This window comes from Oncorhynchus keta, chromosome 4, assembly GCF_023373465.1.
Source record: "Oncorhynchus keta strain PuntledgeMale-10-30-2019 chromosome 4, Oket_V2, whole genome shotgun sequence".
Taxonomy (NCBI): Eukaryota; Metazoa; Chordata; class Actinopteri; order Salmoniformes; family Salmonidae; genus Oncorhynchus; species Oncorhynchus keta.
The window spans coordinates 44,768,346-44,912,524 of record NC_068424.1 but is presented as its reverse complement, the minus strand read 5'-3'; the positions used below and the strand labels follow the sequence as shown (position 1 = coordinate 44,912,524).

The 144,179-nt window shown below is 43.0% G+C and overlaps 2 protein-coding genes across 6 annotated transcripts; both read left to right on the top strand.

The window, feature by feature from the left end:
* The first annotated feature begins 52,666 nt into the window (after positions 1-52,666).
* Positions 52,667-57,854, top strand: LOC118375527 (C-X-C motif chemokine 14-like). Of its 2 annotated transcripts, none has more exons than XM_035762123.2 (4): positions 52,667-52,982; positions 53,807-53,912; positions 55,558-55,671; positions 56,485-57,854. In XM_035762123.2, exons 1-4 carry the CDS (start codon positions 52,916-52,918, stop codon positions 56,498-56,500), a joined length of 303 nt encoding a protein of 100 aa, XP_035618016.1. In that variant the 5' UTR covers positions 52,667-52,915; the 3' UTR covers positions 56,501-57,854. The 2 variants fall into 2 exon arrangements, with proteins under 2 accessions (XP_035618016.1, XP_035618012.1); XM_035762119.2 differs by having other exon boundaries at positions 52,669-52,982; positions 56,482-57,854.
* Positions 57,855-60,913: 3,059 nt separating this feature from the next.
* Positions 60,914-140,650, top strand: fam13b (family with sequence similarity 13 member B). Of its 4 annotated transcripts, none has more exons than XM_035762086.2 (21): positions 60,914-61,139; positions 78,558-78,719; positions 79,400-79,580; positions 82,163-82,375; positions 82,623-82,800; positions 83,435-83,576; positions 110,524-110,657; positions 129,981-130,022; positions 130,969-131,064; positions 131,326-131,470; positions 132,444-132,553; positions 133,077-133,128; positions 133,240-133,354; positions 135,354-135,570; positions 135,850-135,991; positions 136,118-136,199; positions 136,608-136,757; positions 138,514-138,719; positions 138,879-139,345; positions 139,895-139,996; positions 140,228-140,650. In XM_035762086.2, the coding sequence occupies exons 3-21, from the start codon at positions 79,430-79,432 to the stop codon at positions 140,349-140,351; spliced, it is 2,868 nt and encodes a 955-aa protein (XP_035617979.1). In that variant the 5' UTR covers positions 60,914-61,139; positions 78,558-78,719; positions 79,400-79,429; the 3' UTR covers positions 140,352-140,650. The 4 variants fall into 4 exon arrangements, with proteins under 4 accessions (XP_035617979.1, XP_035617993.1, XP_035618003.1 ...); XM_035762093.2 differs by lacking the exon at positions 60,914-61,139 and adding an exon at positions 61,254-61,271; XM_035762100.2 differs by lacking the exon at positions 129,981-130,022.
* Positions 140,651-144,179: the final 3,529 nt, after the last annotated feature.

Sequence of the window (144,179 nt, the reverse complement as noted above, 5' to 3'; positions counted from 1 at the left end):
AGAGGTGGGGCAAAGGTACAGGACGGCAGGCAGGCAGGATCAGGGTCAGGCAGAGTGGTCAGGCAGGTGGGTACAGGGTTAGCAACCAGGTCGACACGGGTTGGAAAGTGTCAAAAACCAGGAAGACAAGAAAAGAGAGACTGGGGAAAAGCAGGAGTTGACACACAAATGCTGGTAGGCTTGACAAACAAGACCAACTGGCAACAGACAAACAGAGAACACAGGTATAAATACACAGGGAATAATGCGGAAGATGGGCGACACCTGGAGGGGGGTGGAGACAATCACAAAGACAGGTGAAACAGATCAGGGTGTGACACCTACTGGACAAAAGAGCACATTTTCCATAACCGGTAGGTAGGTAGGTAGGTAGGTAGGTAGGTGGGTAGGTAGGACTGAGTTCTGAACAGATAGTTCAGAGCTTCTTCTCTTTTCTTTAATCTGTAGGAAACACAATACATGTTTTACACATGGCATGTAGTTTTCTCACCTATAGTGTGCAGTAGTATTTACTCTACTGTCACGACTTCTGCCGAAGTCGTTGCCTCTCCTTGTTCGGGCGGTGCTCGGCGTTCGACGTCACCGGTCTTCTAGCCATCATTGATCCTTTTTTCATTTTCCATTGGTTTTGTCTTGTTTTCCCACACACCTGTTTTCTATCCCATTCATTACCTGTTGTGTATTTAACCCTCTGTTTCCCCTCATGTCTTTGTCAGAGATTGATTTGTAGTCAGTGTAGTGTGAGTGTTTGTATAGGTGCGCGTCGGGTCCTCGTACCCATGTTTTGTTTGTTTGTACATTTATTGTTATGGAGCATACTCTTGGAACCTTATTAAAAGACTCCATATTTACACTCCATTTGACTCTCCTGCGCCTGACTTCCCTGCCACCTATTACACCTATGCATGACAGAATCTCTGACCAATATATATGAAGTCAGCAGGAGAAGACACTATACCCATGGACCTGGAGGAACGCGTTCAGGAACAAGCGAGGGAGCTTGACTGTATCAACTCCGTCATGGAGCACATTGTCCAGAAAATGGATCGCTGGGAGAGACAGGGAGTTTCTCCAGCGCCACCACCACCACAACCGGAATCTCCCGTGAACGTTTTTTCCTCTCCGGAATCGAGGATCCATTTATCCCTACCCACAGGATACAACGGAGATACTGCCGGCTGCCAGGGTTTCCTCCTCAAGCTAAACTTATATCTAGCCACGGCCTCCCCAGTACCATCTGACCGTGAGAAGAGTTACGCCCTCGTCTCATGCCTCACCGGGAAAGCCCTGGAATGGGCCAGCGCTGTGTGTAGAAGGGAGGATGCGGCGTTGGACCATTTTGAGGAGTTCACCCGCCAATTCCGGATAGTATTCGATCACCCACCTGAAGGCAAAGCAGTGGGTGAGCTCCTCTATCATCTGAGGCAGGAGACGAGGAGTGCACAGGATTTTGCTTTGGAGTTTAGGACCTTGGCTGCCGGCGCTGGATGGAGCGACAGGGCCCTGATCGACCATTACCGTTGTAGTCTACGCGAGGACGTCCGTCGGGAGCTGGCCTGTAGAGACACCACCCTCACCTTCGACCAGCTGGTGGACATGTCCATCAAGCTGGACAACATGCTGGCTACTCGTGGACGTCTAGATCGGGGTCTGGTTGTTCCATCCTCCCGCACCCTCTCTCCCGAACCTATGGAATTGGGAGGGATGGTGCGCAGGGAGACCGGAGGGGGTTCCCGCTGGAGCACCATTCATGGTCGCAGAGGGCACACTGCTGGTCGGTGCCGGGTTGGTTCCTCTGGGAATAGAGAGGGCAGGCAGGGCATTCTGGCGTCACCCCAGGTGAGTAGGCACCATTCTCATCCAGAGCCCTCTGCTGCACTAATGTTTGTCTCTGTCTCTTTTCCTGATTTTTCACTGCATTCCCAGTATAAGGCACTAGTAGATTCAGGTGCGGCTGGGAATTTCATTAATAAAAGTCTAGCTCATAGTTTAGGGATCCCTATTGTTCCTGTGGATATGCCTATCCCTATTCATGCCTTAGATAGTCGACCATTAGGGTCAGGGTTTATCAGGGAGGTTACCGCACCTTTGTGTATGATAACGCAGGAGGGTCACAAGGAGAAGATGAGTCTTTTCCTTATTGATTCTCCTGCGTATTCTGTGGTGCTAGGCATACCCTGGTTAGTTTGTCATAACCCCACTGTTTCTTGGCCACAGAGGGCTCTCACGGGGTGGTCGCGAGAATGCTCAGGTAGGTGTTTAGGGGTTTCTGTTGGTGCTACTACGGTGGAAAGTCCAGACCAGGTCTCCACTGTGCGCATTCCCCCCGAATATGCCGATTTGGCTCTCGCCTTCTGTAAAAAGAAGGCGACTCAATTACCACCCCATCGACGGGGGGATTGTGCGATAGATCTCCTGGTAGACGCTGCATATCCCAAGAGTCACGTGTGTCCCCTGTCGCAAGCGGAGACGGAGGCTATGGAGACATATGTCTCTGAATCCCTGCATCAGGGGTTCATTCAGCCATCCATTTCACCCGTGTCCTCGAGTTTCTTTTTTGTGAAGAAAAAGGATGGCGGTTTACGCCCGTGCATTGATTATCGAGGTCTTAATAAAATCACAGTGAAATATAGCTACCCGCTACCTCTGTTCAATACGGTTATTGAGTTAATGCACGGGCACGTTTTTTCACAAAATTGGATCTCAGGAGTGCGTACAATTTGGTGCGTATTAAGAAGGGTGATGAGTGGAAGACGGCATTTAGCACTACCTCAGGTCATTATGAGTACCTGGTCATGCCATATGGGTTGATGAATGCTCCATCAGTTTTCCAATCATTTGTAGATGAGATCTTCAGGGACCTGCACGGGCAGGGTGTAGTGGTGTATATCGATGATATTCTGATATACTCTGCTACACGTGCCGAGCATGTGTCCCTGGTGCGCAGGGTGCTTGGTCGCCTGTTGGAGCATGTACTATATGTCAAGGCTGAGAAATGCTTGTTTTTCCAACAATCCATCTCCTTCCTAGGGCATCAGATTTCCACTTCAGGAGTGGAGATGGAGAGCGACCGCATTACAGCCGTGCGTAATTGGCCGACTCCAACCACGGTAAAGGAGTTGCAGCGTTTTTTGGGGTTTTCCAATTACTACCGGAGGTTTTCCGGGGTTTTGGTCAGGTGGCAGCTCCCATTACCTCACTACTAAAGGGGGGCCCGGTGCGCTTGCAGTGGTCGGCTGAGGCGTACAGGGCTTTTGAGCACCTGAAGACTCTGTTTACCTCGGTGCCTGTGCTGGCTCATCCGGATCCCTCTTTGCCATTCATAGTGGAGGTGGACGCATCCGAAGCTGGGATAGGAGCAGTGCTCTCTCAGCGTTCGGGTACGCCACTGAAGCTTCGCCCCTGTGCTTTCTTTTCGAAGAAGCTCAGCCCAGCGGAGCGAAACTATGATGTGGGGAACCAAGAGCTGTTAGCTGTCGTAGAAGCCTTGAAGGTGTGGAGGCATTGGATGAGGGGGCTAAACACCCTTTTCTCATCTGGACTGACCACCACGATCTGGAGTACATCCTGCAGGCGAAGAGATTGAATCCTCGCCAGGCAAGGTGGGCCATGTTTTTCACTCGTTTTGTGTTTACTCTTTCTTACAGACCAGGCTCCCAGAACGTTAGGGCAGACGCATTGTCTCGGCTGTATGACACAGAGGAGCGGTCCATGGATCCCACTCCCATACTCCCAGCTTCATGTCTGGTGGCGCCGGTAGTGTGGGAGCTGGACGCGGACATTGAGCGGGCGTCACGTGCAGAGCCTTCTCCCCCTGAGTGTCCAGCTGGTCGTCTGTACGTTCCGTCTGCTGTCCGCGACCGATTGATATATTGGGCTCACACGTCACCCTCCTCTGGTCATCCTGGGATAGGTCGGACGATGCGCTGTCTTGAAGGAAGGTACTGGTGGCTCACTTTAGCTAAGGATGTGAGGATTTATGTTTCTTCCTGTTCGGTGTGCGCCCAGTGCAAGGCTCCTAGACACCTGCCCAGAGGTAAGCTACAACCTCTACCCGTTCCTCAACGGCCATGGTCGCACCCGTCGGTGGATTTTTTGACTGATCTTCCACCTTCACAGGGTTACACCACGATCCTGGTCATTGTGGATCGGTTTTCAAAGTCCTGTCGTCTCCTCCCTTTGCCCGGTCTCCCTACGGCCTTACAAACTGCAGAGGCCCTGTTTACACACGTTTTCCGGCACTATGGGGTGCCTGAGGATATAGTGTCTGATCGGGGTCCCCAGTTCACATCAAGGGTCTGGAAGGTGTTCATGGAGAGTCTGGGGATCTCAGTTAGTCTTACCTCAGGTTTTCACCCCGAGAGTAATGGGCAGGTGGAGAGAGTTAACCAGGATGTGGGTAGGTTTCTGCAGTCTTATTGCCAGGATCGGCCGGGGGAGTGGGCGAAGTTCGTGCCCTGGGCAGAGATGGCTCAGAACTCGCTACGTCACTCCTCCACTAACCTTACTCACTTTCAATGTGTATTAGGGTATCAGCCGGTTCTGGCATCAGAGCCAGACCGAGGCCCCTGCGGTGGACAATTGGTTTCGGCACGCTGAGGAAACCTGGGAGGCAGCCCACGTCCACCTTCAGCGTGCCATAAGGCGCCAGAAAATTGGCACAGACCGTCGCCGCAGTGAGGCCCCAGTGTTCGCACCAGGGGACAGGGTCTGGCTCTCGACCCGAAACCTGCCCCTTCGCCTGCTCTGCCGGAAGCTGGGTCCGCGGTTTGTGGGGCCGTTTAAAGTCCTGAGGAGAGTGAACGAGGTATGTTATAGGTTACAACTACCCACTCATTACCGTATTAATCCCTCATTCTATGTGTCTCTCCTCAGGCCGATGGTGGCTGGCCCGCTCCAGGAGGCTGAAGTGCGTGATGTTCCTGCGCCTCCTCTAGACATCGAGGGGGTTCCGGCGTACTCTGTTCGATCCATTTTGGATTCGAGACGTCGGGCGAGGGGCCTTCAGTACCTCGTGGACTGGGAGGGGTACGGGCCGGAGGAGAGATGCTGGGTTCCGGTGGAGGACGTGTTAGATCCTTCCATGTTATCAGAATTCCACCGTCTCCATCCGGATCGCCCTGCACCTCGCCCTCCGGGTCGTCCCCGAGGCCGGTGTCGACGCGCAGCTGGAGCCGCGCGTCAGGGGGGTGTACTGTCACGAGTTCTGCCGAAGTCGTTGCCTCTCCTAGTTCGGGCGGTGCTCGCGTTCGACGTCACCGGTCTTCTAGCCATCATTGATCCTTTTTTCATTTTCCATTGGTTTTGTCTTGTCTTCCCACACACCTGTTTTCTATCCCATTCATTACCTGTTGTGTATTTAACCCTCTGTTTCCCCTCATGTCTTTGTCAGAGATTGATTTGTTGTCAGTGTAGTGTGAGTGTTTGTATAGGTGCGCGTCGGTCCTCGTACCCATGTTTTGTTTGTTTGTACATTTATTGTTATGGAGCATACTCTTGGAACTTTATTAAAAGACTCCATATTTACACTCCATTTGACTCTCCTGCGCCTGACTTCCCTGCCACCTATTACACCTATGCATGACATCTACAGTATACTATACAATTCTATATAGTAAGTACTGTAGTATTACATCATGTGGGTATGGCCAGCAACCCAGGCTGTCATTGAAAATATGTGGGGAAATGAGGACAACCATAGTGCCAAGGCATCTATTTTTTTCGAATATAAAAATAAACCTGTCAGTGAGAGAGAGAAAAATAGCCCCAATTTTCCACACAATCGCCAGTCGATCCTCTATTTTAAATGACCTTTCCACGTAAGCAGTTGAGAAATCATTTATGATGAATTGAGAGCAGGCCAAGTGCAGGTAAAGTAAAAGTATTTTCTCATGTTTCTAGAGAAGACAGTATTTAACTAGAAGACAATAGCACAACTCCCTCTTAATGAGCCATTGCGTACAGTAGGTGTCACTCCAGCTAATTGTCACTGTGGCAGATTTGCTCATCAGTGCCAATCCAATTTCCCAGCACAACTACTGCAGCCACATGCATGTATAGAGTGCTTAGAGCGCTGTTATACCTGTTCTCACCAGACAAGAGCCTCACACACACACACTCAGGTAGGTAGAGAGACTTGTCAGAATACAACATACACTTGTGTGTGTGTGTGTGTGTGTGTGTGTGTGTGTGTGTGTGTGTGTGTGTGTGTGTGTGTGTGTGTGTGTGTGTGTGTGTGTGTGTGTGTGTGTGTGTGTGTGTGTGTGTGTGTGTGTGTGTGTGTGTGTGTGTGTGCATCTGCATGTGGGTGTGGAGTCCTCAAATGATACTTTAAGAGACATAACATACATTGTTGATAGAATGAATGCTTAACAAACATGTAACAGTTTTTTGGGTCAAAAGCCATATTTTGGAATTATACACTATCAAGATATTATGCTTGGTTTGACGTCAGTATCTCTTCACTGACTCCTTCCTTTCTCCTTAGCAAGATCTTAGTCTACTTTGACTCTTTCTACTTCTGTGACCTTCCCTAACCCTCTGTGGTCCAGCAGAATGAATTTGGCCCTCATTACACCCCCAGTTATCCTGTGTCGTCTGTCTGTGTTGACTTGGGGCAGTGACTCAGCACCCCTTCATCTGCTGTGTTTTCCTGGCTATGGTCCTGCTTCACTGAGAACAGGTGGGCTTCCTCCTTCCCTCCTTACTTCCTTCCCTCCATTGAGGAAGGAGGCCGCCATTGTCACTGAGTGACCTGAGTCACTGCTAACCTTTGATTCAGCCAAAGCAGCGAACACACGGCAGGTCACCCATGCAACTGCTTGTTACCAGTATCTTTCAAAGTCCCTGGAATTGTTACAGTATACATAACATTAATTGACAACTTTACAGATTGTAAAGTTTTGTGAGTAGATACTTCCACATGGTTTAATAGAAAAATACCCAAATATTGTCCAAAACACAAAATGCACCAACACTAAAAGGAATATGTGTCCATGTGAGCGCATGAAGAGAATAAGGTTCCATTGTTGTGGTTTGTTTCCAAGAAAAAAAGAGTCTTGTTTGTTGTCAATGGAGAATCAAACCAAGGTGTGGTACCAGGACACTCAGGTATACACCTATGGAATAATACCATGAAGATCAACTGTATGACATTAAAAAAAGTCATTTAGAGTGCTTCATTAACATAGTGAGGCTGTCCATTGGTTAATTACGTAACTCTTTAGGCGAAGAGCTCCAGGCAGTCACTTCAGAGGAATTCATTTTGATTCACATTCATATTTTGAAGTTGCGGCAACCTGGACTCAGGGGTAGACGTAACATAGTAAATGTAAATCTGAGACACTCCAAATGGTATTATATGTTACATTTTATGGTATTATATTTATGTATTAATTTGTGGATGTCCATCATCCATTTCATATGATATGTTATGAATTATAATATGTATAATACGTTATGAATTGCAATTTGTACAATATGTTACGAATTTGCAAAATGTATGACATGTTAACGTTAGCTAGGTGGCTAATGCTAACGCTAAGGTTAGGGTTCGGAGTTAGGTAAAGGGTTAGGGTTATGGTTAGGGGAAGGGTTAGCTAACATGCTAAGTAGTTGCAAAGTAGCTAAAAAATAGTAAGTTGTTGCAAAGTTGCTAAAATTCTAAAGTTGTCCGTGATGAGATTCAAACACACAACCTTTGGGTTGCTAAATTTACACCTTATACGTCCACCCATTCTCCCCAACCAACCATACTACTTTAGTTTTTGCCTTAAATAACCTTCTGTCTTATGTAACCTTCTGTTCCAGAAAAGAATGGTGCCAGTGGGGATGGCTGACATTTTATGGGCTCCTAACTAACTCTGCTCTTTTGTCTGATTTTTTGCGTTGTTTGTAACCTATTTTGTACACAATGTTAATGCTACCGTCTCCTATAACCAAAAAGAGCTTCTGATATCAGAACAGCGATACTCACCTCAAACTGGACAAAGATTTTTTTTAATGAGTCTGACGTGAAAGATATAATGTTGCTTCCAGACAAGGCCTAAATCCTTGTAATTCGCATGAAGAAAATAAGGAAATAGAGGGGGCAGTGATCAGGGTGCCTTGTCAGAATTTGTCAGCAAGTGTGTAACTCGTCTCTACCATCCATTCTACTGGCCAACATACAGTCACTGGAGAATAAAATGGATAAGCTCCGTTTGAGGCTACCCTACCAACGGGATAAAAAAAACTGTAATATCTTATGTTTCACGGAGTCGTGGCTGAACAACGACACAGATAATATACAGTTGACTGGGTTTTCCTTGCATCGGCAGGACAGAGCAGCTATGTCCGGTAAGACGAGGGGAGGGGTGTGTGTCTATTTGTCAATAACAGCTGGTGCGCAATGTCCAATATTAAGGTAGTCTCAAAATTGCTCGCAAGAGGTAGAGTACCTCATGACAAGCTGTAGACCACACTATCTACCGAGAGAGTTTGCATTTATATTTTTCGTAGCCGTCTATTTACCACCACAAACAGATGTTGGCACTAAAACCGCACTCAACGAGCTGTATAAGGCCATTAATCAATTAAAATCCAATTTTATTAAATCAAATCAAATTGTATTAGTCACATGTGCCGAATACAACAGGGACTGGTGTTTTGCAGGTACTATTTAATGAAGCTGCCAGTTGAGGACTTGTGAAGCGTCTGTTTCTCAAACTAGACACTAGTGTACTAGCCCTCTTGCATTTTTTTGAGTCCCCTAAACCTGTGCATACTTGGAAGGTAGCTAGGAGACTGTAGCTGTGAAAATGTAGGAGGGAGAACCTGAAGGAGACAGGAGCTGTGATGAGAGAAGAGCTGAAGTGAGGAGGAGACGAGTTGGATGAGAGTTGGAGGAGAAATGAGATAGGAAAAGAGAGGGAAAGGGAGAGCATTGGAGGATATAGGCGATGTGATGAGAGAGAAGCTGGAAAAGAGAGGCATGTGGAGCTAGGGGAGAGAGGAGTTGAAGGCGAGAGGAGACTGGTAGTGTAGTAGAAGAAAAGAGAGAGCAGTTTGAAAGTGAAAGAAATGAAAAGAGAAAGGTTGGAGTGAAGATAGGGGATTTGGGGTGAGGAGAAAGAAAGGGCTCTCTCAGAAGTCTCTGTATGCCCCCAGGCAGAGCCATCTGGACGACCCTGTGAATGCTTCTCTGGTGCATTTATCAGGCAAGCACACAGAGAACAAAGCACCTAATAAACTCCATACCAGGGGGATAATTAGCCAGGCGAGAACTCTAAACGAGACCAGATTAATGTCAAAGGATTGCCATTAGTTCTACTTACACAAAGAGGAACTGCCTGGTAGTCAGGATATTGCCAAAAGCCAAGACAAGAATGTTAACACAAAGGATGAAAAATGGCTTGGTGAGTGAGCTAGCCCTTTAATAAGGGGTCTGAGGTGGGTGGATGGTTATATTGGCTATGTACATTGAGTCTACAAAACATTTCCATGACATAGACTGACCAGGTAAATCCATTTCAACGCTATGATCCCTAATTGATGTCACTTGTTAAATCCACTTCAATCAGTGTAGACGAAGGGGAGGAGACAGGTTAAAGAAGGATTTTTAAACCTTGAGACAATTGAGACATTGACTATGTATGTGTGCCAGCATCCCTGTGGAATGCTTTCGACACATTGTAGAGTACATGCCCCTTACGAAAAGGGGGTAAAAAGGGTGAGTGGGTGTAACTCAATATTTGGAAGGTGTTCTTAATATTTTGAACCCTCAGTGTATATTGGTTGTTTTCTTTTAAACTGTATACAATACACTTTGGATTTAGAGGTCATTCTGTGGCTGTTTAAAGAGGAGAAATGGTATGCTTAATGTGTAAAAGAGTTGGTTTTTGTGCGTCCGGGCTGATTGGTTTGTCTTTGGCTATCTTCCCTGGTGGTGTTCCGAGTTTGCCATCTGTCCTGTCACATCGTAAACCTGTCACTCTGTTGAGTGGAGGAGGGAGGAGGATATTCACCAAGCAGCAACATCATACTTGTGGTCTTCGCTCTTCTGCTCCATACATGGAAAAAGTCGCTCTGGATAAGAGCGTCTGCTAAATGACTTAAATGTAATGTAAATGAAAAACTCTTACTAATTCCACCGTCTTCCCTCCATCTCTCCTTCCCTCTACCTCCCTTTCCTTCTCTCTTTTCCATCCCACACCAGATGGTCTGTATCTCAGAGGCCTTTTTCAGGGTGTAAATGTATTGATGAGTTGTCCGTGTCTTTTTCCTTGGGAGTCTGGCATGATACAGGTATTAGGGGTTGAAGAGCCTCACCCTGACATAACCAACCAACCCAGATAAACCTCTACAGCCCCTCTCTCCAATGAGACACCAGAGGCGCTGGTTTACTTTCAAACATCTTTGAAGATAACTTGGCCTCTCTATGACGGGGTATTAAAACATGTCTGGTTAATAGCTTAGCGTTCTGACAGCCTGGAAATAGCTTTTGAATGTGTGAGGAGGTTAACGTGCTGAGGTTCCATAGGGTTAGCCAGTGAGGATTAAGCAGTGAAGACTACCCGAGCAATATCAGAGTGGTACAATTCTTTGCTACCTTGTCATTTTTTTCCAGATCATGTATTGTGCAGATTGTACAGATCATGCTCAGTATAACAAGTAGGGAATGTAACGGACTGGAAAAAATTATAATACCACACCTGTTGTATGGGCACTCATGCAGCTCATAAGCTTACATGGCAAATGCCTGTACTGCCTTAATTGGTACATGCTGTATATGAAGGTATACTGTACATACACTGTATGCTATATCGTATCAAGTTGGGCCTGCTCCAGTTATGACTGATGACATCTAGTTGTGATTATACACAGTCGTTTTTCACCTCTCCTTGGTCTTGTCAACAGGAATGCTGTAGGGCAATGTTGTATACTGAACACACAAATTACACTGGGACTCTTGGGGCAGCAGGCAAAGCAGTGGACTGAATCAACTTTGATCTCTTCAACAATTTTTGGGGGGTGTCCACATTCACATTAATATTCCAACACACAGGTGGTACCCTGGTGAGGTATCAGGAGGGAGTGCCAAAGCAGCGAGCCATCACCCCTGGGCACGCCCGTCATTTGAAGCCTGGCTGTTCCATATTGATGGGGGAATCCAGCAGGTGTGAAGTGCTGCTGTTAACCTGATTAGAGTGTAACACAGGCTTCCTGTTCATGTACACCTGGCCTGGCTTGTCCTGGTGCCAGTGTATTTAGTACGTCTGTAGCAGGCCTGGTCTATAGGGTCATTCACAACTTAATCATAAAACTAACGCAGAAAATTCAAAATAATCAACACTGATTCCTTAATTTTTTTTATTTTTATGTATAGATTTCTACCTTATTTGTCAGTGTAAACATATTCACAAGTTCTTAACCAGCCCAAATGGCAGCCAAAAGGATTAGTGTCATTTGATGCGCATGTGCTACTCAGCATGGTCTTTAAACAACACATTTAATTTTTTTTTAAGAAACTCGCCTTAATAGATAAACATCATAACCATATATATGTGGGCTTTGTCTTGGACCATATACTAGTATATCTAATATTACACTCGTTGTGATATTGCTTGTAAAAGGTATGCACTTTTTCTCCTTGTTTGGCACATGTCTTTCTCCCCACATACTCCCTCTTTAATCACACGGGTATCATGTTGGTATCATGTTGGTATCATGACATGGGTATCATGTTGGTATCATGGCATGGGTATCATGTTGGTATCATGGCATGGGTATCATGTTGGTATCATGGCATGGGTATCATGTTGGTATCATGGCATGGGTATCATGTTGGTATCATGGCATGGGTATCATGTTGGTATCATGGCATGGGTATCATGTTGGTATCATGGCATGGGTATCATGTTGGTATCATGGCATGGGTATCATGTTGGTATCATGGCATGGGTATCATGTTGGTATCATGGCATGGGTATCATGTTGGTGTCATGGCATGGGTATCATGTTTCTGAAATCCCACATTAGTAAGCACAGCTTAATCACAGTCGCGGATTGTTCAGACGGGTCCATTGTACTTTATCATGCGAAACTGGAATGTATTAGTATTGATGTACACCAGCGCCCTGAAGACTTCTGCCCTGGCTCCTTGGAGACACTGTTCCCATCAGTGTGGGGTTGGAGGGGGGGGATGGGAGAGGTGTGCTGGTTATGAGCGGGCACAGTGCTCTGTGCTCTTTGGCAAATGTCTCTCCTACCTGAGGGAGGCCTGCAACTAATGAGGTCAAATACCAGACCAGAGGGGGGAGAGGTGCTGTGACCTCATTCTGTAAGCATGAAACACACAGAGAATCTTACTGCCGATAGACAGCGGATAGGTACTTACCACAGTGGGAGGCCATTCCTTCTCTTGCTAGAACAAAAGCGGTACCTGCTGCGTGCCGATCTGGTAGCGACAAACCTACCGTTTCAACTTCTAGATTCGCAATGCTCATTAGTGGCCAACAACTTGACTTGGAGCCAATCAGAGAGCACAATTTTTTTTGGCAATTTTCTCCGTACATCCACGGATGAGCCAGTCACACTTCATATGCAATGTAGGCTATGGGAATGGTAGTTAGCTAAGTGCACAGATGCATTACACACAACACGAAATACTTCCTCCAAGCTAGCTAACCATTGTAGCTAGTAGAGAATATGCTTGATCCCCTCTGTTGAAGACACTTGGAGCTTCTTTTTTGATATTTTCAATGGTATTGTTAACAAACACGCCCCCATAAAGAAAAGTATTATTAAAAGCAGGTTCAGCCCCTGGTTCGACCGTGATCTTGCAGAGTTACTCCACCTCAAGAGTTCCATTGGTGAAAGGCTCGGCACAACCATACTCAGGCTGACTGGCTCTCGTTCAGGCGAATGAGAAATAAGTGCACTCAGGCTATCCGGAAGGACAAAGTTAGTTACTTTAAGGAACAGTTCTCCCTCTGTGGGTCTAACCCCAAGAAGTTCTGGAAAACGGTTCAAGACCTGGGGAATAAACCTTCCTCCTCACAGTTGCCCATGTCCCTTAATGTTGATGATGTGGTTGTTACTGACAACAAGCACAAGGCTGAGCTCTTCAATCACCACTTCATTAAGTCAGGATTCCTATTTGACTCAGCCATGCCTCCTTGTCCGTTCAACATTTCCTCATCTCCCACCCCTTCTAATGCAACTATCCCCGATGCTTCTCCCTCTTTTTCCCCTGCCCCGCTACAAAGTTTCTCACTGCAGGCAGTCACTGAGTCCGAGGTGCTAAAGGAGCTCCTTAAACTTGACCCTAAAAAAACATCTGGGTAAGGTTGCTGCCCCTATCATCGCCAAGCCCATCTCCAACCTTTTTAACCTGTCTCTCCTTTCTGGGGAGGTTCCCACTGCTTGGAAGGCAGCCACAGATCGTCCTTTATTTAAATGGGGAGATCAAGTGGATCCTAACTGTTATAGGCCTATTTCTATTTTGCCCTGTTTATCAAAAGTGTTGGAAAAACCTGTCACTAATCAACTGACTGGCTTTCTTGATGTCTATAGTATTCTCTCGGGTATGCAATCTGGTTTCCGCTCAGGTTATGGATGTGTCCTTGCAACCTTAAAGGTCCTCAATGATGTCACCATTGCCCTTGATTCTAAGCAATATTGTACTGCTATTTTTATTGACTTGGCCAAAGCTTTTGATACGGTAGACCATTCCATTCTTGTGGGCTGGCTAAGGAGTATTGATGTCTTCGAGGGGTCTTTGGCCTGGTTTGCTAACTACCTCTCTCAAAGAGTGCAGTGTATAAAGTCAGAAAATCTGCTGTCTCAGCCACTGCCTGTCACCAAGGGAGTACCCCAAGGCTCAATCCTAGGCCCCATGCTCTTCTCAATTTACATCAACAACATAGTTCAGGTAGTAGGAAGCTCTCTCATCCATTTAAATGCAGATGATACAGTCTTATACTCAGATGGCCCTTCCCCAGATTTTGTGTTAAATGCTCTACAACAAAGCTTTCTTAGTGTCCAACAAGCTTTCTCTACCCTTAACCCTGTTCTGAACACCTCCAAAACAAAGGTCATGTGGTTTGGTAAGAAGAATGCCTCTCTTCCCACAGGTGTTATTACTACCTCTGAGGGTTTAGAGCTTGAGGTAGTCACCTCATACAGGTACTTGGGAGTATGGCTAGACGGTGCACTGTCCTTCTCTCAGCACATATCAAAGCTGCAGGCTAAAGTAAAATCTAGACTTGGTTTCCTCTATCGTAATTGCTCCTCTTTCACCCCATCTGCCAAATTAACCCTGATTCAGATGACCATCCTACCCATGCTATATTACGGAGACATCATTTATAGATCGGCAGGTAAGGGTGCTCTCGAGCGGCTAGATGTTCTTTACCACCAATGCTCCTTTTAGGACACATCACTGCACTCTATACTCATCTGTAAACTATTCATCTCTGTATACCCGTCGCAAGACCCACTGATTGATGCTCATTTATAAAAACCTTCTTTGGCCTCACGCCCCCCTATCTGAGATATCTACTGCAGCCCTCATCCTCCACATACAACACTTGTTCTGCCAGTCACATTCTGTTTAAGGTCCCCAAAGCACACACATCCTTGGGTCGCTCCTCTTTTCAGTTTGCTGCAGCTAGAGACTGGAGCGAGCTGCAACAAACACTCAAACTGGACAGTTTTATCTCAATCTCTTTATTCAAAGACTCAATCATGGACACTCTTACTGACAGTTGTGGCTGCTTTGTGTGATGTATTTTTGTCTCTACCTTCTTGCCCTTTGTGCTGTTGTCTGTGCCCAATAGTGTTTGTACCATGTTTTGTGCTGCTAACATTTTGTGCTGCTACCATGTTGTTGTTATGTTGTGTTGCTACTGTGCTGTGTGTTGCTGCCTTGGTATGTTGTTGTCTTAGGTCTCTCTTTATGTAGTGTTTTGTTGTCTTTCTTGTTGCAATGTGTGTTTTGTCCAATATTTATATTGCACCCCCCCCCCCAAGGCCCCCGTCACTGCAGGAGACCTTTTGCCTTTCGGTAGACCGTCATTGTAAATAAGAGTTTGTTCTTAACTGACTTGCCTAGTTAAATAAAGGTTCAATTAAAAATAAAAACATTGTATTGAAATCATAATTGCATCACAAGGAATTAGCTAGTTTCCATGAAAGAGCTGCCTGTGTTAGCTTCTGAGTCCTCAGTTAGCATAGCGAATATGCTAACATTAGGTAGCTAGCGCTACAGAGGGTAGTGCGTACGGCCCAGTACATCACTGGAACCAAGCTTCCTGCCATCCAGGACCTAAATAATAGGCGGTGTCAGAGGGAAGCCCATACAATTGTCAGAGACTCCAGTCACCCAAGTCATAGACTATTTTCTCTGCTACCGCACGGCAAGCAGTACCGGAGTGCCAAGTCTAGGACCAAAAGGCTCCTTAACAGATTCTACTCCCAAGCCATAAGACTGCTGAACAATTAATCAAATGGCCACCAGACTATTTACATTGACCCCCACACGCACACATTTGTTTTGTACACTGCTGCTACTCGCTTGTTTATTATCTATGCATAGTCACTTCACCCCTACCTACATGTACAAATGACCTCAAATAACCCCGCACACTGACTCGGTACCAGTACCTCCTATATGTAGCCTTGTTATTGTGTTACTTTTTATTATTTTTTATTGTGTTACTTTATTTGTGTTAGTTTATTTGGTAAATGTTTAAGGGCTTGTATAAATAAGCATTTCACGGTAAGGTCTACACTTGTTGTATTCGGCACATGTGACAATTAAAGTTTTATTTTATTTAAAGACACTCTGTTCAGAGGTACTAAGTACCGTCAGTAGGCAAACGTTTTTACAATCCAACTGATGTGTCTGAGCTTGCAGTATTCACTACACCACAGTTAGGTTTTCATAACCACCCATAACAACCACCCATAGATGATGAGATGAGATTGTATTTTGTCAGCTTACACAGGAATTCATTTTACATCATATGCTTCATGTCATACAGGTATGATCATGATTAGCATCAGAGCTACTGTACTATCTGGTTTAAAAGTACTCCTGCTCTAGCTGCCCCAAGATAGACTAAAGCCTTTATCCAAATGTAATTCAGTGTGTTTCCCACAACAGTGCTTAGGTGGACTATATAAGGAAGGCGCAAACATGGACGCCCCAAAATAACTTGGAGAACAACAGTAGAATGGGAACTAAAGGTAAGCTGCCAAACAGGCTTTGGACCATCAGTAGTGGAGCAGTCTGGTCTCTGCCTTGTGTGCCAATTTATTTTCAATCAAATATGGAATTTTTATTAAATCTTTAAAGAAATAAATCATTCTGACATGGTCAGAATGTGCAACCAGCAATCAAAGTGTGTTTTAACTAGATTGGAGGGTTGAGGGGAAAGTTTAGCTTAGCCCCGGGGTCTGTAGCCTCACCCTATTGCTGAATACAGTATGTAATTACTTTCAGTACCGTGTTTACAGACTTAACCTCCCGCCTATCACTAAACACCACTGCTTTAGCCTGGTTCCCTGAAATGACATGTTGCACAACTACCTCTTAGTCAAATAAACAACTTTCCTTTTCCTCCAAACATACTGAAACATTCCATTTCATGTTCTGAAGGACTGCAGCACAGGCAGCAACCAGTCTCATTTCTAATGTACTGTACAGCTGAGGTTAACTCTTCCATGTTATCTAAGTTGAGCATCTCTTTTATACGGAACGTATGAAACATAAGCCTCAGGAAGAGCACTGTATAAACAACAAAAACAGAATTCCTCTGAACTTGAGGAATGCAACTTTGAAGAAAATCTGTGGGTACATCTGAGTCAGTTACAAAGTAATTATATGGTCAGAATGTATGATGGAATGGATGGTGAGACATTAGATTACCTATCGTTTTATGGTGCCAGAAAAGATAGACAATGAGGGTAGAAGATGGCTTTGTTCTTTATAGACTTTACAACAACAAGGGTAAAGTACTTCCAGTTTCATTAATTCTGGCCTAATCAACCGAACATGACATGACAGTATTTTCACAGTATCCAACGATGGGAACTAGTACCAGCTCAGTTCCCTTTGACAACATAAAGTGCCATTATTTCAAGATCTCCTTTTTCAAGCCAACTCATTTGGCAGTTGAAAGGGGGCATCAAACACTCCATCAGGCTAGTATACACATCAAGTGGTACTCTCTATCAAGTGGTCCTCTCTGTCAAAGTCCTTGCTGGAGTGTTGACTTTCGTTTGGTTCATAAACTCATAGCAGTTTATGTCTAGCACAGCTCAAGAAAACACGGGACCAACTTCAACTGCAGCTGTTAACAAACAACAATCCTCAATCCAACCAGATCCACTCAATCCACCCTTGCAGTCAAACAACAACACTGTAGGAAAGAATCTCAAAACAAAGACCACATTGCCTATGAATGAATGCTATTGCCATCCATCTCAGTAGGGCATACATAATTCTACATAGATTCTATCAATATCATGTGAGTTGTGATTGTGTCCCATGGGAGCCACTGCCGTAGACTCAGATGAAAGGGGAGCTGGGGCCTTTTTGGGAGAAGGAGAGGAGAAGAAAAAGTAAGTGGATGTGGATTTGTTAGGTAAAGGGGCTCAGGACCCAAGAGAGGGACAGGGTACAGGAGAGAGGCTGATGAGCATGCCTGAGAGAGAGAGAGAGAGAGAGAGAGAGGGGGAGAGAGAGAGAGAGAGAGAGAGAGAGAGAGAGAGAGAGAGAGAGAGGTAGGGAGGGAGGGATAGAGAGAGGGGTAGAGAGAGAATAAAGAGAAAGAGAGAAACAGAGGCTAGCTCTGTCACCCTGCTCTACTTTTTTCTCCCCATCGTGGTGTGTCGAAGGCAACATTGTCAGACGCCTCATGGCGCCAAACAGACATTAATTAGCCTCATACTGGGGGACAGTAGCTAGGATCCAACCACCTAATAGTTTGCAGGAAGAGGTGGATACACACACCATCACCACCACCACCACTCTCCTTCAACTCCACCACCACCATCACCCCTCTCTAGATTAATGGAATGTTCTGGTCCCACTCGCTGTATAATTGTGTTGTCAGGGTTTGTCCTACATTACTGTGTTTCAATGCATTCAGAGGCATGTCTCGGCATGTTTATGGTAAACACTGTTACTAGGAGACAAAGAAAGAGTCAGAAAGGTGTCTTTGTGTGTAACATAAAGGTTGTCACAGGTGAAACAGCTTTGAAGTTTGTCGAATACATTTTTCAAATGTGTTTTACATTTGGAAACTTTATTTTCTGACAAAACACAGGAGCAAAATAACATCCCAGGCAGAGTTCAGTCATTTTGGTAGATGAAAAGCAAACTAACGAAAGTCATGGCTCCTGGTATCATCTGTAATCCCAGGTTTACAATATTGGTTTATTCAATCAAACAGAGGTGGAAGCAATGTTGTTGCACAACAGTGCAGTAAACACAAACACTAACTCCACTAATTGTACACGATCTCTTTACCCTTTGAATTGTGGGAAGTGGGAACAGACAGAGTACATTATTTGTCTCTGAAAAATGAGCACCCACCCTTTGTATTACTTTTCTGCTGAGCAATTGCAGTTAGACAGCGAAATGTACTTTTTGGTCCCATCCTCTCTGACTGCTCCTCCTCTCTTTTTACTGTAAATGCTGTCCTCTTTGTCTGAGCTCCTTGGAACAATATTTATCCAGGCAAGTAAGTTAAGAACAAATTTGTATTTACAATGACAGCCTAGGAACAGTGGGTTAACTGCCTTGTTCAGGGGCAGAATGACAGATTTTTACCTTGTCAGCTCGGGGATTCAATCTAGCAACCTTTCAGTTACTGGCCCAATACTCTAACCACTAGGCTACCTGCTAGCCCTGTCCACAGCTGTAATAAGATCTTTATTAAGTGGATCAGTGGTGTATCCCCCCTGTTTGCCTAATGATAGCTGTCCTGGACTCAATGCTTCTAGCTAGCCTCTTTTCAAGTGCCTCGTTGACCTTCTCTGTCAAATACTGCTTCCCTCTGATAACACAGACAGACAATAATAAGGTCAAACTAAATGTTGTTTATTCCAGGTGCATGTGGTGGTTTCTTATGTCATCGTCAAATGAAATAACATTTTATTGGTTGTGTACACATCGCGGGTGCAACGAAATGCTTATGTTTCTAGATCCAACAGTGCAGCAATACCTAACAGTACCTAACAATACACACAAATCCCCAAAATAGATGGCGCGTTGGGCTCACCAAAAAGAAAAACTAAGTAATTGAAACAATATCAGTCAATTAGTTGTTTAATAGCCAAAAATATATACAAAAATTGGTCACTACCTGACACCCTGGACCCACTACAATTTGCATACTGCCCCAACAGATCCCAATTGACGCAATCGCCATCACACTGCATACTTCCCCATCCCATCTGGACAAGAGGAATACCTATTTAGGAATGCTGTTCATCAACTACAGCTCAGCCTTCAAAACCAAACCCACCAAGCTCAACACTAAGCTTGGTGTCCTGTGTCTGAACCCCGCCCTGTGCAACTGGGTCCTGGACTTCCTGAAAAGCCTACCACAGGTTGTGAAGGTAGGCAACAACACCTTCGTTACTCTGATCCTCATCACAGGGGCCCTACAAGGGTGTGTTAAGCCCCTTCCTGTACTCCCATGACTGCATGGCCATGCTGCCCGCACGTCTCCAACTCAATCCTCAAGTTTGCAGACAACACAACAGTGGTAGGCCTGAATGCCAACAACGACGAGAGAGCCTACAGGAAGGAGGTGAGGGCCCTGGCGGAGTGGTGCCAGAAAAATAACCTCTCCCTCAATGTCAACAAATAGAAGGAGCTGATCGTGGATTTCAGGAGACGGCAGAGGGAGCATGCCCCCATCCAAGTTGATGGAGCCGCAGTGGAGAGGTTGAAAAGCTTCAAGTATCTCAGAGTGCACATCACTGACAACCAGGTCCATCCACATAGACAGTGTAGGGAAGATGGCGCAGCAGCTCCTCTTCAACCTCAGGAGTGTGAAGAAATTAATCTTGGCACCGAAAACCCTCACAAACTTCTACTGATGCACCATTGAGAGAATCATGTCTGGCTATATCACCCCCTGGTACAGCAACTGTACCGACCGCAACCACAGCGCTCTCCAGAGGGTGGTGTGGTCAGCCCGATGCATCACCGGGGACACACTGCCTGCCTTCCAGGACATCTACAGCACCCGGTGTCACAGGAAGACCAGGAATTTCTTCCAAGGACCTCAGCCAACTGAGCAGCAGGCAGTTCACCATGCTACCATCAAAGTGCAGGTGCATCAAAGCTGGGACCGAGAGACTGAAAAACTACATTTATTGAAAATGAAATACAGAAATGAAATACAGAACCTGGACAGTAAAATATTTGCACATGATTATTTTTGTCAAGTTGTTTATCATTGCTAGACAGCCATTTTCAAGTCTTGCCATAGAGTTTCAAGACGATTTAAGTCAAAACTGTAACTAGGCAACTCAGGGATATTCAATGTCATCTTATAAAGCAACTCCAGTGTATATTTGGCCTTGTGTTTTAGGTTATTGTCTTGCTGAAAGGTGAATATCTCTCACTGGAAACCAGACTCAACCAGATCTTCCTCTAGGATTCTGTCTGTACTTAGCTCTATTCTGTTTCTTTTTATCCTAAAAAACTCCCTAATCCTTGCCAATGACAAGCATACCCATAACACGATGCAGCCACCACCTTGCTTGGTGGTGAAGAATTGTCATGTGTGCTCCCTCTCCAGCCTCTAGGTCACCAGGCTGCTCGTTATGGCGCACACCTGTTACAATCATTACGCGCCCCTGCGTGACATCAGACTCACCTGGACTCCATCACTTCCCTGATTACCTTCTGATATGTCACTCCCTTTGGTTCCTTCCCCAGGCATTATTGTTTCTATTCCTGTGTCATGTCTGTGCGTTGTTTGAATTTATTATTTTGTATTATGTTGTGTTTATTTAAACAATCACTCCCTGAACATGCTTCCCGACTCTCAATGCACATCGTCACAGAATAACGCCTCACCTAAGGGAAGCATCAGGGAGTGTTTATTTTTTTTGTTTCGGTGGGAATGACGTTGGGTCTGGGAGTTGCTACAGGTTCTCATGCCTCAGACAGATCGCCAGGCTGCCCTGCCTCCGCCAGCTTGTCAGGCTCTCATGCCTCTGCCGGATTGATAGGCTCCCTCTGCTTCCACCGGCTTGTCAGACTTTCATGCCTTCGCCAGTTTGCCAGGCTCCCTGCCTCAACCGGTCTGTCAGGTTCCCCCGCTCCAGCCGGCAACAGGTTCCCGCGCATCAGCAGGTGTGACCGGTCCGCTCCTGATCCCCTGGATCGTACCTTTGCTTGGAGTCCTGCGGCTGGAGCCGAACACGCCTGGAAGGGTGGACCTCTCTGGCGCTCTAAGTCACCATGCTCCCGCATCTCAGCCAGACTGACAGGTTTCCCGGTCCGCTCCTGATCCCCGGGATTGTCATTTTGGTCGGTGTCCTATGGCTGGGGCCATGCGTCGGGGAGGGGGTACTGTCACGTGTGCTCCCTCTCCGGCCTCTAGGTCACCACGCTGCTCGTTATAGTGCACACCTGTCACCTGTTCACCTGGCATGTCACCTGGACTCCATCCCTTCTGTAATTTTCCCTTTGGTTCCTTCCTTCCTTTCTGTTCCTGTGTCAACAAACGTTGTGTTTTCCTAAATATGTTGTGTTTGTTTATTCTAACCCTGAAATTGATTTGTGATGTGGTTCTATTTGCCAAATATAATGCTTTGTATTCAAGACAAAAGGTTTTTTTGGCCATGGTTTGTGCAACATTGTAGCCTATAGACATTTCTGTACAGGGCTATTCAACATAGGGAAACAGTCATTTATGCCGGAACAGGAACCGGCACCTCTCAGTTTTGGGCAGTTTCGTTTTGGAACCCATTTGCCAGGCTCCGGTACAAAAAATTGAAATGTCAAAATTATTATATGGTTTGTGCAACATTGTAGCCTATAGACCAGGGCTATTCAACTATATTCTTAAAGGGGCCATTTTCCACAAGCAATTATTTTTTCGGAAGAACTGTATAAAAAAAACGCACACACACACACACACACACACCAATAAAGCACTTTTCTTCAAATGAAATGTTGCAAGAAGTAATTAGGAAAGAAGTGGAGGGTGCTCAACCAACATGCAACCAAAAACATTTACAATCATTGAAAAGGAAAAGGCACAACACTCGCTCACCATTTTTTAATTTAAAAAAAATCATCTGAAAACTAAACATCTCAATGAGTAACACAAAGATAAGTCAAATCAGGTAATGCAAAATTCCAGTCTGAAGGAAGTATGCTTTGAATTCATTTCCCTCAGTCATTAGGTTCATTGTTTTTGTCACACTCCCTTCTAACAAGTTATTGTCAGCATCTCGAGAGCTATAGCTTTCAGGAATGGGGTCATAATATTTTTTAGCTTAAACCGCTCAAACGCTAGAGCCAAATTCATATAGAGAAAAAATAATCAACATGCCATATAGGCGCTGGAAACGCATTACAAAATGCTAGAAAACACATAGACAACCACACTATAGACAACCACAATAGAGACAACCACACTAGAGACAACCACACTAGAGACAACAACACTATAGACAACCACAATAGAGACAACCACACTAGAGACAACCACAATAGAGACAACCACACTATAGACAACCACAATAGAGACAACCACACTAGAGACAACCACAATAGAGACAACCACACTAGAGACAACCACAATAGAGACAACCACACTATAGACAACCACAATAGAGACAACCACACTAGAGACAACCACACTAGAGACAACCACACTCGAGACAACAACACTAGAGACAACAACACTAAAGACAACAACACTAGAGACAACCACACTATAGACAACCACACTATAGACAACCACACTAGAGACAACAACACTAGAGACAACCACACTAGAGACAACCACACTCGAGACAACAACACTAGAGACAACAACACTAGAGACAACAACACTAGAGACAACCACACTATAGACAACCACACGAGAGACAACCACACGAGAGACAACCACACTAGAGACAACTACACTAGAGACAACAACACTAGAGACAACTACACTAGAGACAACAACACTAGAGACAACAACACTAGAGACATCAACACGAGAGACAACCACAATAGTGCTTGTCATTTTGGCACTGAATGTTGGATTTTGGAGGGGATTTATCAATTATCCTTTATCAATGTTCAGAATTGATTAAAGGGCCAGTCTAAATTAATAAACAGGATGGATCTGGCCTGCAGGCCGGCAATTGAATAGTCCTGCTTTAGACCAACACGTGGTCATTGCTGTGGTGAGAGAGAGAAGCTCGCCTCTATCTCTGACAGAATTAGAATGAGATTCACTTTCTATGATCTCTCTGCCCTGATAGACATTAGCCTGCAACTCTTATCTCTTCAGCGTTGCACTTCATTATTTATTTCCTTATAGATTCATAGCCGAGGGAAGGGTGCTGAGAAACTGAATTATATTTGCCAAAGTTATAGAATTACTGCTGTCTGTTCAGAAAGAAATTAAATAATTCAGAATACTACACCAGGATTAGGCCTATAATTTAGCCACAGAGGATCAATAGCTTGTTAAAAAAATAGCCTAGCTGTAGATTGTGTGTAGCCCAATCACAAGTCATCGCTATAGTCAGAAATGCGCAGCAAATCTGTCAGTGAACACTATGCAGACAAAACAGGCCTTTTGCAATATTTCAAATACAATTGAGGGAAAACACAGATTGGAAAGCAAATGGCTACTGCTGAAAAGAGAAGACTAATCTATCTGTAGGCTACCAAATATGTTATCAACTTCTAAATAGGCCTATTGAGCAAAGATAATTTGTTTTAGAAAGTCAAACAAGAGAGAGATAGGCTTTTGGCACGAGCACATCGGCCATCGCCTGTGACTGAGCTGCGCATCGATGTAAAACTGGAAAGCTTTTTTAGGACTATAATTTCCTCCTCATATTGTATAATATGCGTGTTTCTCTAAGCCTAGGCTATTGATGGTTTTTGATGGTTTTCATTATGTAGAATTGCAACATTTTCCCGGACCGTGGGCTTGAAACCTCCTCATGTGTGCAACTTATGCAAGCGTCTCTACTCTACTGCTATATGTAAGCATGCAAAAGCAATTATAATGCACGTCATGATTTATTATAAAGGTGATTTTTTTATCATGCGTTATGGTACCTCAGAGCCCCCCGAGGTCACCCCCCTCTCGGCTCACATTTTGTTCTGGCACCTCCCAATTCACAAATTAAGCACTCGGGTAGTGGGGATTATTTAACAGTCTGATGGCCTGTAGAAGCTGTTTTTCAGTCTCTGTCCCAGCATTGATGCACCTGTTCTGTTTCCACCTTCTAGATGGTAGTGGGGTGGCTGAGTTCCTTGATGATCTTCTTGGCCTTCCTGTGATACCAGATGTTGTAGATGTCCTGGAGGCCAGGCAGTGTGCCTCCGGTAATGTGTTGGGCTTACAATATCACCCTCTGGATAGCCCTGCGGTTGCTGACGGTGAAATTGCCGTACCAGTCGGTTATACAGCGTGACAGGATATTATCATTGGTGCTTCTATAGAAGTTCATGAGTGTCTTAGGGGCCAAGACAAATGACTTCAGCCTCCTGAGGTTGAAGAGGCGCTGTTGCACCTTCTTCACCACACTGTTTGTGTGGATGGACCATTTCAGGCTGTCAGTGATGTGCACGCTGAGGAATTTGAAGCTTTTCACCCTCTCCACTGCGACTCAATCAATGTGTTTAGGGTCATACTCTCTCTGCTGTCTCCCGAAGTCCACGATCAGCACCTTCATTTTGTTCATGTTGAGGGAGAGGTTATTTTCTGGCACCACTCTGCCAGGGCCCTGACCTCCTCCCTGTAAGCTGTCTCGTAATTATTGGAAACATGGCTCACTCGAGACACGCTATCTGAGTCGGTACAGCCACCTGGTTTCTTCACGCATCGGGCCGACAGAAGAAGGGAGGGGGTGTAATGCTTTATGATTAACGAGACGTGGTGTGATCATAACAACATACAGGAACTCAAGTCCTTTTGTTCACCTGACTTAGAATTCCTCACAATCAAATGCCGACCGCATTATCTACCAAGAGAATTCTCTTCGATCATAATCACAGTCGTGTATATTCCCCCCAAGCAGACACATCGACGGCCCTGAAAGAACTTCATTCGACTCTGTAAACTGGAAACCACTTATCCTGAGGCTGCATTCATTGTAGCTGGGGATTTTCACAAGGCTAATCTGAAAACAAGGCTCCCCAAATTCTATCAGCATATCAATTGTGCTACCAGGGCTGGTAAAATCCTAGATAACTGTTAACTTCTGCGACGCATATTAGGCCCTCCCCCGCCTTCCCTTTTGCAAAGCTGACCATGACTCCATTTTGTTGCTCCTAGCCTATAGACAGAAACTAAAACAGGAAGCACCCGCGCTCAGGTCTGTTCAGCGCTGGTCCGACCAATCGGATTCCACACTTCAAGATTGCTTCGATCACGTGGACTGGGATATGTTCTGCATTGCGGCAAACAACAACATTGATGAATACGCTGATTCGGTGAGCAAGTTCATTAGCAAGTGCATCGGTGATGTTGTACCCACAGCGTCTATTAAAACATTCCCCAACCAGAAACAGTGGATTGATGGCAGCATTCGCACAAAACTGAAAGTGCGAACCACTGCTTTTAATCAGGGCAAGGTGACAGGAAACATGACCGAATACAAACAGTGTAGTTATTCCCTCCGCAAGGCAATCAAACAAGCTAAGCGTCAGTATAGAGACAAAGTGGAGTCGCAATTCAACGGCTCAGACAGGAGAGGTATGTGGCAGGGTCTACAGTCAATCATGGACTACAAAAGAAAAACCAGTCCCATCGCGGACCACGATGTCTTGCTCCCAGACAGACTAAACAACTTTTTTGCTCGCATTGAGGACAATACAGTGCCACTGACATGGCCCGCTACCAAAACCTGCGGGCTCTCCTTCACTGTAGCCAACGTGAGTAAAACATTTAAATGTGTTAACCCTCGCAAGGCTGCAGGCCCAGACGGCATCCCCAGCTGCATCCTCAGAGCATGCGCAGACCAGCTGGCTGGTGTGTTTACGGACATATTCAATCAATCCCTATCCCAGTCTGCTGTTCCAACATGCTTCAAGAGGGCGACCATTGTTCCTGATCCCAAGAAAGCGAAGGTAACTGAGCTAAATAACTACTGCTCTGTAGCACTCAATTCCGTCATTATGAAGTGCTATGAGAGATTATTCAAGGACCATAACACCTCCACCATAACACCCTACCTGACACCCTAGACCCACTCCACAATTTGCTTACCGCCCCAATAGGTACACAGATGATGCAATCGCCATCACACTGCACACTGCCCTAACCCATCTGGACAAGAGGAATACCTATGTAAGAATGCTGTTCATCGATTACAGCTCAGCATTAAATACCATAGTACTCTCCAAACTCGTCATTAAGCTTGAGACCCTGGGTCTCGACCCCGCCCTGTGTAACTGGGTCCTGGATTTCCTGACGGGCCGCCCCCAGGTGGTGAGGGTAGGTAACAACATATCCACCCCGCTGATCCTCAACACTGGGTCCCAACAAGGGTGCGTTCTCAGCCCTCTCCTGTACTCCCTGTTCACCCACGACTGCGTGGCCACGCACGCCTCCAACTCAATCATCAAGTTTGCAGACGACACTACAGTGGTAGGCTTGATTACCAACAACGACGAGACAGCCTACAGGGAGGAGGTGAGGGCCCTCGGAGTGTGGTGTCAGGAAAATAACCTCACACTCAATGTCAACTAAACAAAGGAGATGATCATGTACATATTCATATTCATTCCTTTACACTTGTGTGTATAAGGTAGTTGTTGTGAAATTGTTAGGTTATATTGCTTGTTAGATATTACTGCATGGTCGGAACTAGAAGCAATAGCATTTCGCTGCACTCGCATTAACATCTGCTAACCATGTGTATGTGACAAATAACATTTGATTTGGTAAATCAGGCCTACCACTGTTGTGTAGTCTGCAAACTTGATGATTGTGTTGGAGACGTGCATGGCCACTCAGTCATGGGTGAACAGGAGTAAAGGAGGGTGCTGAGCAAATCAAATCAAATTGTATTTGTCACATACACGTGTTTAGCAGATGTTATTGCTGGAGTAGCGAAATGCATGTGTAAGCACGCACCACTATGGCTTCCCCGTGTTGGGGATCAGCGTAACAGAGGTGTTGTATCCCATTTCTGTACCCCACACATACAATTATATTTAAGATTCCTCAATTGTGTAGTGAATTTCAAGCACAGATTCAACAAATAAAGACCAGGGAGATTTGTCCATGCGCACCGATTGGCATACCGAATATCGCTTTGAGCATGGCAAAGTTATTAATTAGGCTTTGGATGGTGTATAAATACACCCAGTCTGTAAGGACTGACGCCGAGGATGAGAAGCAGGTACGGGGAGTCAAACATTTAATCAGGAACAGACATAAAACAAGACAGGATCAGACTCAGCATACGGGTATACAAAGACATAAGACAATTAATGCAGAAGCAGGGAACAGAGCAGGGAACCAGACAGATATAGGGGAGGTAATGACAGAGGTGATTGAGTCCAGGTGAGTCCAATAATCGCTGATGCGCGTGACGGGGAGAAGGCAGGTGTGCGTAATGATGATGGCAGGAGTGCGCAATGCTGGGGAGCCTGCCGCACTCGAGTGCCAGGGGGAAGAGCTGGACCAGGCATGACAGTACCCCCCCTCTAGGGGTGCCACCCATTGTTCCACTTGGGAGAGCCTGATGGGCCGGTCGAGGCACGGGCGCTGGACAAGCCTGGCTGGGCATGAAACCCTGACGAAACCGGCAGAGGCATAGGAGCCTGACAATCCGACTGAGGCATGAAGGCCTGTTGATCCCGCTGAGGCGTGGGAGCCCGATGATCCTGCTGAGGCGTTGCAGCCTGACAAGCCGGCTGGGCGTAAAAACCTGAAGATCCGGCTGAGGCCTGATGTGGGATGGGCGCCTTCTGAGCCAACTGGGGCAAGAATCCTCTCGAGTCAGCTAGGGCGTGACAGCCCGAAGAGCTGGCTTAGGCACCCCTGGTTCAATTGGTGTCGGGCCCCAGACCCGACGTCACCACCAATCAGAACGTCAGCACTCCTTGATGCTTCGTATGATGGCTTCTGCATTCTGTAAGGACCAACGCCGGGGATGAGAAGTAGATATGGGGAATCAAACATTCAATCAGGAACAGACATAAAACAAGACAGGAACAACGTCAACACAAGGACATGAGACAATAAATGCAGAAGCAGGGACCCGAGTGGGGAACCATACAGATATAGGGCAGGTAATGCCAGAGGCGATTGAGTCCAGGTGAGTCCAATAATCGCTGATGCGCATGACGGGGGAAAGGCAGGTGAGTGTAATTATGATGGCAGGAGTGCGCAATGCTGGGGAGCCGGGGGGAAGATCGGGAGCAGGCGTGACACCAAGTCGCTACAAAGATACAGGTGTCCTTCCTAGAGAGGAAGGAAACTGCTCAGGGATTTCGCCATGAGGCCAATTGTGAATTAAAAACAGTTAAAGAGTTTAAAATGGTTGTGAAATGAGAAAACTGAGGATGTATCAACAACATTGTAGTTACTTCACAATACTAACCTAAATGACAGAGATAAAAGAAGGAAGCCTGTACAGAATAAAACAGATTCCAAAACATGCATTCTGTTTGCAACAAGGCACTTAAGTAACACTGCAAAACTTTTTGTCCTGAATAAAAAAGCATTATGATTGGGGCAAATACAACACAACACATCACTGAGTATCACTCTTCATATTCTCAAGCATGGTGATGGCTGCATCATGTTATGGTTATGCCTGTCATCGGCAAGGGCTAAGGACTTTTTTCTGATAAAAAAGAAACAGAAAAGCACAGACAAAATCCTAGAACTGCTTTCCAACAGACACTGGGAGACAAATTCACCAGAACAATAACCTAAAATACAAGGCCAAATCTACACTGGAGATACCAAGATAACAGTCGTTACTTACATTTTCTTGAAAATCGATGGCAAGACTGGAAAATGGCTGTCTAGCTAAGATCAACAATCAACTTGACAGATGTTGAAGAATTTTAAAAATAATAATGGGTAAATATAGAATAATCCAGGTGTGCAAAACTCATAGAGACTTAACCAAAAAGACTCATAGCTGTAATTGCCGTCAAAGGTGCTTCAACAAAGTATTGACTCAGGGGTGTGAATACCCATGTAAATGAGATATTTCTGTATTTAATTTTCAATAAATGTGCAAACATTTCTAAAAATATGTTTTCACTTTGTCATTACAGGGTATTGGGTGTAGATGGGTCATTTTTAAAAATTGAATTCAGGCTTTAACAACACAATGTGGAAGGGGTATGAGTACTTTCAGAAGGCACTGTATGTACTTCAGGCTTCCATTCAAACAGCGACGCACTCTCACTTTGGGACGACTCTCAGTGCAATGACTTATAAAGTATTTCAAGCCAGTGATTTCAAGTCAATATAAAACAATGAGAATGTTTTATGTCATAAACTTACAAAGTATTGTCACCTTTGCAGAAGCCCATGTTTTTACAGAACACACCAACCTTTCTGTTGCGGGCTGACATTTCAGATCCATGTGTCAGTAGTCTTTTGTTTCCCCTGATTCTAGAAAGACAAGGCACAACAAAACCTCAGCACATTTCTGGTAATCTTAGGGAAATGAATCCCTGTCCCGTTGGTAAGAGGATTACATTCTAGTAGAGGTAATTATTGACTTGACTTCTGGGAATATAAGACTATCTACCCATGATAATCATTCCATCATTTCTCAGAGAGCAAGATCTATAGATGTCAGTTTCCCTAACCTTTTTTTGTGGAAGGACCTCTTGTAGTCTTTCCTGTAAAACCCTCATTGTCAGTTTCCAAATATTCATGTGGGGAAGTTTAATGACGAAGGAATGTAAATGTCCCTTACGTCAGATCAGATGTGCTCCAGAAAGTGTGTCATGTACAAATATGCATATTGAGTGGGACAGTCGGATATAAAGTACGTCACTGAATATTTCTGGGGGACATAAAGGATTACTTGATGGATTTAGCTTTGTTTAATTTCCACCCTAGAACAAACTGGTCATTTCTGTACACGAAGGGGGAGGACAACTCACTGGGCACACCGAGTCATTTCAATGCGAAAATGTGTGTAATATTTGGTTGAGACGTTGATCAATGAGATTTCAACCTTTATTCACCCACTCAAAAAGACAGCCAGAAGTTTGGTGGGAAAACAATGTCTGATTTTTGGTTTAGTTGTCATCTGAATGTGTTATCATTGCGCTTTCAACCATTTAAAAGCACAACAAAGTTCAAATGGGAATACAGTGTCAGATGTTCTGTATCAATACAACAACTGAACGTGTTCTCACTGTGCTTCATCCAATTGCACAACTAAATGACCTGGACTGCAATTGAGATTACATAGTGAAAGTGATCAATGCTGTTCGAGATTCTGCTCAGATTATTATAGCAATTGTGAAGATCTCTACAGACCTGCAACCTTTGCAAGCTATCTTGAACATGCTTTCTGTGATTACATTAGAAGACATTTACAGTTAAAGTAACCTTAAAATATGGCCACGGATGTGTTACTAATTTTAATGTTGAATAAATACTGTTACACTATTACAGATATACACTATCGTTCAAAGGTTTGGGGTCACTTAGAAATGTCCTTGTTTTTGAAAGAAAAGCTATTTTTTTGTCCATTAAAATAACATGAAATTGATCAGAAATACACTGTAGACATGATTTTAGTTGTAAATTACTATTATGGAATATTTACATAGGCGTACAGAGGCCCATTATCAGCAACCATCACTCTTGTGTTCCAATGGCACGTTGTGTTAGCTAATCCAAGTTTATCATTTTTAAAGGCTAATTGATCATTAGAAAACATTTTGCAATTATGTTAGCACAGCTGAAAACTGTTGTGATGATTAAAGAAGCAATACAACTGGCCTTCTTGAGACTAGTTGAGTATCTGGAGCGTCAGCATTTGTGCGCTCGAGTACAGGCTCAAAATGGCCAGAAACAAATAACTTTATTTTGAAACTCGTCAGTCTATTCTTGTTCTGAGAAATGAAGGCTATTCCATGAGAGAAATTGCCAAGAAACTGAAGATCTCGTACAATGCTGTGTACTACTCCCTTCACAGTGCAGCGCAAACTGGCTCTAACCAGAATAGAAAGAGGAGTGGGAGGCCCCGGTGCACAACTGAACAAGTGTACAAGTACATTAGAGTGTCTAGTTTGAGAAACAGATGCCTCACAAGTCCTCAACTGGCAGCTTCATTAAATAGGCCCCGCAAAACACCAGTCTCAACGTCAAAAGTGAAGAGGCGACTCCGGGATGCTGGCCTTCTAGGCAGAGTTGCAAAGAAAAAGCCATATCTCAGACTGGCCAATAAGAAAAAAAGATTAAGATGGGTAAAATAACACAGACACTGGACAGAAAAACTCTGCCTAGAAGGCCAGCATCCCAGAGTCACACTTTAAATGAACTTTAAATTATGACTTTTTTCAAATCAAATGTATTTTCCACGTAGATTCCATGTCACAATACGTTAACACATTACCTTGAAACAACATTGATTCAACCAGTTTGTGCCGAGTGGGAAACGATTCAGGGGCTGAACTTCTCTTCTACAGTATATCCTTTCATAATGTCTGAGTCATAATAACCAAGAGTCAAGTGCAACAATGGAACCCAAAATAACGTTTGCCATCATTTATGGGTTTATCTCACAGAAAGAGGTATTACTCAGTTTCAGGTTTTTTTCAGAGTCAGTTTTACTGACTCATTCCATGACATCTCTGCTATCTGAATCTGATTAATGGCAGGATAGAGATAGAGTCAAGATCTGACTATGAGTTGCTCTGGATAAGAGCGTCTGCAAATGAGTCAAATGTAAATATAAAGATGGAGGCTCAGATGCCTGCTCTGAAATGCAAAATGGCCTGTTCCTCCTGGCTTATGCAACAGTTGTGGCTGTGTCCAGTCCAAGACTGCTGCCTGCTGATGTTGGAGCAATTACGCCAATAGGCATCAGCTTTCCCCCGTGCCTGCCATTCCAAGTAGGGTTCTCCATGCCGGTAGATAATGTGTGTACAAAGCAGCCATTATGAGCGATGAAAAAATACCCTACCCACTGAGTGCCGGCTTGTCTTGGACCTTGTGTCTCTTTCACAAATAGTTTCCACAGCAGGTCAATAGCAGTTGCTTGGACGCTGGATTGGTCACCCAGGCCTAGCCGAGGTTGAGCTTAAATCAACGAGAAAGGTGTCTGATTTTATGCCTGAGCTCAAATCATCTGCACCCTGAGCAGTATTTGTTTTGTTTTAAGACGATATTCTTGTAGGTATTTGTTCTTGGTCAGCTGAAGGTGTAAGCTGTGTGACATTTTCTGTGATTCTTTGGATAATGCGTTACTCTAGGTTAAGAATGTCTTCTGTACAATCCTTTTATGTGTATTTGGGCTGATTACAATGTTTTTTTTGTGGTAAATAACACTACTTTACATTAATTTAGCAATGCTTCTGCAGGAAACATAGGAAATCAAAATCATACTGACTTACAGTAATGTGTTTTAGGAAGGTCTACATTAATAATAAGATCAGTTTAGACTGTTTGTGACTGTGCTTATGGTGAACGTATACACTAGTGAGTGGAGCGGTGGTCTAGGCTATCAGTAAAGTCAAAGGCCAAGAAATATAAGACTTGTGAGGAGAATCCAGTTACGAAAAAGTCAAGTGATAGTGTTTCTGATGCATGCTACATATATACTGAACAAAAATATAAACACAACATGTAAAGTGTTGATCCCATGTTTCATGAGCTGAAATAAAAGATCCCATAAATGTGCCATAAACACAAAAACGTATTTCTCTCAAATTCTGTGCACACATGTGTTTACATCCCTGTTAGTGAGCTTTTATCCTTTGCCAAGATAATCCATTCACCTGGCAGGTGTGGCATATCAAGAAGCTGATTAAACAGCATGATCATAACACAGGTGCACCTTGTGATGGGGACAATAAAAGGCCACTCTAAAAGGTGCAGTTTTGTCACACAACACAATGCCACAGTGTGCCATTGGCATGCTGACTGCAGGAATGTCCGACAGAGCTCTTGCCAGAAAATGGAATGTACATTTTTCTACCATAAGCCACAATGCCATTTTAGAGAATTTGGCAGTACGTCCAACCGGCCTCACAATCACTTGCTGATGTCAACGTTGTGAACAGAGTGCCCCATGGTGGCGGTGATGTAATGGTATGGGCAGGCATAAGCTACAGACAACTAACACAATTGCATTTTATTAATGACAATTTGAATGCACAGAGATACCGTGATGAGATCCTGAGGCCCATTGTCGTGCCATGCATCCGCCGCCATCACCTCACGTTTAAGCATGATATTGCATGGCCCCATGTCGCAAGGTCCTGTACACAATTCCTGGAAGCTAAAAATGTCCCAGTTTTTCTACGGCTTGCAAACTCACAAGACATGTCACCCGTTGAGCATGTTTGGGATGCTCTGGATCGATGTTCCAGTTCCAGCCAATATCCAGCAATTTCGCACAGCCATAGAAGAGGCATGGGACAACATTACACAGGCCACAATCAACAGCCTGATCAACCCTATGTGAAGGAGATGTGTCGCGCTGCATGTTGCACACTAGATACTGACTGGTTTTCTGTTCCACGTCCCTACTTTTTGTAAGGTACAGTGTATTCGGAAAGTATTCAGGCCCCTTGACTTTATCCACATTTTGTTACGTTACAGCCTTATTCTAAAATGTATTAAATACATGTTTTCCCTCATCAGTCTACACACAATACCCCATAATGACAATGCTAAAACAGGTTTATAGACATTTTTGAAAATAATTTACATAAGTATTCCGACCCATTGCTATGAGACTCGAAATTGAGCTCAAGTGCATCCTGTTTCCATTAATCATCCTTGAGATGTTTCTACAACTTGATAGGAGTCCATCTGTAGTATATTAAATTGATTGGACATGCTTTGGAAAAGCACACACCAGTCTATATAAGGTCCCACAGTTGACCGTGCATGTCAGAGCAAAAAGCAAGCTATGAGGTGGAAGGAATCTTCTGTAGAGCTCTGAGACAGGATTGTGTCGTGGCACAGATATGAGGAAGGGTACCAAAACATTTCTGCAGCATTGAAGGTCCACAAGAACACAGTGGCCTCCATCATTCTTAAATGGAAGATGTTTAGAACCACCAAAACTCTTCCTAGAGCTGACTGTCTGGTCAAACTGAGAAATCAGGGGAGAAGGGCCTTGGTCAGGGAGGTGACCTAGAACCTGATGGTCACTCTGACAGAGCTCCAGAGTTCCTCTGTGAAGATGGGAGAACCTTCCAGAAGGACAATCATCTCTGCAGCACTCCAACAATAAGACCTTTATGGTATAGTACACCAGATGGAAGCCACTACTCAGTAAAAATGCACATGACAGAGTTCGCCAAAAGTCACCTAAAGGGCTCTCAGACCATGAGAAACATGATTCTCTGGTCTGATGGAACCAAGATTTAACTATTTGATCTGAATGCCAAGTGTCATATCTGGAGGAAACATGACACCATCTCTAAGGTGAAGCATGGTGGTGGCAGAATCATGCTGTGGGGATGTTTTTCAGCGGCAGGGACTTGGAGACTAGTAAAGATCGATGGAAAGATGATCGGAGCAAAGTACAGAGAGATCCTTGAAGAAAACCTGCTCCAGAGCGCTCAGGACCTCAGAATGTGGCGAAGGTTCACTTTACAACAGGACAACGACCCGAAACACACAGCCAAGACAACGCAGGAGTTGCTTTGGGACAAGTCTCTGAATGTCCTTGAGTGGCCCAGCCAGAGCCAGGACTTGAACCCGATCGAACATCTCTGGAGAGACCTGAAAATAGATGTGCAGCGACGCTCCCCATCCAACCTGACAGAGCTTGAGAGGATCTGCAGAGAAGAATGGAAGAAACTCTCCAAATACAGGTGTGGCAAGCTTGTAGCATCATTCCAAAGAAGACTCGAGGCTGTAATCACTGCCAAAGGTGCTTCAACAAAGTATTGAGTAAAGGGTCTGAATATTTATCTAAATGTAATATTTCATTTTTTGTATTTCTATAAATGTGCAGAAATTCTAAATACCTGTAATTGCTTTGTCATTATGGGTTATTGTGTGTAGATTGATGATATATATATATATATATATATATATATTGATTTTAAATTTTTATTATATATATATTTTAAATTATATATATATTTTTTTAATCAATTTTAGAATAAGGCTGTAACGTAACAAATGTGGAAAAAGTCAAAGGGTCTGAATACTTTCCGAATGTACTGTATCTATGAAACCTAATCACTTTGAAGAAAATAGTTTCTGAGTATTCAGCAATTTTCATATTCTGAGAATAAATCATCCTTCAGAAACATTGACACAGCTGTTCTTGCAACAGTTGATTATTTGATGAACACCCAAGATAAGTGATTCACACATACTGTATGTAATAGCTCCAAAATGACTCCGATCTAAATACTAAGACATACTCTGTGCCAGAGAAGATACAGACAGATAGACTACACATTGGTCTTATTGAGTGACAAGAGTAATAGATGTTGCTATGACCGAGGGTGCCAAAATTCCAGTGCAGACAGACATTGAGTCATAGTGGTAACCTATGCCCTATATAATGCATTACTTTGACCAGAGCCCATAGCCATTTCACATGCAGCCTGAGAGCATCAGTGGTATGGAGATAATGCGGGGAGGCGTTGGGCCTCGTGGGGTTAATCAGGTTATTTAAACTGCTGTTTATTTACATTGTGGTGTGATGATGTTCTGGTTCTGGCCTGGCAGCCTCAGTGACAGCTGAAACCTGCAGGGCTTTATTTTCCCACGAGCCTCCTTCACTAATCTCACCCTGCCTCCATTCCTTCCCATTGTTCTCCGCTCTGTCAATTACTCTGCTCCCTTCATCTTTTCTGACGGACCCAGAGCTCTCTGTTTGGACAGCAGGTTTCCAACGTAGATGGGTTTATAGCGCCACTGGATTTACATCACTCCCCCACTACACAGTTCAAATAAACCATCTCTCTCTTTCTTGACACAAACACTTACAGATGAATCATGTTCAGGAAAAACAAATGAAATGGATTCACCTCTGATTTGGTGCTGCATTAATCACTTGAATGTGTTTTGGAGGATCAAGTGGACTAAGATGACGTCCTTCCTACCACAAGTCACTTACTGTCTTACAAGTGTTGGTTATATTCCAGAGGGCCAAAGGGGTTCTCTCAGTGACATGAATGATTCTGGAATGTTCCTAATTCTGGAATGCATCACAGAGCAAAATCCCAAAACACCAGTAAAAGTAGTAAAAACACATAAAAAAGTAGCCCAGGTGATAAAACTACTTGGCATCCCAGATAAGGACACATCCCTATGAACATACCAGAGAAATGTTCCATGTGTTCTCTTTGTACATACCACAGAACGTTCTTCCTGCTGCCTGAATCTGTTATCACCATCCATCTGGGACTGTTGACAGCCTGATGATAAGAAGTACCGGGACATGGCAGGATGACATTCAGCTATGGATCCCTTTACTTACATGAACAAACCTGGAGCCTGAGGAAAGCTGACTTTTTCAACCCAAGCCAATCTGACTGACCCTGCCTCTGGATCTGGAAAAAGCTAACTAAAACAAAAAGCTAACTAAAATAAAAAGTTATCAATTATCTATTTCCTTTGTGGATTTTATGTAAAGTTTATATAATTCAAGTAAACAGTGACTACAGAGTTCCATGAAGTATATATTTGACGCATTTACAATTTCAGCTAAATATGTAAGCTGATAAATGTGGATGCACTGTATGTTTTAAGAATTGCACTTTATATCAGGGTTCCTTACATAACCTCAACAACCAACCTGCTCACTTAGAAAACCTCAAAATAGTACAAATCCTTGGCAAAAATGTGCTGCTATAAGCTATAACTTACATAACATTCTTTGTGAGTGTCCTTCTCATCACGCATTAACCCACTCACCAAAACCCAGCCATATTAATGATGAGAATTATGTATGTAAATCTACTGAGGCATAAGGCACGGCATGTGTACAGTCGTGGCCAAACGTTTTGAGAATGACACAAATATGAATTTCCACAAAGTTTGCTGCTTCAGTGTCTTTAGATATTTTTGTCAGATGTTACCATGGAATACTGAAGTATAACTACAAGCATTTCATAAGTGTCAAAGGCTTTTATTGACAATTACATGACGTTGATGCAAAGAGTCAATATTTGCGGTGTTGACCCTTCTTTTTCAAGACCTCTGCAATCTGCCCAGGCATGCTGTCAATTAACTTCTGGGCCACATCCTGACTGATGGCAGCCCATTCTTGCATAATCAATTCTTGGAGTTTGTCAGAATTTGTGGGGTTTTGTTTGTCCACCCTCCTCTTGGGAATTGACCACAAGTTCTCAATGGGATTAAGGTCTGGGGAGTTTCCTGGCCATGGACCCAAAATATCGATGTTTTGTTCCCCGAGCCACTTAGTTATCACTTTTGCCTTATGGCAAGGTGCTCCATCATGCTGGAAAAGGCATTGTTTGTCACCAAACTGTTCCTGGATGGTTGGGAGAAGTTGCTCTCGGAGGATGTGTTGGTACCATTCTTTATCTATGACTGTGCCCACTCTCTTGGCTGAGAAGCAACCCCACACATGAATGGTCTCAGGATGCTTTACTGTTGGTATGACACAGGACTGATGGTAGCGCTCACCTTGTCTTCTCCGGACAAGCTTTTTTCCTGATGCCCCAAACGATCAGAAAAGGGATTCATCAAAGAAAATTACTTTACCCAGTCCTCAGCAGTCCAATCCCTGTACCTTTTGCAGAATATCAGTCTACCCCTGATATTTTTCCTGGAGAGAAGTGGCTTCTTTGCTGCCCTTCTTGACACCAGGCCATCCTCCAAAAGTTTTCACACCACTGTGCGTGTGTTACGCCCCTGAAAACAGGGGAGAAATAATCACGAGAGTGATACGGTGTTGTATTCTCAAGTCAACATTTTGTTCAATGAGAAAAGACTGCGAATTTCCCCAGGAATATGCGTGGAGACCAGAGCAATCGATCTCCGGCTCATAGCTTAAGAGCATTTCGTAGATCACAGATTAACACTTTTAGGCACCACCAAATAAAGTAATCAATATAACGTTTACACATTACTCTCACAATTCGTACCCTTTGACAGATTTGAACTTTAACACAATTATATGAATGTTATCAATCTCTATCAACTAATACTGAATGCATCTTTTTAACCTTAGATGTTTTAAGATCCTCACATACTATGAACTTACTAATACTTTTCAATGTATAACAGGCTATGAATATGTCCTTTAACCTGTCACACGTGCAGATGTACTCACACCTGCCTGCTGCCATTCCTGAGCAAGCTCTGTACTGGTGGTGCCCCGGTCCCGCAGCTGAATCAACTTTAGGAGACGGTACTGGCACTTGCTGGACTTTCTTGGGTGCCCTGAAGCCTTCTTCACAACAATTGAACCGCTCTCCTTGAAGTTCTTGATGATCCGATAAATGGTTGATTTAGGTGCAATCTTACTGGTAGCAATATCCTTGCCTGTGAAGCCCTTTTTGTGCAAAGCAATGATGACGGCACGTGTTTCCTAGCAGGTAACCATGATTGAGAGAGGAAGAACAACGATTCCAAGCACCACCCTCCTTTTGAAGCTTCCAGTCTGTTATTCGAACTCAATCAGCATGACAGAGTGATCTCCAGCCTTGTCCTCGTTAACACTCACACCTTTGTTAACGACAGAATCACTGACAAGATGTCAGCTGGTCCTATTGTGGCAGGGCTGAAATGCAGTGGAAATGTTTTTGGGGGATTCAGTTGATTTGCATGGCAAAGAGGGACTTTGCAATTAATTGCAATTTATCTGAATACTCTTCATAACATTTTGGCGTACATGTAAATTTCCATCATACAAACTGAGGTAGCAGACTTTGAGAAAATTAATATTTGTGTCATTCTCAAAACTTTTGGCCACGACTGTACAGTCTGTCGTCTGCCTGGTGTACTGTAGCATAGAACAGATCAACACTGCTGCGGGTTTCTGGTATGTCCTAATGCCTCCTTCTGTTTATGTGTTGAATGAGATGTGGGAGCATTTGGTTAAAAGGATTTTAAATGGTTCTCGCTAAGATAAACTGTTTTGTTAGAGAGTTAAAAGAGTTTATTAAGATAACTATTTTATGTGACAGTGCAAATCATATACAAAGGACATTATGGTCTGCTTACGTTCTTTCCACTGTTCCTGACCTGGTTCAGACATACAATCTATACTCTCATGCGGAATCTTTACACTGCTCATATGCATGTAATATTAAGTAACACTTTATTTTCAGGTACACATATATTGGCCACTAATTTGTTAGTATATAAACATCTATATAAGTAGCTTATATGGCTTTGTTATGTCTTATTATCCATATATTAGGCCTTAATTATACTGAACAAAAATATAAATGCAACAAACATGTAAAGTGTTGGTCCCATGTTTCATGAGCTGAAATAAAATATCCCAAAAATGTTCCATATGCACAAAAAGCTTATTTCTCTCAAATTTGGTGCACAAATGTGTTTACATCACTGTTAGTGAGCATTTCTCCTTTGCCAAGATAATTCATCACCTGACAGGTGTGGCATATCAAGAAGCTGCTTAAACAACATGGTCATTACACAGGTGCACCTTGTGCTGGGGACAATAAAAGGCCACACTAAAATTTGCAGTTTTGTCACAGAACTCCATGCCACAGATTCCTCAAGTTTTGAGGGAGCATGAAATTGGCATGCTGACTGCAGGAATGTCCACCAGAGCTGTTTGCAGATCCTTATATGTTCATTTCTCTACCATAAGCTGCCACCAACGTTGTTTTAGGGAATTTGGCAGTACGTTCAACCGGCCTCACAACTACAGACCACATGTAACCAGGCCAGTCCAGGACCTCCACATCTGGCTTCTTCACCTGCGGGATTATTTGAGACCAGCCACCCGGGCAGCTGATGAAACTGAGGAGTATTTCTGCCTGTAATAAAGTCCTTTTGTGGGGGAAAACTAATTCTGATTGGCTGGGCCTGGGCCTGGCTCCCCAGGGGATGGGCCTGGCTCCCAAGTGTGTGGGCCTATGCCCTCCTAGGCCCACCCATGACTGCGCCTCTGCCCAATCATGTGAAATCCATAGATCGGGGCCTAATGCATTTATTTCAATTGACTAATTTCCTTATATGAATTGTAACTCAGTAAAATTGTTGAAATTGCTGAATGTTGCGTTTCTATATTTTTTCAGTTTAAGGGATTTGTTATTCAAACACTGTAAGTCATGTTAAATATGTGATGAAAAGAGTTCTTAATGTTTTGTCCACTCATTGTACATGAAAGTATAGTTGCTAGTTGTATACGTCAAATGTTTTACTTGCATGGTGGCTGTATGGAATATGAGGGGAGGTGTGCCAATGAGGTAATTTCTGGAAGAAAATTATACAAGTAAAAATATGGTCAGTTCTGAGTAGGGAACACCTATTGAGGTACTATGTTCTTATTAGTCCCACATTAAGACAGCTTACTAAGAGTCTGTTTATTTTGTAACTTGATCATTATTAACTATAAATATGCCTTTACTAAAGCTAATAATTAGGATATTAAGGATTGGCCACTACTACGTGACTTATAATGTTTGAATAACATATCACTTGGAATGCATTTCAATTAACAGGTGTGCCTTGTTAAAAGTTCATTTGTAGAATTTCTTTCCTTCTTAATGCGTTTTGAGCCAACCAGCTGTGTTGTGACAAGGTAGGTGTGGTATACAGAAGATAGCCCTATTTGGTACAAGACCAAGTCTATATTATGGCAAGAACAGCTCAAATAAGCAAAGAGAAATGACAGTCCATCACATGAAGGTCAGTTAATCCAAAAAATGTCAAGAACTTTGAAAGTTGCTTCAAGTGCAGTCGCAAAAACCATCAAGCGCTATGATGAGTCTCAAGAGGATCGTGACAGGAAAGGAAGACCCAGAGTTACCTCTGCTGCAGAGGATAAGTTCATTAGATTTGCCAGCCTCAGAAATTGCAGCCCAAATAACTGCTTCACAGAGTTCAAGTAACAGACACATCTCAACATCAACTGTTCAGAGGAGACTGTGTGAATCAGGCCTTTATCAAATCAAATCAAATCAAATGTTATTTGTCACATACACATGGTTAGCCGATGTTAATGCGAGTGTAGCGAAATGCTTGTGCTTCTAGTTCCGACAATGCAGTAATAACCAACGAGTAATCTAGCTAACAATTCCAAAACTACTACCTTATACACACAAGTGTAAAGGGATAAAGAATATGTACATAAAGATATATGAATGAGTGATGGTACAGAGCGGCATAGGCAAGATGCAGTAGATGGTATCGAGTACAGTATATACATATGAGATCAGTATGTAAACAAAGTGGCATAGTTCAAATTGGCTAGTGATACATATATTACATAAAGATGCAGTAGATGATATACAGTACAGTATATACATATACATATGAGATAAATAATGTAGGGTATGTAAACATTATATTAAGTAGCATTGTTTAAAGTGGCTAGTGATATATTTTACATCAATTCCCATCAATTCCCATTATTAAAGTGGCTGGAGTTGAGTCCGTGTGTTGGCAGCAGCCACTCAATGTTAGTGGTGGCTGTTTAACAGTCTGATGGCCTTGAGATAGAAGCTGTTTTTCAGTCTCTCGGTCCCAGCTTTGATGCACCTGTACTGACCTCGCCTTCTGGATGATAGCGGGGTGAAGAGGCAGTGGCTCGGGTGGTTGTTGTCCTTGATGATCTTTATGGCCTTCCTGTGACATCGGGTGGTGTAGGTGTCCTGGAGGGCAGGTAGTTCGCCCCCGGTGATGCTTTGTGCAGACCTCACTACCCTCTGGAGAGCCTTACGGTTGTGGGCGGAGCAGTTGCCGTACCAGGCGGTGATACAGCCCGACAGGATGCTCTCGATTGTGCATCTGTAGAAGTTTGTGAGTGCTTTTGGTGACAAGCCAAATTTCTTCAGCCTCCTGAGGTTGAAGAGGCGCTGCTGCGCCTTCTTCACGATGCTGTCTGTGTGGGTGGACCAATTCAGTTTGTCTGTGATGTGTACGCCGAGGAACTTAAAACTTACTACCCTCTCCACTACTGTTCCATCAATGTGGATAGGGGGTGTTCCCTCTGCTGTTTCCTGAAGTCCACAATCATCTCCTTAGTTTTGTTGACGTTGAGTGTGAGGTTATTTTCCTGACACCACACTCCGAGGGCCCTCACCTCCTCCCTGTAGGCCGTCTCGTTGTTGTTGGTAATCAAGCCTACCACTGTTGTGTCGTTCGCAAACTTGATGATTGAGTTGGAGGCGTGTGTGGCCACGCAGTCGTGGGTGAACAGGGAGTACAGGAGAGGGCTCAGAACGCACCCTTGTGGGGCCCCAGTGTTGAGGATCAGCAGGGTGGAGATGTTGTTACCTACCCTCACCACCTGGGGGCAGCCCGTCAGGAAGTCCAGTACCCAGTTGCACATGGCGGGGTCGAGACCCAGGGTCTCGAGCTTGATGACGAGTTTGGAGGGTACTATGGTGTTAAATGCTGAGCTGTAGTCGATGAACAGCATTCTCACATAGGTATTCCTCTTGTCCAGATGGGTTAGGGCAGTGTGCAGTGTGGTTGAGATTGCATTGTCTGTGGACCTATTTGGGTGGTAAGCAAATTGGAGTGGGTCTAGGGTGTCAGGTAGGGTGGAGGTGATATGGTCCTTGACTAGTCTCTCAAAGCACTTCATGATGACGGAGGTGAGTGCTACGGGGCGGTAGTCGTTTAGCTCAGTTACCTTAGCTTTCTTAGGAACAGGAACAATGATGGCCCTCTTGAAGCATGTGGGAACAGCAGACTGGGATAGGGATCGATTGAATATGTCTGTAAACACACCAGCCAGCTGGTCTGCGCATGCTCTGAGGGCGCGGCTGGGGTTGCCGTCTGGGCCTGCAGCCTTGCGAGGGTTAACACGTTTAAATGTTTTACTGTTTTCTTTTTGTAATCCGTGATTGACTGTAGACCCTGCCACATACCTCTTGTGGCTGAGCCGTTGAATTGCGATTCTACTTTGTCTCTATACTGACGCTTAGCTTGTTTGATTGCCTTGCGGAGGGAATAGCTACACTGTTTGTATTCGGTCATGTTTCCGGTCACCTTGCCCTGATTAAAAGCAGTGGTTCGCACTTTCAGTTTCATGCGAATGCTGCCATCAATCCACGGTTTCTGGTTTGGGAATGTTTTAAACGTTGCTATGGGAACGATATCTTCAACGCATGTTCTAATGAACTCGCTCACCGAATCAGCGTATTCGTCAATGTTGTTGTCTGATGCAATACGAAACATATCCCAGTCCACGTGATGGAAGCAGCTTCTGTCTGTAGGCAGGCAGCAACAAAATGGAGTCGTGGTCAGCTTTTGGTCAAATGGCTGCAAAGAAACCACTACTAAAGGACACCAATAAGAAACAGAGACTTGCTTGGGCCAAGAAACACAAGCAATGGACATTAGACCGGTGGAAATCTGTACTTTGGTCTGATGAGTCCAAATTTTTGATTTTTGGTTCCAAGCTGTTTCTTTGTGAGAAACAGAGTAGGTGAACGGATGATTGCCGCATGTGTGGTTCCCACTTTGAAGTTGTGATGGTGTGGGGGTGCTTTGCTGGTGACACTGTCTGTGATTGATTTAGAATTCAAGGCACACTTAACCAGCATTGCTACCACAGCATTCGGCAGCGATACGCCATCCCATCTGGTTTGCGCTTAGTGGGAGTATCATTTGTTTTTCAACAGGACAATGACCCAACATACCTCCAGGCTGTGTAAGGGCTATTTTACCAAGGAGAGTGATGGAGTGCTGCATCAGATGACCTGGCCTCCACAATCACCCGACCTCAACCCAATTAGGATGGTTTGGGATGGGTTGGACCATAGAGTGGAAGGAAATGCAGCCAACAAGTGCTCAGCATGTGGGAACTCTTCAAGACTGTAGGAAAAACATTCCAGGTGAAGCTGGTTGATAGAATGGCAAGGGTGTGCCAAGCTGTCATCAAGGCAAAGGGTGGCTACTTTGAAGAATATAAAATATAAAATACATTGTGATTTGTTTGACACATTGTTGGTTACTACATGATTCCATATCTGTTATTTCATAGTTTTAATGTCTTCATTATTTATCTACAATGTAGAACAATTGTAAAAATAAAAAAACCTTTGAATGAGAACTGTATATACATATGTGTAAACTCTGAATTATTTCCTGATATATGTACCTTAAAATAAAGATTTACCAAATATTACACAAATGTTTCAGGTTAATACAGGTTATTTTCAGGATTTGAGAATTACCAAACCTTGAAATGGTTGTGCACAATCTTGTTCGACAGTTGTTAGCTACTGGAATTGAAACAATGCTTATTCTATCATCAATAAAACTGTGATCTGTTCAATGTTGAGAGTTCTTCAACAGTGTTCTGAACTAACTACATTTCTCTGGTGGTAGGACTCATGTGGTGAAAACAGGGCATCTGACAACCACCCATAACCACAGGCCTAAGGCCATCTGACTCACACACACTTCCATCACCTGAGCTTCTTCATTGCCAGCAATTAACTGTCAACATCTGCCTGACATTTTAATTCTGTATGGACACGTCAATACTGGAATCCTCCATTCAGTGCCGTCTCTAACAGGGTGTCAAAGCCGGGCATGGACCCCCCAGATAGAATGTGTGCCACCCCAGTTTTGTTTCCCCATCAACACTATTGTAAAGTGACTGTCACTATTGTAAAGTGACTGTTCTACTGGATGTCATAAGGTGAATGCACCAATTTGTAAGTCGCTCTGGATAAGAGCGTCTGCTAAATGACTTAAATGTAATGTAAATGTAAACATAACAAATGGTATATGAATTTCCCTTCTCGGTTTTGCCAATGTAGCACTGCTGGGCCTGCCAGTAGCACAGATCTGGACAAAGGCTATATGATCTGAGGAGGGGTGGGGGAGGGGGACGTAATAATGTCATATTTAGTAGTTAAAATCCAAAAATGCATTCTGATTTGACACCTAGCCATGCAATATTATAAGGAACCGCCTTCATTACTTTGTTTAGGAAGCTCATTGGATCGAGGGGCAGGTTATTTTTTCAAACAGAGAGGGGGGAAAGTTGTTCACTTTTGCAGACAGCTACAGCTAGCAATAGGCTAGCTAGTAGGTACTAGATTGATTACATTTTGGTAATAATAATTATAGATAGTTGGCTAAGCTTTCAGCAGCATGGATATCCGAAAATGGCTGAACACTGCCAACAGCAAAGAATCTGAGGACCACCATGTCGAGAGGGATGCCAAGCTCACAGACCAGCCTGCAGCAGGCCCAACCACCAAGGTTGAGGAGCCTAGCATCAAATCGAATGCTCGCCCATCCCCCAGACTGCCTGCTGACCAACAAGATCGAGAAGAGCCAGGGCCTAGCACCAGCAGCACGAGGGTAACATCATAACAAGCACAAGCACCTCTGTTACCCCACACACTAGCGCCTGACGACCTGTTGAATCTAACAAAAACTGATCCAATGGAAGCATAGTTTATTGTGGCTCGCAGCCTCGCACATTCTTGGAAAGTGAAATCGACACCACAGCCAGCAACAGCAAATGGACCCCACTCAGTGTTCTTCAAAGATACAGAGGCCCTTTGTCAACAATGCTGTCTGTGCTGACAATGCTGAAACATTATTATCATTTTCGGGGCATCTACAGCAATGTGTGAAAATTCGTTCTCCACCCTGAACATCATACTCAGTGAGCACAGACTCTGAACACAGAGCATACTACATCAACAAAAAGCCCAGCTTGTCCAGCTGGCATTTAAGAGGGACCTGACAAGTACATTTCGCCAGGAAGGAGAATCGAATTATTAACTTCTCATGAGGAGCATCGAGGAGGCTGCAACTCTTCAAAATGGAAAGCTACAACCTTTATGGCCCTTTTTTTATTCATTGTTATTTTTTGCATGTACGCCTACCGGTTGTTTGGCTCATTTTTTAATGTAATGTACTGTATAGTTTAGTCCTTTGCTTTTTACTTCAATGTGTCTTTTAGATTTATCTGTGATTCTTAAAACATCTTCGTGATCCCATAATGTCCAATCCCATTAGCGGGATCGATTTGACAACATCCAGTGAAATTGCAGGGCGCCAAATTCAAACTACAGAAATATCCATATTCAACATTCACGAAAATATAAGTGTAATACATCAAAATAAAGCTTAACTTAATCCAGCCGCTGTGTCAGATTTCAAAAAGGCTTTACGGCGAAAGCAGACCATGCGATTATCTGAGGACAGCACATGAAAATAATTTTCCAACCAGGCAGGTGCGAAACAAAAGTCAGAAATAACGATATAATAAATGCCTTTACCTTTGAAGATCTTCTTCTTTTTGCAATCCCAAATGTCTCAGTGACACAATGAATGGTTGTTTTGTTCGATAAATTCCTTCTTTATATCCCCAAAATGTCCATTTATTTAGCACTTTTGATTCAGAAATACACCGGTTCCAACATGACTACAAAGTATCTAATAAGTTACCTGCAAACTTGATCCAAACATTTCAAACAACGTTCCTAATCCAACCTCAGGTATCCAAAACTGTAAATAATCGATCAAATTTAAGACGGGATAAACAGTTTCCAATACCGAAGAAAAACAACACGGAGGGCGCTGCTGTTCACGCGCACCAAAAGACTAGAGACCTTCAGTGTGACACGTTCAAAGAACACCACTACTTCTTCATTTCTCAAAAGAAAAACATTGACCAATTTCTAAAAACTGTTGACATCTAGTGAAAGCCATAGGAACTACAATCTGGGCCCTAATATATCCGGTTTCTCATAGAAAAGCATTGGAAAACACAGTGACCCCCAAAAAAGTATATATTTATATACTTTGATAGCCTAGTGGTGCTCATTCTGTTGAGCTGATCTGTGCGTGTTGGTAGGCGCGTACACTTGTATGTAGTAGTGGGGAACAAATGTTTTTTGTGTTATTCTATAAAACAATGGCTGTTGATGTGTACGGCTACATTTCATATACATTTTTGTACATTTGAACATTAGTAGGACCAATCTACCTTGTTTTATTGGAGCTCTAAGGCAATACTAGTTGTGCTTCCAACATGGATTTAAAATTCCCCCTCAGGTATATCATCCTGAAGCTGGGCCTGCCTCAACTGAACTTCCTCAGTTTAGTTTCCCAGACTCACAGTGATTCATCCAAGCATCCGCTATTAATTTTAATGGCTTCAGTTTGATGGGACCTATACACTGAGTGTACAAAACATTACATTACATTACCTGCTCTTTCCATGACATAGACTGACCAAGTGAATGCAGGTGAAAGCTATGATTCCTTATTGATGTCACCTTAAATCCTCTTCAATCAGTGTAGATGAAGAATTTTTAAGCCTTGAGACAATTGAGATATGGATTGTGTATGTGCGCCATTCAGAGGGTGAAAGGATGGGCAAGACAAAAGATTTAAGTGCTTTTGAACGGGGAATGGTAGTTGGTTCCAAGCGGACCGGTTTAAGTTTGTCAAGAACTGTAACACTGCTGACTTTTTCACGCTCAACAGTTTCCCAAGTGTATCAAGAATGGTCCACCACCCAAAGAACATCCAGCCATCTTTTTTTTGGTGTGTGTTTTTTTGTTGTTGAATTTTAACCCCTTTTTTCCCCAATTTCGTGGTATCCAATTGTTGTAGTAGCTACTATCTTGTCTCATCGCTACAACTCCCGTACGGGCTCGGGAGAGACGAAGGTTGAAAGTCATGCGTCCTCCGATACACAACCCAACCAGCCGTACTGCTTCTTTAACACAGCGCACATCCAACCCGGAAGCCAACCGCACCAATGTGCCGGATGAAACACTGTGTACCTGGCAACCTTGGTTAGCGCTCACTGCGCCCGGCCCGCCACAGGAGTCGACATCCAGCCATCTTGACACAACTGTGGGAAGCACTGGAGTCAAAATGTGCCAGCATCCATGTGGAATGCTTTCAACACCTTGTAGAGTCCATGCCCAGACTTGAGGCTGTTCCAATGGCAAGACAGGTTGCAACTCAATATTAGGTTGGTGTTCCTAATGTTTTGTACAAATATGTAACACAATAAACAAAATAACTTGTATAATCAAATTGCAATTAAACCATTTTGTGGTCCATAAAATCATATTCGTCGCCAAACCCACTGGCTCCAGGTCATCTATAAGACTTTGCTAGGTAAAGCCCCGCCTTATCTCAACTCACTGGTCACCATAGCAGCACCCACCCGTAGCACACAATCCAGCAGGTATATTTCACTGGTCATCCCCAAAGCCAAATCCTACTATGGCTGCCTTTCCTTCCAGTTCTCTGCTGCCATTGACTGGAACGAACTGCAAACATCACTGAAGCTGGAGGCTCATATCTCCCTCACTAACTTTAACCACCAGCTGTCAGTGCAGCTCACAGATCACTGCACCTGTACATAGTCATCTATAAATAGCCCATCCAACTAGCTCATCCCCATACTGTTATTTATTTTATTTTTTTCGCTCCTTTGCACCCCAGTATCTCTACTTGCACATTCATCTTCTGCACATCTATCACTCCAGTGTTTAATTGCTATATTGTAATATGGCCTATTTATTGCCTTTACCTCCCTTATCCTACCTCATTTGCACACACTGTATATAGACTTTTTCTATTGTATTATTTACTGTGTGTTTGTTTATTCCATGTGTAACTGTGTTGTTGTTTGTGACGCACTGCTTTGCTTTATCTTGGCCAGGTCACAGTTGTAAATGAGAACTTGTTCTCAACTAGCCTACCTGGTTAAATAAAGGTTAATTAAAAAAATTAAATTAAATAAAAATACACAATTACATGTTATCTAATTATATCCTGTCCTAATATAATCTAATTTAGAACACAAGCCAGTATTATGTTATTCACTCTTTTTCTCCCCCCTCTCTCTGATTTGCATGCCTTTAGCTGCCAGGTAGAACCGTGCCTTTCTTATCACTGTGTGGTGCATGACCAGGCCGGCTCCTGTTGGACTATATTGGGCACCGGGGTAACTAATGTCCCAATCACAGTAGAGGACAAGGCTATCACGCAGAGTCAAGGGCCTGCTCCCTAATTCCCCCGACAGACAGGGTTTGCATCTCAAATGGCAACCTATTCTCTTTATAGTGCACTACTTTTGACCAGAGCCCTATTGGCCCTAAGGGTGTCATTTGAGACGCAGACAGGATGATCTATGGCCCTTCCTGGCCCAGGCCAATTAGAACGGGGCTCCAACGTCTTTATTCGCCTGCCAATGTCCACACTGCCACAGCCATGATGCTGATTTCACTCATATCTCCCAGGACTCACACTGCACCGTATAAATGAATGTAGGCTAGCAGCCAGGGGGTCAATTGGGTATGGCCCTAGCTCAACACCAACAAATCATTCCAATCAAGATTAAAAGGGAAATGCAGGGCAGCGGTATTAGTGGCTGGCTTTAGGACCATGCGGTAGGCTCAGAGCAGGGAGGGAAGGCTGTTTGCCCAGCTGGCTGGCTTTAGGACTATGGATGGTGCTTCGACGCAGCTATGCAGTGAACAGCGCAAAACAGTGCAGAGGAAGATGGCTGTAGATGGCTAGCTAAATGATGTTTAACTTGACATGAAACTAAATTAGAGTTTTTGATCCCGGTGTTGAGATAGTGCATAGCAGCTAATTGCTGTATGACATGTGTTTGTAAAATGTTAAGTCCCCTGTTGACTGAGGTGAATGAAGTTACAGCAGCCAAGGTAATAATGTCTGGAGTCAATTTGAATTTTCACTAGTTTTATTGTGTAGAAATGCAGTAAATGAGCTTCAGTCATCACAGAAGTCATCCATGGGGGGTGAGAGCCAGCATAAGTCACATAGCATATATCAACTCAATGATGTCTGAGGCGGCTCAACCCACATGGCCAACTCTGATTGGAGACAGACCCTGGAGACAGACCCTGTATATCAGTGAGGCTCCATCACCAGGATCAGACATGATGAGTATCCGACAGCTCTCCTCTTCAGGAGTTGATTGTGTTTCCTCAAAATGACTCAGAAGGTCACAGGCTCATATGATGTCACACATGTAGGCCTTGGTGCTGTCCCAGTGGAAGCCTGACAGGGGAGTCTGTCAGTGATCAATGTGAACCAATGTGTTTTTTGCGGTCAGCAAGCAGGCGTCTGTGGTCGAGATGGACTGTGTAGGCTTGATAAATCGTTGCCTTCACTGGAACAACAAATGTTTGGAGAGACAGAACCCATCCCCCCCATATCTCCCCGCCTTGCCTTCCAACTCCCCAGGTCAGAGAGACTGTCTGCCTCCCAAATGGGTACACTATTCTCTATATAGTGAGCTACTTGGGTTCTGGTCAAAAGTAGTGCACTCTGTAAAGAATAGGGTGCAATTTGAGCCACATCATATGACAATGCTGTGTGCGGGTTGTCTCCTTATTTAGTGGTGTTGCTGCTGCTGCTGCTGCTGCTGCTGCTGCTGCTGCTGCTGCTGAGAGCCCAGAGCGTTGAACCGTTGCTTGGCTGATCTGTTTGGGTTTCATGGCATGACCGTCTCTTGGCAGACGAAGGGCTGCATTTAGGCTATTATCTCTGGCAGGGCCCCTCCATCAGTCCCAACACCGCATCCAGTGGAAGACAGAGAATAGAACTAAATGTTTGACTTTGGGATAAAGTTTACTTAGGGCTGTGAATTTGATCTGGGATAGGCCATTGCCAAGTGTACTAAAAGCACACAGACACAATACAGGTGTGTTTCTATGAGATAGGCAGTTTATAATTTCATAAACAGTTGTGCACCTTGTGTAACCGATAAATGTAAACACAGCTATTTTTGGAGCATAAATCATTTGGATTAATCAAGGAAAGTGCTCAACTGATGCTCTGTTGAATGTTCTGTAGTATTTGACATTTTTTACTTTTGGGATAACAACCCACCGACTTACAACCTCATTTTCCCTTCAAATCCATCCTGAATGGATGGAGTAGATATCACTACCTTCTTTGGAGATGCATGAACCAGGTCAACAAACATCAACTGTAATTGATTTGGACTTATCCAATTGATTGGAATCCATCTTCATCAACGTCTTCACGTTGTGATCAGCATCAAGTCAAGCAGGGAAAATGTTACGTTGTGATTGCAAAGGATGACGTAAGGTTTGCTTCACATCTCATTTGCTCACTTTTTACTTTCCACACAGCTTTTGAGAGAATAAAGAGGGAGGCTGGTATGAGTGATGAAAGATGGGATGAGAGGATTGGCTGAAGAGCAAAAGGGTATATTCTGATGAAGGCTTTTTGTTCCCAAAATTATTGTAGCATGAATGGGTGGGGTAAAATGTTCTCCTCATGACTATCTTTTACAAGGAACTCCTCTGCGTGGTAATCTGCAAAGAACCAATGGGTGCATTCATTCATGTCACCCTACTAACATTGTTCGTCCACAAATGTTCCAAATAACTTTGATTCAAAAAATATTCATATATAAAAATAATAACAACAATAATAATAATTACAACCAAGACACAATCTACCAACACATCTACAGTCTGTCACTTTTCATTAGGACTTTATAAGAACCATGGCTTCAGTGAGCTGACTTTAAAATCCTCTTTTGAAAACAATAATTTTGTTTTTGATAGATTCTCAAATAAACCAGCGCTCTATTGTTTTACCTTATGGAAGAAAACAGAATGGTGACAATTAATTGAGTACAAATGTATCCCCATCCATTTCTATTCTCAAGAACTTAAACAATACCTCTAAAGTGCCTAAATTGCCAGAAAGTCCGGAGATGGTCCCAATGTAATATTTATTTCACCACCACTGTGATTATAAGACGTTTGCCCACAATCATGCCATGTCTAGGGTCTGAAGTCAGGAGATTCAATTAATCTGAATAGCCTGAATATAAATGTTTGAAAATCAGAGGCAATGTCTGGGCTATGCACAAATGATCTTACATTGTTAGAATATTTGAGTAAATTGCGCTCTGTCCCAGGCAACTTTGATAATCAGCATAGTAACTCTAATCAACTGGTATCTAAACTTCCACTCCTTTAGGGTTCTTCCCCTTATATTACCCTCTCTTTTATGTATCCCACTTCTCCTGTACGAGTGTTTGATTCGTTGGCTCGCTGTGCATGGTAATGAGATGGGACAGAGAGGGTTTTTAAAAGCTGCTGCTCAACAACATATTGGGAAAGACGGCAAGCAGCGTGAAGTCTGAATGACGTTTCTGATCTGAGCTCTCTGGACCTACAGAGTTGGTGAAAACTCAAGAGTATTCGGAAGAATAGAAATCAAACATTGTTCCTCTTGTCAGCTCCTCAAATTAAAGAGCGAATACCAAGATCTTGTCGATTGAGTGAGGTTTCGTTGGGGTAACTAGTAGGGAGGTCCGGATTTGAGGTTCCTTATCAGCAGACGAGATGCATCGTTGTACAACAGCAGCGTTGCTTTTGTTAGTTATTGCCTTATATTCCCTCCACACAGAAGGTAAATATATATTTATATTTGAGCAATGTAAAACTTATGTGAAGGAGCCAGACCCAATTGAAACTTATCGGAAATAGTATGTGTTCAGCCGTTAAACATGTTAATCTGATGGTAATGAGTCAAAAAAAAAAAAAAACGTGCAGCCGAATTGCTCCTGTAATGTATGCTCCTGTAATCTCCAAATCTACTCCCTTTTGGCAACCGTATAGGCTATTGTTGTTCATAACAGTTATATTACTGTTTTTGTTTTGTACAATTGTCGCTTTGTTCGTTTTTATTGCGTTAACCACTCAGCCACAGTCTGAAGCCAGGCGACGTTGTAGAAATGTTATCCTTTTAAAGGTTTTACATTTCACCAAATGAATGATGGTTGTTAGCATTTTATGCGTTGCTCTTTATCTGATTTGTTTGGTTCGCGTGGTTGATGAGTTGAATTGAATTGAATTGGAGATGACTTTTGATGAGGGAGCATTGAAGATGTGGGTCACGTTTCAAAGTAAGAAGTGAAGCCTGCTACAGCGGTTCACCTGACCACCTGCATGCGTGTTAAACAGTCCCAGTGGCGGTGTGAATCCACAAGCCTTGATTTACAGTGGAGACAACAACAAAGTTGAATGTTTTACAATTACAGTCCTATTCAATCGTTCTCTTTGTTCGTTTTTCATACAGGTTAATTAAGAACTACGCCTGACACTGTGAAGTCGAAAGTCATAACTGATCCGTTATTCTCATTAGAAAATATAGATCTACTGATGGTTAAACGTTCAGACCAACGTGTTCATTTGACCTCTTTTATTGTAATGTCTGTTATTTAATTTGTACAGCCTACAAGTGCAGGTGCACAAGAAAAGGGCCAAAGATTCGCTACAAGGATGTGCAAAAGCTGGAGATCAAACCCAAACATCCTTTCTGCCAAGAGAAGATGATATTGTGAGTCATTTCTGTGAATCATTTCTATCCTGCTTTCTCTCTCTCCTACAATGCTTTTGTCCTCTTGTCTCAGATGTCAGTCACTCCTTGTGCTATTCAGTTTGTTTACCAAATACACAAACTTTTTAATAAATATTCACTCTAATTTTCTAATCTCATAATATATCAAAGCAGCTGATTGACCTTTTCATATATTTATATGGAATCTGAATGGATATTTTGAGAATCTATTAGCTTAAAGGTGTAACACTTAGTATTTTTTGGAATTTGAATAGTGTATATCTAGAACTAATAGTGGCAGGATAGTGTTTCACAGTATTACTTACCTGCCAGTGTTGTGATTGGCTGTGATATTCGCCTATTGATTTCTCCTGCTGGACTTTATAGCTGTTGTCTAGTGGAAGTCACTGTCATTTCGTGGTTGTGAACATTCCACACTTTTCGCTCCAGTTTGTGAGAAAACAAGCACAGAATAGTGTAGGGAATCATTGTACATCTGTTTGAAGTCGGTAGACCAAAATGAAAGTTGAGTTGTAAAAACAGCTGTAAAAACTATTTATTGTTATTAAACATATATTTCACTGAGATTTAGATGGTACAATGATTCTCTACACTATTCAGTGCTTGTTGTCTCTCACAAACTGAAATTGAGCGACCCGTGTAGAATTTTTGCAACCAGGAAATTCGTGATTTCCACCAGATGCCACAGTCGGAACAGCTTTCCCAGTTTGACAACAGATGCTGCTCCGGTGGGAGAAATCAATAGGCTTTACCTCTTCAGATATGAGTGACTTTCTAAGGGTTCAAAATGGAGTTGAATTTCCCTATACTGTTGCTTTCCCTTTCCAAAATAGATGCTGATCTCACGTTAGTCATTTTCAGTGGAAGTGGTGCTTACTTTTGTAAAAAAATAAAAAATAATAATCACATACTCTTTCGCCATCTGCAGTTCACTTGAGGTATTGCATAGATGTGTTCCCATGAACAGAAAAACCCAAACCATGAATTCAAATGTTTTTTTTGTCCCGCTGTCATGGATTACATTACATTGCTCTTGATTTTATCAAAAAGCCTTAGGGTCCATCCAACAAAGATTTGTTGGCTCCTTGGACCATTAAACTGATCTTATACCCTGGGGCCAATGTGATACATTTTAGTTGAACACCAAACAGTTAAAGCTGGTCTATTTGCATAAAATAGTGGCTGCTGGCCACTGACCTAAGTGAAAAATGAGACTCAGCGGGCTCCGGAAACAGTGCCCCTTCTCTCTGTTGGCTGGCATGGCTCACGTCTCAGAATTTAACATTCTGCGGGGCCACCTCCACTGTCACAGCAGTGCCTCCAACTCCAACCAAGAGTTAGAAATGATCCAAGGCCTCTGTTGGCTGGGCAGGTGAATAATTCATTAAGAAGCAGACTAACTATAAGAGATTGATTTGAAAAACCCCTGCAGAGCTCTGGACACCACACAGCACATGTCACGGCTGGCTCAAAAATGCCATACAGACGGTCTCTCCAACTGCTGCTCTGAATGTCAATGGGTTCATCTAGCCAGGCTCCGAGATCATGTATACCCAATGCTGTTTTTAAAGCCTGTAATGTAGATTAGCTGGTTTCTCTTACGCTCTCTCCTTTTGTTCTTCAGTGTCACCATGGAGAACGTGGCGCGCTTCAAAGGTCAGGAGTACTGTCTGCACCCTAAACTGCAGAGTACCAAAAACCTGGTCAAGTGGTTCCGGATCTGGAAGGATAAGCATAGGTGAGAGGTCATCCCACTCCATGATTTGAATGGCCCCCACCAGAGGGCAATTACTGTCTGTATTTCGATATAATTTCTATCCTATAGCTGAAATTCTTGTTTAGGTTCTACCTCCGAAGAATGATGCAGGCTGTTTTAATACATATTCACGAATTGGGGGTGGGAACGTTGTGGTGATTTCCACATTGAGTGGAGAAATGACAATAAGTAACTGACAGCTGTCAGTGTAGCTAGCTAACATGCTAACCTTATCTACCTAGCTAATGATATCTGTTGCTACAGCATATTCAAAATATTAGTAAGCTCGCTAGGCTATGGCTGGTTCTGGAGCTGGATTTGTCATAAGCATTTAGGGAACTTCACCACAGATGGGTAGGGAAAACCACTATCTTTCACTTCGCCATCTATTATCTCCAAGTGTTTTCCATAAATTGTAGCTGCGAATCTGCCATAGAAATACAAAGAATAAGATGAAGCTCCGGTAATATGGATAGACTGAACAGTTTGTACTAGAGGCCAGGGTGACTGCTAAGGTACATTTATTGTAGTGATTTTCTCACAAAAAAAACTGGCCTTAATGTCTAGCTACTTTTTATATATATATATATATATATATATTACACACACATTTGACTGAACCGAATCCATTCGTCGACTCTCACAATGCGACATCCGTCATCAATTTGGGCACCAGGTGTGTCCGTGTAGCTTCTCCCGCTATGGAAAGTATGGTTATAGGAATCTATATAGCTAAGTAATCATGTACTGTATATTTGGCTGTATTTAACAACATTTTCCCTTCTCTCTTAGCAGGGTGTATGAAGCTTAAACCATGGATTATGTGCACAAAGGGGGAAAAGTGGAAAAAAAACGCCATTAATAAGACTGTTTTTATGAAGTACAAGACATAATCCCTGAGCAATCAGTACTTCGTCTTGGAATGAGATTTATCACGCATATAAGAGATTTCTAGTTTGCTGGTGCCGTTTTAGTTGGCCATCAGGCTAATTATTGTTACTCACTTAAGTCATTTCAACTGTAATAATGGTAGTATTTCTCCAATGCCAACGTTCAATGCTGTTTACCAGTGGAATAGGATAATGCAGGAAATGCTGTGAGAAAGGTCCTTGATGAATCTGGCCCATGTTTTTGGATAGATGTTTGCCCTTGAACCATCTGTTTGTTCCAAGGACTATTGTATGTTGATGTCTTGTAACAATAAGGGGTCATGGTATTCTTGTTATTGTATACTGGTACTTCTGTACCTTGGTGTGCTTCCAGAAGTGTTAAACACAGCATACTGTATACATGTGTAGGGAATGTGAAGGGAATTATTAATTACTCAGACCAAGCACGCAAATGTATGTCAGTAATTTTGTAAATTTGAGTCCATTCAAAGAGAAATTGGACACAAGAAAAACACACCCAGGTCAATGTGTAGTCATTTTAGATTTCATTGGTGCCATGCCATTCCCATATGCAATCATTAAGTTGTAGTTTATTATGAGCAGTATATAAAGTCAACCTGTTCATTTAGATCTTGTAAGACATATTTTCTGTACCTGATATGAACAATTGTAAACAGCAATGAAGTTTCCCATTTACTCTCATTTGTATCCTTGTCCTGATGTTTTCTTATGGTGTATTCTACAAAGACTGGAGTTCATCGACATGTTTAATTTTAGAAGAAAGTCTTCATTACCTATGGAAAAAAAAACATTTTAAGGAATCTCTCATTGTAACCCTCATAAGAATCAAGACATTCAATCATGAAATTGTTTCATAAGTGGTTAATTATAGAGCATGTTCATGATATTATCCAACACTTTTTGAATGATGACCTTTGAAAAGGTGTGACTGTTTTGTAAGCTATTGATATACGTTGCTACAATGACAGTTTACTTTTTATTTCACCAAACAGAATGCTCGATATACATTTACTTCAAAGAATGTGCATTCCTCTTGTTTAATATATACATATAAATGTTGTATTCTTTTTGTGAGAATTCTTCTAAGACTTTCTAGTGTAATTTATTGTGTTACGGTTTTGCTATTTAAATGTTCATTCGGTAACAAATGTTAAGTATCTGTGTTTGGACTGACTCACCAAGCACACATTCAAAATATTCCAAGGAGTGTGAATCAACAAGCACAGCAATAAAAAATAAAACTGTCTGAAAAGAGCCCTTTCATTGTTTCCTTGATATTTTATCTCAATTACTAAATCAAGATATTTTTACTCCACACATCTGAGTTTTCAGACAACATATGGATTGATATTTTAGGCTATCCATAGAAGGTGCTATGTGCTCCCCAATGAACTGGGATGGGATTAGCTCTCTTCCAGCAGCAGGATATTATGCTGGCAACTCAATCGTGGATATTTTTTTTCAAAATAATCACCATGTCACCATGCAAAAAATATACATTTGTACTCTAGTACAGCACTTCTGTTTTTCACAGCATTGCAACCACACACTGAACTCTATCAGGGAAGTAGTTGGTGAACCAGGCGAGGCAATCATTTGAGAAACCAAGGCTGTCATGTCTGCCGATGAGGATGTGGTGATTGACAGAGTCGAAAGCCTTGGCCAGGTCAATGAATACGGCTGCACAATATTGTTTCTTATCGATGGCGGTTAAGATATCATTTAGGACCTTGAGCGTGGCTGAGGTGCAACCATGACCAGCTCTGAAAACAGATTGCATAGCGGAAATGGTCGGTAATCTGTTGACTTGGCTTTCGAAGACCTTAGCAAGGCAGGGTAGGATAGATATAGGTCTGTAGCAGTTTGGGTCATTCATGGTCGAATTGCTGCAAAGAAACCACTAAAGACACCAATAATAAAAGACTTGCTTGGGACAAGAAACACAAGCAATAGACATTAGACCGGTGAAAATCTGTCCTTTGGTCCGATGAGTCCAAATTTAAGATTTTTGGTTTCAACCTCTGTGTCTGTGTGAGATGCAGAGTAGGTGAACAGATGATCTCCGCATGTGTGGTTCCCACCGTGAAGCATGGAGGAGGTGTGAAGGTGCTTTTCTGGTGACACTGTGATTTATTTAGAATTCAAAGCACACTTAACCACCATGGCTACCACAGCATTCTGCAGCAATACGCCACCCCATCTGGTTTGTGCTTAGTTGGACTATCAATTGTTTTTCAACAGGACAATGGCCAAACACACCTCCAGGCTATGCAAGGGCCATTTGACCAACAAGGAGAGTGATGGCGTGCTGCATCAGATGACCTGGCCTCCACAATCCCCGACCTCAACCAAATTGAGATGGTTTGGGACGAGTTGTAACGCAGAGTGATGGTGAAGCAGCCAACAAATGCTCAGCATATGTGGGAACTCCTTCAAGACTGTTGGAAAAGCATTCCAGGTGAAGCTGTTTTTTTGGTTACTACATGATTCCATGTGTTATTTCATAGCTTTGATGCCTTCACTATTATTCTACAACGTAGAAAATCGTTTTTATATATATATAGTACCAGTCAAAAGTTTGGACAATCCTATATATGTATACTCCATACTCCAACATTGCTCATCTTAATATTTCTTAATTCCATGTTTTTACTTTTACATTTGTGTGTATTGTGAGATATTACTGCACTTGATGGAGCTAGAAACACAAGCATTTCACTACACCTGCAATAACATCTGCTAAACATATGTATGGACCAATAATATGCGATTTGATTTTGATTTGAGAAATGCAGAAATGTCTGCATCACAAACACTACATATAATACTGTGGCCACCAATAAAACAAAAACAACAAAAATGAAACACGTTTGTCCGTTTACCTCTGATAGAGACACTGATGAAGAATATATTTTGTCATAGAAAGATGATGGTTGTCTAAAAGCTGGCTGTACACTACCCGATTTTGTTCCAGATTTAACAGTCCCAGACATGTTTTTGAGATCAGACACAAAATGCACATATTGTTTCCTACTCGGACGCTCGGCCGTCATCGTCGATCGTTTAATGTAAGCGGCTCAAAGAGACGCCATCTGAGAGTTTCGATCCCGTCTTTGAGCAGTCACAGACATCCCGATATTTTCAAGCATGCTTGATTTTTTCCCGCACAAAATCAGCGATGCTCTTGTAGTGTGAGATATGCAACAGCAAGATTTGAGAACGGCGATCAGCAATAGCCAATGAAAGCTCTCCAGAGAACGAACCAGTGAGACGATGACGTATCGAATCATCCAGAATTTGTTCTCTCGAGCAAGAGCAATGACTACTACTAGTTTATACTTACGAAAGTGTAAAATCGTTACAGTTCTGACAAGCACCTTACACGCAGTGTTATTCAATTGAAGATGTATTGGCTAGATATTTGAACTCTATACGGCAAACGTGAATGTCTGACTAAAAATGTTTATTTGTCTGCTTTGAGCCACAGCTCGTTCTGGCTATCACATCACATCCTTGTTATCGAGCAAGAGCCACAACAGCAAAAACAATCTGTAGTATTTCTCCCAGTAGATGGCGCACAAACTCTTTCTTTTCGATCATTATGGACAGTCCCAAATTTCAAATCCAAGATGCATCGTATCAGATAAAGTCATCTTTGTTTGAACATTTTAAATAATTTTGAATAAATTTATCCACGATATTCAGGTTGGAACAATCTGAAAAGTCAAATAATTTTGCCAAAAAGGGGAATGAGCAGTAGCCAACATGTTCATGCTATGTATGTTTTAATCATTATTTTCAAGCCATTTGTTTTAATTTGATCAACATGATTTGTGAACTGCTGCGATTGTATAGACAAGGTGATAGATAACTTGAGTATTTATTCACATGGAAGGTTGTTTGGAAACCACTTTAATTTATGTAATTTAACCTTGAAAACATTTCTAATGAAACATCTATCTGTCTGCACTGTGACTGTCTCTTCAAAATATGTAATGGCAACATGTAGCTAGCGATTATATCATATGCTATATCATAAACTGCTACTGTATCTGAAATTCTTTCTTCTAGAGATGTGAGATGCGATGTGGATGGATGAGGAAGTTTTCCGCTTGCTTTACTGGTGGTATTCATTAAAACACAACGTAGAAAAACGTTTAAAACATTTTTCGACGGAACACGAAAATAAGCTATTTTTATTGGACAATTCCATAAAGTCCCTCCCTGTTTTAGTATGTTTGATTAAGTTTGGTGCCCAATTAATACAACCCCGAGCAATGGGAGAGGCGGGGACAAAATTTGGCAGCTTCATCTCTTGTGGGTGTGAGCTAGACGTTATAGCAACGAACTACAAACGGTGTCTGAATTTCAACAAACGGGAACCGAATTGTTTTCAAATAGCTAGCTATGTTATCAATTGTTTGTTTTGCTAATATCTGTTTCATTTTGATAAAATTTGTCGTCCGTTAAGACCTCAATTTAAAAACTCAAAACGATAATTGATGGTCATCGCTCTCCGTTCCTGTTGGATTTAATCTGGTAGGTTCACAACATTTGCTCGCCAGTTTAGCTAACATTGTTAGCATGCTAACATTTCCTAATTATTTGTACAGGTGTTTTTGTTTGACTAAATAATTGCATTATTCTGGAGTCACGTCCGCAGGCTGATGGGTATGAATATGCTAAAACGCCTACTAGCGATGTTCATTTGTTTTAATTTAACCCATTGCCAAGAATTTGATGCTAGCTAACGTTAACTAGGTGAAAAGCAGCTTCTGCCAGTTAGCCTGCTAACATTTAGTATATGCTAACCAGAAAGCTAGCTAGCTTTCCACGGTCAGTCCTGCCAGAGATTGGTTTAATTTCGGTTTCGTGTTAGCTAATACGAATGTTAGACATGACCACAATTAGCATTTTCGGTTTCTCACAAATGCTTATTCAATAGTTTATTTTTCTATTGCAATTTAGTAAACGTTACACAGTGAATTGGCTAGTCTTAATCAGACTGTAATACACACATTGTTATGTAAACAGCCTGAAATTAATAGCTACAAAACCGTGTAAATGTTATTTCCTTTGCAAACCAGAACGTTGAATAGAATGACGGTTGTCTGTGAGGTTTGTCCTTTAGCTGCTTGAAATTTTAGACACACACAGCCACAGGAATAAAACTAGTTATACGTTATAAAACATCTTTAGTATTGTTTACCCGACTTTTTAGAGAGCTGGTAGGTAATGTTAAGGTTGTTTTATATTGGATATTCGGTTTTCTCTCGTTAGTAGCTATTGAACCAAGGATGCCATGAAATTGGTATAGTCTGAATCAGGAGAGGATGGATGGAGAACAATCCACACCGGTTTATTTTTTTTGATTATCCGAATTTTAAAAAAGTATACAAAATTCACACACAAAGGTGCTGACGGTTCATCTAGCAATGCATGTTATTTAACTAGCTAAAGCATATTCAGTGGTCACCATCAACAGGATGCCACAGTTGCATGCTAATTTTATGCTTTTCTTGTTCTGGGTTGACGCTTTTTTTTCTATGTGTGATTGAGTTTTTAATTTGGCTATTTTCTTTAGACATCTGATTAACTTCTGACACGGCCTCTAAAGAAAAACACCAAGCTTATTTATTGCATGGTGGATGCCTGAAATATGATGGAATGATCTCTAAGAATAGTTTGCAATGCGAAAGCAACACAAGTCTCCCTCATCCAACAATAATATTGTGATTAAAATGCATTGTTGTCCTCTGCAATTCCATTTGATTCAGATTAATCAATGACAAGGTGAATGAAAATGGCCCACCTCAATAAAGCTAACACCAGCTTGAGATTGTGAAGTACTGCAAATATGTGGGATCTGAAGGTCAGCAGCAGTGATGCTCTGATGGAGAGCTATAACTAGGCCATGTCCACGCTGGTGCTATTGACTTAGATTCTACAAACTACTGTATTACATTTAGGTCTAATCTTTTTTTTATTGTTTTAAAATGAATACCAGAATGTTTAACTGCCTGCTACGTTACTGAATGTCATCTCCTCTCTGTCTTCAATTACTTCTATGTCAGACAGATAGTTAATGAGTTGTATCTGCAGGCAAGCTTTTAATGGTACCTTAGCATTTGAGGGAATGTCAGGAAAGGAAAATAAAGTCACTCGAGTGCACAGCCTCCCGCCATGTGAGATTGTTGTTGCTAGAGGATTGTTTTGTGACTCAAACGGGCCAAGCATAACCAAATCTGGTCAGATGAGCCTAGAACAGGACGTCCAAAAGGCCAGAAACCGATGTGTTCGCAGCAGAATTAAACGAACCGGGCTAACCCCAGAGGTTCTCTAAACAGAAAAAGGCGGACGCTAGAATAACTTGGCTTCTTGGAGCCCCTGGGTAGGCCTATGCCCAGTAAGAATCCGATCACAAGATAGACCTAGGCCCCACTATGGGGTACAGGTCTATCTTGTGACCGGATGCATGCAGCAGATGCGTTGAGGTGTCCTGCCCTTTAAACCTGCTGAATGTGTGTCTGTTCAGATTACCACAGCCTAAACCAGCTGTCCGTCAGGCCAGGGGATTTCTCTGCTTGGTGAGCTCTCCTCCTAGTGTTGGATTAGGCTCTCCTTTCCATCGCCACCCCTTGTAGCTTAGATGGACATTGGACAGTCCTGAGGCAGTTGGTGCACCAGTATGAATTATCCCCTCTACATAACTGTTTTTGCATGTCTTGTGAATCTCTTATCAGTTCTTGAGTGAAACATTTTCCTATATCGTGTCATGTGATAACTAGACCAATTTTTTTTTTTAAATACGTTTTTATTATTGTATATCCTTATTAGTGAAATGTTAGAACCTGAAGTAATGTTTGATATTATCTAATGTCTGTAGGCAGGGGAGTGGTTTGTAAGCACAAGATTAACATGCTGTGGTGAAGCACCGTCTGCCAAAGGCTATATTGAGCTGAGTTTGTTTTTCTGTTGATTGAGTGGAGAGCACAGTGGAGTTGAAGGCACAAGATCAGTTTCCCACTGTATGTACGCACTCAAGGTCAGAGGGCGTAAGAAGCACAGCAAAGCAAACTTTCAGGACTGATAGGCTCCAAATGAGCTTGGGAGTAAAGTCTCCTATTTGGCACCCGACCCAATGCTTCTTGGATACTCTTAGGGGCGAATTCAGTTGAAATGTTTTGTCAATTCAGGAAATTAGTTTAAAATCCTCAATGTAGAAAATTACTACGCTAGCAACAGATTCGGCTCCACTCACAAAGGGTAAAGAAAAGGGAATTTCTCATTGAAATGCATTAATTTTAGTGCCGCATTAAATTGCTTAAATATTTCTAGAAAACCTTGTTTTCTATAGTCTTACCGTTGTTATTGTAGGAGTGGACCCGTTGTTTGCAGAGCGCACAACCTAGGCTACGCTAAGTTTTGGTTTATTTATTTCCATTTAAGTGTTGTCAAATTAATTATTTGTCTTTTGTTTGGAGCGCTCCTGTCAATCGTGAGTAAGGACACCTGATTACGCACATAGAAGTAGGACTAGTCTACCTGGCCTGCGCACAAATGTAGGCCTATAAATGTGCCTTATTTGGGGATCTAATACTCTTTCTGATTTGCCTTAACTCGCCATCACTGGAGCTTTTCAAAGTTAATTTGTCTTCACCTCGAACTGCAAGTAAACAAAGTCCCTGTTTTTACATCCATTTAGAATGATAATAGTTCATCATTGTAATCTTTCAAGCTCTCTCCCTATTTATTACCACTCAGCATGAAAGGGGGAAAATATGTCATGCTCTGATCAGACGGAAACATCATAAAATAGGCCTACCTGATTACTTCTTATCCCTTGCACAAAATAGCTTACAGCAGTGTATGTCTGTCTGGAGCTCACTGGGACAGGATACCCTTGAGGGACCAGAATGTTGTTTTTTTTTATGCAGTTTTGCAAATTTGCTAGCACCAGCTTTGCACTGGACCAAGTTAAGAGTTGATACAATTTTGCAAGTTCGTTACAGATAAGCCATGCTTAGCCTGTGATTTTTATAGGATATTCATTTTTTTCCCCAGGATATTTTCTACCTGTGGGCTTCTGTTTGCTTTATTTAGGCAATTTTTAAATATTTGCAATAGAAGCTACTTTTAGATTTGTATCATTTTTATTTAGATATCATTTTGATTATCATGATGTTGATTTTGAGATATGAAGACTTTATTATACATTTTAAATTGTGCCACAAATGTGCATATGAAAATCATAACTGGCACGCAGATCAGTTGAAATGGTACGATAACGTGGCACTCCATATTGAAAAGGTTGCTGACCCATGGTGTAGCCTATTGCCAGCAACTTCAGGGACTTAATGGCAGAATCTGCGAATACTAGCAGCAGCAGGATCGGGAACAGGTTTTTATCTTCTGGTTAGCCTATTGATCTCTGGCACCCTCTTTAGTAATTTGTCTTAATATTGAATAGCAGTGCTTAAAGCATCAGACAAGCTCAGCAGCCTACATGTGTTTTTTCCAGAGTGGTGCAGCGGTCTAAGGCACTGCATCTCAGTGCTAGAGGAGTAAATACAGACCCTGGTTCGATTCCAGGCTGTCACAACCGGCAGTGATTGGGAGTTCCTATAGGGCGGTGCACATTTGGCCCAGCGTCGTCCGTGTTAGGGTTTGGCCTGGGTATGCCATCATTGTAAATAAGAATTTGTTCTTAACTGACTTGCCTAGTTAAATAAAGGTTAAAACCTATTTATTTTTGAAAAAGCCGAACAAGTGAGCGTGGCTTAAGACGAGCAGAAAAGAACAGTTGCAGTCAACCAAGACTACTTTTTGAATCACGATAAACCAAAGATGATATTTGGAGAGATCCTCTCTTTGATACGCTGAACTCTAAACGCACTGCGGTCAACCTGACTACTTTCAGTTGACTAAGATTTTTTTTTTTAGCCGGGGAGAGACCAAGAACATTATCGAGTTTTTGCTTTGCTTATTCTCCACTGCAGTGTATTTCTGGAGGCTAGAACTGGATCAAGTTGCTACTAGCTGTTGAGCATTTTGAATGTGACGACATTCAAGCAACCCAAAAACTGCTAGTTGGCTAACTATTTTTGAATGAGACATTCGTATCGTAACCCTTCTAGGTAAGGTTGAAAGTAGTGTTATCTAGCCGGCATACATTTTTTTTGCTTTGTTTGTCGATCTTCAATGCTGGCTAGCAATGCAATACCAACCTGCTTTGCTGCCCATCCAACCAGTTAACAATGGGCAGCTAGCTAGCTAAATATTTCTAGTACAGAAAATACATTCTTCAAGTTGGATATTAGTAGGGCTGTAGTAAAGGATATATTATACAGCCAGTTAAGATGGCGTTAATATGATTTACACCTACAAATATAGCATGTGCTTTGCTTGAAATTAACATGTAAGTGAAGTTTTCCAACGTTCTGAATCTTTACCCTTCGTGGTTATTGCTAAACAATGGGCCTCACAACATTGATGACACAAACCTGTCTTCCTCCATTGTATCATTCCAGTCTTTGATCTGCCCAGTGAGGTTTTTGTCATGATGACTCATTTATGTGAGGCACTACCCTTGTTATAAATCAGTTGTTACTTCCTTTGAGTGGCAAAGGAGGGATCTTCAGTTTGCAAAGTCATTCTGATGTGCATTTTTTTTCATTGTCTTGGTTGTAGTGGGCTCAGGTGAGGTAAGGCTAATTTCTCTGAAGATATTTTATTTTTACAAGTATTTCTCTCTTGTGACCTGCTGTTGTTTATAAGTTGCTATGTGCTAAGCCATGCATTAGTTATTCATTGCCTCTATTCATAGCTCTCTCATTATCAGCCCCCCCCCCCCCACACACACACACAACAATCTTTTGAGAATGCTGAAGGACTGTTCCTTGCAACAAAGCATAGAATTCTTGTTTTGCGCTGGTACAGAGGTGATAAAGTCTATGTTAAATCCATAATCAGAATGTCATTGTCTCAGGCAAGCGGGCCAACTCTGCTAAGTTGCAGGCATTTCAAGCCTACACCCACACCTCAAGCCTTCAAACAGTTGACATCAGTATCCAAGATGGAAAATGTATGCAAATGCACAATACATGGTTAGGTCTGCCCATGCTCAGACAGTAAAATGGCATTGTGACAGACATTTCACACCTAGGTCGTAACTGATTATCTGTTCCATATTCTAACCTAGTATGTTATCTACAGAACAATAAATTGGCATCCTGTATAAATTTAGGCTACATCAGTGCTGTAAACTGTAACTTATGAATAGGTGCTGATTTACTGAGAGAACTATTACCTTTTTCTCTCTGCCACCCCGGCCTTTGGTTAAATAACAAGCCCTTCTCATTCCTGTCCCCTAAAGAGATCTAGTTATTAAGGAATCAGTCCCGTGGGATGCTCAGGCAACTGCTGTGTCAAAGGCAAGAGTAGCACAGCATCTCCTATCCCCTACTACTACCCCCTATTTTTTTCTTTCTACCCATATTATTAGCACTCAACTTATCGCCAATGGCCTATTTTCTAATTAAGGTCAATGAGTTCAACCTCAGGTCTAGCATTAGGTTCAACTCAGAGGTAGTGTTGACTCTGCAGATGTTGTCTGTCTGCTCCTAGCCCTATATCCTTTTCCTCTCTTCCATCCAGTCAATATCAGACTGCCCTGTTGTGAAATCTGTTTCTCAGTGGTGTCAATATATCTACCTCTCCTATTATCTTTACTTGCCAGTGTCACTTAAGGCTTCCACATGCTTCATTTTGGCTGGCACCTAACTGAACGAGTGTGCTCGCATACTCCCTTAAGACATTCGCTTGAAAAACGAGAGAAAAGCGTCAATAGTACTGTTTTTCCATCTTGAGACGCCGTAGCCAGTATACACTCCCTCAAAATAGTCCGAATGAATCTAAGATAGCTCAAGAAATCTGTCATTAATTTAGCCGTTTTTGCTTAGTTGCGCAACTTTACCTCGATGTTTGGTGCAGTAATTTGAAAGTGAAAAAATGTGCATGAAAACTATCATTGAATCACCCTAGGGTTTGGCAAGGGTAGGCTGTCATTGTAAATAAGAATTTGTTCTTAATGTACTTGCCTAGTTAACTAAAGGTTGAATAAAACATTTATTGAAGAATCCCTACTGTTAACCAATGACCTTTGGCTAATGAATTTTAGCTTGCTTCGGAAAATGTAGTGTCCACGATCAGCTGAAAAACCCCTTTGCCGAAGACCAGAATGTTTGTGGTAATATACACACAAACTGTTCCGAACTGTTTTGGATGGGAAGCATGCAGACGCCATTAGAGGTTAGGTGAGGCAGTCACCTCAGACCTACAGTAGAAAGTCTGTCGAGGTGAAAGTCAATTACTTGTGTGTTTTTAGTTGGAATACATAGTCTCCATTGAGCTCTCTACTTGCTTTCAACACACTGCCACCGAAATGCTCTATAAAAATTAAATAAAAAACATTTGTTGCATTCACACTTTCAATTCTCTTCAAGTTAAGTAGCCTACTTCTCCTCCCCTAGTTGGGCATACGTGCATGCAAGATCAAGTAGGCCTTGTATGTCCGGTCTCAATGAAGGTGAGTAGGCTGCCTATGCATGGGGCAGTTCCTCCAAGGAAATGTACTTAATAAATATGATGTAGGCTGTAGTTTACTAGATTGCAGGGTTTCTGTTAGGAAAATGTGGTGACAGAAACTTGACAGTCAGCATTAAAATTGACCAAACATTTAAGAAATGTACTGAACCAATATGTATTGGTTGTGTAACCTGATTAGGGTGTCCATCCACAGTTCTCAGAATGCAGAAATCACATTTTAGTTTATCTTAAAAGAACATGCAACTCGGATGCAACGGCATGTCATTTTTACCAAATTCCAATTAACAATTTCAAAGATGGAATACATAGGTGGTGAGGTTATAAGGCTAGAGGAAGCTAAGCTTTCTCCAAAGTATACTGAACGAAAAATATGAACCCAACAAGTTTTGGTTTCATGAGCTGAAATAAAAGATCCCAGAAATGTTCCACACACACAGCGTTTTTCTCTCAAATGTTGTGTACAAATTTGTTTACATTCCTGTTGGTGAACATTTCGCCTTTGCTAAGACAATCCCTCCACTTGACAGGTGTAGCATATTAAACAGCATGATCATTACACAGGTACACCTTGTGCTGAGGACAATCAAAGGCCACGCTAAAATATGCAGTTGTCACACAACACCATGCCACAGATGTATCAAGTTTTGAGGAAGCATGCGATTTGTATTCTTACTGCAGGAATGTCCACCAGAGATGTTGCCAGAGAATTGAATGTTAATTTCTGAATCTGGCACAATACGTCCAACCGGCCTCAACCTCAGACCACGGGTAACCATGCCAGCTCAGGACCTCCACATCCGTCTTTTTCAACTGTGGGATCGTCTGAGACCAGCCACCCAGACAGCTGATGAAACTGTGGATTTGCGTAACTGATGAATTTATGCACAAACTGTGAGAAACCATCACAGAGAGAACTTGTGAAATCCTGATGCCCATTCTTGTGCCACTTATCCACCGCCATCACCTCATGTTTCAGCATGACAATGCACGGCCCCACGTCACAAGGATCTGTACACAGTTCCTGGAATCTGAAAATGATCCAGTTCTGCTATAGCCTGCACGCTCACCAGATATGTCACCCTTTAAGCATGTTTGGGATGCTCTGGGTCGACATGTACAACAGTGTTCCAGTTCCCGCCAATATCCAGCAACTCCGCACAGCCATAGAGGCATGTGACAACATTACAATGGCCACAATAAACCCTATGTGAAGGAGATGTGTTGCGCTGCATGAGGTAAATGGTGGTCACACCAGATACTGACTGTTTTTCTGATCCACAACCCAATTATTTTGTTGTAAGGTATCTGTATTCCCAGTCATGCAAAATCCATAGATTAGGGCCTAATTTATGGATTTCAATTGACTGATTTCCTCATCTGTAACTCAGTAAAATCTTAAATTGCTGCATGTTGCGTTTTATATATTTTTTCTGTGTAAATGTAATTAAATTGGCAAAATTATATAGCCTAATTAGCTTACTCCGGTCTATACAGAAATAAAATCATTCAAAATAGGCTAATACACCAGAAAGCATGATTTGGCCACAGAGGATCATTTCGCTTCTTTAAAAGGTAAAATCTCACAACCTACAGTCGGCAAGGCACGCAATTTGAGCTGAGCGCACGGCAAATACCAAATAGATGATTGTTGAGTTGCGACTGTCAGTGAAAAGCGGAGAAACCTAGCCAGGCATATCACAATATTTTTAAATTAAATCGAAGAACTGTTTGGAAAACAAATGGTAATTTAACCTACAGTGGCAATAAATTATGTGAACCCATTGAACTACCTGGATTTCTACATAAATTGGTCATCAAATTTGATCTGATGTTCTAAGTCACAACAATAAACACACAGTGTCTCCAAAAGCTAATTGGAGTCAGGAGTCGGCTAACCTGGAGTCCAATCAATGAGACCAGATTGGAGATGTTGGTTAGAGCTGCCTTGCCCTATAAAACACTCACAAAATTTGAGTTTGCTTTTCACAAGAAGCATTGCCCAATGTGAACCATGCCTCGAACAAAAGAGATTTCAGAAGACCTAAAATTAAGAATTGTTGACTTGCATAAAGCTGGAAAGGGTTACAAAAGTAGCTCTAAAAGCATTGATGTTCATAAGTCCACAGTAAGACAAATTGTCTATAAATGGAGAAAGTTCAGAACTGTTGCTACTCTCCCTAGGAGTGGACGTCCTGCAAAGATGACTGCAAGAGCACAGCGCAGAATGCTCAATGAGGTTAAGAAGAATCCTAGAGTGTCAGTTAAAGACTTACAGAAATCTCTGGAACATGCTAACATCACTGACGAGTCTACGATACGTAAAACACTAAACAAGAATGGTGTTCATTGGAGGACACCACGGAAGAAGACACTGCTGTCAAAAAAAACAATGCTGCATGTCGGAAGTTTGCAAAAGTGCACCTGGATTTTCCACAACACTACTGGCAAAATATTCTGTGGACAGTTGAAACTACAGTTTAGTTGTTTGGAAGGAACACAACACTGAAGAGAAAAAAAGGCACCGCACACCAACAACCTCATCCCAACTGTAAAGTATGGTGGAGGGAGCATCATGGTTTGGGGCTGCCTCAGTGCCTGGACAGCTTGCTATCATTGACGGAAAAATGAATTCCCAAGTTTATCTATACTTTTTGCAGGAGAATGTTAGGCTTTCTGTCCGCCAATTGAAGCTCAACAGAAGTTGGGTGATGCAACAGGACAACGACCCAAAACACAGAAGTAAATCAACAACAGAATGTCTTCAACAGAAGACAATGCGCCTTCTGGAGTGGCCCAGTCAGTCCTGACCTTAACCCAATTTGAGTTGCTGTGGCATGACCTCAAGAGAGCAGTTTACACCAGACATCCTAAGGATATTGCTGAACTGAAGCAGTTTTGTAAAGAGGAATGGTCCAAAATTGACCATTGTGCAGGTCTGATCCGCAACTACGGAAAACGTTTGGTTGAGGTTATTGCTGCCAGAGGGTCAACCAGTTATTAAATCCAAGGGTTCACATACCTTCCCCACCTTGCACTGTAAATGTCTACACGGTGTGTTCTATAAAGACATGAAAACATAATTGTTTGTTAGTTTAAGCAAACTGTGTTTGTCTATTGTTGTGACCTACATGAAGATCCAATCAAATTTTATGACCAATTTATTCAGAAATCCAAGTATTTCCAAAGGGTTCACATACTTTTTCTTGCCACTGTATTCGGTAGGTTATTTTTGCACATTTTAATATTGCCTATAGGGCACAAAATGGCAGTGACCATTGCTGCCAAGTGAGCTGCTTCACATGTCTATATTAACATTGTGGACCAGTTCTTGCGGTAGCGGGTGGGAGTCAGACAGTAAGCCGGGGGGTGCAGGCGGGAGGTTGAGTAAATCAGTCCTTCGCAGACCTCTTTCAGAGTAATGTAAGGAAACTCAAGTCCCAATGGAGTCATGCAAGCTTCTCCAATAACCATAACCTTTCAAACTCCCAGGATTTATGCAGATTAAGTGGAAAGATTTAGGAAATTGCAGATATGTCATTAGCATTGGTGGTGATTTAATTGTTGAAAAAGAAAAGCACAAGTGAGAGGACTGCTGCTAGGCTTGGCAGATGAAATGCAGAACCGAACAGGAACAATGCACCACCTCATTGACTGATTGTTCTGTCTGGGCTCCTCTCCCTCCCCTAACAATGGCTGACATTGTGGATGAAAAGATTGTCACGCATGATATGTGGGATTAAGATAGACTGGTCCATTCTGTCCATGAAAGCCAAGTACAGGGGGATTTGGGAACATTTTGTCCTCGCTCTGTACCCGTTGTGCCCATCTTCCTATTATATCAAGTCTGTCTGTGACCCTCGCCTAATTCAAAGCAATCTGATTAAGAAGACCATGCTTATTGGAGATTGTAAAAAGACCACATTGAGTGGCTGGTGACAAAGGGTGCATCTCAAAGCGCACCTTATATAGTGCACAACCCTATAGTCCCTGATCAAAAGAAGTCTACTACATAGGGAATAGTGTGGTATTTTGTGATGCAGACACTCAACAAGGCAGTGAAATTAAGTGGTTGGTAAGACAGTAGAAGTAGGGCTTCTCATGAGCACAAAAGAGCCCTTTGTCAAGAGGGATGCAAAGTAATTGAGGAGCTGCACTAGTTTCATGTACAGAACAAGAGGGTTTCTTTGAGTTTTCCACCAAAAAGAGGCCAGGGGCAAGCGATTCATCGTTATCTTGTAGAAATGACTTTCATATTGAATGTAGGTCATTTGTTGCAGAACATGGTGGGTGGCAAGGACTGACTCCATGATAGGAAATTCCATTTTCATAGTGAGATGAATTTTAAACAATCTTCTGATTTAGGTGGGAGTGTGCACGAATTGTGCAGCCTGGGTCAGAACACGGAAAATATAGTAGCATGACGTCTAATCGCATCCCTTTGGAAGGTGAGAATGACCGTCGCACCATGAAGCAGTGTGACTTGAGCTGGGAGTGGGGACTTCATTTGTGTTTCTTAAAGGCCCAGTGCAGTCATCAACCTGAATACATCATTTTTTCTTCTTCTGTGTTTTATATATATTTCCACACTATGTAGTTGGAATAATACTGTACAATTTTGAATGCTGATAATTCCTTTTTACTCTAAGAGCTTTTTTGAAAAGAGCCTGAAATTTCAGCCTGTTTTTGGTGGGATGGAGTCTTGGCCTTCCTGGTGACATCACGGGGTGGTAAATTAGTGCTCTCAATAAGACTAAGAGTTCCAAACCTTTGCTAATAGGCTATTTTTGTTTCTTTTTGACCACTTTGTTTTCAATTAATCACAGTAAGGTACTTAATTGTTACCCAGAAATTATGATGTTAATAACTTCTTATGGCTAGGGGTTCCGCTAGCGGCACCCCTTAAAAACATTCCGCTGAAAGGGCAGCACGCGAAATTGAAAAATATATTTTTTTAAATATGTAACTTTCACACATTAACCTGTTACTCCTACCCCCTACTTTTTCGAACATTCTGTTAAAAATCGCGCAACATTTCAGCGCCCTGCTGCTCATGCCAGGAATATAGTATATTCATATGATTAGTATGTGTCGATAGAAAACACTCAGACGTTTATAAAACTGGTTAAATCACGGCTGTGACTATAACAGAACGTGCGTTTCATCGAAAAGCGCAGGAAAATCTGATCACTGAAAATGGAAATATATATCCATCCGCCACTTCAACCCATTGATAAAGGTGAACCACAATAAATGGGGCTGAGGTTGCAATACCTACAGCTTCCACACGATGTCAACAGTCTTGTCATTTGCCTAGGCTTTGTTTATTGGTCAAACGAAGAAGAGACAAGCCATTTGTTCAGGTCTCCGACCGGATATTTTGGTTGAGATTTACCCGGACATTATCTCCAGACGGACAGCTAAAGAATATACATCGCCTCGTGATCAATTTGATTGCTTATTAACGTGTACTAATACCTAAAGTTGCATTACAAAAGTATTTCGAAGTGTTTTGTGAAAGTTTATCGTCGACTTTTTTAATTTAAAAAAATGACGTTACGTTATAAGACGCTATTTTTTTCCGTTTATCACACAGTCTTCATAGATCGATATCTAGGCTATATATGGACCGATTTAATCGGGAAAAAAAGACCCAATAGTGATTATGGGACATCTAGGAGTGCCAACAAAGAAGATGGTCAAAGGTAATGAATGTTTTATATTTTATTTGTGCGGTTTGTGTAGCGACGACTATGCTAATTATTTTGTTTACGTCCCCTGCGGGTCTTTTGGGGTGTTACATGCTATCAGATAATAGCTTCTCATGCTTTCGCCGAAAAGCATTTTAAAAATCTGACTTGTTGCCTGGATTCACGAGTGTAGCTTTAATTCAATACCCTGCATGTGTATTTTAATGAACGTTTGAGTTTTAACTAGTACTATTAGCACTTAGCGTAGCGCATTTGCATTTCCAGATGTCTAGATGGGACGCCTGCGTGTCAGGTAGGAGCAAGAGGTTAACAAGTCCACAAGTGTTTGATAATGTGCATATTTGTATCCAAAAAGCTGTTTACATTGGCACGTTAAGTGCAGTAATATTTTGCTTCCAAAACATCCGGTGATTTTGCAGATAGGCACATCAAATCCCAGAAATACTCAATAAACATTGATAAAATATATACTTCTCCTTAATGCAACTGCTGTGTCAGATTTCAAAAAAACTTTACGGAAAAAGCATAATCTGAGTACGGCGCTCAGAGCCCAATCCAGCCAAATAAATATCTGCTGTGTTGGAGGCAACAGGAGTCAGAAATAGCATTATAAATATTCACTTACCTTTGATGATCTTTATCAGAATGCACTCCATGGAATCCCAGTTCGACAATAAATGTTTGATTTGTTCCATATAGTCCATTTATGTCTAAATAGCCACTTGTTAGCGCGTTCAGCCCAGTAATCCATCTTCATGAGGCACAAGGTCCAGTCAGTCAAAGTTCCTTTACAGTTCGTAGAAACATGTCCAACGATGTATGGAATCAATCTTTAGGATGTTTTTAACATAAAACTTAAAAAATGTTCCAACCGGAGAATTCCATTGTCTGTAGAAAAGCAATGGAATGAGAGCTCCCTCTCTCGTGATCGCGCGTCAAGTCTGTGACACTCTGCCAGACCACTGACTCAAAGAGCTCCCATTCCCCCCTCCTTTATAGTAGAAGCCTGAACAAGTTTCTAAAGATGGTTGACATCTAGTGGAAGCCTTGAAGTGTAATTTGACCCCATAGACACTGTATTCGGTAGGCCAAGCTTTGAAAAACTACAAACCTCAGATTTCCCACTTCCTGGTTGGATTTTTCTCAGGTTTTCGCCTGTCATGAGTTCTGTTATACTCATAGACATCATTCAAACAGTTTTAGAAACTTCAGTGTTTTCTATCCAATACTACTAATAATATGCATAAATTAGCATCTGGGACTGAGTAGGAGGCAGTTTACTCTGGGCATGCTTTTCATCCATAAGTGAAAATGCTGCCCCCTATCCCAAACAGGGTAAAAAACATCTGCATTGAACCGTTTTTAGTGTGAAGCTAGCCTAATTTATGCCTCATAGATCGGTCTTATGAAGACATTACTGCACAGTGCACTTATCGACGCTACATTCATAAGTACAGCCTAGTCTGTTAATATTTTAACACCCCACTCTCTCCCTTGAGAAGGCAACTCCCTTACTTGGCCAACAGGCATTGGCAGCTGGTTAGTTTTCGCAACTTTGTTTTTCTTCATGTTTCCTGAGCTGGTGGACTCATTTGTGAGGCCATGACAGGCCAGTAAGCACAGGTTCAAGTTCCACCATCTAGCTTACACTAGCCTAATTTGGAAGAATCCTTGCACCACTGGGCTCTAACATAGCTGTCATGTCTCTCACACCACATGCATGTGGATAGCTTCTGGATGAAATGTCTGTATTAAGGTATTCTCTAGCATGCCAACACTGTAAGCTTTCTGTGGGATCATTTGAATATCTTCATGTATTGTATAGGGCTGGGAATTGCCAGGGACCTCACAATATATTATCACAATATTTAGGGGCCGATACGATATGTATTGCAGTTTTATACTGCATTTCGAAGTTCCAAACATATTGCTCAACATAATTTTGTATGTACAGTCTCTGCCAAAAGTTTTGAATGACACAATACTACACTTTTCACAAAGTTGACTGCCTCGGTTTGTATGATGGCAATTTGCATATACGCAAGAATGTTATTAAGTGATCAGATGAATTGCAATTAATTGCAAAGTCCCTCTTTTCCATGCAAATGAACTGAATCCCCAGAAAACAAGAATGGTACCAACACATCCTCCGAGAGCAACTTCTCCCAACCATCCAGGAACAGTTTGGTGACGAACAATACCTTTTCCAGCATGATGGAGTACCTTGCCATGAGGCAAAAGTGATAACTAAGTGGCTTGTGGAACAAAACATTGATTTTTGGGTCCATGGTCAGGAAACTCCCTAGAACTTAATCCCATTGAGAACTTGTGGTCAATTCTCAAGAGGCGGGTGGACAAACAAAACCCCACAAATTCTGACAAGCTCCAAGCATTGATTATGCAAGAATGGGCTGCCATCAGTCAGGATGTGGCCCAGTGACAGCATGCCAGGGCGGATTGCAGAGGTCTTGAAAAATAACGGTCAACACTGCAAATATTGGCTCTTTGCATCAACTTTATGTAATTGTCAATAAAAGCCTTTGACACTTATGAAATGATTAATTATACTTATTATACTTCAGTATTCCATAGTAACATCTGACAAAAATATCTAAAGACAGTGGAGCAGCAAACTTTGTGGAAATATTTGTGTCATTCTCAACTTTTGGCCACGACTGTATGTGGACACCCCTTCAAATTACTGGATTCGGCTATTTCAGCCACATTCGTTGCTGACAGGCGTATATAATGGAACACACTGCCACGCAATCTCCATAGATAAACATTGGCAGTAGAATGGACTTACTGAAGAGCTCAGTGACCTTCAATGTGGCACCGTCATAGGATGCCACCTTTCCAACAAGTCATTTCATCCCATGTCCGCCTTGCTAGAGCTTCCCCGGTCAACTGTAAGCACTGTTATTGTGATGTGGAAACATCTAGGAGCAACAATCGTTAGTCATCTTTTGTAATACTCACTTCTGAGTTCCAAACTGCCTGTGGCTTCATGAAATGGGTTTCCATGGCCGAGCAGCCACACACAAGTCTAAGATCACCATGCACAAAGCCAAGCGGCGACTGGAGTGGTGTAAAGCTTTCCCCCATTGGACTCTGGAGTAGTGGAAACGTGTTCTCTGGAGTGATGAATCACATTTCACCGTATGGCAGTCCGACGGACTAATCTGCTGGGTTTGGTGGATGCTAGGAGAACGCTACCTGCCCAACTGCGTAGTGCCAACTGTAAAGTTTGGTAGAAGATGAATAATGGTCTGGGCTGTTTTTCATGGTTGGATCTAGGCCACTTAGTTGCAGTGAAGGGAAATCTTAACTGTATAAAATTATGTTCTAGATTATTCTGGGCTTCCTACTTTGTGGCAACAGTTTGGGGAAGGCCCTTTCCTGTTTCAGCACAAAGCGAGGTCCATACAGAAATAGTTTTCCGATCGGTGTGGAAGAACTTGACTGGCCTGCACAGAACCCTGACCTCAGTCCCATCGAGCACCTTTGGGAGGAATTGGAATGCCGACTGTGAGCCAGGCCAAATCGCCAACATCAGTGCCTGACCTAACTAATACTCTTGTGGCTGAATGGAAGCAAGTCCCCTGCAGCAATGTTCCAACATCTAGTGGAAAGCCTTCCCAGAAGAGTGGAGGCTGTTGTAGCATCAAAAGGGGAACCAACTCCATATTAATGTCATGATTTTGGAATGAGATGTTCGAGCAAGTGTCCACATACTTTTGGTTATGTAGTGTATGTCTTCTGCATAGGGACAAGAGAACTTGTTTTCTCGTGGCTTTGATCCGTCGTGGAAATAAAAGTGCTGAAAAACAAATTGGCTCCCTAACTTAAAAAGAGGCAATAAGCTTTGAATTACTTGAGTTTTGGTACAGCCAACTAGTGCAAAAATAATATTGCATTATTTTCAAATAATATCCAGAGGGTAACTGTATAGATCCCCGCCCCATCACTACTATTGTATATCTGATGAAAATATTGGTGTTTTTCCAAATGATGTAATGCGTTTTAGTAGAACTACATTTCATTTGAACTCTGCTACGTGCAGTAATAATAAGCATGTATTTTTTTCCATTTACCCCCTTTTCTCCCCAATTTTTGTGGTATCCAATTGGTACTTAGTCTTGTCTCATCGCTGGAACTCCTGTTACATCCTCCGACACACGACCCAACCAAGCCGCACTGCTTCTTGACACAATTTTCATCTTAACCTGGAAGCCGGCCACACATGTCGGAGGAAGCACTGCACACCTGGCAACCGTGTCAATGTGCATGCGCCCGGCCCCCCACTGGAGTCGCTAGAGCGCGATGGGAGAAGGACACCCCTTGCCGACCAAACCCTCCCTTAACCCGGACGATGCTGGGCCAATTGTGCGCCGCCCCATGGGTCTCCAGGTCGCGGCCGGTTGCGATAGAACCTGGACTCGAAACAGAATCTCTAGTGGCACAGCTCGCAACTGTAATGCAGTGCCTTAGACCACTGCGCCACTCGTTAGGCCCTATAATAAGCATGTTTTGCTGTTTTTAATGTGGATCAGCTCTTGGCAATTAAGTGGTCATTGTGGCCTTGTGGTTTCAGAACCTAAGCAACTTCTTTCCAACACTTTTGTTCCTTTCTCCCCTGCAGCTTAGCTACTGAAGTCCTGATCAGGATTCGCGGTCTGTCAATGAGGAACTACAGGCTCATCTTTTGCCATAGCCTGAAGCAGCCATAGATGACCATTTGATTCACTGCTAGTGAGTGGTGCTGAAGATAAGGTGAACTACTGGGTGTTTTAAGTGCTAAACGGTGAGTACAGCAACATAAGCAACACACGGGTCAAATTGCAGCCTAAAAATCTAATCCATTTCTGTACATTTAACATTGATGTAATATGCTGGTCCTGAACATGTTTACTATAACAAATGGCAAGCCATTTGGAGTGTGAATCATCCCAACATAACCGACAACACACTCCTGTGATTTTTAAAACTGCAGTCAGTAATTGGTGTCTGGATGGATTGGTATTTGTTTTCACAGCCTAATATGCCCCTGGCTGACCTGTAGCAGAGCTGATCTTTAGAGGTCCGCTAGCCTGGTCAGTGTGTGTTTGTCTAATAGGGCACAGATCATTGAAGTCTGTCACTGAAATGGAGCGTGGCTAGTGCTCCAAGCCCAGGCACCTGCTCCTGTTAGCATTGTAAACATGCCTGTTCTGATGGCTGTCAGACACACTTGCAGTTGACTCTCACTATACTTACATAACCCTCTTGCTCCGAGCTAGCTGGGCCTGATAGCTACACTGGCAGGGAGGGAGGGTCAGACGGGGCCCGATTAGATTTAGTCAGATTTCATCTGTATAATGCTGGGACCTGCCCCACCGTCTGCCCTGTGTGTGTGTGTTTGTATATGTATATCGGCTGGAGAGCACAGCCTGTAACAGTGTATCTGTCTCTCCTCTGTGTGGTTTGGCTCTGGCGGGTGTCCAGACCTTCGGAAACAGCTCGGCTGTGGAAGCGATGAGGAAGAGCCTCTCACCTTCCCCCAGCGACTCCCTGACACCAGCCAGGGTTTTTGGGGTTCCCCTAGATGTGGTGCAGCAGAGCGGTCAGCCAGGCCAGGAGGTCCCCCTACTGGTCAGGCACATCGTAGAGTACATCGAGGAGCATGGTGAGTGGCACACACGCACTGCATTTCTAACTGCAGAGTTATTCCTTAGATAACAAACGGAAGGCCACTACCTTGTCTAATAACTTATTTAGAGTTTGCCTATCTACTGAGTGTGACACAGGAGAGCTGCATGAATGGGACCTAAAAAATACACACGCGCACTCTCTCTCTGGCAAATGATTCATCTCTTTGAGCATCACATTTACCTTAGTATCTTTTTATGTGCTCAGTAAATCCCATTACTCTTCCACTGTGTCTTGCTTTATATAGTTGTGGCTTGTTTTGACAGCTCCTCCAGGTACTTTAGAGAGATTACCTTTTACCTGTCATAATTTCAGCTTCTTGTATGAAACCCCACTGGAGATGCTTCTACTTGTTCTACATCAAAGCAGAGATTATTTATAGATGTATAGAGAGAGATTAAATGATTGTGTGCATTTTTATAATTTGTAAAAATCTGTTCGTGTTCTATGTAGCCTAGCCCACGGGGGTGCAAACCACGGCCCATGGACGTAAAAATATATTTTGGGGGTTGGGGGGGGGGTGTAATTATGTATAACTTTTTTGTACTCCAGGCCACAATGGAATATCTGAAACTAGATAGGAAGTATGTAGTAACGGACCTATATTTTTAAATAACTGCTCTTTTTCTGGGTTGCAACTTGATTTTGACTGACATAAGTCTGTGTGAATTTAGAAATCCCGACGTGGCCCTTGAGACAGTTTTCCCACCCAGTCTAAGCCACTGCATCTCAGTGCTAGAGGCGTCACTACAGACCCTGGTTCGATTCTAGGCTGTATCACAACCGGACGTGATTGGGAGTCCCATAGGGCAGCGCACAACTGGCCCGGTGTCGTCTGGGTTAAGGTTTGGCCGGGGTAGGCCGTCATTGTAAGAATTAGTTCTTGCCTAGTTTAAATAAAATTAAAAAGCTGAACAAGTTAGCGTGGCTTAAGATGAGTAGAAAAGAACAGTTTCAGTCAACCGAGATTACTTGTTGCATCATGATAAACCAAATATGTTGTTTGGAGAGATCCTCTCTTTGATACGCTGAACTCTAAATGCACTGCGATCAAAAAGATGTGCTTCCTCCATTGCGTAACATTTTAGACTCTTTTCTACTGAAAGTTTTGGTGCAGGGGGGAAAAGAGCTAGTCAATCCAACACCGGCATAAGCTGCAACTCCAGAGGCATAAACATCTATTTCGTTCTTATTTTAATGACAGGGATTTTCACTTCCTCCCTTGTTTCAACTTGATTTATCTCCAGTCAACTGAATGTGACATCAAGCAGACATTGGGTGGTTATGTAATACACCCCCCAAACACACCACCTTTCATTCCCCTGCTGCCATATTAATGATAATTGTGCAGTCTAGAAGTTAATCAGGCATTGAAAATACTTTGATCTGTCTGTTTGCACTCAGAACGGGATGCCATAATTGTGACTTAATGAGACCTCTGTAAGCTGCAGCAGGGGCCCAGGCCAGCGAGCTGCTGCTGTAGCCCCAGTGGGGTTAGGGGGGGCATGGAGGGAAGGGGGGGTCCATGGCACATACCAGGGTGTTCTGCCTTACAGCTACCGCCCACCCACTGTTTTCCTTAACCAGGCAGCTCACTTTGAACAAATCCTAGTTGCAGATCTGAAACCAGAGTTGCGGAATGACATGGTGTGCTCTTCCTGGTTGGGATACTTCCTTGTGTATAGTATCACCCCCTCGCCGCTGCATCTTGAAACAGGAAGCCACTTGCACGACCAACCAACACACATTGAATGGGATAGATGTGGTAAAGAAGTCAATGGAATGCAGACCAGATTGGCGCACATTCAACAAATCTGATCTAACACAGTGGATATTCCTCATCCGTCGTGATTTATGTATTGTAACAGGCCCACAATATGTTTACTTGTATATCCGATTTAGATATTTGGATGTTTTAACTGCACCGCGTTTATAAGTTGTCCCATTTCAGGTTTAGAAGTGCCCGCTAAATGCAAACTCACATTCGTATAAGCTGGTTAGCATAGCTAGCATACAGAAATGGGTGGTGGTAGTCAGCCGTGAGCATGTGTTGGGGTTGACATCCATACAAGCATTATGTTCTGATTTTTACATCAACCTAGTGTGAAATAAACAATAGCCTAAATGTAGGCTAATTTTGCTGAGGGGCAATGAGACTTTTCCCCCATGGCCCTTCCCCCCCCACGCGTTTCCATGGCAATTCCATTTTTGGTTGCGTTTACCAAATCTATTGTGGGTAAAATAACATTCCTTCCTCCCTTACATGTAATATGCCCTGTGATTGAGCTGTTAGTACAACTGTACAAAGTATAGTACAACTGAACAAATCTGGGAAATGGTCAAATTTGAGAAATTATGCCTTCAACTTGATCAGTTTATTAATGTACTAAAATCAGTGTGGAATCTGTTTGAGAAATTAATGTAGCCATTCTACTCTAAGTGAAAGCTGTACTCTCAGTCCTTATGGATATGCTCACAGAGAGGAGTCATTCATATATAACTGTTCAGCAGACAGAGCAAGTGATTGACTGCTGTCCTCTTTGTCTCTGTTGCTCTCAGGGCGTCTGGATTTGGAGGGGCTGTTCCTAGTCAATGGTAACGCGGAGCGGGTGGAGTGGCTACGGCAGCGCTATGACTCTGGGGAGGAGGTGGACCTGGAGAAGGAGGCTGACCTGGCCTCTGCCGTCAGCCTGCTGCGTCTCTTCCTGCAGGAGCTCCCAGAGCCCATCATCCCTGCAGGCATGCAGTCCCACATCCTGCAGCTCTACCAAGGTAAGCTCATCTTAGTCATCCTCATTTTCATCATTATTATTCTCCTCTTCAGTCTTCTACCTCTTCATCCTCCTCCTCGGTTTCTGTTTGTCTGACCTGTAGCCCCTATACAGGCGCTACACATAATTCCTTCTATCTTCATCATCCTTCTCCATCTTTTTCCATTTTCTCTCTCTCATCTGATTCTCTTACTACTTTCTTTCCCTTGGCACCATCTATCTCCAATCCCCTGTTGTGTGTTGTCCAGACTACAGCAGCGAGGAAGAGCTCGCCCGCAACATGAAGTACTTCCTCCAGCAGCTGCCTCAGGTTAACTACAGCCTGCTGCGCTTCCTGTGCCGCTTCCTGTCCAGCGTAGCCTCGCTCCAGGAGGAAAGCTGGAGCGTCGGCGCCCTCGCCGCGGTATTCGGACCAGACATCTTCCAGTAAGGCCAACAACAACACAGCACCTCGCCTATCCATACACCCATGCCTCCACAGGCCTTTAGTACTTGTACTTGGCGTTCACTTTTGTTTTACGTGTACATACCTGCATAATGGCAATCTCACGTTGCTGGAATTCTCACAGGAGATGGTGCTATTATAAGTGCTTATAGAACAGAAATTATATTTGGTAACATGTTCATTTATATCATGAAATATATAACACACCCTGGTGATCAAGCTTAGACATGTATGCAGCCACGTGAGGGGTTGCTTTGCGTAATAATAGTAAGAGAATCTTCTAGATGAGAGTGTCTGTGGTCAATGCTCTGAAAACAGCCGTGTTCTGTTGACTAAAGGGAGAGAACAGCTGTTCTGTCAATGCCAGAGTCTAATTATTGAATATGATTTAAAAAAAATCTTTGTACTTACTAGCACCAGCTCTTAGTCATCTGATGTGGAGTCAGATTACTCAAACTGAAGTTAAACTTAAATATGCAATGAGTGACTTTATTGTAAGGTGGGATGGTAGTGATAAAGCTGATCTAAGGTCGTTTCTTGTCTGTATATTGTAGTTCCGACACAGATGTGTGTTTATGATAACAGCTGATCTGAGGTCATATCTTCTAATCTTAGTTTAGACACGGACGTGGAGGATCTGAAGGAGCAGGAGTCAGTTAGTCGCATTCTGGCGGAGCTGCTGGAGAATCAGGAGGAGTTCTTTGACTCGGAGGATGATGACGTTTCCACCACCGACTACAGCTCCATCAATGAACAGGTAAGGAGGACACTCCTATTCTCCCCTCTAGAGATGTTCTATTCTGGGCCATTGTCTTGCGTCAGCGTGTTGATTCTGCCTGCGCTGAGCTATCTCGTATTCCGCAAACAGTATTGGGATAGATCAGAAGTAGTTTGGCCACAACGTGTTGTCATAACATATAAAAAATATTACCTAGGTTACATCATCTGCCGAACCCAATTTCTGCCTCTAAACAGTCTGAATTAATCTAAGCTAAAACAATAACTCTTGTCAATGTTTTTTTTTTTTTTTTTTTTTTTTTTTGGTGAAGAAATCTTAGTCGCGCCATTTTATATCTAGCAAAGGAGTTTTATACTTCAACAAGCAGTATTTCTCAAGATTGTCAATGTGCTTGAAAGCTAGTATAAACTTGCTAGCTGAGCCAGTCACATTTCATATAAAACAAATGGGATGCTGCTAACCAACCAGCTACATTGTGCTGCACACACAATGCTTTGTGCTTCCACCAAAGGCTATCTAGCTAGGTACTGTATTAGCCTCCCGAATCAGTTGCTGCTGCACTCTGCTGACCCAACATTACGATGTAGTGGAGAAACATGCTGCTGATCTACAAAACTGATTTTAGCTAACATTCAATCCCTCTTTTGGGGCAACATGTCTACAGTGGGGTTGAATCGCGGGAAACCGATTATTGAGATTTCCACTGCCTTTTCCCGGGATAAATAACTGCTTGAAACCAGTAAATTATAATACATTATATGAACAGCATGGTGTAAAATGGAACTATTAAATTATATGCAATGTCTAAATATGGCTTCTCTACTGCCTCTGCATGATGAATCAACGCTCAGGGTGGGGACAGACCGCCCATCTCAGTATGGCGCGCAGTTCACAGTGCATGTAGACCTACTGTACCTCGTAACTTTTTTTTCTTGTGACCTGGAGGCATGAATTTGCTGCAGCCTTGTCTATGCTACAGCACTATGAAGACAGAATTCACGTCTAATTTACCCATCTCCATCTGGCTTTCGGGGTCATCTTATTTTTTTAAATGTAAGGATTATTTCATTAAATTGCAGCTGCAGGTTAAAAATGTTTACACTCCAATATCAATGCTTTAAATCAGTGATAATCCTAATCCTGATTAATATAGTCATATATATATGATGTCCTAGCCTACCTCTTTCAGGTAATTCATTTCAATGCAGTGTTAGCCTTACATGTAGCTAATTAATGATGGGTTATGCATAATAAGCTTCTAACTTATAGCCTCTGTCTTGTGCAATATGCAAGCACCGGTGCTCCGCTGGCCTCTCCCCTTGAAAAGCACTTCTTTGCTCTTGGAGTCACATGCAGGAAAAGCTAGACTAGAATAGTTTGCTGGATGCGATTTTTTTTTTTTTTGTAGTACTTCTCATACCAATAGACTATTCGAAGAGGGACGCAAGCTCTTGTTTACTAAATGTTATATACAGCAGCCAATAGAATTTACAGGTAGTTTGAAAGAAGAGCGAACGCGCGATGGTGGTAGGCTATAGCAGTTATTTATTCAGACCCATAACCATTCAATCTTCGTGAAGAGAAGTGAAAGCCTTCTGAATCTAGTCCTGCATTATTCAAGGATGTCATTAGAATGATGAAAATAAAGGCAACACAACTTATTTCATTTACCTGTTGAAAGCGAGGAAGGAATGAAGCAACAATCGTGAGAGAGGAGGTAGGCTAATAACATTAAGGGAAATATTATGAAAGTTATACAGTACCAGTCAAATTTGGACACGCCTAATCATTTAAGGGTTTAATTTATTTTTACCGTTTTCTACATTGTAGAATTTAATAGTGAAGACATCAAATCTATGAAATAACACATGGAATCATGTAGTAACCAAAAGTGTTAAACAAATAAAATATACAGTTGAAGTCGGAAGTTTACATACACTTAGGTTGGAGTCATTACTCCAAAATTATAGTTTTGGCAAGTCTGTTAGAACATCTACTTTGTGCATGACACAAGTAATTTTTCCAAAAATTGTTTACAGACAGATTATTTCACTTATAATTAACTGTATCACAATTCCATTGGGTCAGAAGTTTACATACACTAAGTTGACTGCCTTTTAAACAGCTTGGAAAATTCCAGAAAATGATGTCCTGGCTTTAGAAGCTTCTGATAGGCTAATTGACATCATTTGAGTCAATTAGAGGTGTACCTGTGGATGTATTTCAAGGCCTATACCTTCAAACTTGGCGCCTCTTTGCTTGACATCATGGGAAAATCCAAATAAATCAGCTAAGACCTCAGAATTTTTTTTGCAATTTCCAAACGCCTGAAGATCCCACGTTCATCTGTACAAACATGGTACGCAAGTATAAACACTATGGGACCACGCAGCTGTCATACCACTCAGGAAGGAGACTCGTTCTGTCTCCTAGAGATGAACGCACTTTGGTGCGAAGTGCAAATCAATCTGAAAACAACAGCAAAGGACCGTGTCAAGATGCTGGAGGAAATGGGTACAAAAGTATCTATATCCACAGTAAAACGAGTCCTATATCGACATAACCTGAAAGGCAGCTCAGCAAGGAAGAAGCCACTGCTCTAAAACCGCCATAAAAAAACCAAAACTACGGTTTGCAACTGCACATGGGGACAAAGATCATACATTTTTGGAGAAATGGTCTGATGAAACATAAATGGAACTGTTTGGCTATAATGACCATCGTTATGTTTGGAGGAAAAAGGGGGATGCTTGCAATCTGACGTACACCATCCCAACCGTGAAGCACGGGGGTAGCAGCATCATGTTGGGGCAGCATCATGTTGGGGGGCTTTGCTGCAGGAGGGACTGGTGCACTAAACAAAATAGATGGCATCATGAGGTAAAAACATTATGGATGTATTGAAACATCTCAAGACATCAGTCAGGAAGTTAAAGCTTGGTCACAAATGGGTCTTCCAAATGGACAATGACCCCAAGCATACTTCCAAAGTTGTGGCAAAATAGCTTAAGGACAACAAAGTCAAGGTATTGGAGTGGCCATCACAAAGCCCTGACCTCAGTCCCATAGAAGATTTGTGGACAGAACTGAGAAGTGTTTGCAAGCAAGGAGGCCTACAAACCTGACTCTGTTACACCAGCTCTGTCAGGAGGAATGGTCCAAAATTCACCCAACTTATTGTGAGAAGCTTGTGGAAGGCTACCAAATACGTTTGACCCAAGTTAAACAATACAAAGGCAATGCTACCAAATACTAATTGAGTGCATGTGAACTTCTGACCCACTGGAAATGTGATGAAATAAATAATGCACTCTACTATTATTCTGACATGTCACATTCTTAAAATAAAGTGGTGATCATAACTGACCTAAGACAGGGAATTTTTACTAGGATTAAATGTCAGGAATTGTGAAACTTTTATTTTATTTGCCGTATGTAAGGTGTATGTAAACTTCCTACTTCAACTGTGTTTTAGATTCTTCAAAGTAGCCACCCTTTGTCTTGACAGCTTTGCACACTATTGGCATTCTCTCAACCAGCTTCACTTGGAATGCTTTTCCAACAGTCTTGAAGGATTTCCCACATATGCTGAGCACTTGGCTGTTTTTACTTCACTCTGTGGTCCAACTCATCCCAAACCATGTCAATTGGGTTGAAGTCGGGTGATTGTGGAGGCCAGGTCATCTGATGCAGCACTCCTTCACTGTCCTCCTTGGTCAAATAGCCCTTACACAGTCTGGAGATGTTGGGTCATTGTCCTGTTGAAATACAAATTGTCCAATCCGTGCAAACCAGATGGGATGGCATATCGCTGCAGAATGTGTTAGCCATGCTGGTTAAGTGTGCCTTGAATTCTAAATAAATCACAACGGTGTCACCAGCAAAGCACCATCACACCTCCATGTTTCATGGTGGGAACCACACATGCAGAGATCATCCGTTCAAATACTCTGCGTCTCACAAATTTGACTCATCAGACCAAAGGTCAGATTTCCACCGGTCTATTGTCCATTGCTTGTGGTTCTTGGCCCAGCCAAGCCTCTTCTTATTGGTGTTCTTTTAGTAGTGGTTTCTTTGCAGAAATCTGACCATGAAGGCCTGATTCAGGCAGTTTCCTCTGAACAGTTGATGTCTGTTACTTTTACTCTGAAGCATTTATTTTGACTGGTAACTCTGACCTTAGCTCTGCTGCAGAGGATAACTCTGGGTCTTCCTTTTTTGTATTGGCCCTCATGAGAGCCAGTTTCATCACAGCGCTTGATGGTTTTTGCGACTGCACTTGAAGAAACTTTACAGGTTCTTAAAATGTTCTGGATTGACTGACCTTGTCTTAAGGTAATGATGGACTGATCTTTTACCTTGTCAGCCCCTACCTTGTCACACAACAAACTGTTTGGCTCAAACGCATTTAGAAGGAAAGAAATTCCACAAATTCACTTAACAAGGTACACCTGTTAATTGAAATGCATTCCAGATGATTACCTTGTTACGCTGGTTGAGGGAATCCCAAGAGTGTCATCAAGGTAAAGGGTGGCTATTTTGAAGAATTTCATATATGAAATACATTTTGATTCAACTCTTCTTTTTTATTTTTTTACTTACATGAATCTTTATTTTATTTCATAGTTTTGATGTCTTCACTATTATTCTACAATGTAGAACATAGTAAAGATAAAGGAATGAGTAAGTGTGTCCAGAGTCTTAACTGGTGCTGTATATGCGTCAGCCTACTAACTATACAAAAATAGATTTCAAATTCATTTGATACTTAACTCTGCAACAGAATCGCATGTTTTCTCCCTGCTTTATCATGGTTTGAATAATATGTGTAATTCTGGTCCATATAATACAGTACAGTTATATAGTTCACACTCAATGATTTGTCTGCTGGAGCTAGTTTCATTTATTTACCCAAGAGAGCAGAGCATTGGAAGTATTCAGACCCCTTCCCCTTTTCCACAATTTGTTACATTACAGCATCATTCTAAAATGTATACATTTTTCCTTCATCAATCTACACACAATACCCCATAATGACAAAGTTAACATGTTTATAGAAATGTTTGCATGTTTGGTGTGTGTTATTTATATATATATATATAGTCCCACAGTTGACTGTGCAAGCCATCTAAGGAAGGGTACCAAAACATTTCTGTAGCATTAAATTTCCCCCAAGAACACAGTGGCCGCATTCTTAAATGGAAGAAGTTTGGAACTACCAAGACTTCCTAGACCTGGCTGCCCCGCCACACTGAGCATTCGGGGGTGAAGGGCCTTGGTCAGGGAGCTGACCAAGAACCCGATGGTCACTCTGACATAGCTCCAGAGTTCCTCTGTGTCGATGGGTGTATCTTCCAGAAGGACAACGCTCTACAGCACTCCACCAATCAGGCCTTTTTGTTAGTGGCCTGGCACCACTAACAAACTCTCAGCCTGAGAAACAAGATTCTCTGGTCTGATGAAACCAAGATTGAACTCTTTGGCCAGAATTTCGAGTGTCACGTCTGGAAGAAACCTGGCACCATCCCTATGGTGAAGCATTGTGGTGGCAGCATCATATTGTCGGGATGTTTTTCAGCGGCAGGCACTGGGAGACTAGTCAGGATCGAGGGAAAGATGAACAGAGCAGAGAGATCCTTGATTAAAAACCTGCTCCATAGCACACAGGACCTCAGACAGGGGTGACGTTTTACCTTCCAACAGGACAACGACCCTAACCACACAGCCAAGACAACTCAGGAGTGGATCAGGACAAGTCTGAATGTCTGAGTGGCCCAGCTAGAGCCTGTACTTAAATGTACTGAGTTAAGGGTCTGAATTCTTGTGATATATTTTTGTTATAAGTTAGCAAACATTTTCAAACCTGTTCTTGCTTTGTCATTATGGGGTATTGTGTGTAGATTGAGTGATTTAATACTATTTAGAATAAGGCTGTAACTTAACAAAATGTGGAAAGGGGTCTGAATACTCTCCGAATGCACTGTAAAACCTCACTCACCCTGCTGCATGGGTTAAAGGCTGAATGCTTGGAGGTAGGGAGCCTGTACGTCAAGGTATAATGGTCTTTGGTTGTTATTACCTAACATAACAATTAACTCCATTCCGCCATGCATGTATTGACTGAAAATATGTTCATTTGAATTTCTGTAATGTGAAGTAGAGTTTTAACATTATTCCAGCCACTCTGGTACTGCCATGGATTTTTTTTTTAGATTAAGTAATGGAGATTATGGAATTACTGCAGTGTTGTTTATTCAAAGCAGTCAATTGTTGGATAATTTTTCCGCCCCAAGCCAAAAACAACTTTTGAGAGAATAGAGAAAGTAAAGAGGCATTGGGGTGGAGTTGAAGTTCCCTTTGTTGTCTGCATGCCTTTTTTATAATAGCCTTCTACTCCCATGGAGATGCCAAGATGTGTGTCAGTAGCAAGTGTTCAGTCATGGTCCTGAGCCTGAGAAATGGCTTCTGAATTACACCTGCCTGCCTTTTATGAAGTAGCAATGGTTGCTCCAGAAGTTCCCAACATTTTGTGGGAAATTGGGTGTATATGAGCTCCTCTCAGCCATGGCTCCCCCCGACACATACGTACATACATGCATACACACACACACACACACACACAGCAGTCTTCAGATCAGCGTTAGGCAGATGTGCTGCTGCACCCTCTCAAATCTGGACCTTATCCTCGATTGCGGCTGCATATTTGCGTTCCAGAGGCAGTCACGCTTACACAGGAAACTGACTGATAAGCCACATTCCTTCCATATGACTCTCTTCTCCCTCTGTTTTGTGACCAAATAGTTCAGGGAAATGCTGTTCAGGAATGGCTTTCTGTTCTGTATGAAGAAATAATGTGTAACCGCTGTGTTTACATAACCATGGTGACGTAGATGTGGAACCGACACCTGCGGCCATCTCCGGGGATGTCTGGGTTTCCCAACGGACCTCAAGGACTGTTAAGACTGACTCTCCAGGCTAAGTCACTCACACCGCACAGTCAGGCAGCCAGCAGTGCCTATTCCATCCTGCCTGGCCAGAGACCATAGGGAGTGGGGGAAGTGCTTCCTTGCCTTCAGTTTCACTGCATTTAATCAGGAGTAGTATAGCCTCGAGGCAGGGTTGGGCTAGTCATAACTGCGAGGGACTGAGCTGTGTTTCTAGGAAAGGTCATCCTGTTGCACAGTGACACTCATCTGAATAAGGCAGGGTCCTCCTATTCTGAGGAAGCTCTGCAGGGTCGATGAGGTTCAGTGTTGTACTGCTGTGGAGTAGGAGAGGAAGTGATGAAGGTAGGCAGCTAATTGGAGAAGGAAACAGCAACCCAGTTGGAGTTGAGCCAGGGTAGCGGAGGAGCACTTGACAGCCCACAAGGGTCCCTGGTAATTAATCCAGGCATAAATCAGGTTCCCTACCAGCTTCTCTCCTCAGCTTCTCCCTACTCTGCTGCTGGTTGTGATGGGGACATTGCCGTTACCCATAGTCTCCCTCCAGGCCTGTTCTACATAAGATACCTTTCCCTGGCCCATTCTGATGAAGCTGCTCTACTTTAGCCTGGGATCGGGCTTTAAAAAAAAAATTTTTACAGGCAAGGCATATGGCACCTGTGGGTGCCCTATAAAGTCAGCGCTGCAGACGGAATCACGGAATCCAGAAATTAAAACTTAGTAGGAAATCAACTAAATGTATTCTGAATTCATTTGAAAGATCATGAATTTGCCCAAGTTCATCATAAGACCTCAACAAAATGATTTTAAACGGCACAGAAATGCACCACTTTGTGTAGCCTTTAGCGATGATGCTATTCATAACCTTCTAGTATAGTTGGAAAGGCTTTTCCAAAAACCTTCTCAATTAAATGTTAACTACAAAGTAGCCTATGCCTGGCAGAATGAAATGATAATGTGCAACACAATTGGCCACTGGATTGATGCAAACACTGCAATCACATGAGCGCTAAAGAAACATTGCTAACCAAACAACGGTATCATGCTGGTGTGCACTTGCATTAAAGGGTAGCTGCAACCAAAAATCGAATTGATTTTATTTTTCCCAGACCTCAGTGGTCTGATGTGGTTTAAGCATTGTTGTGGACTTAGAATATCCACTTGTTTTTTTTTCTATAAAATAAAGTGTTTTTTTTTTTAGAGAGAGCGACGCTTTAAAAAAATGGAAACCTGGAAAAATTAAACTGAGAGAACTGCATACCCGCTCTTGCAAGAGTGAAACCGAAGGCAGGGGAATTTGAGTGAATATAATGCTCTCTATTCAATTGTATATTAGAAAATAAAATATAAGGCTAGACCTCCAATCAATCAACCGATATCACAAAGTGCTATACAGAAACCCAGCCTAAAACCCCAAATGGTAAGCAATGCAGATGTAGAAGCACGATAGCTTGGAAAAACTCTCTAGAAAGGCAGAAACCTAGAGAAGAACCAGGCTCTGAGGGGTGGCCATTCCTCTTCTGGCTGTGCCGGGTGGAGATTATAACAGTACATGGCCAAGATGTTCATAGATGACCAGCAGGGTCAAATAATAATCACAGTGGTTCTAAGAGGGTGGAACAGGTCAGCACCTCATGAGTAAATGTCAGTTGGCTTTTCATATCCGAGCATTCAGAGTTTTAGACAGCAAGTGCAGTAGAGAGTAGCACGTCCGGTGAAGGGTTCCATAGCCGCAGGCAGAACAGTTGAAACTGGAGCAACAGCACGACCAGGTAGACTGGGGACAGCAAGGTCTTTAGTCTTGAGGCATGGTCCTAGGGCTCAGGTCCTCCGAGAGAAGAGAAAGAGAGGATTAGAGGGAGTGTACTTAAATTCACACAGGATAAGACAGGAGAAACACTCTAGATACTGGGCCAGACTACACTCAATCATAAGACCAACTGAAGAGATGAGTCTTCAATAAAGACTTAGAGGTTGAGACTAAGTCTGCATCTCTCACATGGATAGGATAGGCAGACCATTCCATAAAAATGGAGCTCTATTGGAGAAAGCCCTGCCTCCAGCTGTTTGCTTAGAAATTCTAGGGACAATAAGGCCTGCATCTTGTGACCGTAGCGTACGTGTAGGTATGTATGGCAGGACCAAATCAGAAAGATAGATAGGAGCAAGCCCATGCAATGCTTTGAAGGTCAGCAGTAAAACCTTGACATGAGAGCCCTAGCCTTAACAGAAAGCTAGTGTAGAGAGGCTAGCCACCGGAGTAATATTTTTTTGGTTCTCGTCAAGATTCTAGCAGCCGTGTTTAGCACTAACTGAAGTTCATTTAGTGCTCTAACCAGGTAGCTGGAAAGTATAGCATTGCAGTAGTCTAAATAAAATAAAACAATGAATGCACAAGGTGCAATTTCAAAATTGGGTCGTGCATCATCCGTTCCTCTTGTCATGTTAGTCATTGCATACCTTAAAGCTATTTATATCTTGTCAGAAATGTCCAGATCAACTAGCCCATGTCGGCTAACTTTTTTTGTATATTTTTTTGGCCATAGATATTGTTGTAATTTTTTTTGTCACTCAAATATCACATGAATACACATTAGACATGGAAAAATATCTAGAAGTGCAAGAAAATTTGCTTGAAAACAGCAAGAACTTTGAACCCCATGACAAAATGTGTAGAATTGCAGGAAATTAGCATTAAACCTGCAAAATTCTCTCCACCAACAAGAGGGGTGTGAACAGTTTGTCATGAACAGTGCCATAGAAATAGACGTGAGGGGCCCCTGAGTGGAAAAAGTTTGGGAGCCCCTGCTCTAGCCCTAGCCAAGGTTATGCCCTTTTGTTCCTCACATTGCTGTCTCTACCCACTGGTCCTTAGCGAGCGGGCAGACTTGCTCGGGCTGAGTGGCTAACACACAGAGCCGTCTTTCTGAAACATTTCATCCTTTAGCCACCCTCAGCGGGGACATAAGAAAACGTGTGCATCCGGTTTTCAGGGGAAATGGAAAGATGACACTCCATCTCAACATCACATTTTACTGGATTAGTTGAACAGTGCAGAAGAGAACCTCCCCCGACAGTTTTTTTCCCTCTCTCTTTGTACCTGAATGCCAAAACATTCTAGAGAGAAATGTGCTCAGTGTTTACCTATTTTGTATACACCACCACACCAGGAGACATCCATGTCTTAATCACTTGAAAAGATAAAAGTTTGAGATTGCTGTAATTGAAAAGCTTACAAACAGTGTTGTCAAACTAGATTTTTTTATTAGATTTTTTACAGTAAATGATTATTATTATTTTCTTCATATTTGCATATGTCGTAGCTTTGACCCAATTTTACAACTGGAGTTATTGTCTTGTGCCTGCCATCGGTTGAGACACATGCTCTTGAATACAGGGTGGGTGTCATGTTTTGGCTGATAAATGTACTAAAATGAGAATCAAATAGACATTTCTACTTTCAAATGGTACCACAAAGATGGAGGTCCACACATCAGAGAATGTTTGAATGGGATTATCTGTTGTAAATTATACTGTCAATCCTCTATAGGAAACCTATTGAAATCATATAAAGTATTCATGACTTATGACTTATTCCACATTTTGTTTTTACAGACTGAATTCTAAATAGATTTAAATTAAAACAATTCTCAACCATCTACACACAATACCCCATAAAGACAAAGTGAAAACAAAATGTATAATTTAATTTAAAATAAAGAAATATCTCAATTACATAAGTATTCACACCCCTTTGCTATGACACCCCAAATTGAGCTCCGGTGCATTCAATTTCCTTTGATCATCCTTGATGGTACTACAACTTGATTGGAGTACACCTGTGGCCAATTAAATTGTTTGGACAATATTTAGAAAAACACCTGTCTATATAAGGTCCCATAGTTGACCGTACATGTCAGAGCAGAAACTATACCATGAAGTCTGAGGAACTGCCGTAGATCTCTGAGAGAGAGAATTGTGATGAGGCATATCTGGGGAAGGGTATGAAACTATTTCTACAGTGTTGAAAGTTTCCAAGAGCACAGTGATCTCCATCATTGGGAAATGGAAAACATATGGAACTTCCCAGACTCTGCCTAGAGCTGGGTGTCCGATCAAACTGAGAAACCTGGCAAGAAGGACCTTGGTTGGCGAGGTGAACAAGAACCCATTGATCACTGACCACTGACTACGGAGTTCCTTGGCTGAGATGGGAGAACCTGTCAGAAGGACAATAGTCTGTACAGCACCTCACCAATCTGGGTTTCCAGACAAAAGCTTCTCCTAAGAACAAGGCACATGACAGAACGCCTGGTGTTTGCAAAAAGGCACGTGATAGACTGAGCGCATAAGGCAAAAATATTCAGTGGTCTGATGAGACAAAAGTTGAACTCTTTGGCCTGAATGAAAAGCACTAGGTCTTTGTCCACCGTGAAGCATGTTGGTGGCAGCATTATACTATGGAGATGCTTTCCATGGGCAGGGACTGGTAGACTAGTAAGGATAGAGGGAACAGGGAATGTAGCCAAGCGCATGTAAATCCTTGATAAGAATCTGTTTCAGAGTGCAAACAACCTTAGAATGAGGGTGAAGATTTACGTTCCAACAGGATAATGGCCCCCAAGCATAAAGTCAATGAAATTCTGGAATGGCTTCAGAACATTAGTGTGGAAGTCGCCCAGACTTGAATTCCATTGAAAATCTGTGGAAAGACTTGAAGAATTCTGTGCACTGCCGATCTAACTTAACAAAGCTTGAGGAAATCCGCAAGGGAGAATGGGAGAAAATCCAAATGTGTGTAAAGCTGATAGACCTACCCAAGACTCAAATCTGTATTCGCCGCCAAAGGTGCATCTACTAAGTATTGATTCAGAGGTGTGGATACTTATGCAAATGAGATTTCTGTATTTAATTTTCAATACATTTGACAAGATTTCTAAGAACATGCTTTCACTTTCATTATGGGGTATTGTGTGTAGATGGGTGAGGGGAAATATTGAATCCAATTAGATTTCGGGCTGTAACACAACATGAGGGATGAATACTTTCTGAAGTACCATATATATAGAATAGACATGTCCAATTAAATTGACCGGCAGCCATCTTTTGTGGTAGTAATTAGAATTGAACATTTCAATTTCAATGGTGTAGCAGCTAAGTGGCAGTGGTCTGAAGGGATCAGTCCATTCTATTACTATTCGGGCAGGGACGATACCGGTATTGTGATATTCGTTACTATCGCGGCAAGAAAACAAAACATGAGGCGGATTTCACAAAAAAAAGCCCTAATGTTGTAAACAAATATCATTATGTGGTCATTGCAGAGTCACATTTGTTTATTTTCCATGCAATCGCACACAATATTTTACAGACAGCTGGTTTTTAAAGGACCTAATAGTTAGATCTGCTATGTGTTTTCATTTTTTCCATGGAACAAATATTGCAATACTGGTATCATCCCGGCTCTAATTTCTATGATTTTGAAAGTACACCTACCCTGTATTTAAGAGCATGTTGTCTCAACTGATTGCGGGTACAACACAGAAACCTCCGATGTAAAGTAGGGTCTAAGTTACAAAATGTGAATATGTGGTTGTAGCTTATATGTGATTTTACAAAATAGTTTGACAACCCTGTTTTGTAAGCGTTTTAAATGATTTCAAACTCAACCTTTTATCATTTCTAGTGAATGTTTTGGCACTCTGACTTCCATGGGCAAAATATCTGGAAAGTTTTGCTTAAATCAGCAGGGATGCTGTCAAAAAGTGATTGAATTCAAATGGATTTACCCGACAGCCTAGGATATTAGAAATCACATTCACTAGTCAGAAACTCTGAGGTGTCTTATTCATAGTAACAGGTGACTGTGAAACAATGTTTTCCACCTCTTGAGCTCCCTGCTTGGTACTTTCTGTTCTGTGTGATGACAATTTCAGGCATGGTGGAATTAGATGAAGTCAGCAGATACTGTTACATAATCATCTTTCATGGACAGACTACGGAAACATAAATGGTATTGTATATCTGTCATGATACAACGGGATGCGTAAGATAACGAGCAGCATCGGTTCCGGGAGAGGACATTTGGCTTGCCTGTAACTTGGCAGAGAGGGAGGTTGGCACTTTGTTCTCTTAAAGGAAAAATTCACCCAAAACCAGTAATTCCTATAATTTACAGTGTAACATAACACTATGTGAGAACAATTTCTTTTGTCAACAAAAGTTTTGTATAATAAGGTTGGTAGCAAAATGTGTGAATCGTTGTGGAAATCTATTACAGCTAAAGTTAACTACAAAACCCGCAATGCTCTCTCTATGGACTGGCTGGCTAGCTCGGTAACTTGCTAGCAAACGTAGCTGCACACAATAATACCAAAGTCATTATCAGCATGTGAAGTAGCTAAGTATCTTTAATATTGCCTAAACAAACTGCACTGTCAATTTAGGAGTCAATCTCACCATGTTCAACCTGGAGTTTGACATTCGCAATGGCACCATGCAATGCACCCTGGACTGAGAGGCAGACAAATGGGAGAAAGTGAATGTTCCTGAGTGGCTGAGTTAGTTTTGAAAATCCATGGCAACACCTTTAAAATGGTTGTCTAGCAATGATCATCAACCAATTTGACTGCGCTTGAATAATGGGCAAGTGATGCACAAACCAGGTGTGGAAAGCTCTTAGAGACTTACCCAGAAAGACTCACAGCTGTAATCGCTGCCAAAGGTGCTTCTACAAAGTATTTACTCAGAGGTGTGAATACATATGGAATTGAGATTTCTGTATTTCATTTTCAATAAATGTGCAAACATTTTTTTAAACAGTTTTCACTTTTGTCATTATGGGGTATTGTGTGTAGACAGGTGAGAAAATACAGTTAATCCATTTAGAATTTAGGTTATATCACAAAAAAATGTATAGTAAGTCAAGGGTTATGAATACTTTCTGAAGGCACTGTAGATGTAAACATTGATTAGCCTATGACTTAATATTTTGGATAAATGTTCCATGTGTTTGAGAAAATATTCTGAACTTTTGAGGAAACAATCCACAGAAAATGAGTAGAATCAAGCCTTTCTACATCTGAATTTGACATGGGAAATGGTTCTAGGTAATTGTCAATGCGTAATAATCATTGTCCGCACCCTGCGGTTTATGAAAAGCTTGTGGAGATAATACAGAAAGTTCCATGGTCTCTGTAACACATTGTGACCATTTACAGCTGTCAGGCCCTTGTGTTGTAAAATGTGAAGGTTACTTTGACTCCCCATTCATCTGCTAGAGACCTTTTTTAAGTGCGAGCTCTTTTTCTGCTCAGATATCTTCTGTATATTTAACCTTTGGAGAAGTGCTCAATGTTCTGGGCTTTGTTGATGTGGATAAATGTGTCCGTTAATCCGTTAGAACAGTGTGAGAATCCTCTCCCCTGGGCTCTTTCTGTTGCTATACTACAGACAGCGGACAGACACCGCTGCCATGACAACACACAACCATTACTCATAACCATCTGCATACACAATGAGGGACAAGACCCTGAAATGCAATCAGTGGTGTCAGTGAGCTGTTGCCATGGCAATGTGGCTGTGACATGGCAGCAGCAGATGCGGTTGGCGAGCGGGGGGGAGAGAGAGTAACTCAGCGTTTATGGGTTCTGAAACATCTCAGACTAGGAGGGGGGAATGTGGTGTCTTATGCTGTGTTTACACAGGCAGCTGAATTCTGAACTTTTTTGGCCAATCACATCAGATCCTTTTTAGAGCTAATCTGATTAATCAAGACCTTAGTGAAAGGAAAGAGCCAAATTGGGCTTCCTCTGTAAATGCAGGCAAAGACACAGACAGAATATCTATTAGGAATCATTCCTATTCTCAGTTAGGTTACCCCACCAAGTCTCTCTCTCTCCTTGCAATTATAACATTAAACATAGGGCACGGAACAATTTTCAGCCAAGGTGATGAATGGTGTGATCTATCTTTAGATCTTTATGGAACATCTTGTACAATGTAATATACCTCCCACCATATTAGCAGCAGGCTCTGCACTTACTGCACCGACTGCAGTGTCAACGTCTAACGCTAGGTACATTTCAAGGGATGTCAACACCACTGATTCAATAGGACCTATTCAAGGAACAGCCAGCCTGGCTGAAAATGTACAGCAGCAACCACTAATTGGTAATTGTAACAGATGTCTTGGTGTTTATAGTCTCTCTGTGTGTACACTGTACATAGAAAACATCTGAGCCCACATGACCTGTCCTGCATAAGAGATGCTTGCTTTGTTTGCAGACTGTATAGAGTACTAGTCAAATGTTTGGACACATCTACTCATTCAAAGGTTTTTTATTTGTACTATTTTCTGCATTGTAGAATAATAATGAATAATAATATTAAAACTATAAAGTAACACATGGAATCATGTAGTTACCAAATATTGTATATTTTAGTTTCTTCAAAGCAGCCATCTTTTGCCTTGATGACAGCTTTGCACACACTTGGCATTCGCTCAACCAGCTTCACATGGAATGCTTTTCCAACAGTCTTGAAAGAGTTCCCACATATGCTGAGCACTTGTTGCCTGCCTCTTCCTTCACTCTGCAGTCCTACTCATCCCAAACCATCTCAATTGGTTTGAGGTCGGGGATTGTGGAGGCCAGGTCATCTGATGCAGCACTCCTTCACTCTCCTCCTTGGTCAAATAGCCCTTACGCAGTCTGGAGATGTTGGGTCATTGTCCTGTTGAAAAACAAATGATAGTCCCACTAAGCGCAAACCAGATGGGATGGCGTATTGCTGCAGAATGCTGTGGTAGCCATGCTGGTTAAGTGTACCTTGAATTCTAAATAAATCACTGAGTGTCACCAGCAAAGCACCATCACACCTCCTCCTCCATGCTTCACAGTGGGAACCACACATGCGGAGATCATCCGTTCACCTACTTTGTGTATGACAAAGACAGGGTGGTTGGAGCTAAAAATTTCAAATTTGGACTCATCAGACCAAAGGACAGATTTCCACTGGTCTAATGTCCATTGCTTATGTTTCTTGGCCCAAGAAAGTCTCTTCCTCGTGACCTTATGTAGTGGCTTCTTTGCAGCAATTTTCCAATGAAGGCCTGATTCACGCAGTCTCCTCTGAACAGTTGATATTGAGATGTCTGTTACTTGAACTCTGTGAAGCATTTATTTGTGCTGCAATATGAGGTGCAGTTAACTCTAATGAACTTATCCTCTGCAGCAGAAGTAACTCTGGGTTTTCCTTTCCTGTGGCGGTCCTCATGAGAGCCAGTTTCATCCTGGTTGCATCACCACCTGGTATGGCAACTGCGCAGCATCTGACCGTAATACCCTGACTACACCGGTCGCGTCACAAAATGCATTCAGGAATCTGTTATTCAATTATTGCACCCACACTGCTCGCGTGTGTCAAAGGCTAAAATAGAAGTAATTCCTATTTCTGACGCAGATCGCGCTGCAAGTCCTGCCTCTCCCATCTCTTCATTGGTTTAGAAGCAGGTACCCACGTGCCATCTCCTCATTGGTTATACCCACGTGGGTGATTGAAAGACTAACTGCGTTGCCGGTTGTCCTGGTAATACTATGGAAGTTCAGATGCCAATCACCATATAAGTTCAAAGATGAAAAAGCCTGGAAAGAGGATAGATGACTAGAAACGATTTGGTTGACCGTTTTATGTATGGCTTAATTGTCGGAGTAGAGGTCCTTGTGTATTTCAGGTAAATTAACAACCTAGTGTTTATATCCCAGGACAAATGAGCTAGCAACAGTAAGCTAGCTAAATAGGACAAATTAGCTAGCATGTGCAAGCTAACTAGCTAAATTGCCATAAATGTTTAAAGCTTTTCGACCTGTTCCCAAATTAATGTCATTGGTTCAGAGTTTTGATATTTTAACCTGTGTGTCGTGATCGTGTTTGGTGTAGAGGGACAAATAAAATTTATGCATGATGGAGCATGCTCACAGCCGGTTTGGGTCCTGTGTGAAGCGCTACATAGGGTCGTGCATTACATCCCTGGGGCCAAGCTTCCTGTATACTGCTGAACAATAGACCTATATACTGCTGAACAATTAATGAAATAGTTACCCGGTCTATTTGCGTTGTCTGTCCCCCAACAGCTACTCGCTGTTTATTATCTATGCATAATCACTTTACCCCTACCTACATGTACAAATGTACCTCGACTAACCTGTACCCCCGCACATTTACCCCCTGTATATACTCTAGCCTCATTATTGTTAATAATATTTTTATTGTTTTATTTTTTACTTGAGTTTATTTAGTAAATATTTTCTTAACCAACAATCCAGTCAAGAAAATATAGTTATGGGCTGGTAATAATTTCACAGTAAGGTCTATACCGCCTGTTCGGCGCATGTGACAAATAAAATTAGATTTTAGAGCAGGGGAGTATAGGAGGAGGAATTTTCTCCATATGCATTGTTATTTCGAAAGCTCATTTATTTGTATTTATTTTATACCTTTGTTGCCCATCTTTATCAAGGGATCCAATCATTCCGGACCCCACTGTAAAGGGCTGTCCCCGAAAATAACAACAAACAAATCTTGGTTGACTGAAAAGTTGTCTGTACTTTCGACCAAAGTGGATTTTTCCATATATAGACATACTCTGTGTTTTAATAAAATCAACTAAATTAATTGAGCTTGTCTGATGCTTTAAACTTACTGTTTAAGATAAGACTCATGACTCAACCTGACCCAAGCATTCTCCTCACGCTCCTGCTGGCTTTTTCAGATTAATATAATAATATATGCCATTTAGCAGACGCTTTTATCCAAAGCGACTTACAGTCAGTCATGTGTGCATACATTCTGCCATTAATCTCCTGAAGTTGCCGGTAATAGGCTATACAAGGAAACAGCAATGCCAATTTATCTTACCATTTCTACCAATCTGAGTGCCAGTTATGGTTTTCATATGTACATTTTCATGGAACAGTTTCATTTATAATAATGTCTTCCTATCTCAATCTTTGTCATGTGGTTAATAAAAATTGTATCTAAATTGAAATGATTACAAACCTAAAGTAACTTCTATTGCCAACTATGTAAAAATGGCCTACATGAAGCCAACAAATAAAAGTTGAAAATATCCTGAAGGAAAAAATATATATACACTGCTCAAAAAAAATAAAGGGAACACTTAAACAACACAATGTAACTCCAAGTCAATCACACTTCTGTGAAATCAAACTGTCCACTTAGGAAGCAACACTGACAATAAATTGCACATGCTGTTGTGCAAATGGAATAGACAACAGGTGGAAATTATAGGCAATTAGCAAGACACCCCCAATAAAGGAGTGGTTCTGCAGGTGGTGACCACAGACCACTTCTCAGATCCTATGCTTCCTGGCTGATGTTTTGGTCACTTTTGAATGCTGGCGGTGCTTTCACTCTAGTGGTAGCACGAGACTGAGTCTACAACCCACACAAGTGGCTCAGGTAGTGAAGCTCATCCAGGATGGCACATCAATGCGAGCTGTGGCAAGAAGGTTTGCTGTGTCTGTCAGCGTAGTGTCCAGAGCATGGAGGCGCTACCAGGAGACAGGCCAGTACATCAGGAGGCTGTAGGAGGGCAACAACCCAGCAGCAGGACCGCTACCTCCGCCTTTGTGCAAGGAGGCGCAGGAGGAGCACTGCCAGAGCCCTGCAAAATGACCTCCAGCAGGCCACAAATGTGCATGTGTCTGCTCAAACGGTCAGAAACAGACTCCATGAGGGTGGTATGAGGGCCCGACGTCCATAGGTGGGGGTTGTGCTTACAGCCCAACACCGTGCAGGATGTTTGGCATTTGCCAGAGAACACCAAGATTGGCAAATTTGCCACTAGCGCCCTGTGCTCTTTACAGATGAAAGCAGGTTCACACTGAGCACATGTGACAGACGTGACAGAGTCTGGAGATGCCGTGGAGAACGTTCTGCTGCCTGCAACATCCTCCAGCATGACCGGTTTGGCGGTGGGTCAGTCATGGTGTGGGGTGGCATTTCTTTTGGGGGGCCGCACAGCCCTCCATGTGCTCGCCAGAGGTAGCCTGACTGCCATTTGGTACCGAGATGACATCCTCAGACCCCTTGTGAGACCATATGCTGGTCGGGTTGGCCCTGGGTTCCTCCTAATGCAAGACAATGCTAGACCTCATGTGGCTGGAATGTGTCAGCAGTTCCTGCAAGAGGAAGGCATTGACGCTATGGACTGGCCCGCCCGTTCCCCAGACCTGAATCCAATTGAGCACATCTGGGACATCCATGTCTCGCTCCATCCACCAACTGTTGCACCACACTGTCCAGGAGTTGGCGGATGCTTTAGTTCAGGTCTGGGAGGAGATCCCTCAGGAGACCATCCACCACCTCATCAGGAGCATGCCCAGGCATTGTAGGGAGGTCATACAGCAACGTGGAGGCCACACACACTACTGAGCCTCATTTTGACTTGTTTTAAGGACATTACATCAAAGTTGGATCAGCCTGTAGTGTGGTTTTCCACTTTAATTTTGAGTGTGACTCCAAATCCAGACCTCCATGGGTTGATAAATTTTGATTTCCATTGATAATTTTTGTGTGATTTTGTTGTCAGCACATTCAACTATGTAAAGAAAAAAGTATTTAATAAGAATCATTCATTCAGATCTAGGATATGTTATTTTAGTGTACCCTTTATTTTTTTGAGCAGTGTATATCACATTGGCTATGCATGGTCTGTCTGTAACAAACTTAACATTGTATCAACTGGGTCCAGACTGAAGCTTGTGCTAGCGAACTTGCAACGTTGTACAAAATATTCTGGGCCCTCGAGTTTCCCGCACCAGTGAGCTCGTGACAGACACAGCTGTGGAGAAGATGGAAAGCTTAAAGTTTCTTGGCGTACACATCACTGACAAACTGAAATGGATCACCCACACAGATGGAGGCTAAAGAAATTTGCTTTGTCACCTAAAACATGCGCAAATTTGTAGATGCACAATTGAAAGCATCCTGTCGGGCTGTATCACCGCCTGGTACGGCAACTGCACTGCCCACAACCGCAAAGCTATCCAGAGGGTGGTGTGGTCTGCCCAACGCATTTACCGGGGGCAAACTACTCGCCCTCCAGGACACCTACAGCACCTGATGTCACAGGAAGGACAAAAAGATAATCAAGGACATCAACCACCCGAGCCACTGCCTGTTCATCCCGCTATCATCCAGAAGGTGAGGTTAGTACAGGTGCATCAAAGCTGGGACCGAGAGATTGAAAAACAGCTTTTATCTCAAGGCCATCAATGTTAAACAGCCGTTACTAGCACATTAGAAGCTGCTACCTATAGGCATAGACTAGGAATCATTGGCCACTTGAAGGAATGGAACACGAGTCACTTGAATAATGTTTACATATTTGTATTACTCATCTCATATGTACATACTGTATTCTATACTATTCTACAATCTCAGTCGCTTAATGCTTACATATCTTGCTTTACTCATCTCATGTGTATATACTGTTTTTCTGTACTATTCTACTGTATCAAAGTCCGTTCCACTCTGACATCGCTCGTCCATATGTACAGTTGAAGTCAGAAGTTTACATACACTTAGATTGGAGTCATTAAAACTATTTTTCAACCACTCCACAAATTTCTTGTTAACAAACTATAGTTTTGGCAAGTCGACTAGGACATCTACTTTGTGCACGACACAAGTGTTTTTTTCCAACAATTGTTTACAGACAGATTATTTCACTTATAATTTGCTTTATCACAATTCCAGTGGGTCAGAAGTTTACATACACTAAGTTAACTGTGCCTTTAAAACAGCTCGGAAAATTCCAGAAAATGATGTCATGGCTTTAGAAACTTCTGATAGGCTAATTGACATAATTTGAGTTAATTGGAGGTATACCTGTGGATGTATTATAAGGCCCACCTTCAAACACACAAACACAGTGCCTCTTTGCTTGACATCATGGGAAAATCAAAAGATATCAGCCAAGACCTCAGAAAATGAATTGTAGACCTCCAAGAGTCTGGTTCATCCTTGGGAGCAATTTCCAAACGCCTGAAGGTACCACATTCATCTGTACAAACAATAGTATGCAAGTATAAACACCAAGGGACCCGCAACCGTCATCCCGCTCAGGAAGGAGACGCGTTCTGTCTCCTAGAGATGAATGTACTTTGGTGTAAAAAGTGCAAATCAATCCCAGAACAACAGCAAATGACCTTGTGAAGATGCTGGAGGAAACTGGCACAAAAGTATCTATATCCACAGGAGTCCTATATCGACAACCTGAAAGGCCGCTCAACAAGGAAGAAGCCACTGCTCCAAAACCTCCACAAAAACTATGGTTTGCAACTGCACATGGGGACAAAGATCGTACTTTTTGGAGAAATGTCCTATGGTCCGATGAAACAAAAATAGAACTGCCATAATGACCATCGTTGTGTTTGGAATAAAAGGGGGATGCTTGCAAGCTGAAGGATACCACCCCAATCGTGAAGCATGGGGTGGCAAGCATCATGTTGTGGGGGTGCTTTGCTGCATGAGGGTCTGGTGCACTTCACAAAATAGATGGCATCATGAGGCAAGAAAATTGTGGATATATTGAAGCAACATCTCAAGACATCAGTCAGGAAGTCAAAGCTTGGTGGTAAATTGGGTCTTCCAAGTGGACAATGACCCCAAGCATACTTCCAAAGTTATGGCTTAAGGACAACAAAGTCAAGGTATTGGAGTGGCCATCACAAAGCCCTGACGTCAATCTTACAGAAGATTTGTGGGCAGAACTGAAAATGTTTGTGCGAGTAAGAAGGCCTACAAACCTGACTCAGTTACACCAGCTCTGTCAAGAGAAATGGGTCAAAATTCAGGGAACTTATTGTGGGAAGCTTGTGGAAGGCTACCTGAAACGTTTGACCCAAGTTAAAAATTGAAAGGCAATGCTACCAAATACTAATTGACTGTATGTAAACTTCTGACCCACTGGGAATGTGATGAAAGAAATAAAAGCTGAAATAAATAATTCTCTCTTATTTTGACATTTCACATTCTTAAAGTGGTGATCCTAACTGACTTAAGACCGGGGATTTTTACTAGGATTAAATGTCAGGAATTGTGAAAAACTGAGTTTAAAGGTGTATGTAAACTTCCGACTTCAACTGTGTATAGTCTTAATTAATTTCTACTTTGATTTGTGTGTGTTGTGTAATTTGTTAGATATTACTGCACTGTCGGAGCTAGAAGCACAAGCATTTCGCTACACCCACAATAACATCTGGTAATCACGTGTATGTGACCAATAAGATTAGATTTTTAGGCTTTTTGTGCAAAGGATAAGAAGCAGTGCTTGACTTGGGCAGGAGCTCTCTGGAGCTGAGTTCCGGCACCTCAAATGCTCTACTGCTTGAGCTCACGTTCCTCTTTACAGAATATTAGCTAAAAAGTATTGTGGAGCTCCTGCACCTAATATAAACAACACTTAAATATAAAAAATGACCAGCACCCAAAATGAGTACCGGAACCTATTTCAGTCCAAGTCGAGCACTGACGAGAAGTAATCAGGTAGGCCTATTTTATGATGGTTCCACTGGATCAGAGCTTGACATTTTTCCCTTTCACGCTGAGTGGTTATCGTAAGGGAGAGCGCTGTAAAGGTTTTTAAAGGTTTTTCAAATGGCCTACATTTGGAACTATTGTCATTCTCAATGGATGTAAAAACAGAATTTGTTTGCTTGCTGTTTGAGGTGAAAAAAACAACATTACTTTGACGAGCTCCACAGCTCATTAGTGGTGGTGTATTAAAGTTATCAGATCCCCAAATGGGCACATTTTAAATGGGCACATTTAAATGCCTACATTTGCGCACAGGCCAGGTCGCCTATATACGTCTATGAGTAATCAGGTGCACATCCTTACGTCTCCTTGACAGGAGCGCACCAAACAATAGACAATGACTACATTTTAATTGACTAAACTTGTAAATGGTATGAAATAAAACAAAACGTGTTTCTCACAAGTTGTAGCATAGGCTGTGCACTCTGCAAACAATGTCCACTCCGACAATGAGAACGGTAAGACTGGAATAATATATTGATGCATTAACATAAATTATCATAACCAAACAAACATTGTAGATTAGAAATGATAGAAATTAACAGTAAATATACTACTGGTGATATGTAATGGGGAAGTGAGACTAAAAATCAAAAGCATACAATTCACACAATGAAGTTCTGAAACAATGAATGTGCACAAATTGGTGGGAGAGAACACATGGAGGGAAGTGCATTGAGCTTCTTGGGCGCTGCATGGTCGAGCCGACGTCTCCATTGGCCGTGTTGCATTTACGATGACATGGCTCTGCAGAAGTCAGGGCATTCATACTTGCGCATTACAGAGCTGTTTGTTGTGAGGGGAGTTGTCAAGGAAGTGAGTTTGTGTTTATACAGGATCTACCGCCCCCCAATCGTGTCAATGCGGAGCTATACAGAGCCCTCCGCATTGTTACAACATATGGGAGGTGCATGGCGATGCGGTACTGAGCTCAATTTGGCCTCTCCGCAATTGTCACCCCCCTCCATATGGAGCCTCCGACCACATTTTTGGATAAAGCATAAATCGGCTTTGTCTGGTCCTCTACAATGGATTAGTTCATTAAGAGGTTGAATGTATGTGTGTGTATACGTGCGTTTGTGCGTGCGTACGCCCGTACACCCATCTTAGTGAACTAATCTGTGTGTGTGTGTGTGTGTGTGTGTGTGTGTGTGTGTATATATATATATAAAACATACAGTGGGGCAAAGAAGTATTTAGTCAGCCACCAATTGTGCAAGTTCTCCCACTTAAGATGAGGCCTGTAATTTTCATCATAGGTACACTTCAACTATGACAGACAAAATGCAGAAAATCACATTGTAGGAATTTTAATTTATTTGCAAATTATGGTGTAAAATAAGTATTTGGTCAATAACAAAAGTTTATCTCAATACTTTGTTATATACCCTTTGTTGGCAATGACAGAGGTCAAATGTTGTCTGTAAGTGTTCACAAGGTTTTCACACACTGTTGCTGGTATTTTGGCCCATTCTTCTATGCAGATGTCCTCTAGAGCAGTGATATTTTGGGGCTGTTGCTGGGCAACACGGACATTCAACTCCCTCCAAAGATTTTCTATGGGGTTGAGATCTGGAGACTGGCTAGGCCACTCCAGGACCTTGAAATGCTTCTTACAAAGCCACTCCTTCGTTGCCCGGGCGGTGTGTTTGGGATCATTGTCAAGCTGAAAGACCCAGCCAAGGTTCATCTTCAATGCCCTTGCTGATGGAAGGATACATGGCCCCATTCATTCTTTCCTTTACACGGATCAGTCGTCCTGGTCCCTTTTCAGAAAAACAGCCCCAAAGCATGATGTTTCCACCCCCATGCTTTACAGTAGGTATGGTGTTCTTTGGATGCAACTCAGCATTCTTTGTCCTCCAAACACGACGAGTTGTTTTTACCGAAAAGTTATATTTTGGTTTCATCTCCCAATCTTCTTCTGGATCATCCAAATGCTCTCTAGCAAACTTCAGACGGGCCTGGACGTGTACTGGCTTAAGCAGGGGGACCCGTCTGGCAATGCAGGATTTGAGTCCCTGGCGGCGTCGTGTGTTACTGATGGTAGGCTTTGTTACTTTGGTCCCAGCTCTCTGCAGGTCATTCACTAGGTCCCCCCGTGTGGTTCTGGGATTTTTGCTCACCGTTCTTGTAATCATTTTGACCCCACGGGGTGAGATCTTGCGTGGAGCTCCAGATCGAGTGAGATTATCAGTGGTCTTGTATGTCTTCCATTTCCTAATAATTGCTCCCGCAGTTGATTTCTTCAAACCAAGCTGCTTACCTATTGCAGATTCAGTCTTCCCAGCCTGGTGCAGGTCTACAATTTTGTTTCTGGTGTCCTTTGACAGCTCTTTGGTCTTGGCCATAGTGGAGTTTGGAGTGTGACTGTTTGAGGTTGTGGACAGGTATCTTTTATAACAAGTTCAAACAGGTGCCATTAATACAGGTAACAAGTGGAGGACAGAGGAGCCTCTTACAGGTTTGTGAGAGCCAGAAATCTTGCTTGTTTGTAGGTGACCAAATACTTATTTTCCACCATAATTTTCAAATAAATTAATTAACAATGTGATTTTCTGGATTTTTTTTCTTCTCACTGTCTGTCATAGTTGAAGTGTACCTATTATGAAAATTACAGGCCTCATCTTTTTAAGTTGGAGAACTTGCACAATTGGTGGCTGACTAAATACTTTTTTTGCCCCACTGTATACACACATGCATACACACAACTCAGTAAAAAAAGAAACGTCCATTTTTCAGGACCCTGTTTTTCAAAGATAATTGGTAAAAATCTAAACTTCACAGATCTTCATTGTAAAGGGTTTAAACACTGTTTCCCGTGCTTGCTCAATAAACCATAAACAATTCATGAACATGCACCTGTGGAACGGTTAAGACACTTACTTCTTAAGGCTAGGGGGTGGTATTTTCACGTCCGGATGAAGAGCGTGCCCAAAGTAAACTGCCTGCTACGCAGGCCCAGAAGCTAGGTTATGCATATTATTAGAAGTTTCTAAAACTGTTTGAATGATGTCTGTGAGTATTCTTTGAGAAATGAAGAAGTTAGGGTTGTCCAGAACGAGGGTCGAGTAAAGTGTACTGTTGTGGTTGAGGCGCGCGACCTGAACACGCTCCACTTTGTTTTCCTCTGGTATTGAACACAGTTTATTCCATCTAAAATTTGATCGATTATTTACATTTAAAAATACCTAAAGTTGAATTAGGAATGTTGTTTGAGATGTTTGGATCAAGTTTACAGGTAACTAATTAGATAATGTGTAGTCATGTTGCGGGAGTTGGAACCGGTGTATACTGTCTACAATAGGCAGAGAGAGGCTGAACTGAGGGCTTGTATGTAGGCCTGTTGTAAGGCAGGTTCACACCAGACCTCACCGGCAACAACGTCGCCTATGGGCACAAACCCACCGTCACTGGACCAGACAGGACTGGCAAAAAGTGCTTTTCACTGACGAGTCGTGGTTTTGTCTCACCAGGGGTGATGATCGGATTGAGTGAGCGTTACACAGAGGCCTGTACTCTGGAGCGGGATCGTTTGGAGGTGGAGGGTCCGTCATGGTCTGGGGCGGTGTGTCACAGCATCATTGAACTGAGCTTGCAGGAAATCTCAATGCTGTGCGTTACAGGGAAGACACACTCCTCCCTCATGTGGTACCCTTCCTGCAGGCTCATCCTGACATGAGCCTCCAGCCTGACAATGCCACCAGCTATACTGCTCGTTCTGTGCGTGATTTCCTGCAAGACAGGAATGTCCGTGTTCTGCCATGGCCAGCGAAGAGCCTGGATCTCAATCCCATTGAGCAAGTCTGGGACCTGTTGGATCGGAGGGTGAGGGCTAGGGTCATTCCCCCCCAGAAATGTCTGAGAACTTGCAGATGCCTTGGTGGAAGAGTGGGGCAAAATCTGGTGCAGTCCATGAGGAGGAGATGCACTGCAGTACTTAATGCAGCAGGTGGCCACACCAGATACTGACTGTTACTTTTGATTTTGACCCCCCCCCCTTTGTTCAGGGACACATTATTCAATTTCTGTTAGTCACATGTTTGTGGAACTTGTTCAGTTTGTCTGTTGTGTAAATATTTGTATGAACATAAGATTCAACATGTTAAGTTTCCTGAAAATAAACGTAGTTGACAGTAAGAGGACGTTTCTTATTTTTGCTGAGTGTGTATATATGTATCTGTTTTTCTTTCTTTAAAAAAATCTAGGTCGACTGAACAATCAACCAGTCGACTAATTGGGGTCAGCCCCTAACACTGTATTACATAATGTTGTCTGGGTGCACAGTTTGATGGTATAGCTCACTCAGTGTCCTGTCAGAGGTGTCATGTATGATGATACTTAAACATCCTAGCCTACTTCTAAAATGTCCCCTGACCCTTCACTCTCCCTTGCAGATCACTGAGCTCCTGGACGATGAGAAATTAGAGGCATGTGAGGAGCTGCCCCAGGACGGCGAGGGCGAGGAAGGCCCCCCTTCCGCCTCCGAATCCCCCCAACACAGTAACACGCAGGTCACTCCCTCTTCAAGGTAAGATAAGTTGATGATTGACTTTATGATTCTCATGGGGTAATTTGGTTTGCTGCTCTGGGTATACAAAAATATATAAAGCGTAGACAATTAGGAATGAATACAAAGAAAATTGAAAGGGGCAGTTCATGTGCGATTTATCAATGATTCATCTGTACTACAGCTGGGCGATATGTATCGTGATAAATAACTTTTGCTTGATAAGGAATAACTTTTTTTTTATCAACAGTTACTTTACATTAGTGCCAGGGCTCTATACTTTTTTATTTTTTCCAGTGCCAAGTCAGGACAACTGACATGGTAGCAAATTATTCAAAATAAAATATTTAATCGATCATATCCAGGGAATGTATGTCACATTCCAACCAAGCTGCCTGCTCCACCACAGCTATGTTCTTGTATCTGGGTTAAGCCATAAAGATCTCTTTATAGTATAATGTCATTGGGTCAGCTCAGCTCCCACATGAGAGTATTACATAATTGGAATCACAATTTCCACAAAATGCTGAGTGAAACGGCTTATTTATTATTACATATCAAATTTTATTGGACACATACACACATTTAGCAGATGTTAAGGGTGTAGCGAAATGCTTGTGTTCCTAGGTCCAACACTGCAGTAGTATCTAATAATTCACAACAATACACACCAATCTAAAAGTAAAAGAATGGAGTTAAGAAATATATAAATATTAGGACGAGCAATGTCGGAGTGGCATTGACTAAAGTGCAGTAGAATGATACAGTATATACATATGAAATGAGTAAAGCAGTATGTAAACATTATTAAAGTGACTGATGTTCCATTGTTAAAGTGACCAGTGATTCAATGTCTCTGTATACAGGGCAGCATTCTCTAAAGTGCAGGATTGCGTAACCGGGTGGTAGCCGACTAGTGATAGCAATCATGGTGGGAAATGTTCAGGGCTCTACGCTGAATTTTTTTTATAAGGAGTAAATCATTTGACATTTAGGATTTAAAATAAATAAATATTTAAGTGTTTTAATGATAAGAAATTACTTAAAGTTAATTAATAAATATTTTAGGGGAGACCAAAAATTTCTGCTGCCACTTTAAGGGGCGGGCCGTTACCATGGTAGAGGGGCACGCCGTCTCTGTCAGACATGCGAATCACTGTTTCTTCCGTAGCAGCAGACATTTGAAGCAAACCCAACTAATATTGAAAAACAACAAAATGATGTAACTAGCCAACTCGACCAACTTTTACATCTGGGCTTTGACTTTATTTTATTTTTTACTATTCCCAAATGTTTTGGTTGTTGAAATAGACATTCTTACCTAACAATGCCTAAATCTACCTGCATTTGGCGGGTGTTCATTTCCCACCGTGATCGTAACTATTTTTCAATCTGGTGACTCCGCGTGGGCTCCTGACCTCAAGTGTCTACACACTGAGCAAAATAGTGTATTAGATCATAACGTTTTTTTCTCATTCAATGTACTGAGCAAAATGGTGCTAGTTCAGGACCAGGTAGCCATGTAAAAGCTGTGCTGATCTCCACTCTACCAAACGGATGAGTGTCTCCCTTCAAAAGTCCGGAGGTCTAGACATGAAAGATAATCTAAGTCTTTCTGTTGATCTCATCTCCTCGCCTCTATTTGTTTAGTTCCAGTGCACCTGCACCCACTTTGATCTCAGCAGAGCGCCAACAGGGCTATTGAGAGCTCCACCACAGGGCCACCATACAACAGCTAAATGTCAGACAGGTCTGGTATCACAGGCTGCTTAAATCGTATTAATGGAGAACAATTTCAGAGGAGCGAGTCTGTCATTCCTTTACACAATTGTCTGTTTTTATGGCCACACTCCTCCACATTCTGAGCATACTGTTCAACACAGACATTACAGGAAGCTACACCAACCCCTCTTTTACGCTACTGCTACTCTGTCCATCATATATATGCATAGTTACTTTAACCATATCTGCATGTACATACTACCTCAATCAGCCTGACTAACCGGTGTCTGTATGTAGCCTCGCTACTTTTATAGCCTCGCTACTGTTATTTTTCACTGTCTTTTTACTGTTGTTTTTATTTCTTTATTTACCTAACACCTTTTTTTGCACCATTGGTTAGAGCCTGTAAGTAAGCATTTAAGGTCTACACATGTTGTATTCAGAGCACGTGACAAATAAACTTTGATTAGATTATAAGAGCAATGAAGAACAATAGGGATTTAAGAGTGACTCATTGTACTCCTGGATTGTTTCAAGAAGTACACGAGGCTGTAAAGATTCACTAGTGCAAAGTAAACAAAATACTTAACATAAAGTTCCAAGTCAGCCTCCAATTTAGAGCATTTAAAAAAAAATGTTTTACCTTATTTAACTAGGCAAGTCAGTTAAGAACAAATTCTTTTTTTTCAATGACAGCCTAGGAACAGTGGGTTAACTGCCTGTTCAGGGACAGAACGACAGATTTGTACCTTGTCAGCTCGGGGGTTTGAACTTGCAACCTTCCGGTTTCTAGTCCAACGCGCTAACCACGAGGCTACCCTGCCGCCCCATAGGCCTCTAGATGTTCCGCTTTTGCTTAGGAACTTTTTTCCCCTAGATTGTTGGTGGTGTAGCTTCCTGTTTAAATCGAAAGCCTCTATCAAAGTGGGTTTGGGTGGCTCTGCCTGGCCCACTTGCCCTGTATTTAACCCTTTACATGGCACATTTGGTGCACTGATAAACATCTACATTGGAACGCAGTGGCTACAGGGTTTGCAACTAACTTTTTTCATCACCCAGTACCGTGCCGAAGTGCAATTTCAACTGTCCCAAACTGAACTTGAACCGTCCCATATTGTTTATTAAACATTTTAATTTTTTTAATGTTTTGATATGCCAGCATTGATCTAGGTAATTTGCAGTGCTTTTAAAGTAATTGGTTTATTTCGGAGACCGATAAATACAGACTATATTACAAAACCCTTTTTGCATCTTAATGTAAACAAACACCCATTACATTATTAATAATTATAATTTATTAATTGAACATGATAACCACATGCATACAATATATTGGAGAGAAGAATGTTATTGTGAACTGATTACTGAATAAACTTAGACATTCCATTAGACCACCAGCTGCCCCATTTAAACACAACACAACAAAATACAATAAAGAATGCATGTGTTCCCCAGCCTGACAATGCCAAAATCTACCTGCATTTGGCAAAATCTAACAGCCATTCAGATTTTTTTACCAGCCCAAATATTTTTTTGTTGTTGCTAAAAATCACACAAACAAAATGCAATAAAACAGATGAGCATGCTTTGTAATGTTTCTAAAACAATACATGTAGTACGAGTAAGAAGTAATGTGGTATATTGTTTAAATTCATTTTCTGTGACTTGAGTCTTTTAACCAAAATATCACAGCATTCTGTAATTTAAACAAACTTTTATGCCTTTGCGCATCACTTCTAAAAATGAATCTTGTCACTCTGCTCTTCACGTGCGCACACACCATGACCGGCAGTGTTGCGGCGCGAGGCAGAAATACATTGCACATTTTACAGGTTTAGGTCAGGGAGATACAGCCATATTCTCAAGAATACCATAATAGCTAGCCATAGCCTACAGACAATGCAAATGCCACAGCAACTCCCGGCACACGAAACCTCCGCTCTGGGCCGGCAGGCCGCAAACAGGCTGGAAGAAAGTAAAATGTGCATTCTAGTAGGCCTTTTTGCCCAACATTGGAATGATATTCTAATATTATACATTTATATTAACCAAAATAATTACAAATGTGATGCCTAGCCAGCAATATCATAGGTTGTCCAGGATTCAAACAATCTTACCTTGCTTTTAATAGCCTACAGCCGAAATCTGACCATAGAAAAAAAGCTATGATTTTCTGATATGCCATTTAAACCAACATTTCTTATTCTAACGTCCAAAGGCAGTAAGGCACAATCCTATTTTTGCATCTTCAGATATTCCCTCTTTCTAAGTTTCTACCATTAGGCTGTATGTCCATCTGCCATCTGACCATTATAAAAACTGCTTGCATCAGGTGAGAGTTTGCGAATGGTGTTCTTCCGTAATAGCATTTTGGAACATTCACGCATATGGCTGAGATGAGGGAACATGTACTGCTCAAAAAAATAAAGGGAACACTAAAATAACACATCCTAGATCTGAATGAATGAAATATTCTTATTAAATACTTTTTTCTTTATGTAGTTGAATGAGCTGGCAACAAAATCACACAAAAATTATCAATGGAAATCAAATTATCAACCCATGGAGGTCTGGATTTTGAGTCCCACTCAAAATTAAAGTGGAAAACCACACTACAGGCTGATCCAACTTTGAATGTAATGTCCTTAAAACAAGTCAAAAATGAGGCTCAGTAGTGTGTGTGGCCTCCACGTGCCTGTATGACCTCCCTACAACGCCTGGGCATGCTCCTGATGAGGTGGCGGATGGTCTCCTGAGGGATCTCCTCCCAGACCTGGACTAAAGCATCCGCCAACTCCTGGACAGTCTGTGGTGCAACGTGGCGTTGGTGGATGGAGCGAGACATGATGTCCCAGATGTGCTCAATTGGATTCAGGTCTGGGGAACGGGCGGGCCAGTCCATAGCATCAATGCCTTCCTCTTGCAGGAACTGCTGACACACTCCAGCCACATGAGGTCTAGCATTGTCTTGCATTAGGAGGAACCAAGGGCCAACCGCACCAGCATATGGTCTCACAAGGGATCTGAGGATGTCATCTCGGTACCAAATGGCAGTCAGCCTACCTCTGGCGAGCACATGGAGGGCTGTGCGGCCCCCCCAAAGAAATGCCACCCCACACCATGACTGACCCACCGCCAAACCGGTCATGCTGGAGGATGTTGCAGGCAGCAGAACGTTCTCCACGGCATCTCCAGACTCTGTCACGTCTGTCACATGTGCTCAGTGTGAACCTGCATTAATCTGTAAAGAGCACAGGGCGCTAGTGGCAAATTTGCCAATCTTGGTGTTCTCTGGCAAATGCCAAATGTCCTGCACGGTGTTGGGCTGTAAACACAACCCCCACCTATGGACGTCGGGCCCTCATACCACCCTCATGGAGTCTGTTTCTGACCGTTTGAGCAGACACATGCACACTTGTGGCCTGCTGGAGGTCATTTTGCAGGGCTCTGGCAGTGCTCCTCCTGCGCCTCCTTGCACAAAGGCGGAGGTAGCGGTCCTGCTGCTGGGTTGTTGCCCTCCTACGGCCTCCTCCACGTCTCCAGATGTACTGGCCTGTCTCCTGTTAGCGCCTCCATGCTCTGGACACTACGCTGACAGACACAGCAAACCTTCTTGCCACAGCTCGCATTGATGTTCCATCCTGGATGAGCTTCACTACCTGAGCCACTTGTGTGGGTTGTAGACTCTGTCTCGGTGAAAGCACCGCCAGCATTCAAAAGTGACCAAAACATCAGCCAGGAAGCATAGGAACTGAGAAGTGGTCTGTGGTCACCACCTGCAGAACCACTCCTTTATTGGGGGTGTCTTGCTAATTGCCTATAATTTCCACCTGTTGTCTATTCTATTTGCACAACAGCAGTTCACTGGTCACGATGGCAACACCCATCCGTAGCACGCGCTCCAGCAGGTGTATCTCACTGATCATCCCTAAAGCCAACACCTCATTTGGCCGCCTTTCGTTCCAGTTCTCTGCTGCCTGTGACTGGAACGAATTGCAAAAATCGCTTTAGTTGGAGACTTATCTCCCTCACCAACTTCAAACATCTGCTAACCGATCGCTGCAGCTGTACATAGGCTATCGGCAAATAGCCCACCCATTTTTACCTACCTCATCCCCATACTGTTTTTATTTATTTACTTTTCTGCTCTTTTGCACACCAATATCTCTACCTGTACATGACCATCTGATCATTTATCACTCCAGTGTTAATCTGCAAAATTGTAATTATTCGCCTACCTCATGCCTTTTGCACACAATGTATATAGACTCCCCCTTTTTCCCCCCTACTGTGTTATTGACTTGTTAATTGTTTACTCCATGTGTAACTCTGTTGTCTGCTCACACTGCTATGCTTTATCTTGGCCAGGTCGCAGTTGCAAATGAGAACTTGTTCTCAACTAGCCTACCTGGTTAAATAAAGGTAAAATAAAACATGTGAAATTTATTGTCAATCAGTGTTGCTTCCTAAGTGGACAGTTTGATTTCGCAGAAGTATGATTGACTTGGAGTTACATTGTGTTGTTTAAGTGTTCCCTTTATTTTTTTGAGCAGTGTATTTGTGTACTTGTAATGTGAAATATTCATAGTGTATCAACTTTTAAGCTAAATGTTTCATCCTCGTCTTTACGTTTAAACATTTTTATTATGGAACCACTGTTGTATGCATTTGATATTTTCCCACAACTTTCCCAACATCCTAGACATATGTTTTGGCTGTACAGTAACATGCTGCAATATACATGAAGTCAGAACTGCGCTTCCCAGCGCTGTTCTGAACTTGAGCACCTTGCAAAACAAGAAGTTGACCCCTCCCTCCTGCTAATTTGGCAGCTTTTGCACATTTAATTTCTGAGTGAGGGAAATACTTGAAATGAAGAGGACTCTAAGTATTTTTTAAGTGAGACGTTGAGGATTATAATAAATACTGCGTTGATGTCGCACAAGCAAGCCAAACACCCTTTAGTCCAAATTTGCAATTTCCATAGGATAAAACTGTCATATACATTGTCAATGTTTATGATCACTATGTTTGATGTACTGTTACAAGATGACATGCTATCATACCCTGGGTTGTTCTGAACAGAACGAGCCCATGTTTGTTTATTGTGAAGAAAAATGGCCGTCACACGCACCTGAATGCGCTCATGACTCCTTTCTATGCGCATCAAAATTACTATCGGTTGATGCCCACCTGACCCAGATTGAGATTTAGAATGGACCGTTTTGGGATTTCATAAACAATGGCGGGGAGGCAGGGTTGTGTTCCAACCAAAACGACTACAAGTGTGCTTGCTCTAGCTCATCAACGGAGAAGGAGAACTAGGAGTAAAGGTGCATTGAAATTACTTAGGAACTGTGCACACTTTGGAGGTGTGTGTGTGTGTGTGTGTGTGTGTGTGTGTGTGTGTGTGTGTGTGTGTGTGTGTGTGTGTGTGTGTGGCCACTTTGAGATCCCAGTTAGTCCTCTCACTCAAACCCTTATAATTTCTTATGTTGCACCTATCCCATATTTTCCATGAATATTCTTAGAATTTTACTGAATGTATCCAGAGTATTTTCAGATGTTGGTATCAACAAATGTGGCAATAAGTACAGTAAATTGCACATAAAATCAACAGTGTAATGTGTGGATTCAGTTGTCAGGTGAACTGTAGTCCTCACGTTTTGGTCTAATAATTTTCCGTAATCTCCTAACTGTTCCCTTTCAATTGCTACCATGGATATGCATATGCTTTTCATATTTTTTCTGTAAGAAACATTTAAATTTAGCCCTATCCATATAGGCCCATTCTCACCAGTGTAAAGGGTTAAGGTGATTAAACCCATTAATCCCTAATCCACACAAACAGACAGCCACATGCACCATGGCAGGGGGAAATAGTCTACATGGCTAGAAAGGCTTGAGACAGTGACACACCCCACAGCACACCGCACATACAGTGAGTTCTCAAAGTATTGGGACTGTGACAGTTTTGTCTCTACTCCAGCACTTTGGATTTGAAATTATACAGTAACTACAAGGTTAAAGTACAGACTCAGCTTTAATTTGAAGGTAATTTTCATCCATATTGGGTGAACTGTTTAGGAAGCACTTTTGGTACATAGTCCCCCCTATTTTTGGGTACCTAAAGTATTGGGACAAATTCACTTGTGTAGTCAAAAGCTTAGTTTGGTCCCATATTCCTAGCATGCAATGATTACATCAAGCTTGTGACTACAAACTTGTTGGATGCATTTTGCTGTTTGCTTTCGTTGTTTCCAATTTATTTTTGCCCAATTTTAAATGAATGGTAAATAATGTATTGTTATTTTGGAGTCACTTTTTTATTGTAAATAAATAAGAATGGAATGGTTCTAAACACAATATGAAGAGCCAGAGAGCAACGGAGATCAGTTCAGAGAGCAGATCCACGCGTGTGCACATTTGTTGATATTCTTTGCTAGTTAGTGAGTTACTAGCCACTTATTTATTTTTTATTTTTATTTATTTCACCTTTATTTAACCAGGTAGGCTAGTTGAGAACAAGTTCTCATTTGCAACTGCGACCTGGCCAAGATAAAGCATAGCAGTGTGAACAGACAACACAGAGTTACACATGGAGTAAACAATTAGCAAGTCAATAACACAGTAGAAAAAATGGGCAGTCTATATACAATGTGTGCAAAAGGCATGAGGAGGTAGGCGAATAATACAATTTTTGCAGATTAACACTGGAGTGATAAATGATCAGATGGGCATGTACAGGTAGAGATATTGGTGTGCAAAAGAGCAGAAAAGTAAATAAATAAAAACAGTATAAAAACAGTATGGGAATGAGGTAGGTGAAAATGGGTGAGCTATTTACCTATAGACTATGTACAGCTGCAGCGATCGGTTAGCTGCTCGGATAGCTGATGTTTGAAGTTGGTGAGGGAGATAAAAGTCTCCAACTTCAGCGATTTTTGCAATTCGTTCCAGTCACAGGCAGCAGAGTACTGGAACGAAAGGTGGCCAAATGAGGTGTTGGCTTTAGGGATGATCAGTGAGATACACCTGCTGGAGCGCGTGCTACGGATGGGTGTTGCCATCGTGACCAGTGAACTGAGATAAGGCGGAGCTTTACCTAGCATGGACTTGTAGATGACCTGGAGCCAGTGGGTCTGGCGACGAATATGTAGTGAGGGTCAGCCGACTAGAGCATACAAGTCGCAGTGGTGGGTGGTATAAGGTGCTTTAGTGACAAAACGGATGGCACTGTGATAGACTGCATCCAGTTTGCTGAGTAGAGTGTTGGAAGCCATTTTGTAGATGACATCGCCGAAGTCGAGGATCGGTAGGATAGTCAGTTTTACTAGGGTAAGCTTGGCAGCGTGAGTGAAGGAGGCTTTGTTGCGGAATAGAAAGCCGACTCTTGATTTGATTTTTGATTGGAGATGTTTGATGTGAGTCTGGAAGGAGAGTTTGCAGTCTAGCCACCTAAGTACACCTAGGTACTTATAGATGTCCACATATTCAAGGTCGGAACCATCCAGGGTGGTGATGCTAGTCGGGCATGCGGGTGCAGGCAGCGATCAGTTGAAAAGCATGCATTTGGTTTTACTCGCGTTTAAGAGCAGTTGGAGGCCACGGAAGGAGTGCTGTATGGCATTGAAGCTCGTTTGGAGGTTTGATAGCACAGTGTCCAATGACGTATATAAGTCAGCAATGGGGAGTTAGTGCTTCCTACAAGAACATAGCTTGAAATGTAGCCTACACATTTTGTCTTTGAAAAGGCAGTCAGGTAAAAAGCTAATGTCTTAATTAAAGGGGCAGTGTTGTATTTTGAGACAGGCTTGAATATTGTTATTCTCTGTATGCTATAACAGTAATAAATAGTATTTTGTAAAGTGGTTTCTTGCATCATACAATACAATTTACAGTCACCTATTTGGCCCATGGTGTTATAAATCAAGTAAAAAATGAATTAATGTCAAGCCCTTCATAATGTAAACTTAAGTCTCATGCAACGTAGGCCTGCATTGAACACCACATATAGGCCACGGTAGGCTATATCATAGAAATCAAAAGCTATTTCCATGTGAAAATGTTATGGGATTTGCACCATTGGTGGTGTTGGTAGGCCAACATTATGTTCAAATAACCACAATAGCCTATTAGCTACTGTCTAAAACTGTAAGGGAACACAATTCTCACGTGTATGCTCACAAGACCAAACATTTGCTCAATGACCCAAAATATTTGAGAGAACATTACATACAAGTGAATCTTTCCCAATACTTTTGGTCCCCTAAAATGGTTGGACTAAGTACAGAAAGTCTGCACTTTAACCTCATAGTCATTGTATAATTTGAACTCCATAGTGCTAGAGTACAGAGCCAAAACAACAACATATGTCACTGTCCCAATACATTTGGATCTCACTGTATTTGTTACCAGTCTTTACTGGTTGTTTCCCAAACCATACACACAATAGACTTGATTTGGACCCACATGGGAGTTGAAAAACAACCATGACACTGGTGGGTTGGCACTCGCTTCTGGGCTATTGTTTTCCCACTCTACTGCTGCAGTGTTTAACACTTTATGGTATGCCAAACAAGGACCGAGAAGGCCCTTTTCGGCTAACTTGACCTCTCACTCTGTGCCTCCGGCTTCTGAATCATGTCACCAAGGAGTCAGACATGAACTGTGGGGGTGTATGTACAGTGCTTTGGGAAAATATTCAGACCCCTTGAATTTTTCCACAATTTGTTATGTTCTGAAATTGATTAAATCATTTTCCCCCACCTCATCAATCTACACACAATACCCATAATGACAAAGAAAAAACTATTTTTTTCAAGAATTTTTAGCAAATTTATTTAAAAAATAAAAACATCAAATTTACTTAAGTTCTCAGACCTTTTACGCAGTACTTTGTTGAAGCATTTTTGGCAGCGATTACAGCCTCCAGTCTTCTTGGGTATGATGCTACAAGCTTGGCACACCTGTATTTGGGGAGTTTCTCACATTATTCTCTGCAGTTCCTCTCAAGTTCTGTCAGGTTGGTTGGGGTGCATCGTTGCACAGCTATTTTCAAGTCTCTCCAGAGATGTTTGATCGGGTTCAAGTCCGGGCTCTGGCTGGGCCACTCAAGGACATTCAGAGACTTGTCCGGAAGCAACTCCTGCGTTGTCTTGGCTGTGTACTTTGGGTCATTGCCCTGTTGAAAAGTGAACCTTCACCTCAGTCTGAGGTCCTGAGCACTCTGGAGCAGATTTTCACCAAGGATTTCTCTGTAATTTGCTCCGTTCATCTTTCCCTCGATCCTGACTGGTCTTCCAGTCACTGCCGCTGAAAAACATCCCCATGGCATGATGCTGCCACCCCCATGCTTCGCTATAGGGATGGTGCCAGATTTCCACCAGACGTGGCGCTTGGCATTCAGGCCAAAGAGTTCAATCTTGTTTTCATCAGACCAGAGAATCCTGTTTCTTATGGTCAGAGTCCTTTAGGTGCCTTTTGGAAAACTCCAAGCAGGCTGTCATGTGCCTTGTACTGAGGAGTGGCTTCCGTCTGGCCACTCTACCAAAAAGCCTTGCCTGACTGGTCGAGTGCTGCAGAGATAGCTCCAGAGTTCCTCTGTGGATATGGGAGAACTATGTCAGAGTGACTTTCGGGTATTATGTGTAGATTGCTGAGGGGGTAAAAAATTGTTTATTCAATTTTAGGATTTGTCTGAAACGTAACAAAATATGGAAAAAGTCAAGAGGTCTGAATACTTTCTGAATGCAATATATGTGCTTGTCCTGGTTGTTCTGTAAAGGTTAAGGGGCTTTGGGTGGTGGCTGGACTTTACATTTACATTTTTGTCATTTAGCAGACACTCTTATCCAGAGTGACTTACAGGAGCAATTAGAGCTAAGTGCCTTTGCTCAAGGGCACATTGGCATATTTGTTTACCTTTTCGGCTTGGGTGATTTGAACCGGCCCAACACTTTAACCGCTTGGGGGGATAGGGAAAGGCTTTGGGTGGCAGCTGCTGCAGAATTAGGGCCCAGTTCCAGACAGACACATGTAGATAGAAGGGTGGAGTTGGGGCAAGCACTGAAATTAACAGAGATTAAATGGCAACCAACAGAATTGGCAGCTGCCTGTATCCCCCACAACTATTGCTGTGATGCCGGGGATTATGCAGTTACAGCTCTGCCTTTGATGGAATTTGTGGTATTATGTAATTTTATAAATGTCTTAAATGTTGTATTTTTTAAAAATTATTTGGTAGACGCACTTGCTTATGAAATCATGAAGGTAGTCATTGATCAACAATAACACTTGATTGGTCATGTACGATGTGGTTCGGTCATTGATAGGGTTGCAAAGCTACCGGTAATTTACCATAATCTTTTGTAATTTTGGTCAACTATACTTGAATTAAAGTATTCATATACAGTACCAATCAAATGTTTGGACACACCTACTCATTAAAGGATTTTTCTTTTATTTTTACTATTTTTTATTAAGAATCATGTAGTAACCAAAAAAGTGTTTACATTTTTTAAATGTATGAGATTCTTCATAGTAACCATCCTTTGTCTTGAAGACAGCTTTGCACACTCTTGGCATTCTCTCAACCAGCTTCACCTGGAATGCTTTTCCAACTGTCTTGAAGGAGTTCCCACATATGCTGAGCACTTGTTGGCTGCTTTTTCTTCACTCTGTGTTGCAAGTCATCCCCAACCATCTCAATGGGGTTGAGGTCGGGGGATTGTGGAGGCCAGGTCATCTGATGCAGCACTCCTTCACTCACCTTCTTGGTCAAATAGCCCTCATATAGCCTGAAGGTGTGTTGGGTCATTGTCCTGTTGAAAAGCAAATGATGGTCCCACTAAGCACAAACCAGATGGGATTGCTGTGGTAGCCATGGTGGTTAAGTATGCCGTGAAGTCTCAATAGATCGCTGACTGTGTCACCAGCAAAGCACAGTCACACCACCACCTCCATGCTTCACGGTGGGAACCACACATGCAGCGATCTCTTCAGCTACTCTGCGTCTCACAAAGACACGGTGGTTGGAACCAAAAATCTAAAATTTGGACTCATCAGACCAAAGGACAAATTTTCACTGGTCTAATGTCCATTGCTCATGTTTCTTGTCCTAAGCAAGTATATTATTATTATTATTATTATTATTATTATTATTATTATTATTATTGGTGTCCTTTAGTAAGGGTTTCTTTGCAGCAATTCAACTAAGAAGGCCCGATTTCTCCTCTGAACAGTTGATTTTGAGATGTCTGTTTCTTGAACTCTGTGAAACATTTATTTGGGCTGCATTTTCTAAGGCTGGTAACAAATGAACTTATCCTCTGCAGTAGAGGTAACTCGGTCTTCCTTTCCTTTGGCGGTCCTGGTGACAGTCAGTTTCATCATGGTGCTTGATGGTTTTTGCAATTGCACTTGAAGAAATGTTCAAAGTTGACTGACCTTCATGTCTTAAAGTAATGATGGACTGTCGTTTCTCTTTACTTATTTGAGCTATCTTCTGTATACCACCCCTACCTTTTCACAACACAACTGATTGCATTAAGAAGGAAAGAAATTCCACAAATTAACTTTAAAACAAGGCACACCTGTTAATTGAAATGAATTCCAGGGGACTACCTCATGAAGCTGGTTGAGAGAATGCCAAGAGTGTGCAAAGCTGTCATCAAGGTGGCTACTTTGAAGAATCTCAAATATAAAATATATTTTGATTTGTTCAACACGTTTTTGGTTAATACATGATTCCATATGTGTTATTTCATAGTTTTGATGTCTTCACTATTATTCTACAATGTAGAAAATAGTCAAAAATAAGAAGCATTGAATGAGTAGGTGTGTCCAAACTTTTGATTGGTACTGTATATAAAGAATCATTTGCTTAAACCATCATGTTAAACACCAATGCTATTCACTAAGTTGATGGTTTATATTTAGAATAATGTTTTGCAGCTTTTTCATTTTATTTCATTGTAATATATTTGACATAATGCCACACAGGGCCAGAGATAATTATATACCTGTGATAATCTGAAGTTCCCAAAAGGGCTACTCGATGTAAAATCAAATTTGTATTTATCACATGCGCTGAATACAACGGATGTAGACCATACCATGAAATGCTTACTTAAAAGCCCTTACCAACAATGCAGTTCAAGAAATTAAGAAAATATTTACTGAATAAACTAAAGTAAAAAAAAGTAACACAAAGTAAAAATAACGAGGCTATATAGAGGGGGTGCCGAGTCAATGTGAGGAGGTACAGGTTAGTTGAGGTAATTTGTACATGTAGGTAAGGGTAAAGTGTGACTGCATAGATAATAAACAGCGAGTAGCAGCAGTGTGAAAATGAAAGAGGCGGGGGGTTGCAATGTAAATTGTCCGGATGGCCATTTTAATAAATTGTTCAACAGTCTTGGGGTTAGAAGCTGTTCAGAAGCATTTTGGACCTACACTTTATTACATAACATCTTTGAAAGATACAACAATTTTGGTAGTTTACTGGTGAACTTCTAAAGTTTCCAGTAATCTATCCTCCCTCTGCAACCCTAGTCAGAGGGAGAAAGTGCAGGCTTTGCTGACTTGTTTGTGCCGAGCCTTGATAGCCATTAAGCCTGCCAGCGACAGCTCCCATCAAATCTAAATATAAACCTGTTGGACCGTCCATCATACATCCTGTTCCCTGCTCCATGGAAAGTCTTTCATGGGGCACAAAAATAAACTCCAGTGATGAAGACTAGCGTCCTAGAGACACGCTGTTTGGCGAGGTTTGAGACAGGGGAATGTGTGAACAGGTGTTTTCTCCATAATGACTGTCTGAGGGAGGAAAGCAGGGTCACAGACCTCCCTCCTACCCTCCACCTGTCCTCCTTCTCTCACCCTTTCACCTCTCCAACTCGTGAGTGTCAGCCTGCGTGCCTTCCCTCACAACACTACCAGGCCAGGCAGCCCTGTAAACCTAGCCAGTGGCTTTGTCCCAAATGTCACCCTTTTCCCTAGAGTGCACACATTTTGACCAGGGACCACCTATATAGGGACTAGGGTGCCATTTGGGACTGCGTCAGAACCAGAGGATCAACAGCCCCTGGGTCCAACCTGTTCTCCGTGTCATAGTCCATCTATTCCCGCCAGACTTGTCCTGAAGAGCCTGTGGACATTATTTATGGGGGTTTTCAGGCCACTGCATGCCACAGAAACCTGCCGCTCTTATGTGTCAACGGAACTCTTGCTGTCTCTTTCATGAGCGCGTTTGAGTGATAGTCCAGCACTCATCATGGACACACAGCCAGATGTTTACATGGTTAACAGCACCCTTCAAGGTGGACACCTGCTCCTGTCGTGGCCTGTGCCCATCAAAACAAGTGCCTCCTACTACTTCTATCCCATATACCCACTCCTTGCTTTATTTTGAGTAGCTGATCATTTTATGTCCACTGCTCTCAGCTACCTCCCATCCCCTTCACATCTTAGTTATTTCTTACTGCCCCCTCACAACCTTATTACCTCATCTCACTACCTTGTCAAGGCTATAGGCACCGGCACCATATACTGTATTTCAAATATATTGCTCTGATAGGCAGGTACTACACTGCTTGGAGTATGTCTATGCGACCTAGATAACAAACATAACATATATTATCAGTTCTCAGCCACAGTACTTGGACAGGCTTCTCATCTTACATTCCTAGGAGTTCTGACACACTTTCCACCCAGGAAAGATTACTTTTATCGCAACTTAACTGTGGCAATGATAAATGGGTCAAGCAAGATAGGATTAAGAGCAAACCTGGCCCTCTTCCTGCTAGTGGACACAGTGAAGCATTCTCAGAACACATGGCACTCACTGAACTGTCATCTTCAGTTCAGACAGTCCTGTGACCTTACTCAGGATGTATGTGATGTGTAACTGTGTGTGTGTGTTCACTCAGAGACAAACATAGATTTGAGCATGCAGAAGTAAACTGCTCAAGAGGGCCTGTGATTCAGTGTGTGGGTGTGGCCAGAAGCCACCCTGTCCCCCTAGGTGAGCTCCAGTCAGAGCTATTAAAAAGCCAGCCCTGTCAGTGAGCCAGCCCAGTCATTGGGCTATGATTGAATAGGATGTCAGTGGGTACCAAGCGGACATACGGGTGATGTGCAGGTTATATAAAAGCCAGTGGATGACAGGTGGTGGGGGCTGCTGTGTTATAGTCAGTTTTTACTGGCCGTTGGTTGGGGAAGCCTGCCCCCCTCGGGTCAGGTGATTGGCCAGTGGTGTTGGTTGCCCGGTTGCGTCAAGCAGCCCTGTATTTGAGCAGGGTTCTGGATTGTTTACTGCAGCACTTTTCAGCAGAGAGTCCCGAGCCCAACACGACGCAGCAAGCCAGCTGTGGACAGAGCTCTCCACAATATGTACCCAGGGAGTCAGGTTTTGCTCTTCGACCTTCTCATACAGACTTTATCGCCAATAAGTGCTCAGTCTGGATAACCAGAGAACCCACCAAAAAAACGTCAGGCTTGATAAACAAAACAACACGACTAACCAAGCTGAACCGACAACCGGTGAAAATGGCGTGTGAAATTCTGCTGCTCAGGTAAAGCCATGGGGGGGATTGTAACAGTGTGTGTACATTGTCATGTTCAATTTGAGATGTATTCAGTATGTGGGGATGCGAGGCTATTTGTGGCGTATGATGTTTTATGATAACTTAATGCAGCCCCATGGTATCTCTGATGGGTCATGCATGACCTGTTAACCTTTACGGATGAACTTGTTAAGGGTTCGTATTACATCGTGAGGGGGAGGGGTGTTTAAGATTGACTGACTAATTCTACAAATCTCACGGGAGGATGCTAGTCTGCGTAACCGACACGTTTTAACTTTAATACACGGAGGTAGTGTATCAAGGGTAAAACAGGTGTTTACGAGCTGAAGAGTGATGCCTGGTAGAGAGTGTGTGGGCTTTTCTTGAAGTACCCGCTGAAACTGTGATGTATGGCAAGCACACTGCGGCGCTACTCTCTGCCAGAACCAGGACATAACCTACAGACGCAGTGCTGAGCAGAGAAACTCTGCTGCATCACAACTACCTGGCTACCTCTTCTACTGCTGCGACTCAGCCACTCATACTAATAGCAGGTGTGTGTGTGTGTTTACAGTATGTGTTCATATGACAGCTGACTATGGGATGATGAAGCTAAATTGCGGAGTTGGAGGAAGCTTGCGGTTTCCTGGAGCTTTGCCTCTGGTGATCTTTTAGTTGGATAGCAGAACACTCACTGATCTCTCATTAGAACAGCAATAGACATCAGTAGGTCCTCAGCTAGCTACCTTACTGAACTCCTGTTGGTGTTACCAGTCAGGCTGTGGTATCCTAGGACATCTCTTCATCCGGCACTGTTAAGTAACCTTATTAGTGGAAGGAAATACGGACTGTTATGTAACGGCCTTAGTCAGTGGACCAGAAGTCCACAATAGGCATCAGCAGTTCCCTTAAGATTCATCTTACTGCAATTATATCCCTATCTGTCATACCATGGTTCTCCATGACGTGACTAGGCCAGACGCTGTTAAGCTACCTCTATTTTGAAAGGAAAACACTGGTCTGACCTACCACTAGAGCCCTTTGCCCTGAGGTCAGGTCGCCATACTACAAAGAGCTATGTGGCAGATTATATGACATTCCTCCTTATCCAAATCACTTTGGCAAAGCTGGTACGGTTATTCCACCTCATTAGGTTAGCCGATTGCGTGAGGCACTCCAGGGCTTATTAAAAGCTGGTAAAGCTTTTTTTGTCTCTGACTCCAAAAACCTTGGCTGGTGTTCAGTCTAGTCACACAAACTGATTTCTCCACAGCCTGGGAATCAGGCCTGATCTGAGTGAGTCTGATCTGATTCAGAACAAGTAATAGAATAACCCAGAGTGTTTGAGAGGGAGATATGCAGTAACAGATATCCCTGTGCTGTGCTCGCTGGCCTGTGTGTGGCCACATCCAACAGTGCGCTCTCATTGTTTCCAAGGCAGAGCGAGAAGGTTCGACTTACAGAACATTGCTGACTCTAAAATGACTACTACCTTGGAGTCGGTGAGATGGAATGGTGTTATGTCATCTAAAATTGGTAGACAAATATTCAACTCTCTTTCTCTATTGATCCATACTGGCAATTTCACTGGCTAAAGTCCAAATGCAGGCATCAATGTGGAGGTGTGCTGGAACTTTTACGTGACTCTTCTCACAGGGTCGAGCTGTATGTTTAACTTAACTATCAGAACAGGAGGTGTGATGGTGGGCGTCTGGTCTGTGTGTTGTCTGACAGCCTGAGGCTTCAGTGTTTAATGCCTCTTACTGCACTATCTCACTGTACGGCTCTGTACAGCTCTTCAAGGACACAATGTCAGTCAGTGCGGAATCCGAGCGCTGCCTTTTTCTCAGTAAACAAGAAGAGGGGGAGGGGTGACTGTGTAAATAATTAAGGTGCTATGGATGTGATTTGAGCTGCTGGGCAGATGCAGAGACTGAGGTGTGAGCCAAAGGGATGTATCTTTAACACTAGATAGGGAGCACTCTGAATCCTATTGGCATATGTAGGTCCTGTTGGGCCTTGGCTGTGAAAAGCGATACTGGAGATGGACCACACGTTCTAACATTCTATGGCGGGTCTGAGTCTGATATTCCCTACTGTCAGTGGTTTCAAAGCAGTAGCCTAACTAAGGGCCCAGTGGGATAGCATAAGATGGGGCAGGCCAGACGGTCTCTAGGTAGCAGCCATCTCCCAGGTTTAGCTGGTTAATAGATGGACTCATCCTAACTATACACTGGTGGATGGAACTGTTGACAGGAATATGCCAACACCATACTACAGTTAAACTTTGTGCGTGTTTGTTTGTGTTGCTTGCGTGAGGAGTTGACCCACCTTGTCAATATCAACCTTTTAGAGCGCCAGTCCCCCCGAGGTGCCCTGTTGGTTGCCCTCACCCCCAAAGGAAACCGCTAAACACAACACGGGTGTTAACAGCAGCGGGATAACCAGCAGGGCCAGTGCGTTATGCAAGCACAGATTCCTGGCATTGTTTATGAGGCGGACAAGCGCAAGACTGCTGAATCAACCGGCCCCTTCTTCCTGTCACAAGCAACGGCACTGCCTGATGAGAGGCAGGCTGTGTCCTGTTTGACATTTGCCCACATCAATGGAATGGTCCCTGTTTTTGTGTGGCGGGTACAGAAAGGGGACGCTATTTACAGTAAATGGGGCGCTGCCTACCCGCCAGCCCATCCTGTGTGCCCGCACACTGCACACCCTTGGCGGTGCCTGGGAGTAGCTATTGAGAGGCGTGAATTGAGTGACATAAGGAAAGAACATGCGTGTGTGCGTGCTCTCATGCAGTACTCTCTAGAGGTGTGTGAACTCCCTTGATACCCGGCCCTTTGGATGTACTTTCCCTCCTTAGGTAGAACTGCTGCATAACGGGCCCAGATTAGGACCCAGCTGAACTGAGGCCATGACCTGATGAGTCACTCCACTGCTCAGAGTTTCCAATGGAATACACTCAGAGAAGGGAAGGTCCTGGTTGACCAGGGAGGACGGAGGCGAGTAGGTGGTACATGATGTTCTAATGTTGCTTTCTGTTTCCTCTCAGTTCACACATCTCCCCCATCAGCGTTCTTCCAGGATCTGCAGAGTAAGTACTTAGCTACAACGTTCCCCAAAAAATACAATTTCTGCCATACCTTAATGCACTAAATCAAGTGTGAAATCAAAGGATCCCAAAAAGTGTAAACCGCTTTCAGGTTAGTCTGGGTCAAAGACATAGATAAAAACTGATTGCTAATCCACCAAGGAGGAGTTGAAGGGAACGGGAGGGGGAGGAGCAAGCCATGTCAACCCATCACCAAACCATTTGCGTCACAAAACATTGAGACTTGAGCACATCCATCACATGACAAGCCTTCTCTGGTTCCTCTGTGGGTGTAGAGAAGGAGCGAGTGATGCTGTTGACTGGTCGCCACTGTACTGTAGCTTCAGGAGGCTTGCGCAATGTACAACAGCTGGTGGCTAGCTCCAGGAGTAGTAGACTAATGCTTTAGCTGGTGGCTAACTTTGGGGCTAGTAATGCATTAGCTATAGCTGGTGGCTAGCTTCAGGCATAGTAAATCTTATGTATTAGCTATACGCTGGTGGCTAACTTCAGGCATAGTAAACCTTATGCATTAGCTATAGCTGGTGGCTAGCATCAGGACTAGTAATGCATTCACTAGGCTATAGCTTCCAGCTAGATTTTACAGACTACACAGTCCCGTGTTTGTTCACTAAAGCTAAGCCTTTATCCGTGGGTTTAAACTTCAGAAGCCAAAGAATACAGTAGAGTTCAGTACAGCTAAATGAGAAGGGAGTTTTGGTGCTTAGTTCAGATAGTGCTGGATTTATGTATCTCAGGACTCTAGAGCACAGGGCTGTTCCCTTTTTTAGTCAGAGTTCCCTGCTTGACCTTATTAAACGTGCCAGAAAGCAGGAAATGGGTCGCCGAGCGGTTTAACGCCACTGCTAATGTTTCTTATTAGATGGATTCAGAGGGTTCTTACTTTGGCAACAGAAGTTAATACGTTGTGCCTGTGTTGTTTCCGCAGCATTATAGAGCGGACCATCCGCGCCGCGGTGGAACAGCACTTCTTTGACCTCAAGAGCTCCATCGACCAGGAGATCAGCAGCTATGAGAGCCAAGGGTGAGCAGTGAACACACACACACTTGTGCTCAATCTCACACTACACGCACATAATGTCCATACACGATGCAAATGTTTTCACACATGTACATGTATCCATGTTCATACGAACATACTCACTTTAGCAACACACACTAACATGCGTTCCCTTGTCACCCATACTGTTGCCTAACACTGGGTGGCAGGCAGCTCCAGAAAGTTCATGTTACCGCAGTGCGATGCTGATAGTTGCTTAGTTAATGACTTGTTTGGTTTCCACAGCGCGGGCCCCAGTGCAAAGCGGGTGATGGGGCCAGGGCCATTTGATGGCCATGGAGAGGAGGGCCCGTGTACGAGTAAGGAGGGCCCCGCAAGCAGTCCCCTGTCAGCCCCAGAGACAGAGAGCCACTCTGAACACAGCCCACAGGTCCGTTATACAGTCAGTCAGTCACTCCAGGTCACTGGAGAGCGACACACACATCCCAGACAAACAACTCCACAACCTCTGGCCGTAAACAGAATATTGAACATTTACCATACCGAGCGAGCCCTGTCGCTGAATAGGGGCTATCACTTTATTACAAGGTTTTGTGTGACCCATAACAAAGATGTCATTCTCTTTGGAGGGCCGAGGTGGTGGGGGACAAGGGATCCCTTGTCAGATACAGACTGTCTTCTGTTCTCCCCGAGCACAGCCAGTCCATCTTGGTAACATCATAATAGATAAGCGATAAGAGACAATTCCATGAACTTTAGACATCCTACACAGAATCAGATTTAGCCTATATAGCATAAAATTACAGGTCATGGATTGGGGATAGCTCTCCTGGCTGTTAACCTTGGATAGAGGCTGGCTGAACGCTAGATAAAATGGCAGCTAGTTTCCGCTGACATCTGCCCACCCTCTCCTCCAATTCTTCACCACCACAGACCTGGCTGCTGGCTGGGCTCCACGGCCCCTCAGCCCAGAGGTGGGACCCTCTATGAATTGGGTCACCCTCTTTTTAAATAGTCTGCTTCCCCCCAAAGAATGACAGCAACATCTGTTCAGACCTCAAATACTCCTCCCACCCCTCTCATACATACATACCCACATACATACATACACACACTGTATGCAGTTAAACCAGGTCCATCTCCACCTACTCAGTAAAAAAAAAAAAAAGGGAGGCCGCCCTCCAGGAATTCAAGCTAGCGTCTCAATATAACTATTTTATTTTATTTATGTTTGCTGTTGATGCAGCCTCTGTTTGATAGTCTACATGGGTACGGTTCCAGGGTACCTTTTCATGTTGGTTTTTATGCTTGGCAAGTGGATGTTCTTCAATGAGTCAATTGTGATCAAGAAATTACATCAATCTAATACTTGATATGTTGTTTCTGCGTGTTTTTCCTCCTAGGAGGTCGAGGATTGTGACTCCCAAGGCGCCATCCTGGAGGAGAGTTCTGGAATGGACCTGGATGCCGCAGAGGCTCTTGTAGATGCAGAGAACAATATCAACACTGCCAGGTTGGCTTTAAACCGTTTAACAGTATTGCTACACAGCACAATTACCTCAACTGCTTAAATGCCAGGCTTTGCTGTCTAGTTTATTTCCTGCCTTCCCAGAGAAGGTTGATGGCTGGCATTCAATGAAACAAGCTAATCATACTGTTGTATGCTAATCGGGACTTGGGGATTTTGTTGCGGTTTTGTTTAGTTATGTACAACACAAACAGCAATAGCATGGCTTTGAAAAGTTTGACTTTGCTGTGGTGAGGCGTTCTTCTGTTGATGAGACTTTCTTGTGCTGCTGAGTGGAGGACACTTGACACGCTGTCTATTCTAATCAGTTGGAGAGGGTTTTGTCCTCCCTCAGCTCATCATGAACATGAAGCAAGCGTACACGCACAAAAGCCTGTCGGTAGTCATCAGTCAGCTGATCAATGGTCACTATGATGCATTGTGCATAATGCGTTGTGTTCAATAGCCATAGCAAAAAACGCATTTCAAACCGGCCAGTACTCATGTCTCTCCCTCTCTCTTGTTGCAGGCAAGAAAGCCAATCCTGTGACAAGATGGACCAGGCTGATCTCATCACCTGTGTAAGTGTCTGACAACCCCTTCTTTTCTTCTTCACATGACTAATGTGTATTGAACACTGTCTAACCCTCCTATTTATCTCTCTCCCTCTCTCACACACTCTCTCCATCCAGGACTCTGATGAGTGTGACCAGAACCCCAACACAGAGGCCAAGGGGTACCCCTACCACCCTGCCAGCTCGCACCACCTCCAACTCAGCCGCATCTTCCCCCACAACCAGTGGGAAGGTAACTTTCTCGCCGTTGTTGTTTTGTGCTTTATAGACCAATGTTCCACCGGGGACAGTTAGGAGAGTGATAGAGTGAAGTTAGTTGAAACGAAACAAAATGCATTTTCAAGTAAACCTGGATGCAAATGATTTGAATGATGGGTTGTGGTAGCTAGGTATGAAAGTGTGTTAGAAAGTAGCATAAGCTCCAGCTGGTTGCCTCAAACCTCAGCTCACGGCGGTGTTATCTGCTATATCGCTCTCCCTCTCCCTCTCTCCATACTGCATTAGCACCATTCCTAAACCATCTCCCCCTCATAGACTTCACATGTACAGTGCCTTCAAAATGTATTCAGACCCCTTGAATTGTTCCATGTTTTGTTACGTTACAGCCATATTCTAAAATGTATTCAATAAAACACTTTGCTGAGCAATCTACACACAATACCCCATATTGACAAAGCAAAAACAGGTTTTTAGAAATTTTTGCAAATGTATTAAAAAATAAAAAACGGATACCTTATTTACGTAAGTATTCAGACCCTTTGAGACTCGAAATTGAGCTCAGCAAGGTTCTTTGATCTGATGAAACCAAGATTTAACTCTTTGGCCTAAATGCTAAGTGTCATGTCTGGAGGAAACCTGGCACCATCCCTACGATGAATCATGGTGGTGGCAGCATTATACTATGGGTATACTATGGGTTTCAGCGGCAGGGACTGGGAGATTAGTCAGGATCGAGTCAAATATGAATGGAGCAAAGTACAGAGATCCTGGATAAAAACCTGCTCCAGAGCGATCAGGACCTCAGACTGGTGCGAACATTCACCTTCCAACAGGACAATGACCCTAAGCATACAGCCAAGACAATGCAGGAGTTGCTTTCGGACAAGTCTCTGAATGTCCTTGAGTGGCCCAGCCAGAGCTTGGACCTGAACCCGATCTAACATCTCTGGAGGGACCTGAAATAGTTGTGCAGCGATGCTCCCCATCCAACCTCACCGAGCTTGAGAGGATCTGCAGAGAAGAATGGGAGAAACTCCCCAAATGCAGGTGTGCCAAGCTTGTAGCGTCATAGCAAAGAAGACTCAAGACTATAATCGCTGCCAAAGGAGCATCAACAAAGTATTGAGTAAAGGGTCTGAATACTTATGTAAATGTAGTATTTCAGTTTTAACTGTTGTATTAATTTGCAAACATTTCGAAAAACCTGTTCTTGCTTTGTCATTATGGAGTATTGTGTGTAATGTGATGAGGGGGAAAGAACTATTTAATACATTTTAGAATAAGACTGTAACGTAACAAAATGTGGAAAAAGTCAAGGGGTCTGAATACTTTCTGAAGGCACCGTATGCACCTGCAAGGGAGAGGCCATGGTAAGTAGGAGATCTTCATTCATTCATCCTTCCCTCCCTCTTCCTCCCTCATCTTCCCTCTCTTTAGTAATCCAGGCCTTCAGAGAGACTAATCCAGAGAGCTCGATCTCCCTCCCGGGCGACCCACTTAGGGCTAGCTGACTCTCTTTGTTGTTAATCACACAATGAGTCAGTCAAGTTCATCACACCTCACCAGTATCTTAGAGTTCCAGAGAGGAAGGCCCGTTAGCCCCATAGAGTAAACCTTCTCCTGCCCCACACCTGCTCCAGGCTTGACCCTTCACTGCCTCATGTGTGTCAGTGCACCACTTCCGCGTGCTGAAAATCCCCAAAACTCCACCCTCAGTAATTCAATTTATGTGCACGTTATAAGTGTCAAATGATGCACCAGGCCACAAGTGTTTTGTGGCTGTCTTCCAACTCTCCATCCTTCTCTCTCCTGTCTCTAGATGTGTCCAGAATGACAGTGTGCTTTCCCTGGCCCTATCCCGGGACATTATATGTATATCTGTGTGTTTGTGTCCTGTCTCTTTTAGATCCTGGAGCTACAGTGCTGGCAATGGTAACATTTTTCTCCAACTTATCCAATGACTCATGTTACATTCCGAGACTCACCTGTGTTTATCTTTGTGTCCCGGCCAGACCCAGTGCCAGCCTACAAGTCATGGCAGGACGAGAGTGACTCTGGCGAGGCCCAGCTGTCCCCCCTGGCGGGGCGCATGGTGCCCTTGCCCCACGAGGAGGACGCTCACCCCCTCATGGCCCGCCGGTTCCTGGACTTTGGCCACAGCCAACGGTTCCTGCAGCACTCCGACCCCGACGCAACCTCGCCCACCAAAGCCCACCACTCCCTAGGGAGGTGAGACCACACACACACTGACAAATCCGGAATGATAATTTGTACAGACATGACAGGCAGCTTTGATGTTTTCCTGTTTAGTTATTCTAGCTGATGAACAGATTGCTTATGGCTCATTACGATTATTCGTTATGATTCCGGTATAAGCAGTGTTTCAAGGAGGATATGTGCTTTACACACTGTATGTAGAGCATAGATGGGGTTTTGCATTGATACTGCAGGTGCAGGTCAACCACCTCCTCTCTCACTTGCCTCCATCGTTGTGTCCCCCTCATCTAGGCCTCGCCGTGCCTCCTTCAGTTCCAAAGAGAGCGGTTTGAGGAACGACTCTGTCTCCCACCAGCTCACCAAAAAACTACAGAGCCTCAAGAAGAAGATCAAACAATTTGAGGAACAGTTTGAGAACGAGAGGAACTACAAGGTAAGAAAAATACTTCAATATGAGGAACAAGTTAGTGTTAAGAAATATTGAATAGTTACTGTCGCTAGTGTCATACTTCACCATTAGACTTGGATACTTCTATTCACTGTCCTCCACTTCCCCAAGCCGTCTCATGGAGATAGAGCAGCTAACCCAAAGGTCCTCAAGTGGATGACAGACCTCACCAAAATCCGCAAACAGTTAAAAGGTAAGAGCAGTCTCTGTGTCTGTATGGTCACGTTAGGGGGAGTGGGAGGGTGCTTGGTTCCATGACAGGGGTGGGGTGGGCGGGGCGGGTGAACTTCTGTGTGCCATCCTGTTCCTCCCCTGGGCAGCCTGGTCCTGCCCTGACCCACCTGCTCGCCTGACTGCCCAGTCGTGGCAGAGCTGGGTCAGTCTCACATCACTGCATGCATGCGTGTTAGAGTACACACCAACTGTGGCTCTCACATGTGGCCTTCCTTCACTGTGTTGGTCCATTTGTGAAAGTCCCCCCACCCCCTCCACCCATCTATATCCATTCCATATGAACGCCCCCTCAATCAGGAGATGCAAAGCCGAATAAGTTTCTCTCTCTTCTTTAAAATAAAAAAAAACGGACGTCCCTCATCGGCAGGAAGACCACATCTCTTTCCCAAAGGGTCCCTGAGGCACCAGGCGGTGCTTCAGTCATACAGACGTCACCACCCCTCCTCCTCCGCCCCGAACACATCCCATTTTACACTTGCACGCCCCCTCACTGCCTGTAGACAGGCACCCTACCTATGTAAGTACACTCTTAACAGCAGTAAGTAGAAACCAAAAACACTTCCAACTTGTTAAGTTTGAACTGCAGGTAGACTCTCTCTCTGCCTCTTCTTTCTCTCTTCTTATAGCTCTGTTTTCCTCTCGCTTTCTCTTTTTCTCTACCTTTTACTCTTGTGCGTTCTCTCTCTTACTGTCTCTCTCTCTGTCTCTTTCTCTCTTTCTCTTTCTCTCTCTCCTTCTCTTTCTCTCCCCCTCTCTCTCTCTTACTGTCTCTCTCTTTCTCTCCCCCTCTCTCTCTCTTACTGTCTCTCTCTTTCTCTCTTTCTCTCTCTCCTTCTTTCTCTCTCCTTCTCTCTATCTCTTTCTCTATCTCTTTCTCTGTCTCTCTCTCTGTCTCTCTCTCTGTCTCTCTCTCTGTCTCTCTCTCTGTCTCTCTCTCTGTCTCTCTCTCTGTCTCTCTCTCTGTCTCTCTCTCTGTCTCTCTCTCTGTCTCTCTCTCTGTCTCTCTCTCTGTCTCTCTCTCTGTCTCTCTCTCTGTCTCTCTCTCTGTCTCTCTCTCTGTCTCTCTCTCTGTCTCTCTCTCTGTCTCTCTCTCTGTCTCTCTCTCTGTCTCTCTCTCTGTCTCTTTCTCTCTCTGTCTCTTTCTCTCTCTGTCTCTTTCTCTCTCTGTCTCTTTCTCTCTCTGTCTCTTTCTCTCTCTGTCTCTTTCTCTCTCTGTCTCTTTTTCTCTCTCTGTCTCTCTTGCTGTCTCTTTCTCTCTCGCTGTCTCTCTCGCTGTCTCTTTCTCTCGCTGTCTCTTTCTCTCTCTCTCTTTCTCTCGCTTTCTCTCTCTCTCTTTCTCTCTCTCTCTTTCTCTCTCTGTCTCTTTCTCTCTCTGTCTTTCTCTCTCTGTCTCTTTCTCTCTCTGTCTCTCTTGCTGTCTCTTTCTCTCGCTGTCTCTCTCGCTGTCTCTTTCTCTCTCTGTCTCTTTCTCTCTCTGTCTCTTTCTCTCTCTCTCTTTCTCTCTCTGTCTCTTTCTCTCTCTCTCTTTCTCTCTCTCTCTTTCTCTCTCTGTCTCTTTCTCTCTCTCTCTCTTTCTCTCTCTGTCTCTTTCTCTCTCTCTCTGTCTCTCTCTCTGTCTCTTTCTCTCTCTGTCTCTTTCTCTCTCTGTCTCTTTCTCTCTCTGTCTCTCTCTGTCTTTCTCTCTCTGTCTCTCTCTCTCTCTGTCTCTTTCTCTCTCTGTCTCTTTCTCTCTCTGTCTCTTTCTCTCTCTGTCTCTTTCTCTCTCTGTCTCTCTCGCTGTCTCTCTCGCTGTTTGATGCGCTCCACTGGTCAAACAGAAGCATATCCCACAGTCTCAGGGGTTTGGCAGTATGTCATGTACTCTGTAGTGTTGTTATTTGGGTGTGAATTCTGCGGTGAACATCTTTGTGGGTGGGAGTCTAGCCAAAGTGTGAAAGCTGGATTCCTTGAATGGACGTGGTCCTTGAGAACATCCCTTTTTTGACGTTGCAGAAATACCTCCGTGCAGACAGACTGGTTTGTTTAATTTGCTGTTCATCCATCCCCTGCTGTGGTTTCAGACAAGACCTGTAGTAGTTTGGCATGTTTGTGTGGGTCTGTGGTTGGTCGTCAGGGCTATCCCCTTTTTCGGGTCTCTGGCAGACAGACGTGAGGACTCATGGCAGCTGCAATAACAGCCCATCAAGCACCTGCATGCCCACTTTCAACTATGTGAACTAACCTCTCTGTTCCTCAGTCACCCTCATGTCTTTTCTCTCTCTCTCCCCCCCCAGATGCCAAACACAAAGAGGCTGAGCTGACTCCTCAGACGCGGCCACGCAGCAACACCTTGCCCAAGAGCTTTGGTTCCACCCTGGCAGTCCACGAAGTTGTTGAAGAAGCCAAGGGCCACCGGCCCACCAAAGAGGAGACCCTGGACCTCATCCAGCGCCGCGTCAAGGGCAAGAGAGAGGAGGACGGCTGGCCAGAGGACATCAAGGTGAGACCGGTGAAAATGCTCAGTCTTAGAGAGGCCGTAGAGACACTTGGAATAGAACCCTACAGCTGTACAATCCAATGAGTCCTGTCCTCAGACATACATTTACAAGCGTCAATCAATATTGTGCCAATTGCTAATGTTTCCTTTCTCTCCATGTAGAAAATGACCAAGGAGGAGCTGTCGTGTGAGAAGACGGTCCTACAGAAGAACCTCCTGCACTACGAGGGACTACACGGCCGACCTGTGACCAGAGAGGAGAGGCTGGTGGTCAAACCGCTGTACGACCGCTACCGTCTGGTCAAGCAGATGCTCACCCGCGTCAGCATCACCCCCATTATCGCTTCCCCCTCCAGCAAAAGACGCAACCAGACCCTGCAGCCCATCATCGAGGGCGAGACGGCCCACTTCTGCGACGAAATCGAGGAGGAGGATGAGGGCGAGGAGGAGGCTATAGCCGAGGAGGTCCAGAGTTCAGGGTCGGAGGTGATCATGGCTCTAGACCCAGTGTGCCAGCCCCAGACCAGCTCCCAGAGAGACAGCGACAGCCTGCTCAGGCCCAAGATGGAGGAGACCTCTGGGAAACTGGCCCTGGACCTGCGACTGTCCAGCTCCAACGCCTCGTCCATGTGAGCATAGACACACTCGCAAACATCCACTACACTCAATTCACAACAGCCTCCTCAATAATCTTAATACAGTAACCAGTGTAGCTCTGCCATGTTTGCTACACATTAACACAACTGAACATCCACACAAACGCGTTCGGCCGTGGAGGTTAAATGGGTTCTGGCCGTCATATGACGTCTATTTAAAGCACCTGGAACAGGGTTCATATCTACTACAGTCGCTGGTCTTAGGAGCTCAAGCAGGATAAAGCAGTAATCTGTTTAGGGGCGTTAGCCAGCTCATAGCCCCGGGCAAGCAGCAGAGAGAGCTGCCAGGCCTGCTCTAAGCCCAGGCAGCAGGGCTGGTTCAGGTGCCATGACCCTAGGTCCTAACCTAACCTGACCTCTGTAATCTGGTCTCGGTATGCCCCGGCCACAGTTTGACCTGCTTCCATGCCCACACAGGGCCACTGCCAATTAATTTCCTGTCCCTGAACTCACACTGACTTCCTGTTTTGATATGAGGCCCCCTCACTTAGTGCACTAATGTAGGCCTTCTGTATCCCATAGGCCCGAGCTCCTGGAGCAGCTGTGGAAGACCCGGGCAGAGAAGAAGAAGTTGAGGAAGACTATCCGCGAGTTTGAAGACGAGTTCTACCAGCAGAACGGCAGGTTGGTACACAAACAGTCCTACAAACAGTGGTGCTGAAGCTTTAGCACCTGCGTCAACAATAGTCTTGGTGACAGAGGAAGAGCTTGAGATGATTGGTTGAGTGGAGCCCTGTTTGATCCTAACTTATTTACAACAACTGCTTGTTTTGTTTGATTGTGCAACCCATTGGGATGCAGTGAACGGGCCCATATCCAACTGGTGTCTCAGACCTTCTCGCTCTCCTCCTACAGGAATGTCCAGAAGGAGGACAGGCTCCCCATGATGGATGAATACAAAGAGTATAAACGGATCAAGGCCAAACTGCGTCTGCTGGAGGTGCTCATCAGCAAGCAGGACTCCTCCAAGTCCATCTAGAGAGGGAGCGGCCACCCTGCTTCATCCCACCGGACACAGAGGGTCAACTGCCTCACCCCGGGCATACATGTCACCCCTACATGGCCCATACCCCTCCCCATCCCGTATCAACCATCCCCCTACCTGCACCGCTGAGGGAAGGCATGTCAGCCACCGTGTCCCGCTGCTGTCTCACCACCACAACCCATCTGTTTCTACCACCGCCAGCTCATGTACAGTAAAGGGGTCCTCACTGGGGACTCTGAGGGAGAAGAGTCACATCTTCATTCCACCAGTCAAGACTCAACACACCCCTTTTTTTTTAAACTTTCTGTCAGTTTCATTCGGAAGAGTTCCCCATTTCCTCATTAGTTTTGTTTTCTCCCCCCTGAACTTTTCACGTACGGTAGTTTCTCATACTGAGAAATCATATTGGAGAGGACAGGAGCTCTGTTTTGTAGCGCATTTTAGTCACCTGTTCACCTGTTTAGACGTAACAAACTGAACTCTCCCTCCCTTGAAGCGAGGAGACTGGTCATCCCTTTTCAGACATTCAGACTCATGGATTCAGTTGCCCGAACTCTATCTTCATCCTTCAACACTGGGACGCTTTTGTGTTTCGTCTGAGTGAGTTTTTGGGAGAGAGAGCGAGAGAGAAAAAAAAGTCATTACTGTGTATGTGTTCTTGTAAATCAATATGTACACACATGTTTCTATGTTGCAGTATGTTGTTTTTCTTGAATGCAGAGTAATTCCTTCTTGGTTTTGAAAAGAATCTTACTGAGTTAGTGTGTTGTTCCATTCCCTTTGCCACTATGGAAACTGGAGTGAGTTTTATCAGCTGGGACTGGTTGTGCTGTTCCTTTCTCTTAGTTTTTTCAAATATTTGGATCATCAGTCGTCACTGAAAGGAGTTTTGGCACACCAGGTGGGCAGGACAGCCAGTTAGGTGTATCACTTAGTGTTCCTGTACCTTAACCGTCTCCATTGTCTGGCAATAAAGCTAGACTGCTTGACTTATTTTCAATCTATATTTTGTTTTCTACGCGTTAAAGTTCAGTTGCGGAGTGGATCTTTGTGCAAGGTGTCCAGAATGGGGGGTGGTGGATGGGTTGTGAGATTAAAGCTAAGGTAGTTTCAACCTCATCAGTATTATGCTAAATACAGCATATGGCAATGTTAGGGCGTGATGGACTTTAACCTAGCGTTCCATCCTACAGTCAGTGGACCACCTCTTAGTATGGTAGACAGACACTCCCAGGTGCCCAGTTATACAACCAGGTGTGTTGACCAACACCCTACTGCCACACAGCCAGTATTTAACCCCCAGTGGTGTGTGTGTGTGTGTGTGTGTGTGTGTGTGTGTGTGTGTGTGTGTGTGTGTGTGTGTGTGTGTGTGTGTGTGTGTGTGTGTGTGTGTGCTGATGGACAGTGGTCGGGCGGACCATCCGGCTTCTTGAGGGCAGCCATAGGTAAGTTATCGCCATTTGGCTGCAAGTCAGTCTGGAGGTCCGGTCAGCCCTGTGCCCAGGTTAGGATGACAAACAGTCCTCATGTCATAATCTCCTTTTAGTCACTGGGGAATGTGAACACCAGCTAAAAGAGTTGTCATGCATCCCATGTCCAGTGTGAGGTAAACTAGGCTTCTTCGTCTAAGGTTCCACTTTAGTACGCAGGACGGTGTCTCAAAGGGAAGTTCCCGAGCCGAGAACAGGATCAGCTGACTTCCTGGCTTGTAACAACTTGTCACAACGTCTAGCTACTTACTGTATGTTGTTGCACCAAAAGTTCAACGCGTCCTTGGTTAGCGATCACTGACCCACTGCAAAAGAGCTACATTCCTTCAATCTAGAGTCACACAATGTCAGGCTATTGCTGTACACGTTTTCTTTGGTGCTAAGGGTCTCTCTCTCGCTGGGTGTTGGTTGGTTGGTTGGTAAATGTCTATTTTTCATTATGGGATTATGTCCCATAGTGAGCCAGAGTATTTGACCGGGCAATGTAGAGCCAGGTCATTGTCAGGTCCTGGGGAGTTGTCTGACCACAGGGCTCTGAGAAGGCTTTACCACGGCCAAGCAGAACCAACAGCACCTTGACCCCTGACAATTTACGTCAAGGGTCAACGTATTGATGTCTCTAGAGCCCGAAAGCTCTTCTGTGCTTCAATATAAAGGTCACATACAACAACAACAGAGTCTAAGTTTTACATATTTGGAATGAGGTGCGTCTGGTCTGTCGGCATAATGCCACCTCGGAGTGCTGTCGCCTGCCACTCCTTAATGGTCATTGATCCTAGCCTTTGACCCCTAGCTAAACTAGCAGGCAGCCCAGAGGCAGCATCACATCACTATCCTTCAGAAGTTCTCTGGACTTGACCAAACCAAGCAGGAGCTTTCGAGTAGAGCAACGACCTTTCGTCTGTTCAGTTGACTAGTTCTAGTCCTGGCAATTAAATACAAAAAAACATTTGATGTTGCAGACTAAATGTCTCTGCACATTAGGGTGGGGAGGGGAATTAGTGCTGTTTGCTTGTTTCGGAATGGGAAGGCATCATCAGTGGCACCAACTGTAAGGATCTGCATCTGCTTCAGGAGGTGGAATAATGGAGTATATTGTCAGTCAGACCAACACACCAAGAATATAGGGAGTCTAATTTTGCCTGAAGGATGTTTGCGCTGAACCAAGAGTTTTGCTTTGGTCCCTCACTGGGTCAAAACCAAGTCATGTAACCTTTGTTTGAGTTGGCAGGGTGTGGTGTATGTATGGGTGGACAGTGTGGGGAGGTTCTAGAAGTTATTTGCACAGCATTCTGAGAATGCAGCCCTTGTTTTGTTTTTCTATTTGTTCCTTGTTTTAGAAGCACTACTTATATCTGAAGGATGAATGTCAGAATTTAAATTATTTGTAACACATTTGGCCCCTTGTTTCAATTTCTGTGATGTTCAAACTTGAGAATGTTTTTTTTTATTACCATTATTTTGTATTTAAAAAAAATGTGCCCCTCACTAATACATCTATACAGTGTAGTACCTCTGTATTGGCTAATAATCTGCTATGTTTTTGTTTTGTATAAGCTAGTCTCAGTAGTTCGCTTGCATGGCAAAGTTTTGTATTGTTTCTATTTTTGTGCCATGAAGATGAAGCAATAAATGAGCATCAATGGAATGTGGGGCCTTGTTAACCCACTATGTGCATTTTCTGAGTATATGGCTGATTAATGTTTAATCTATATTAATGGGACTAACTTGGTCTGCTGTTTTTTTTTTTTTTACCTTGCAGACCAACCCATGAAACTGTCACTTGACTAACTGCTGTGAGAGTTCCAACGCGACTCAGTTTTCTGTCTGCTAAACCAGCATTTTTACCACTTGTTGTCAGCATAATGTTTTCTGGGGCACTGCTTTAACCAAATGAGAAGAGATTATCAATGTGGTGACAATGATCGAGGTATATTTGGACCAAACATTCCAATTTGTATTATTTTAAAAGAAAATAAATGTGAAATTGGTCGATCGATTTTGTTATTTCCATGTCAAATTTAAGGGCTTTTTTTAACTCTCATTTTGTGTTGTGCCTGCAACAAGTGGTAAAAATCATGTGAAGCCCACAGGCTATAAGGATGTACACTGACCCTGTTCATAGCCCCATGTCATCGCACGCATGTTTGTTTTTCTTGCCCATGGAGCCGGTGGCAGGTTGCATCAACTGACTAGCCGATCAGCCACTGGCTCCCAGAGCCTCCCTATCTATATGTGGAGCTGTGTTTTACATCTATATATATGTATCTATAAATGTTTTTGTGAATGCTTGTTTTCCTTCATTTACACATTATAATAAAGTACAATCAGT

Bases quoted from the DNA above. Each gene is read 5' to 3' on its own strand.
- LOC118375527 (XM_035762119.2), top strand. From the start codon at position 52,916: ATGCATCGTTGTACAACAGCAGCGTTGCTTTTGTTAGTTATTGCCTTA. The intron at 52,983-53,806 runs GTAAATATATAT...TAATTTGTACAG, and splicing joins ATATTCCCTCCACACAGAAG to CCTACAAGTGCAGGTGCACA. The intron at 53,913-55,557 runs GTGAGTCATTTC...TTTGTTCTTCAG, and splicing joins TGCCAAGAGAAGATGATATT to TGTCACCATGGAGAACGTGG.
- fam13b (XM_035762086.2), top strand. From the start codon at position 79,430: ATGAGGAAGAGCCTCTCACCTTCCCCCAGCGACTCCCTGACACCAGCC. The intron at 131,065-131,325 runs GTGAGCAGTGAA...TGGTTTCCACAG, and splicing joins AGCAGCTATGAGAGCCAAGG to CGCGGGCCCCAGTGCAAAGC. The intron at 138,720-138,878 runs GTGAGACCGGTG...CTCTCCATGTAG, and splicing joins GCTGGCCAGAGGACATCAAG to AAAATGACCAAGGAGGAGCT.